The sequence below is a fragment of the Sinohyriopsis cumingii genome, chromosome 18 (assembly GCF_028554795.1).
Source record: "Sinohyriopsis cumingii isolate HCF-2022 chromosome 18, ASM2855479v2, whole genome shotgun sequence".
Lineage (NCBI taxonomy): Eukaryota > Metazoa > Mollusca > Bivalvia > Unionida > Unionidae > Sinohyriopsis > Sinohyriopsis cumingii.
Window position 1 is genome coordinate 47620840 of NC_142978.1, and position 118990 is coordinate 47739829.

The window sequence follows — 118990 nt, forward strand, 5'->3', positions numbered from 1 at the left end:
GGGTGTTTTTTGTGTCGTACATGCATGGTGTCTTTTTGTGCCTTACATGTATGGGGGTGCTTTTGTGCCTTACATGCATGGGGGTGGGGTTTTTTTGTCTTACATGCATGGGGGGTGCCTTATATGTGGGGGGAGGGGCGTTGTGCCTTACATGCATGGGGGGGGGGTTTGCCATACATGCATCGGGGGGGGGGGGGTTGTGCCTTACATGCATGGGGGTGTTTTTTGCCTTACATGCATGGGGGTCTTTTTTTGCCTTACATGCATGGAAGGTGTTTTTTGTGCCTTACATGCGTGGGGGTGTTTTTGTGCCTTACATGCATGGGAGTGTTTTTTGTGCCTTACATGCATGGGGGGTGATTTTTTGCATTACATGCATGGGGGTGTTTTTTTTGCCTTACATGCATGGGGTGTTCGTTCGCCTTACATGCATGGGGGTGTCTTTTGTGCCTTACATGCATGGGGTGTTTTTTTGCTTTACATGCATGGGTGTGTGTGTTTTATTTGCCTTACATGCATGGGGGTGTTTTTTGTATCTTACATGCATGGTTTGTTTTTTTCTGCCTTACATGCATGGGGGTGCTTTTGTGCCTTAGATGGATTTGTTGTATAACTGACATGTATAACTTTGATATCTTGTTTTTTGGATCAAATTGATAGGTCGAGTTGATTGGTAGGCTGAGTTTAGTAAGGATGCTATGAGTAGGAAAAATGCAACTCGATTAGAAAGTGGGGTTTTTGTGTGCATGGGGGTGTTTTTTTGCCTTACATGCATGGGGGTTGTTTTTTGGCCTTACATGCATGGAAGGTGTTTTTTCTTGTGCCTTACATGCGTGGGGGTGTTTTTGTGCCTTACATGCATGGGGGTGACTTTTTTGCATTACATGCATGGGGGTGTTTTTTTGCCTTACATGCTTGGGGGTGTTTGTTTGCCTTACATGCATGGCATGCATGGGGGTGTTTTTAAGGCCTTACATGCAACGGGGGTGTTTTTTGTGCCTTACATGCATGTTTTTTTCTTTTTGCTTTACATGCGTGAGTGTTTATGTGTGTGTGTATGTTTTATTTGCCTTACATGCATGGGGGTGTTTTTTGTGTCGTACATGCATGGTGTCTTTTTGTGCCTTACATACATGGGGGTGCTTTTGTGCCTTACATGCATGGGGGTGGTTTTTTTGTCTTACATGCATGGGGGGGGGTGCCTTATATGTGTGTGTGTGGGGGGGTGCGTTGTGCCTTACATGCATGGGGGTGGTTTTTTTGCTATACATGCATGGGGGGGGGTGTGCCTTACATGCATGGGGGTGTTTTTTGCCTTACATGCATGGGCGTGTTTTTTATGCCTTACATGCATGGAAGGTGTTTTTTTGTGCCTTACATGCGTGGGGGTATTCTTTGTGCCTTACATGCATGGGGGTGATTTTTTGCCTTACATGCATGGGGGTCTTTTTTTGCCTTACATGCATGGAAGGTGTTTTTTTTTTGTGCCTTACATGAGTGGGGGTGTTTTTGTGCCTTACATGCATGGGAGTGTTTTATGTGCCTTACATGCATGGGGGGTGATTTTTTGCATTACATGCATGGGGGTGGTTTTTTTTGCCTTACATGCATGGGGTGTTTGTTCGCCTTACATGCATGGGGGTGTCTTTTGTGCGTTACATGCATGGGGTGTTTTTTTGCTTTACATGCATGGGTGTGTGTGTTTTATTTGCCTTACATGCATGGGGGTGTTTTTTGTCTCTTATATGCATTTTTTGTTTTTTTTCTGCCTTACATGCATGGGGGTGCTTTTGTGCCTTACATGCATGGGGGTGGTTTTTTTGCCTTACATGCATGGGGGGGTTGTGCCTTACATGTGTGTGTGTGTGGGGGGTTCGTGCCTGACATGCATGGGGGTGCTTTTGTGCCTTACATGCATGGGGGTGTTTTTTATTTGCCATACATGCATGGGGGGTGGGGTGGGGTTGTGCCTTACATGCATGGGGGTGTTTTTTTGCCTTACATGCATGGGGGGGGGTTGTGCCTTACATGTGTGTGTGTGGGGGGGGGTTGTACCCTACATGCATGGGGGTGCTTTTGTGCCTTACATGCATGGGGTGGTTTATTTGCCTTACATGCAGTGGGAGGGGGGTAGGGTTGTGCCTTACATGCATGGGGGTGTATTTTTGCCTTACATGCATGGGCGTGTTTTTTGTGCTTTACATGCGGGGAGTTGTGCCTTACATGCATGGGAGTGTTTTTTGTGCCTTACATGCATGGGAGTGATTTTTTGCATTACATGCATGGGGGTGGTTTTTTTTGCCTTACATGCATGGGGTGTTGTTTTGCCATACATGCATGGGGGGTGGGGTGGGGTTGTGCCTTACATGCATGGGGGTCCTTTTTTGCCTTACATGCATGGGGGTGCTTTTGTGCCTTACATGCATGGGGTGGTTTATTTGCCTTACATGCAATGGGAGGGGGGTAGGGTTGTGCCTTACATGCATGGGGGTGTATTTTTGCCTTACATGCATGGGCGTGTTTTTTGTGCTTTACATGCACAAAAACAGTTTTATATGGAATTGTTCAAAAGTAGAATTGCTAAGCTTGATGACGAGGCTACTCAAGAAACTCGAAATAGATTTTTTAATCACAACATTAAACTTAGTCGAGAGGAAAGAGAATCATGCGAGGGTCTGCTTACAATTAATGAATTCGGTATGTCTCTAAAACGGATGGAAAATGGAAAAAGTCCTGGCTCGGATGGATTCACTGTAGAGTTCTATAAATTCTTTTGGAAGTCTCTGGGGGTATTTATATGTAGATCAATAAATTACGGATATACTGTAGGAAAACTTTCAGATTTTCAGACTCAAGGAGTCATCACCTGTCTACCAAAGGAGGAAAAAGACAGAACATATTTTAAAAACTGGAGACCTATATCACTTTTAAATACTGATTATAAGATTGCTTCGGGAGCAATTGCAGCTAGGATTAAAAAGGTTCTTCCATCAATAATCAGCGATACTCAGAAAGGATATCTGAAGGGTAGATTCATTGGAGAAAACATCAGACTATTATATGATATCATGGACCAACTTGAGAATGAAAACAGATATGGTTTATTATTTTAATAGATTTCGAAAAAGCCTTTGACTCAATTAACTGGATCTTTGTGGAAGAAGCTCTACAATCTTTTAATTTTGGTGATTCCGTTTGTAAGTGGTTTAAACTGTTTTGTAATGACTCTAATAGTTGTGTTATAAATAATGGACATATGTCATCTTTTTTTAGACTTGAAAGAGGATGTCGTCAAGGAGATCCCCTTGCACCTTATTCGTTTATCATTGGGGTTGAGATTTTAGCTATAACTTTAAAGCAAAACGTGGATGTACGGGGAGTAATCTTTGACGCCAGTGAATATAAATTGGGTCAGTATGCCGATGACGCTTTTATTCTTCTTGATGGATCTAGTTTTTCTCTTGAAGCAACTATGAATATCTTGCAAGGTTTCTCTCTATTATCGGGACTTAAATGTAACATAACAAAAACAAAAGCTATTTGGATTGGAAACAGGAAATTTTCTAATGAAAGAATATGTCCCGAAATGGGCCTAATTTGGTCCTCTTCGAACTTTACACTCCTTGGCATAGAATTTTCTCCAGATTTACAACAGATGGTGGAAATTAATTATATGAAGAAACTAACAAAGGCAAAACGAATACTGGCAAGCTGGAGTCAAAGACATCTGTCAATAGTTGGTAAAGTAATTGTTGTAAAGACTCTTGTTCTGCCCATATTCATACATCTTTTTTCAGCACTTCCTAACCCATCAGCAAAAGTTGAAGCAGAACTAAATCGCACGTTATTTAAATTTGTATGGGGTGGAAAAGTAGAGAGAATAAAACGTGATATACTAGTTTCCCCAGAAAACGAGGGAGGACTAAATATGATACACATATTTTCATTCATTAGGTATATTAAGATAAGATGGGTTAAAAGATTGCTGGAAAAGGAAGATGGAACGTGGCAGAACTTAGTCAATACAACTATACTCAGAAATAAAAAGGATATTTGGAATTTAGGGAGAAGGAAATTAGAAGAATTTAGTAAGTTCATTAAAAACAGTTTTTGGAGAGATGTAATTTTGGCAGTATCTAAATGGAAAGAAGAACCGCAAAGTCCTAACGAGTATCTATCCATGAGTATTTTAAATTTTGTCCCCCCAAAAATGATTTATCAATACAAATCCTGGACAGAAGCTGGTTTTGAAATTCTGAACGATCTAGTAGATGATCACGGTAATTTAATACCTTTTGAAATAATAAAACAAAAAACTGGAAGCGATGATTTCTTGAAATACTTCTCCTTAATATCCAGAATTCCTAAAGCATGGAAAGATGCCATAAAAAAAAAAAAACACCTAGCACATAATAATTTTGATAAGCAGGAGGATAAAATAACGAACTTGCGAAAACAAGATTCACTCAAGTTTGTTTACAAAGATCTTTTACAGGAAACTAAAAGGCAACACACTGCGAAGCAAGAAGCTTGGATGCAAGTATTTAATAAAAATATAAGTAGTGAGGAGTGGTCTGATATATATAGCCGGGCAAAATGCTGTACCAAGGATACCAAGTTGGTCTCTTTTAACTTTAAATTAATCCATAGAATAATCGCTACTAATGATTTTCTTAAAAGAATTAACATATTTGATGACAACAAATGTACTTTCTGTAAGAGTGAAACTGAAAGTATTGAGCATCTCTTTTATGACTGCAGTATTACTTCACAGTTTTGGTACCGTTTTATTGAAGATTTTGCACCTTTTTGCCCAAATATTGTACATCTGTCCAAAAAAGAAACATTTTTAGGAAGTGAACAACTGGACAGTTTGGGTAATTTTCTGCTTATTTTGGCAAAATATTATATTTATACTTGCAGATTCAATATGAAAAATCCTTCTATTTTTGCCTTTAAGCAAATAGTTGCAATGCATAAGAACATTGAAAAATACAATGCTAAGGTAAATAAAAAAGAGGACCAATTTCTTCAAAAATGGACCTCAACAATGAACATTTAACTTGTCTCTGACTTGATGGTAAACAGGAACAAAATATTGTAATATCACAAAGGCCATGTCACCTAGATTGTGTGCCATATGCATGTGTATATGCGTGTGTGTGTGTGTGTGTTTTCTTTTTTACTTTCTCTGTAGATTATATTTATTATCCCTAGATTATCTGATAACCAGAAATGTTTGATTGTAAGGTGACCCTGGGATGGTTCCCCGACCCATTGGTCAACCTATTATGGGGTTAATAAAAAAAAAAAAAAAAAAAAAATAAAAAAAAAAAAAAACATGCAGGGGGTCGTGCCTTACATGCATGGGGGTGTTTTTTGGCTTTACATGAATGGGGGTGGTTTTTTGTGCCTTACATGCATGGGGGTGTTTTTTTGCTTTACATGCATGGGGTGGTTTTTTTGTGCCTTACATGCATGGGCGTGTTTTTTGTGCTTTACATGCGGGGGTCGTGCCTTACATGCATGGGGGTGTTTTTTTGCTTTACATGAATGGGGGTGGTTTTTTGTGCCTTACATGCATGGGGGTGTTTTTTTGCTTTACATGCGGGGGTCGTGCCTTACATGCATGGGGGTGTTTTTTTGCTTTACATGAATGGGGGTGGTTTTTTGTGCCTTACATGCATGGGGGTGTTTTTTTGCTTTACATGAATGGGGGTGGTTTTTTTGTGCCTTACATGCATGGGGTGGTTTTTTTGTGCCTTACATGCATGGGGTGGTTTTTTTGTGCCTTACATGCATGGGGTGGTTTTTTTTGTGCCTTACATGCATGGGGTGGTTATTTTGTGCCTTACATGCATGGGGGTGTTTTTTGTGCCTTACATGCATGGGGGTGTTTTTTGTGCCTTACATGCATGGGGTGGTTTTTTTGTGCCTTACATGCATGGGGTGGTTATTTTGTGCCTTACATGCATGGGGGTGTTTTTTGTGCCTTACATGCATGGGGGTGTTTTTTGTGCCTTACATGCATGGGGGTGTTTTTGTGCCTTACATGCATGGGGTGGTTTTTTGTGCCTTACATGCATGGAGGATCCAATTAATATTGCTCGTACTCTTCATATTGATGACCCCATTCAAGAGCTGGATATTGATGCTGATGATCAGCAAGGTGCGTTTTCTTGTTGGCGGTGAGTAATGCTATCCGATCTTTTATCATAACCACATATTCACGCTTTTCAGCTGCATTTTTTCTAAATAATATTTTCAAAGAATGAACTAAAGATGTTAAGAGGTTATCAGTACTAACTTTATTCCAAAGGTCTACTGAGGATAAATAAAATCTACGTTTAATAGAGGCGGTATTGTCTGTTTTTTATTATTGTTTATATGAAGCTAGTATATTGATCTGAGGGCATTGGGATTATCTTGAAAAGGATAAGTCCAGATGATGGAAGTGGGTGGGATGCGTGCCCCTAGTCCTCTACTCATGGCGGGGGGGGGGGAGGAGACGTTGCCTTGGATTAAATTACGTGTTTAAATATACCAGATAGAGATATAAATCGTCTAATACTTTACCTATTTATAATATAGCTAGGATGCGGGAGGTCGTGGGTTCGATCACCGGCCGAGTCATACCAGAGACTTAAAAAATGGTACTGACAGCTACCTCGCTTGGCGTTCAGCATTAAGAGGTTAGTGTTGGGACTGGTCGGCCTGGTGTCAGGATAATGTGACTGGGTGGGACATCATGCTACATGTCTGCGGCATGATGCCCCAGTGCTAGACATCACTATAAACTGCCACATTGCAGACATCGTAGCGATATGACTGAAAAATTATTAAAGCTACGTTAAAAATAAAAATCACATCACATCACATATAATATAGCTATACTAATTTTACACACGTAAGTAGTTTAAAGAGTGCTTTGAGGGTTTATAGGTATATTTATAAGTCCCTCCCATCTTAAGTGATCCTGGACCCCAAAGCATGAATCCTACCCTGGATCAGGACCAGTTTGCAATGAATTTAGCCTGCATATAATGATTTTCATCCAAGTTTATTCTGAAGAACTGAGTATCATTTACATATACTGTTATTATTCTGGCTGCAACCGGTTGTATACGGGCTTTAGGAATAAGATTAATGCGTATCATTTTAATGTAACCATCCGCACGAATAACAACATTTCACGATTACCATCCAGACCGATCAAAATAATTTCTTGCCAGATATATTGAGGGTGCACAGACATAAGTAAACTACTAAAAACATTGACTGGAACAATCAGTCCACCAACAGATGAATTAATAAAAATTGCATTAAATAAAGTCAAACGCTTAAGAAGCATATCGAATTTTATTTTATAGAAATTTTCTTGCCAGATACATTGAGGATATATATATATATATATATATATATATATATATATATATATATATATATATATATATATATATATATATATATATATATATATATAATTGTCACGCATAATGGAATAATTTATGGCGGCGACCTTTGATAAGTATCTCTCAATGAGAAAGATCACCCACCAACGTTTACGCATGAGCAGTGAGTTGGAAGGTCGACCATTGTAAATTTGACCCATGGGAATCCTCCGGACAAATTCCAGACTAGAACTGAAGTTGCAGTGGTCTGCTGGAGACATTGCGCGGAACAACCAGTCTTGCTAAAGATGAATGAATAAAAATTGCATTAAATAAAGTCAAATACTTAAGAAGCATATCGAATACTTGAACAAAATAGTAATTTCACATTTGAATATTCATACTGGACTTCCAAAGGTAAACTATGGAGACGAAATGCTTAAAGCGTACCCTAATTAGTTCAGGGTATAAAATACAATTGCTACATCAACAAACTTTACGTACATGGGAATATACATTTTGGATCACCAAATCCAGAATGATATTTTTTTAAAATAAAAATCATTTATAATACTATATATGTATATCTACTGAAGTATAAACGATAACATACCAGGCCATAATTCCAACGGCTTTAATCCGTCTGAAGACAGGGAGAGGTGGTATATTGACATGACTTCTTTGTCCAAAAATGGGGTCACAAATGGTTGTACGTTTGTTGATTAATTTAGTCAATATTCTTTTTACAAGTATAATAGTGTTCAATAGAATTGTGTATAAGTCAAAGCAAACAATATATTATAATGTAAACAACAGGTTTGTCGCCGTCGCAAAATAAATTGTCTGTGTTAAATTTTAACAATTCTGATTTGTCGCATAATGCACGATCTGAAGTTTACCTGTTTGATTCTTAAGCTGTAAATAGTCATGTCCTGTGGGGTTCCCATATATCAATGGTTGGGGCTATCATATATCAGTGGTTGGGGCTATCATATATCAATGGTTGTACATGGTACTCAACACGTTGAGTGTATTTGTCTTCAGTTTATGAACAACGATACGCCGTCGCCCAAAAACTCGCTGGATATACAGTACTAGTGATTCACGTGCATATTTGAGATATTGTTAATTTATTACTGCATGTTCTTTGTATGGACATAAATATGATATAATAATATGATATACAAATTAGCTCTCAGGAAATTAGTATCGTTATGGAGTTTTTGGACCGGGCATTCTGATATAGGTTAAATCTTTATTTACTCAATGACTTATTGCTTTTACCTCGATCGTTACACGTCAGTGCATGCGCTATAGGGCAGTAAACCAGATAAAAACAAGTCATTATAACTACACCAACACGCTGCCACTTGTGTTGCAGAGAATTATATTTGCTTTGGTTGATATTGGTTTCGTAACGTGGGTCGTTAGTGAACTGCAGACGTTTACCTTTCTGATATTTACGAAGTAAAATTAAGTGGCTTATCAGTGTGTTTAAGTATGGTTACAAAGTTCTCTTTAATGATTTTTTACGAAGCGAAACCCCCTAGCTCGCTAGTGTGCTTAAGTATGTATTTACTTTGTTCATCAAAAAATGTGCGCATTGGCGACGTAAATTATTCTGCAAAGCAAGATCTGCATGTGTCATTGTTGGTGACTATAATATATGTACCAGAACAATGGGGTTTATGTAACGTTACAGAAAAGTTTAAATTACTGTACCGTTTCAGTGCATCATCTAGGTTTGTCAAAAGATTATGATTTGTCAAATTTGTATATAAAACTTCAAGATAAATGAATATACTCAGGAATTATCTTGTAACAATATAACCATGTCAGTCATGTGAAGAAAAACATGAAAAGTCATTATTTGATATTATGCATATGAAAATGACGTTGGCTCAGTGTGGATAACGAAGCGAGTGAATACTCTAATGATAGTAATGATAATGATGACAATGATGTAATTAGTGAATATATTGGTAATACTGAAGATCATCAAGGATAAATTAATTAAAGAGATGCTTTGAGCATTATAATATATGGAATCACCAGCGACACGTTCTACTATTACAGATGAAAATTATTTTACAGCGAATGTTTGTACAATCAAATAATATCCTCTGCGAGTATTTCTACACCCCTTTATATTCGGTGAGGATTACGTACACATGTAATTACGTACAGTATTAATCAAAAAATATATGATAATTTCTATTAGAATATATAATTTGCAAATATACAAGATGTTCAATGGCATTAGGACGCAATCAAAGCAAAGGTGTATGCCTTGGAAAATATGAACTCTGTGGCATACATGCCATTACTAATGCTTTAAATCGCATTGGCTTGCGTTATGTGTATTTCTAAATGTTCAACGAGGCCTTAAATATGGTATCCGAATAAAACGTCGTAATCAGCTTGGCCGACCATGCGGATCTATTCGCGAGTATTATTGTGTCTACCGTCAATGATTTCCTATGATTGTATAATCACCCGGACTTAAAGTTCACACTGTTCTCAATACGGAATTTACCATGCCCAGCCTTGTAACCAAAGATGAATTTGCACTACGTTTCAGCATGAAAGCCATGAGGAATATCACGGCCTGTATCAGCTTTGGGGCGTGTTTCTGCCTGCGGATGTCTTTGCGACGTTTTAGATAGAGCCAGGCATGTTTATATTCTCGATCCCGCGCACAACGTTTTGTCTTGGAAATGACCTGGGATGTGTTGCTGTCAAAACCCAGCGTTGAGTTGGAGTTGTTAGCGAATGTTCATCAACATCTGTTTGTGGAGCGTGGCATCAGTGGTGTGATTTCTATGACAAGCCACCACTACATTGGGATTTCTATGACAAGCCATCAATACATTGGGATTTCTATTGCAAGCCGCCAATACGCTCGTACAAAGAACAAATAAGTAGACGAATATGACCTCGCTATCCCAAAGAGTGTAAAATGATAAAACTCGTTATGAATGGGCAATGATACAGCCCCTGCGTCTTGGGGGATTTGAGTGGATTTTTTGCGAGTACAACAGCATCAGCTATCAGGAATACTTGTCTGAAGTTGAACTAGATTATCCAGACGAGATTCACGAAACCTAAAACGATTATAGGCTGGCTCCTCATGCGTACACGTTAAATCTGATCCGGTTAATCAAACAATTCATGGGTGAGTTTGTCACAGCTTGACACCCATAGATGGATGGTCCCTGAGAGAATCGCCATTTACACGTACGGACGATTGCGAATCAACTTACGAGTTTATTAAATAGCGCATTAAAATCTACTTTGATGGTAGTTTTGTATAAGCGGGAATGACCTTCAATTCTCTGGCCAATGTGCTCTGGTAAAAATATTTAAAATAGACACATAGTTAAGCACTCTAGGAAGCCAGGGAGTTTTCGTAAAAATGAGTGAAGGAAACGACTGCAATTCATTTTCAGCCATCTGAACAAACCAATCTGAACCACACCATATTTCCGGAACTCGTTGATCTGGCTGTGTTTTTTTTTTCTTCTTCTGGTTTATTATTTCCATAGCTTATTCACTCACGTGTGACGATTGAGGTAAAAGTAGTAAAATTATGTGGTATAGAAAGTGGCGATCTCTATCGGTATGCCCGATCCTAAAGCCTGATAATGATACTACTACGAAATGGTGCAAACGCGTGGAGAAATTTACATATTATTAGAAATAGCAATTATTCCAATTTTCATGAATGAGAAGATCACAAAAAGTACAATACCCAAAGTAGCAATATAACATGATCCGTCATTATGACTTCTCAGACCAAGTTTTTTCACCTGCAAAAAAATATTAAAATAGAGGAGAACCGATATTGAACAGTAAAATTTACCTGCAAGATGTATATGGTAAAAACTGGTACTGCTCTAAACCGAGTAGTTGAACGACCTCATAGGTTATACCGAAAACATCTCTGATGGTGCAGAGAGCTTTAAGCTGACGATACCTGTAGTGAAACGAATATATTCCCGATTGTATAGAATGTCATTAAAAGTCAAACAAACCATGTACAGGAAAATATTTAACACTCAAATAAAAAAGAAGTTTGGATATAGTCAAATTTTCAAAGAAAATGGTGTAATGACAGGGTCGTATGAATTATATTACATATTTGTGTTTAATAGTTAACTTTAATTTTATGTCATAATCCATGTAGATACTATAATTCTTCATATGCCACAAGGTAAAGTAAAAATTGTCCTAAGTAACACAGCAGTATGTGTCTGCTGTTTTCATTCATTGCCTTTCTTACTCATCGACGCGCTACTTGACTCTGTTCCCATGGTTTCCTTCAAAACATTAAAGTAAAGTGATGGATCAAAACGTAATTTCTCATAAACATTATACACGAGGCATATTTACATTAGGCAATATGAATATTTTGATCGGCAGATTAACTCCTCGTGTAATTTTGGAAAAAGTCGTATTTCAGCCAGTTCAATACAGAATTGAAATGCAAATATTTGGTATTTCACATTGGAACAACATGCTCAGAGCAGCAGGGAAGTTGTACAGACCAGGTGGCTCAGATAAAAATAAGCCTCTCACGCAATCTTTCTCCGTAGAAGCCTCAGATTTCAAAAATAAAGCCTCCTACGTAAATTAATCCGCGAAAATTCGACCTAGAATGCAATTTCAGGCATAAAAAAAAACATGCAATTTTGGGGGGGGGGTATCTCGATTTTGTAGCCGAGAAGATAGAAAAATAATTCTCGACAAGGGAAGTTGTACAGACCAGGTGGCTCAGATAAAATTAAGCCTCCCACACAACATTTCTCCGTAGAAGCCTCAGATTTCAAAAATAAACCCTCCTGCGCAAATTAATCTGCGAAATTTCGACCCAGGATGCAATTTCAGGCATAAAAAAAAACAACAAAATTTAGGGGGGGGGTAGGAAAATTTTATGTGCGATTGCAAGGAAAGGTTGCAAATTTATGAGTAAATCTGATCAAGACCGATTCGATACCTACTACGCGGATCATGAAGATTAATCGTGACAAATCCGTGCGGTGTTGCCTGAGCGTGACTGAAGAAATTTTTAAATTTATTTATGTCCATGTCGCCGTTGCACCAAGTCTGATGAATATTTCTCAGTGTGTGAGTATCAACGCCATTGAAAACTGATAAAATATTACAATTGTCCCTAATCACCTTTGGAATTTGCGTATATCGCTGCGTCACGTAAATCACATCGGTATTCTTATGTCGGCCACGCGAGAATATCCTAGCTGGGTTAGTTTGCTTATCCAGCATCACATCATCGAAAACAACAAGATTATTAACATCGCCATCTAAATTTTCCACCGATGGAGCTTCATTGATATCCGTGATAAATTCTATTGTTCCATCTTCAGTATTATCACTAAATTCCTTCAGTACCTGATAACATCGCTGATCGTCAACAGATGGTGCAACCAAATACAATTTATCCCATTTTAGCCATCTCATTATCAAATTTAGCAACAACTGCGTCTTTCCAGAACCAGATGGTCCAATGATTATCATTCTTATCGAATTTGGTAATGCCGCGGTGTGTTTTACTTGCTCGCGTTTCTTCGTGGCTGAAAAATCAATTACATTCATGTTATTAGAATATTATGGATTCATATTGTGTTAAGTGTCGCACTCGAACTGCTACGATAAATCCAATCGAAGTCGTTACACGCAACAACAGGAATGCAATTAAGGGTGAATGTGAAGTTTGCAAGACAATCAAATTTAGATTTGTAAAAAAAAAGATAGAAGAACCGGAGGAGATATCGCCGCCTCCATGAAAAATCTACCAGGATTGCCTTGGGCGAAATATCCCGGAGAGAAACATTTGCCAGGATATAATTACTGCGGACCTGGTACAAGGCTAGATATAAGACTTAACAGTAATAATCAACCAAATCCTGGCGAGGATCCAGTAAATGCCATTGATAACGCATGCTACTATCACGATCTTGCATATCTCAGCGGGGATTTAGAACAAAGACACCTCGCTGATATTAAATTAATTCACGCAATAGACGCAGTTCCTAATAAAAAATTCAGAGAGAAATTGGCAACCTGGTTAATAAAAGGAGCAATGAAAGGTAAATTAGTACTCGGTGCTGGTAATTTATAATGGAGCAAATATATTATTCTCCGCGAGGATTTTGGCGAGGAAAATCAGCAATAGCCAAACTTGCCAGGGCAGCAAAAGTAAAGCAGTCCACCGTTGCATCATGGTTATCAAAGCAAGCAGTTTGGCAAATTTATCTTCCTCCGCCTAAAAAAATACCATATGCGAGTTTTTCCGTCAGTGTACCTAACGAAGTTCATCAGGCTGATTTAATGTTTCTTCCTCACGATACCGTTGACGGAGTTACATACAAATACGTGCTAACTATTGTTGATATTGCTAGTAGGTACAAAGAAGCAGAACCATTATCAAATAAAACAGCAACGGAAATTTCAAAAGCGTTTGAGAAAATTTACTCGAGATCTCCATTGACATGGCCGAATCTTCTTCAGATTGATCCAGGACGAGAATTCCTCGGTGCGGTTACTGCGTTAATGAAAAAGAATAATGTTAAAATCCGACGTGGCGTAGTTGGTGTTCATCGTAGTCAGGCTATCGTTGAAAGATTCAACAAAACACTAGCGGAAAGATTATTCGGATATCAGTACGCGAGAGAATTTATTCAGGATAAACGATCTCACGATTGGGTAACAAGATTGCCTCACGTGATTAACGCACTAAATAATGAAGTAACACGAACAATAGCAATGAAGCCTGCAATTGCAATTACAAAACCGAATATACCACTAAAGCGAGATTCTACTATTCCGCCTGTACTAGGTAATGTTATTGTAAGATATTTATATAAAGAAGGAGAAGCCGAGGGAGGAAGAAAAAGAGCAACCGATCCAACTTGGAGTGTTACGACGCATAAAATATCAGCCGTAACAAGATCATCGGGAAGGCCAGCAATTTATTTTCTAGATTCACTAGCTCCACAACGCGGATTTACCAAAGAAGAATTACAAATAATACCGAAAGATACTCAATTACCGCCATCGTCGTTAATGTGAAATTTAATTCTACCTAACTGAGATAATTTTCTTACTCGAGAAACTGCTAGATAAACTAAATTCGACCAGGAAATTCTATCATCGACGATCCAGATTTGGCCATCTACTGTTAATCCCTGTGATGAATGTATCGTTGCTGCGTATCCGAGTTTCCATGGCGATCTTTCCGCGTTTATCGCATCATTGACAAGATTAATATCAACGAAAATAATATCATTCAAAACCATCATTTTTTCTTCTCCGCATGGCAAAGTAACATTAATATTTTGTTTTCTGGTATCAGCGGGCCTGTAACACAATGGTACCTGCAATGTTGGAAATTTCTCACAATGAAGTTTGAATAGAATTTCCTGAATAACATCGCGAATAATTTTTCTGCTAGCCACAATCAGATGATCAGGACGCCACAAAGTTAGAAAATTATCCATCGAAGTCTCGTCGATTATTCTTCTCATCATATCACATTGAAACTTATTAGGTTGCAACCGAATTATTTTTTTAAACTCGGTCAGTAAAATATCATTAGATCTATAATCAGCGTCAATTTCTTCATAATAATCCACAAAGTTTCTGAGCCATTTATGAGGAGATTCACCATCAATAGGATCAGGTTGGCCGTGATCTCCGCACATTATTACAGCGGTGTTTTTTTCTTCCAGCCAATCCAGGATTGATTTTAACAAAACTAAATTTACCGTACAAATTTCATCAAATATTATAACCTTGTTAATATATTTGCTTCCCATGCGAGCCGAATCCCATAATCCACCGCTGTATTTGAAATAACTGTGATACGTACAAGAATTAACGCCGCGTTGTCTTATTTCTCGCGCTAATCTGTGAGTTGGAGTCAACACGATCATATCAGATTTTGAAAATAAATTTATCGCTCGTGTTGTTTTACCGCTACCACCAGGACCATTCAGGTAAACAAATTTGTTTCGTGAAATCGGATCGAATGCGGATGCGGCCGTTGATATTTCATCGCATTTATCTTTATGAAACTTATCGCAATCTTCTACATCCGCGTCCTCACAATAATCTAGAATATCCTCGTTTTTTATTCTCCAGGTTCCCCAAGACCCATCGGTGATTAAATTTTCTAATCTACACTGAAATTTCTTATCGATATAAAACGAATCCGTTGCAACCCTTACCGCGATATCAGAAAATTTATTTATCATCGATAACAAATTAATACTGACGTAAGCGAGCATCGATGATCTTAGATGAGTATACTGCGCCGACTCTCCATCAAGATAACTAATCACTGTACCTAACTTTGTTCCATCAATAATAATATTTTCTCTGTTGCAGAATATTCCACGCGATACTGTATCGGCAATAATAAAATCCATCTCAGCATCATTGATAAATAACCTAGCGTGGCGATGTTTATGATCAACTGATCCTCCTTGAGTAAATTTACCAATAATTTTTCTTCCAATATCTTTCGCGTTTTCACAATCCGTGGGCAGCCACACCTCGGTCTGCTTCCTATACGATATAATCGCTTCACTTACCGTCAATGATATTAACATCGACGAATCCAACATAAATCTCAACAATACCGTAGGGACCCATCTTCGCTGAGATAAATGCCGACCAAACCAAATATAACAAATTTTATGTAAGTTTTCAGCAAGCTCGAATGAAGTAACATGAGCGAATCCTGTCATGACAAAGTCAGGTAACGGTCCGTTAATTGCAACTCTCGTCATCTCACTGGTAGGATGGCCGAATTTAGCAAAGTAATCTGCACAATCGCCATATCCGAGGAAACTTCCAGGGTAGCATGCGCTCATATCAACGGAAATCATATCCTCGAAATAATATTTGGTATTCCATAATCCTCCATGGCCGTATTCGATACAGCTAAGTTGAATATCATTGAGAAATTCATTCCTTGTAGGTTTCCACGAGTTTCTTTCTCTGGCAGCGTGAGCGGCAACAGATGGAACAGTAAAGCAATTTGTCAGTAACCGATCTGGATTTGATGAATATTTCTCCGCGATATTTTTCATTGATTCATGTAATATTTCATCACGGTAAATATCTCCGCGTGGCAATATAAATTGATCGTATTTTTCTTCACTAGAAAATAACCAGACCGATATTGGATCAGACGCGGCTAATAGTTTGATAAACCTAAACATTGCATCAGAGTTGTCTTTTCCAGATTCCGCAGATTTACTATCTGCCGTGGAAGATTCCACGGGATAAAATTTAACAACACGATCTCGTGGAAATATCATTACCGACTGCGACCACGCATGTGAATTATGATCAACAATTTCGATTGGTGTTCCTCGAGAATTATATGGTGATGAATATAATATTTCTCCCGATAATGTTTTAACCGTAATAGGAAATTTAAGTTTTTTACTCAACGCAGCAACATCATCAATCGATGCACCATCAGTAACTGTCTTTGCCCATGAATTAATTTTATTCAATCTCAATTGAGTCAAGCCAGATCCACGACGAGCGTTTTTCATGTGTTCGATAACTCGCTCAGCCACGCAGTTTATCATCGGTGATTCTTTCATCGTAGGTAGATTTTTCGCATCAGGATTATTATTTAGCCGATAAATTCCATAAACAACAGCACTAGAAGGATACGCCCTAGCATAATAAGGACCGTCGATCCCCAATAATAATCCCGGCTTCGAATTTTTATCAAGAACAACATTTTTCTTACCACCGCGTACCGGATCTCTTTTATCACGAATAATCCAAGTGTCATCGGGCATTTGTGCGATAAATTTTATTCCAAAAATAAATCGCTCTTCTTTATGCGAGTTTTTTATATGTTCGATTATCTTTTTCGCTCGCTCCAAATTCATCGTAGCATCAACGAAGTTAGTTTTCCACGTCGACCAAACATGAATCGCTCCATCATCGAAAAATTCTTTCTTGGCTCGATCAACCTCTGGAATGATATATTCTGCCTCATCAAGATCAAATAAATCCATTATTATATTTTAGACAAATATCTAAATTATAATATGCAATGCAAATGGATAACAGTCGGATCAACAAAATCATGTGACAAATCCTGCAGAGGTGAATATTGTGGCGCTCACATATACGAAATTCGACGAGGTAACAAAGGACCACAACGATGTTTAGTTTGTCAAGTTGGCATTCGAGGAAAGACACGATTGTGTTTCTCCTGTGGAGGGAAAAAATATCGTGAGTTACGGAGATATTATGAAAAAAGATCCTCGTCAGTGATAAAATGTGAAGAAGATTATATTAATCGATTCAAAGCAAATTATGATTTAGACAAATGGAATATTGTATATGAATCACAAATCAACGATTCCCACAATGAAAATCTCACACGAGTATAAATCTCATCCAACCATCGAGGGCTACGAAGCATCTGAGGATGGTAATGTCAGAAACATCAAAACAAAGAAACACGTTGGTAAGGTTGATCGTTTTGGCTACGTGAGATGTAACTTTAGTAATGGCAGAGAAAGATCCACAAATTACTCCCTTCATCGGTTCGTTTTCGAGTGTTATCGTGGACCGATAGAAATCGGACTTGTCATTGATCATATCGATGGAGATAAACTCAACAATAAACTTTCCAATCTACGCGCGGTAACCCAGAGCGAAAATTCAAGGGCTGGTAATTCTGGCAGACATCCCAAGTATGCCAGGGCTGTAGAATCAATAAATCAAGCAACAGGCGATAAGATATATTTTGAGTCGATGAATGCTGCTACGAAATATTATAATATTAGTCCACATTCTGTAGGGCATGTAGCAGAGGAGAAAATCAATAGAACATTTTCATATAATCTTGGGGTGTGGATTAAATTTTCCTATGTACCAATGGTACTTGATTCGAAAAATGACAAAGAATAATTAAATACTACAAAATTAATATAATGAACGAAGAAACTGTAAACGACATCATTGTAGCGATTGATGATCTGAAGAAAAAGATAGATCTTCCATCGGATCTAGACACAAATAAAATTCGGTCTGAATTTGAGACGATTGTTCAAGGGAAACTCGAATACAAATACACACTGCCGTCGGAATATAAATTAATAAAAAAGATCCAGATTGCGATATATCAGTCACTTGCGACAGTCAGCGATGATCGCATCGAGGATTTTGTTAAATTATCGATGTTGGTGGAGAATGCGAGATTGATTTTATCAGACGCGTATGAATCACGAAAAATTACAAGTTCGCGTATCAGGCAGTTGAAAAAACTTGTCGATGAAACCAAGACCAGGGAATCTTCCGATCTCTGAATATTTTCACAAAACAAAAAAAAAGATTAATTTTTGAAAATTCCCCTGGATTTTATTTATTTTTTTCGTCAGTTTTTTCCTGGGATACAGGTTTGGAAAATCTTACTCACGATTTGAAAATCTATGATTTCACCAATAGGCTGATATTTAGTGTTTCCCCGCGTATATCAAGTAAATGTCCATCTTGATTCGTTAGTTTGAAATTTATACTCGATAATAGCTGATTGTGACATCGAAGGTAAAACGGATTCACCGGTTCCTTTATTATCAAATACCCGGGAGAAACACTGGGAGAAAACGAGTATAATATATATCCCTGTTTTGCTTGATTTGACAATGATGAATCAATAATGTAGCTGCCATCGATAATATCCGCGTGAAGATAAACTGCAATCACATCTGTTATATTAACGATACCAGGCGAGATATGTCGTCCGATTCTTGATGGATCGTTATTGTGTGTGAGAAATAATGCCAATTGTGGTTTATCTGCCCACGCGGCATGTAATTTCGGAAATAACTCATCTATGGTATCGGTGACGGATTTTCTCATTTTATCAACGTCATATCTGAAAATTTTAAAATTTGGTAGCGTTTCCTCGGTTAATTTATGAATTTCCATGAATTTTTTCTTATTGTCTGAGTTTTTCATAATTGCCTTAATAAACATATCATGATAATACTCAACATCGTTTGCAAGTTTATTTAATTTTTTCACGTATTTGATTATTAATTCGCACGAGCTTGTTTTGTTTGATATACACTCGTTGAACAATGATCTTAAGTGAGATAGACTTCTCTCATGTTCAAAATTAAAAACATTTATGTTCATTGCTATTTCATAATATTTTATATAAATCTTTTTACCGTCGACGTCACCCGAGGGGGAGATCACAAATATTGCCTCCCACCCTATAAACAGGTACCTAACAGTATCAAGAACAACTATTTTTTGACCGAGTTTATGTTGATTAATTAAATCATTAATCAATTCGATATATTTGATAGATCTATGGTAAAAATCGGAAATTTCGTACGAGGCTTCGTCGGTGATAAAATCTGATTTTTTTGGTTCGGGGGGTCGATCCTGTGGGATAAAATCGGCGGATATATAATCGTCAGGTGCGACCTCTGGCCAGCCTAATATAGATCTGATCGTTGATTGGTAAATATCTACCATGTATGGTGATTTTATTTCGATGATCGATGATAATGTTGGTTCGTGAGTTAATATTTTTATTCCTGGATCAGCATCGCCGGTTAAATTTGCTATTCTTCTGGTAAATTCGCTATTCAGTTGCTCAATCTCGTAGCTACCTGTCGGTATATTGACATATGTCCAATCGGGTGTTCCATCGGGTTTATTCTTTTTTGCAAAAACAAGTGAATTATTTGACATCAATTCACCGAATGTTGTTGATCTAACATTAGGCCAGCTGTTGTAGACGCGCAACTGTGTTAATGCAATTTCGTTGACGCTGATTGGTGTTGGAAAATTAATGTTAAATTCCGGTTTGGTTGAACTTAGCGATATTAACGTTGTTGTCGGCGGCGTCGTGTTTGTCACGATCTGGGATAACTCGGACATTATTAATATTCATTTGTTCAATCTCCGAGTAAATACCGATCATCGAATAAAATTCTAGATCGGATATAACGCCGTCGTTGAGACTTTCAGAAATCATCGATGATAATTTCGAATACGCGTCGTTGATCCTGGTTAGTTTATTTTTGTACAATAATAATTTCTCACTTGTGCACGAAGATATTTTTCTTGCAATAATATTGAGAACACCCGCGATTGTTGTTGTTGACGAGATTATTATTGTTGCTACGATTGGCGCGATTGTTGTTACCGCGGATAAAACAATCACCGCACCGGCGACTATAGCGGATACAGCGTACACGGCAACATCAATAATGACTAATCTACGTTGGTACTTCTTTATTTTTATTTGATAATCATCGAGTAGTTTTTTTAATGAATCCTGCCATGATCGCGCTTGATTGTATCGGTAATCCGATGCGGTCATTTATTGTTATATTACGATAACAATTGCATGATTTAATCTCGAATATACTCGGATAAAAATTCGAAAACTATACTATAACCAAATGGTCCCATGTTGGTTCTATCTGGTGGTTCTAGCACAAATATATTATCATAACCTGCGTGCATAATATAATTAAAATTTTCACCAAAAATTTTACCACCCTTGATTATTTTAAAACCTACCGAAGATTGAATGAACATTCGATAATATCCATCAATTGGCGGGTTGAACTTAAATGTGTTATTCACGGGTGTCCACCATGTCTCTTTTCTTGTTTCTACAACAAACGGTACCTTACATTGTAGTTTTTGTGTTATCGCTGAATCTGGTATCGAAATTCGATCCAATAAAGGAATATTAAACTCTGTTCTGAGTCCAGTTATTTCTTCTGCTACGTTGACAATGTTGTCATTGATAAGGTTTACATCTTTGTTGTGCTCTGATATATCAACTTTTTGATCTATCAAAATTCCTAATGTGGAATGAACATTTATAAAATTCTCGACGTTTTGATTGATTAATTTCATGTTCTCATCGTATACTGATTGATCGACTTTTAAGTTAATTTTTTCCGAAAGAGCATTAATCTCCGTTTCGATTTTTATAACCGCGGCTGAAAGATCTTGTTTATCGATTTTTTCACCTATTGCGGTATTTATCTTGATAATTTCATCGTTGATAGATTTTTTATCGATTTTTTCACCCGTTGCGGTATTTTCATCGATGGATTTTTTATCGAGTTTTTCACCCATTGCGGTATTTATCTTGGTAATTTCCTCGTTGATGGATTTTATTTTTTCACTGATATCATCGATGGATTTTTCACCGATATCATCGATGGATTTTTTATCGAGTTTTTCACTCATTGCGGTATTTATCTTGGTAATCTCATCGTTGATGGATTTTATTTTTTCACTGATATCATCGATGGATTTTTTATCGGGTTTTTCACTCATTGCAGTATTTATCTTAGCAATCTCATCGTTGATAGATTTTATTTTTCCATTGATGTCATCGCTTGATATTTTACTTGCTGCGGCATTTGTCTTAGTTTTCTCATCGATTTTCTGGTTCGTCAATATTCGAACTGCGTTAATGTCCTTATTGATTTGCACGATATCCTCATTGATTTTTACTATTTCTTTATTGAGTTCACCGTGTTTGGTTGATGCCTCATCGGTGATCTTTTTTATATCCTCGTCGAGTTTTTTACTGATATTTTTTGATATATCATCGATTTTTTTAAGATCATTAATTAATTTATTAAATCGCTTAGTAACTCTATCCTGGAGATCATCGTGTAATGCTTTATCGGCTTTTAGAAGCAACTTCGCTGATATTTCTTTTTCGGATTTTTCTGCTAATTCTGATTGGTGGTTAAATTTACTGATATGATCGTTATATTCTTCTCGCTTGATTATATCATCTATTTTGATATTGCTAGTTTGTAATCGCCCTTCTGCATTTTGAAAAACGGCAATTTCACCAGGATTTATCTCTGCCAACGATAGAAGATTATTAATATCGCTCTTGGTTGCAAACTTTGATGTATCGATGTCGCCAATTGTTTCTTTTTCTTTTTTCCTGAAAAAGGATCTACCGTAAATGTCAACCATGATATTTATCTACGGTATATTCAAATAAAATTTTGTGAGAAGGACGAGATGATTTTGAGATTGCATCAAGGACGTTAATTGATTCTGGACCGCATATAGGAGGATCCGCTAGTGTTTGTGTTGGAAGCGTTGAATACCAAACTGGAAGTTTCAACGAGGAGATGTATTTGAAAAATTCGTTTGGTGGCGCTAATCCGTATGAATCAAAGTAAATGATTTCGCGAGGATTAATCGCGTACGCAACCCAGTGAGTGCCAGGGCCGGAATTTTTATCGAGATTAATTATTCCTGTCTCGATAGGATTTGGTTTGTCTGGTAGTTGATCTCGCATAAATACGCCTCTAAAAAACTTTATTTTCTTCTTTTTTGCTTCACTGATTAAATCTAAATTTGTGGCTGGTAGGTTTATTTTAGGTTGGATCAGTATACTGGGGGTCGTCCTAGATAAAGGCCGGATCCTCGTTTTTGTGCCTGTCGTCGATAAATCATTCTCATGAGCAAGGGTATAGCGAGCGCTGCTGGTCCTGTTTTTTGTAAAAGACTTTTTATACTCTCCTGGATATGTTTTACGTTCTCCTCCTGGATATTTCCTCCTCTCTTTTTTTTACGATATTGTCCTCCGGTAATTTTTCGTGCTAGTGTGGAACCTAATTCACCTACCGCGCCTAATCCGAATGCTTTTCCAACCATTGGAAGAACCGATTTCGCAAGAGGCAGTAATGCTTGGAAAAATCCACCAACTTTTACCATGTCTCTGATTGCTCCTACTGAGAGATTTATGTGAACACCAGTATTTGCTGATTTGGCTCTGGTGAAATGTCTATGTTGATTTTTGGTTAACGATAGTTTGTTAGGTCCACCGTGAAGTTGGTCATTTTTCAAAGTTAAACTTAAACCTCGTTGTGCTGTTGTTGCCGCTTGAAGTTTTTTTTATCTGACCCGGAGTCAGAGTTACGCTGACGTGATCGTATGGCATATTATAATCCACTTCATCTAAATTTAGAATTTTCTCACATTCGTTCGACAGGAGCATCGATGATTCTCATTCTGCCACTTATTCCTTCTAGAATCATTGTTCTATCACTGAGGAGTACCGCAATTACTTTGTGATTAACAGCCCCTGTGTTAATTCTGGCCTTGAAATGAATATCGACAACCGATTGTTTTATCAAGTCGAGATGCTCCAGGGAAAAGTAGTAGATGGGATAAAGTTTATTAAAATCCAGCTGTGATATTTGTAATCCGGTATCGATATTTTGATCGCGACCCATAAAACTTAGCAATCGATGATATGCGCGTGCAGTGGAATAGTTGGCAAAATCAATGGATACTTCCTCGGATGGTTCTTGTTGACCGTTTATTCTCAACGAAACATTTGTTGCTGCAATTTTATCAAATACCATATGATTATACATTTGATGATATTTACTGGAACGCAGGAACGCAATAAAGATATGTCTTGGTGCGGAGGTACCTTGCTGCGATGCAATACGCCAAGTAAAATCACCATTAATATTAGTGGTTGCAGAATCAGTTGTTGTCGTCAACCATGACATTATAGATTTGCCGCCCTGATTCATGAATGATAATAATTTTTCTTCTTCGACTATTGATGGAGTTATCGCTGGCATCCACAAGGTAAATTTTAGTAAATTTACTTTACCACCATTATTCGTGGCATCATCGTCATGTGGTAAATTAGTAGCGGGATCGATAGTACCATGTCGCCAGATAGCATCATCGCTACTCGCTTTTCTGACAAACGATATGGTATGTTTTGCACCGTATATGACTTTTCTGAAATGTCTACAAAATCCAAATATATGAGATAACGGAATAGCGCATGAAAATCTTCTTTGTGCTGTTATTAGCATTTTTTTTCGCGTGGCATATCCAGCATTATAAGTTTCATCGGGTTTAATCATTAAAGCTGCAACGTCGGCATCATCGGCGGCGGCAGAAGCTTTTTTCGGCTTTCTTATTTCGTACGGAAGATCATTAGGGTTATCAGTAGTATCCTTGGCGAACATCATGCTAGGGCCGGCTGATTTAGTAAAATCATCCGAGTATCTCGCTAGGCCTATTATCGTTGTTGCTAAATCAATATCATCAGTAATTGACTCAATTTCTCTTCCGTCGATCATATAGGTAGCGTTTTTGAATAATGCCATAATACCGTTGTTAACCAATCCAACATTAAAATCATCTGCGTAATTGGCACCATTTTTTCTAACAATTTCGCCAACAACTTCGATATACGCCTCGGATGGAAGAAAATATCTTGTTGTATCGTGAACTTGAATTTCCAAACGAGTACTTGTATTTGGTTCAATCGCGATATACGAAAAATACTGGAAATCTCGCACAGATGTATCTCTGCCCACAGGCTCGTCCATGTCGAACACTTCGTTTGACACTTGTGCGAACATTATTAATAAGATTCTTATCTAAAACGAAGACCGCTGCCTGAGATAAAACCTATCCTGGGAATTTCATTTGCTAATTTTTTATTATTAATTTTTCCTGCTAGATTTGTATCAGCAATTCCATTTACCAAATTTGTCTTAGCAATTTCATTTACCAAATTTGTCTTAGCAATTTCATTTACCAAATTTGTCTCAGCAACTTCCTGCGTTAGTTCCTTTATTTTTTTATTTGCCGCACCATTTATAACTTTGCTAATCTCTGGTGGCATTTCGCTGGTGATAGGTAATTTGACGGGTTGTTTTTTACGTACTAAATTTGCTATTTTATTTTTGATAGCACTAAAACCTTTACTGGCTAAATTACTAATACCAGAAACAGCTGTCTCGCCGATTTTTCCTATTGCTTTTAATCCTAATTGTTTGATCGCGGGACCAATTTTAGGTGCTACTCGAGTAACGAGGCTTTTAACGATATCTCCAAATCCATTACCGTGAATATATTTGTATACAGGTAATCGAGAATTTACTATGCGGACCTGATTAGGTCTGCGTTGATGTTTATGAACAATCATATTATTTCAATTGTGTTGTTTTAATCAATGAGTTCATCGATAAATTCCTTATAAATGTGAGAATCAATTACACCACCACGGAATAATCGCTGACAAATATCTGATGCTTCGTTGATTATTTCAGGAGAATTATTTCCGGCTCGTTTTCCTCCGAATAATACTTCGAGACGAGATACGTCGTTGACAACGTTGTCGGGACAGATAGTATATCCGCTTCCTGTTTTTGGTTCTGAAGATGCCGATGGCGGTCTTTCTTCTTTTGGTCCTTCTTCATCTAATTCTCTTACTGCTTTTTTAAATCTGTTGTAACTTGGAAGATACGGATCAACTTTAATCCCTTTATTAGCAAAAAACACAGCTGGAACCCATTCCTCGGGAGTATATTTTTCAAAAGCTGTGGGACGTAAATATTTGCCTTTTTCATCATAACCATACTTGGCAATTCTGGCCAAGTCACCTTCAGCTAATTTTCTAAGTCCGTATGTTGTAAAATCTCCTTCAGTTTTTTTTTCATTCATTCTTGAAGTTTCTCCTGTCCATGATCCCGTAATCGGATCTTTTGTAAAACTTTCAAATTGATAAAATTGCGGTCCTCTAGCCTGAGCAGTTTTATATTTTATTCTGTATATCGCCCTGAACCAGCTATCTCGTGTTTTATAAGCTTTTTGTCCTTTTTCCGTTAAGTGCATATTTCTACTATCAAAACTTTTATTTGCATAATACGCAAGATCATCAAGATCCGTGGGATCAATTTGGTTTAGATCATTACTAACTATTAAAAAATTAGCATCCCTAAAATTTTCCTTTATATTCCAGATAGGATCGGGTCCCCTTATCACTTCCTCCTCTTTTTCTAGTTCTTCTTCTTTTTCTAGTTCTTCTTCTATCTTTTTTATTTGTTCTTTCTCCTCCCTTTTTAGTTCTTCTTTCTTCTCCTCTTCTATTTGTTCTTCCTGTGCTTGTGCTTGTGTTTGTGCTTGTGCTTGTGCTTGTGCTTGTGCTTGCGTTTGTGCTTGTGCTTGTGTTTGTGGTTGTGGTTGTGGTTGTGGTTGTACTCGTTGCGTTTGTGGTTGTACTTGCGGTTGTGCTCGTGGTTGTGCTTGCGGTTGTGCTCGTGGTTGTGCTCGTTGTGTTTGTATTATTCGTTCCGGCAACAATCGAGTGTGTTGCTCGATATCTTTTATCATAGGAATAAACCCGAGTTCCCTAAGTTCCTTATCTTTCTGTTGTTTGCCAAATGCGACTTGCTCGATCGCTCCGGTGACTGGACTCAACCACTTTGACGATACTTCACCAATATGATGCTGAGTATCATCGTACTCACGAACTTTTTTCTTAAATAATCGTTTTGTCGGAATAAGTTTTTTTACTGCCGCTAATTGTTCTCGCGCTAATCTAGCAGAATGAGGTTCTCCAACTGTGCTAGTTTTTCGACTCATCTTATTTTCAACTATATTGTTTTATTGTAAGATAAAATTAGTATCCGCAGCCGGACCTTGCAATCGCACATAAAATTTTCCTACCCCCCCCCTAAATTTTGTTGTTTTTTTTTATGCCTGAAATTGCATCCTGGGTCGAAATTTCGCAGATTAATTTGCGCAGGAGGGTTTATTTTTGAAATCTGAGGCTTCTACGGAGAAATGTTGTGTGGGAGGCTTAATTTTATCTGAGCCACCTGGTCTGTACAACTTCCCTTGTCGAGAATTATTTTTCTATCTTCTCGGCTACAAAATCGAGATACCCCCCCCCCCAAAATTGCATGTTTTTTTTTATGCCTGAAATTGCATTCTGGGTCGAATTTTCGCGGATTAATTTACGTAGGAGGCTTTATTTTTGAAATCTGAGGCTTCTACGGAGAAAGATTGCGTGAGAGGCTTATTTTTATCTGAGCCACCTGGTCTGTACAACTTCCCTGCTGCTTGCTCAGTTTTGTTGTTATTTTGGCTTTAACGCCATTTCTCAGCGCATTATATACTATACATGGCGACCAGTATAACTGGTGGAGGAAGAACCGCGTTAAGAACCACAGACCCACGAGAAGCTTCTGACAAGCTTTCGCGTATATCCAAATTGGTTGAACCAGAGACTCGATCCCACGTGGACAGACAGAGGTTAGATGGCAGTGATCAGTAAAGGCTAGCGCTTTAGACCGCTTAGCCACCCGGTCCCTACCAAATAACATACTCAATACTATGCACAATAAATTTAAAAAACCTGACTGAATTATGAGATATTCCACGAATTAACAGCGAGATTAGTAAGGAATTTAATCCTTTAATTCAGTTTTATACAGAAGATTTACCATGAAATTTAAAAGCCTTTTAAGGTTATATGGTGAGTAATTTTTTGTGTGCGTAACACAAGTTATTATATATATATATATATATATATATATATATATATATATATATATATATATATATATATATATATATATATATATCCGAAGACTGAAGTTTCAACTACATATGATGTTTTACTACTGATCTATTTCGAATTTGACTGCCTTTGCCCAGTAGAGTTGTACTTACTTTATACAACACATGTCGCTATCATTGCTCAGTTGCAGTATCGCATATGATCCGTTCAATTTTGCACATGATCCCAAACTTTGCCTTCGTTGTCTGAAAGTTGTTTGTTTCTTGGCCGGTTTGAACAGGCCTGGATAAAGTACATTCAGAGTCCTTTCATCTGGAGTGTCACTGTGAATATAAAGTAAAACAACAACGTAGCATACTATAAATATCAGAGATACCTGAGAATATGGATGGATTCATGCCCAATGCAGTTACATGAAAGCACAATATCCATACTCAAGATACGAGAGTAGGAATATATGGGCAAGGTAGTTCATGGAAGCACGATATAAAATACCTGATTTATTTGAGAATAGGTGTGGAGAACAAGAATAGAGAGAACACTCGCTGTGTCTATTGTTCTTTCTTATTATTTAATTATTTTGTTTTAAGGAAGAGAAAAGTACCATAGGTTTACCATTGTAAAGTAATGAGTTTGCAAGAGATTAATCTGTTTTCCATTTTTAGTAATCATATCATGCCTTCACAGATATGTTAATATCTATGCAATTAAGTGTCAACATGATCATATTCCATTGAAGTAATAACTGTAATAATGTAAGGATGTAACAATGCTATCAATCTGAATTAAATTGCAATTGCTGTGAAAAATATTCTACCGTCCATGGATGATTTACATTCATCTAAGAGGAAAAACTAATAATTTAACTCGTATGCCTTGCCTTGATTTGTCGTGTCTTGTCTTGTATATCACCTGTATTCTCGATATCTATGAAATTAAGTTCCTTAGCAAAAAGCAAATTACCTTATTAATGCCAGGTCAATTGAAACTCAGTTTGCCCTATTAATGCCAGGTCAATTGAAACTCAGTTTGCCCTATTAATGCCAGGTCAGTCAAACTGCCCATTACCATAATAATTCCAACTCAATCGAAACACAAATACCATACTAATGTTGGGTGAATTGAAAATGCAAATTACCATACAAATGTCAAGTCCGTGTCGCACAACATGGTCTTGGTGGACTTGTTCGTCATCAAGGCAGGAGACTCATTAGGGACATCTTTGAAGGTCGTCGACAAGGTCGACATCACGGCACCAGAAGCAACAAACAGTATGGGCAATACAGTCTTGATGTACATCTAAAACAACAAACAGTATAGGCAATAAAGTCAAGATGTACATCTAAAACAACAAACGGTATGGGCAATAAAGCCTTGATGTACATCTGAAACAACAAACTGTATGGGCAATAAAGTCTTGATGTGCATCTAAAACAACAAACAGTATGGGCAATAAAGCCTTGATGTGCATCTAAAACAACAAACAGTATAGGCAATAAAGCCTTGATGTATATCTAAAACAACAAACAGTATGAGCAATAAAGCCTTGATGTACATCTGAAACAACAAACAGTATGGGCAATAAAGCCTTGATGTACATCTAAATTAACAAAACAGCATAGGCAATAAAGTCTGGATGTACATCTAAAACAACAAACAGTATGGGCAATAAAGCCCTGATGTACATCTTAAACAACAAACAGTGTAGGCAATAAAGTCTTCATGTACATCAAAAACAACAAACAGTATGGGCAATAAAGCCTTGATGTACATCTAAAACAACAAAAACAGTATAGGCAATAAAGTCTTGATGTACATCTAAAACAACAAACACTATAGGCAATAAAGTCTTGATGTACATCTTAAACAACAAACAGTATAGGCAATAAAGCCTTGATGTACATCTAAAACAACAAACAGTATAGGCAATAAAGTCTTGATGTACATCTTAAACAACAAACAGTATAGGCAATAAAGCCTTGATGTACATCTAAAACTACAAACAGTATAGGCAATAAAGCCTTGATGTACATCTAAAACAACAGTATGGGCAATAAAGCCTTGATGTACATCTGAAACAACAAACAGTATGGGCAATAAAGCCTTGATGTACATCTGAAACAACAAACAATATAGGCAATAAAGCCTTGATGAACATCTGAAACAACAAACAGTATGGGCAATAAAGCCTTGATGTACATCTAAAGCAACAAACAGTGTAGGCAATAAAGTCTTCATGTACATCAAAAACAACAAACAGTATAGGCAATAAAGCCTTGATGTACATCTAAAACAACAAAAACAGTATAGGCAATAAAGTCTTGATGTACATCTAAAACAACAAACACTATAGGCAATAAAGTCTTGATGTACATCTTAAACAACAAACAGTATAGGCAATAAAGCCTTGATGTACATCTAAAACAACAAACAGTATAGGCAATAAAGTCTTGATGTACATCTTAAACAACAAACAGTATAGGCAATAAAGCCTTGATGTACATCTAAAACTACAAACAGTATAGGCAATAAAGCCTTGATGTACATCTAAAACAACAGTATGGGCAATAAAGCCTTGATGTACATCTGAAACAACAAACAGTATGGGCAATAAAGCCTTGATGTACATCTGAAACAACAAACAATATAGGCAATAAAGCCTTGATGAACATCTGAAACAACAAACAGTATGGGCAATAAAGCCTTGATGTACATCTAAAGCAACAAACAGTGTAGGCAATAAAGTCTTCATGTACATCAAAAACAACAAACAGTATAGGCAATAAAGCCTTGATGTACATCTAAAGCAACAAACAGTATAGGCAATAAAGTCTTGATGTGTATCTAAAACAACAAACAGTATAGGCAATAAAGTCTTGATGTACATCTAAAACAACAGTATGGGCAATAAAGCCTTGATGTACATCTAAAGCAACAAACAGTATGGGCAATAAAGCCTTGATGTACATCTAAAGCAACAAACAGTGTAGGCAATAAAGTCTTCATGTACATCTAAAACAACAAACAGTATAGGCAATAAAGCCTTGATGTACATCTAAAGCAACAAACAGTATAGGCAATAAAGTCTTGATGTGTATCTAAAACAACAAACAGTATAGGCAATAAAGTCTTGATGTACATCTAAAACAACAGTATGGGCAATAAAGCCTTGATGTACATCTAAAGCAACAAACAGTATGGGCAATAAAGCCTTGATGTACATCTAAAGCAACAAACAGTGTAGGCAATAAAGTCTTCATGTACATCTAAAACAACAAACAGTATAGGCAATAAAGCCTTGATGTACATCTAAAGCAACAAACAGTATAGGCAATAAAGTCTTGATGTGTATCTAAAACAACAAACAGTATAGGCAATAAAGTCTTGATGTACATCTAAAACAACAGTATGGGCAATAAAGCCTTGATGTACATCTAAAGCAACAAACAGTATGGGCAATAAAGTCTTGATGTACATCTAAAACAACAAACAGTATGGGCAATAAAGCCTTGATGTACATCTAAAACAACAAACAGTATGGGCAATAAAGTCTTGATGTACACCTAAAACAACAAACAGTATAGGCAATAAAGTCTTGATGTACATCTAAAACAACAAAAACAGACCATATTACTGTTGATAATCCTATAAGAGAACGTAATTTATGCTGAAGCTTATTTCCGGTAGGAAATGTAAACCCATAAATAAATTGAATCTGACTCTAACTGACCATTCGCCTGAGCAAGATAAAACCGACAAAACAAATTCAACGCTACCCCGACCCCCACCCCCACAGATAAACGAAACAAAGAACAAAGTGAAATAAAGCACCATAACACCCACCCACCCTACAACAAACATACTTTTTCCGCTTTGCTAGCGATTTAGTTTTCTAAAAGGCAAATTTTCTTCTTTGGACAATTTTACAATATACTTCGATGTCAATTAAGGTTAAACTACACTTACTATCGAAAAAAAATTGGGTGAAATATAGTGTAGTTATAAGGATTTCAAATTATATGTAGGTTGTATTAGAATCTATCCAGTTTGACAACTGTATTGATTCAAGGTTGACAACTTTGACAACTATATTTATTCAAGGTTGACAACCATATTGACTCAAGATGACAACCATATTGATTCAAGGTTGACAACTATATTGACTCAATATGACAACTATATTGATTCAAGGTTGACAACTATATTAATTCAAGGTTGACAACTATATTGGTTCAAGGTTGACAGCTATATGGATTTGGTCAGAAGTAACAATTCTACATTTAATAAAGGATAACAATATTTAGTTAACATTACGTTGGAGAAACATCTTAACTCATCCCCCAAAAATGCAAAAATATATAAAATATTAAACTGAGTGTGACGAATCTTCATACTGTACTCGATTTACACTTACTTGTGATGGTTACGGATTAAAATATAATTTTTTGAAACTGCCTTTTTCTTCCCGACAAAAGAGAGTAAATGACAAGAGACTTTTCAGCATTTGGTAAATAATAAGAAAATAGGACGGGTGGTGTTGAAGTTATAAAAATATAAAATGACACATGTTACGTGAAAATAGCGAAACCGACAAAGATCATTTAGTGGGCAATGTTCCTATTGGTTTTGGTTTAGTCTGGTGATTTACGGCACAGCAACATAAGTCGCTTATTTAGCCCCGTGGCAATCTGAGTAAAATGTCGTGCCCAAGGTACATACCATAGTAGCTGATATAAGCTGGTCCGATGGTGGGATTTGAACCCGTGTCCTTTGAATCATGCGTTCAGCACACTAACAATTAAGCCAAAATCCTATTAATTCAACCCTTCTCCAGATGCGATTAGATATCCATGTATATACCAAGGTTACTGCAAAAGCAAGTTGTCCATTGGACAGTCTTGCAGAATTGAGGTTTTGTGTCAGTTCTGTGGATCTCGAAGAATCAGCAAAAGTTATCTTACACCTCTGCGACCCACCGCCACCACGAAAAGGCTCCCCCTCACCCGAAGAAGGCAATCCCTCACAAACAGCTATTTGTTCATGAAAGAGCCGGTAACACTGGATGTCCTTACACGCTGACAACAGACCTATCTGGAATCACTTGCGAAAACAAACTTAAACGAAACTAGTACGTTTAAGTCCATGTGAAAATATAGTCAATAACACCTGTTATACTGGTGATCACGGTACTGCAAACAAGAGGAACCTCCTTTATACTTATATTTCTTAAACTCCTGACAGATCTAATTATACAGAGCCTAACATAGACAAACTTACTGCCTTCGTGATGGAATTCTGTTTTATCTGCACTTTCGGAAATTATTGAGTAAATATGTCAGAAAGCATTTTTGGGGATATCTTAACAAATATTATCTCGTCCACAAATCGGAGTCATATTTCCGACAACAACGATCATGTCAAACTGTACTGACAAAAATTATATATCTTGTAACTGGCGAATCAGGAGAACTTGCATTCTCGTTGGTTTTATAAAACGCATTCATTTTGAGTCACAGTTCAGTGCTCATTAAAAAAACTACTAGCCTGATAGTTTTCTTCAAACTTTGTTACTTGGTTCACGTCGTATCTCACTAACAGACCCCAGGTTGTTCTCAAGAGTAAATATTCAAGTGGTGTTCATCAAACCTCTACATTGGGATTTATTTTAATGCTTATCAATGACAGCCTTGCATCCAATGCACTCAAGCACAAATCTTTTCGCGAACGCTTCTACAAGGCATTCATCTGTTAAATATCTCAGCTCCATCAACCATGCATATTAATGCATCTAAGACACCAAAGGCAACGTCTATCCGTTAACATGGATTTACTTATAACTTAAAATGGATAAGACGTGTGTAGTGTTAAAAATTAAACAGAACTTATTGCTATCTACATTGGTCAGTATCTGATCTGGAAGTAGTAAATGGGGATAATATAGTGACAAGGGGACTTCAATGTTAAATTAGTGGATTTTTTACCCTGGCGACAAGGGAAATTTAACATGGGGAATTTTAACATGGATGGGACTATAGAGCGACAAAAATATTGGGACAGTATAGCTATAAGGGTATGGGACTGTATAGCGACAAGGGAAATTTAATATGGGGAATATTGGGTCTGTATACCGACAAGGAAAAGTGGGGTTGTTGTATAGGGACAATCGGATAGGAATGGAACAGGTCAGGTGACGTCACGGTACTGAAGATTGGTAGCAACAATGCAATGGGCTGACCTCAATCGGATCAAATAGCGGGGAAAAACCTAGAACGCTTGGCGACACATATGCATATATAAAACATACAACATACATACATAGTTTGAAACAAACAACTATATAACCGACTAAAAGGATTTTGTGGCAAGAAAGAAAATCTTTTGAGGCATATGAGTGGCCCTGAAAAGGGCTTTTGGGTTCTTCTTCTATTTTCTCCACTTCTACCTTCTTCTCACTTTCTCTATTATTCCCTTATTTTACTTCTCTGGCATCCAGTCAGGATGTCCCATAGATCTAAACCTTTCCTGCACCTTGATCCAGTTTTCATTCAGTCTTTCAAGGTTCTCTTTTTTTTCTGTTTTCTTTGTCTATTTTCTTTTTTGCCCAGTTATCTTTTATCTTCTTCCCTTCCTCTTTCTGCACCTTTCTCATCATTTTTTCAGCTTTCTTTAATTGGTCTAATTCCAACTTCACACAAGACCACTATGTCAAATGCTCTATTTGTTCTAAAAAGCACCTGATTTTGATCACGACATCAAATAGTACCTACTTCAATGTTCCAGCTCTAACATACTGAGGTTGAATAACACCTCTTAATTTCTCCACTTTCTCCAATATCATGCCTTTCACCAAATCTCTCGCTGGTCACAAAGTCTAGGATACCTGGATACGTCCATTCATCTGCAAAATGGTCTCCGGTCACTTTCAACATTCTGACATTTTCTATCACTTCAGGCTTCGGTATGGTGGCTCTCTACAGTTTCGTATTTTGCATAGGGTTAGGATTTTAAAGAAAAAGAGTTTTACCGGCATTCCTCACTGGTTATACTAGCTATTTAAAAAAGACCTTGTATATCTTAGGTATAACGCAAAGAACCTTTAATTCCCTTTATTTTGGTGTATGATTGATGGGTGTACTATGGGTTATAGAGTATACAGCTTGGCCTTACTTCAAATGTGCACCTTTCAAAAAAGTGCTAATTCTACTTGGTCATTTTCACTTCCTGAACTTCAGAGGTAAATTGTATAAAAAAGAGCCGATAACTTTTTTTACATTTTATATGTTTGGTAATTCATTCATTGCACTTTCAGAAGCTGGTATTGTCTAGTCTGGCAAAATTCATTTTCCCTATTTTAATAGCTGCTATGTATAGTGTACTTTAGACTAATTCAGGCTGATTTTTTAACACAAGGGATCAGTCATTTTAGTTAGCAGTATGTTTAAATCATGTAAAATTTCCAAAAGTACAATATCCAAAAGAAATATCATCCATATTACATTAATGTAGCATAGAGGTATGCCAACACCATGCATGTTTTAAATGCGAACTACTTCACCTTACATACGTCACTCTCCCAAAAGTACATATTTTCTGGTATAGAAGGCCTATAGTCCCATCCATGTTAAAATTCTATAAAGAAAATATAGGTATTATTTTTGTATGATTTAATTATGTTTATATGGCTGAAACATTTAAGTCGCAAGCATCAAAACAATCCTTTTGAATAATTCTCCTGCCTTTCCCCCCACAGAACAGTATTTGTGAGTGTCAGAGTCTCTAACAAGTCCAGCCTCCCCCCCCCCCATGATAAAAAGTGAGCTATTTTAAGAATGCACATTACATTTTGTAAACATAGCAACCAATGTTATGCTGAATGACAGGAACATGAAACTAGCCAGAATTATTTCTGAGATATCAACAATGAATTTTACAATTAGAAAAGAGAGGTAACTCATCAGGTTCATAAAGATCAAAGGTCAAAGTGTCAAATATTTGCCTATTGTTTAATATGGAAGAAGCGAATTCACTTTCTCTTCATTTGTTTTTTATTTCATTGCAAAAAAAATGAAAAGAAACATTTTCACCATAATTTCTGTCACTTATTGCAACAGTTTTAAATTTAAGTTGACTCTATTCCTATATTCTAAGCACTTCTCATTTCCCCATAATTAAGGTCACTGCTCACACAAACATACCTCATGGCAAATTATGTAAGCAAGAGCAAAATGATCATAATTAGCTTATTTTCCTGCTTAACATGAATATGAATGTACCATTTTATTCAGAACATCATACATAATTATATGAAAATAAAAAAATAATTGCAAACATTTTTATATTTGTTTTAAGGTGGCGCTCTACAGTTTCGTATTTTGCATAGGGTTAGGATTTTAAAGAAAAAGAATTTCCCCGGCTTTCCTCACTGGTTATACTGGGTATTTAAAAAAGACCTTGTATATCTTACGTATAATGCAAAGAACCTTTAATTCCCTTTATGGTATACTATGGGTTATAGAGCACCGACTTCCTCACCAGTTTCAATAATTGAAACTAACAGTCTGTGTCTAGGTTGGTTAAGATGGATACTTTGTAGGTGTATAGGGTAGGTAATGGGGTAGTCAGTAAGATGAAAGGTCAAACCGGTCTAAATATGAAGGCAGGATTAGATTAATATGGCCTTATTAGTTTGGTTGGGGTTATGGATATTGTGGTATAGTAATTCGGGGTAAGTACATAGATAACCAATTTTCTTTAGCGAGCTAGTTAATTGTTTTCCTTGGCTCTTTATATCTCGGGCATATATTGAATACGTGCCGGAGATCTTCGTCATCAATGCAATTGGGACATTTTGCTCCATTTTCTCTATTAGCCAGAACATATTTCGCCATTCTACCAAAAAGTATGTTTTTATTGTTTTGATTCGGTTTATGATCCGTTGATGATGTTTGTTGTTTGTTGACGGTGCTTTGATCTTGCTACCCACTGTTTTATGAATCGAGTACAGCGTGCGTCCTTTGGGGCATGTATCCCATTCAGTTTGCCATTTAGAGTCGATTTGTTTGGATATCATGCTGTATAATTCTGAAACGCTGTAATCGACTAGGGCCGATTTCGGTTCGTTGAGTTGGTTCTTTGTCGATAAGAGGGCCCTGTCATTGCATGGGATGTTGATATGGGACGGACCCATACGAATTGTACAATTTGGTCTTGTTTTTCCATATTTGTAAGCATCAAGTTTGTTTCTTTTAGGAGGTTTTTACGCCAATTTGAATTGCGTTTCGAAGGTTTTTAGTACACTAAGCGAATTGTTGATTATTAATGTTTTTCTAAACTTTTTTTGGTATGCTATCTTCAAACTTGAAATATGGCCAGAATTCTGCTGTATATATTGAACAATTACCCGGAAGTCTGCTTCCTATAACCTTATTCAATTCCGGGATAGTAATGGCAGAACGCATTTCTGTCTGGGTTGTTTGATTTTGATCCGTCTGTTCCTTATAAGAATTGTCCTGTATAGTAATGATCTTTGATTTTATTTATAATGGTTGGTCTTTGTTGGAGCCGAAAGTTGTTGCTAAGGTGTTGATGCTGGGTTTTTATTGCTTGTCCATGGTGTGGGGTCTGTGTATCGCGTGGGTTCTGGATGAAGACAGTCAATTTGTAAGTCTTTACATAGTGTATGGATCTTTTTTCTGGATGGTGGATAAGGGACGAGTCTCTGGCTTGAATGGGATGTTGCATTTGTTAATGACGTCCCTTGTGGAGTGGCTTGGGTTGTGTATGGACATTCTGGCGGCATATCTTAGTGTCAATTCTTCTCTTCTCAATGTTAACAATGTTTCGCCTGTAAGGATCTGAAGCTATTCTTTGAAGGTGTATGTAAGTGTACCTGTAATATACGCAACGCTTTAGTTTGGATTGTGTCGAGGCGTTTGAGGAGTGATGGCTTAGTTGAGGCGTAAATCTGGCATCCATAATCCAGCGTGGACCTAATTAAGGCCCGGTAGATTGTTACGAGTGTGTCTTGGTCTGTACCACACTTTAGACCTTTTGATGTTTTTAGTAGGTTTAGATCTCCATTACATTTGAGTATTAGCGCAGTGATGTGATGTTTCCATGAGAAACGCTGGTCGTAATACAAACCTAAAAGCATTGCTACTATTTCAAATTTGATGGGTTCGTTTCGTATGTACAGGGTTGAGGGTTCTATAGTGTACCCTTTATGGGGGGGGGGGAAATAGAATTCCAGTAGTTTTTCTTTTTGATAGCTTGAACCCCCATTTGTCGGCTTATTTGCCAATGTTAATTAAATTGGCTTGCAGTTCAGTAGTTAACTGTTGGCTGCGTGAGTTGCCCACTTTCCATATGCCACTGTCGTCAGCAAATTGCGATAGATCGATTGTACTGAGGTCCACAGAGCATTCTAGGTCATTGATCATTATACTAAATAGGTTCGGGTTTATTACACTTCCTTGGGGGTTGCAATTTTCTAATACATATTCTTCAGGTGGGGGACACGACCAATGCTTGGATGGTAAGATTGGTTGTACGCTTGAATCAAGTGCGTTAAGACGTCGATGTACTTGAGTGTGTGTTGGTGCTTACAATATTTCCACATGCGTTCTTTCAAGGTGCGTTGAAAACGTTCCACGATGCTGGCTTTGGTTTCGAGATTTTTGGTCCTAAAAAGAGAATGTCTCGTTTCTTTATTTCTTTTTGGAAAGCTTAGTTCAGAAATTCTGTAACTTTGTCGGTTTGCCATCAATGATGGTGAACGACCGCTTTGTTTCGACACCAGTTTGAGGGCTCGCACTAACTCACTGCTCGATTTGGAAGTCAAAGGTACGACCCAGGGAAATTTGGAAACTACGTCGATGACACAAAACTAATATTTGTAGCCACAATTGTAGGTAGTCAAATGAGAGGCATCGGTTAAATCAGCTTGCCATTGACGATCCATGCCCTCCACTCGGGTGCGATTTCTGGAAATTTTCGACGAAAGGGTTTGTGTAATGTGTACGTGCCTTGTTCTTGTAGCCATCGTTGCACTGGAGGTAAACGGAGACTTTTTAAGTCGAATTTTGGCAGCACGATACAATTTCTGAACTCCTCTGTATCCCACAGGATGGGATTGGTCGTGGTAAATGATGGCTAACACCGTCTCCATTTTTCTTAATAGGTCACCCACTCTTCACTGATGCTACTACTTTTTGTGTGGTATTTTCTTGGCTTGTAAAGCTTTGCGTGTCTGGCAAGCGATATGTGTCGAGGAGTAGGAGAATGTCTGAACAGTGGTAATCGGTTCTTGTTTAACTTCTGCTTTCACTTCTTTCCTTTTCTCTTCTGATAAAGAAGGGGTAGCCATAATCTTTTTAATCCATCCAAATTTGGATGTAGATGGCGTTGTGAACTTGCATACTTTTTCTGGTGGAGTTTGAAATTCTTCCTCCTTTGATTTTTCTGTCTTGGTCACTGGGGCAGTTGTGGTGGACCTTATCTCAGGTCTTAAAATCATTCAGAGTAGGATTAGCAGTTTCGTCTACAGATTTCTGGTGAAGGAGTTTCAGTCGTTGCAATAGTTGACCGTACTTTGCGATTTTTCTGTTTCAGACGAATCGTTGCGATCCATCAACGACTGCAATTTGTGTTGTAACTGGGACATCTCGGTCAAATGAGGATTGAGAGGCAAATGCGGGGTCAGTTCTTGCCAATGATGGTATTCCATCTATCGTGTGTAAGGCACTAAAGCCAGTTTTAGTCCTTCCATCGGATTTCATTAGTCACATCTGAAAGTTATTACTCAAAAGGTCTCTTTTATCTTCCTGGTATTTTTTATCTTGCTCCCATGAGTCCTCCCAGCATTGTTCCCAATACTCCTTTCAGTAGTGAAAGAGATGGGTACGAAATTGCAAATAATCGTGGGTGGTTGGTTTTAAATCCACGAGTAATTAGGAGTGTGGGGTTTGAGTGACATCGTCGTACGCATGAGTCAGCCAAGGCGATCCTACCTGTTTGTCTAAGACTTTCACTTGCGGTTTATCTCTAGGGCTTTTAAACAAGACCACGTAATGAGCATTGAAACTAATGGTGCGATGGGCTTTACTTTGTTGAAATAAATTTTGAGTCATATAAATGACACTGGCATTACGATCATGCCCTTTGCGCGTAAGCCACAGTTTAATTTCTTCTTCGTCTTCGCCTAAAATGTCGTCGAAAATGACCAAATGGGTTTGACGGGAATCAGACACGGTTCCGTCGTCTTCGCCAGGAATGTCTTCCACAAACACGATTGGATCGCCTTGACTTTCTCGCAAATGGCTGTACGCCGATTGCCACTCTTTGTAACACCACACGATCCGTTGAGGTGGACGGTGCATCAAAATGAGTTTTATGTTCGATGAAACGTTTGACAAATTTGGTTTCGCCTGAACCGCTAGGTCCGGCAATTAACATGTTAAAGGGATGGCAAAGATTCAAGGCCTCCAAACTGGCGCGATCTAAATGTTCGTCAATGACTTTGAAAGTGGCAGAAGAGAGAGTATAGACAGCAGAGGTAGCCATCGTAGTGTAGAAATGTCACTTTTGATACGAAGACAAACAAGAGAAGAGTTTTTATACTTTGTTGAGGACACGTTTATTGATTTTTTAAAATGGAACAACACGAAAAACAAAAATACATAAAAGTCAAAGGATTAATTACAACGATAAAATACACATCAAAACGATCAAAGTGGAATATAAACAAGTCTCTGTACAACATTTTTTTGGTAACCAAGGTGTCCTAGGGACAGCGTGTAATGTTATTACAGTCTCTACATGGGGTACAGTCACACAGGTGTCCTCCTGGATTGGTCTTTCGGTAATGTCCATGACAATCCTATCCTGATGGGAGTCTTTTCCCTCGATGTCGGGTTCTGTTTATTCTGACACTGTCATTAACATAGGTTAGAAAGTAACTTTTTTCACTATACGTTTGAATTGAGGATAACAACTCGTGGGCATAATTGGCCCCTTCTTTGGTCAAAGCCTCGAACTCCAACTTTTTCAGTCACGTACATCTGTGCAGTGAGGGTGTAAGTCACAAGCTACATACACATCATCGTACACATCTTCAGTACCTAAATGTTGTGGAATGTTTTTTCTCCGTAGAGGTCGAGAAGTATGCAAATGAAAACGCAAGGCTTTTAACAAAATGAGTCTCTCGTGGACATTTAAAGGGACCACTTTCATGTCTTATTTGGTAGTACATACTGATCGTAAAGAGTCCACAAGGAATCGACTGGTAAACAAAATCACAGAAAGCAAGTCACTAAGACACACACCACACAACGACCCAAAGCAATGGACACAGTTCATGTAATAAGAGGCGGTAGTCCACTACCGTTTAAATACTCTCGTTGCTTTCCTTCCACGGAATCTGTTGTATCACCAGTGATAAATGTCGTGGCACGACAGCCCGTTTTATATGTTCTCTTGTCAACTATGTATGATGATGTCAGTCAGTAGTAATACCTACGTTAGGGGACACTTCTAATTGACCTTATTTTATTTTAAATCTTCTCCTAGAACGAAAGTAATGGACATAGTGAGTTATTTCTGACCACTGCCATTCAGGTTAATGTGAATAAAATCTTGTAATATAAACGGTCTAAAGCGGAATAATCGGATGAAATCAAACTTGATCCAGAGAAGTCTGACGAGTTTGTCGACATTTTCACTTTCCTCTTGTGAATTTCTCGACACAAAAGTTATACAGTTACCAATTTAGATTGTCTTCTGACAAGTCCCTGACAAACATCCTTGTAGATGTTCTCTTGCAGTTCGTTTGGTAATCTTTGAATATTACGTTTCAAATAGGGTTTAAATAATTGTCTCGGTGTTGTTCAACGTTTGAATCCTAGCAAAGCTGGTTTCTTAAACGATATGACATGCCACTTCAATGACTAGGTCCCACTAAAGGTAGGTAGTGACAATGCGGTGACCACCGAACATGTTTTAGGTAAGCCGAATCTTTCTGCTCCCACTTGTGTAGTGACATACCGTAACTGAAGCACTTGACCTTATCCCCTTCGCCCAACTATATAAATCCGGCTCTGGTTGATTCTTCGGGGTAGGTCCCCCTTGATATTTAGGTCATTTTCCTTGGAACGTTGGGAATTCATTTCAAAGTTGCAGTATTCAGACAAACGCACAGGCAACGAATATTTGTCTTTCACAGGTTCATTGCGATGAGAGTACAGTGAAATGAGCAGGATTTTGCTCAGTTTCGGATTACATGCGTATGGTGGTAACTGCATGGCTTTGCGTGGAGGATGACATCCACTATGTAAACCAGTAAAGAGTCCACGAGGTTTGACACGGACATCATCACTTTTCATGGTAGGTGTAGTGGTAGTAGTAGTAGTCATAGCAAAGTTCCCATGATGTGGTACTGAATCGCAGAGGTCACAGCGTACGGCATCGCTCTCACCGCAAGGGACAGGATCGCACTCCACTTGAGAATCACCGAACTTGAATGATGTCTGTTTAAAATTATTCATCTTTCTCGTTTGGTCTTGGTACTTACAATGAACTATCGGTCTAGGACGTTATACCTTTTCACATGCTGACCAATATTGACGTATCCGTACGGCAAAGTGAAGTTTTTGGGAAACCGCTCTCACTTCTGGTACAGTTTGTCCAAGGGTCGACTGACGATTTGGAATGTGGGTAAACGTACAATCTTGTGAGGTTCGTAGGTGGTCACTTTAAGGTTTCCACCCTGTGGAGACTGAAAGGCTTCTTTCAATACGCCAACAAAGTTAACATCACTTTGGCAAACGATCGCCTTCCTTCGTTTTTCTCCACTTGGTCTAAAGCGATGCCTTCCTGCTCCCAGTATTTCTCTTTGAAATTCTTTTGGTCTTCGGGAGTAAGGCACCTGGAAGGATAGCCGCTGATCGCTGACTGCTGAAAACTGAAACAAGTTTCAAAAAGGCATACACATAGTCTGCAAAAGTCTCCTCACCCTTGTGTTACTGTTATGTCTTGGGAAAGTAGTAAATTTCGTACACTTCTAACAGTTGGCATCCCAGGTCCAGAGCTTTAAACAATTCAACGCTGACCTACGTTACCGTCAAGGCGGGTTTTTCTTCGGTGTGCTGACAAGGCTGATGTTGATTGCACTTTTCGACACTAGTACAGCACAAGAAACATCAGTTTTCCTTGGCAATGGTGTGGTAAAACAGGATGGTACAAGTCCATCGGAGGCAAGACTTTGCATTTGATCAATACTTCGTATTGTCTAATGTCGTCTAGGTCGATGTGTTCCGTCATTAATTGTGCGTGCCCTGCTGGAAAGTGACAGTATTTCCACAGGTAAGAATACAGCGAACACACTTTCAAGTATATTATTTTTCTTCTCTTTTCTCATCATCGGCTTGGTACAGCAAGGAGGTGTTATTCGTTCGTCCTCCGTACAAACTGTTCCACGGGTTCAATGGGTCCACCAACGTTTAACTTTCCAGGATGCGTTTAAACTCGGGATCCGTTTTCAAACGGTGATCGTACTCGTGTTCTTACATTTCCACCACTTGGTATCCTTTGCTGTTCTAACTTCAAGCGCCGCTGTCAAGTGGTCTCGTACAAGTCTTCCATGGTCCGTTGTAAAAACTGATATTTAGTGTCACGTTGAGGGTAGGAGAGGGGACACATCCGTGAAATAAGCAACTATTAAACTCGTACACGATCTGAGGGTTTTCTAAGTCCCATCCATCCACCGAATACGGTCAGATGGTCTTTTCGCCTCATCCGTTGCATGCATGTTGAATCCATTTCTCTTCCTTGTCGCACAATTAATGTAGCTAAGGGACACGCTTTGGCAATGGTGCAGAGTTCTTTCAAATGATCAGTCCCTCGTCGATCAGGTCTAAGATCCATTGGGCGAAATCGGCTCCCCGATAGATTGTTCAAGTCATCCATGAAGCTTTCTGCAGTGAGGGCAGTGCCTAAAGATAGGCTCTTTGATGCACTTCTCGCACGCTCGATATGCAAAAAATAGGAATTTGAATGCCGGTCTCTTGCATCCATTCGAAATCGAGAAAGATGAAATTCCTTTTTCCCTGGGTCATCGTCATCCTCTTGATGTTTGGAATGGTATTTTTGAATGTAGCATTCGTGTTCCAAGTCCATGATTTGGTGACAAATACGACATTGTCTCTTTTCCTCGACATACGTATAATTTTGCACTATTGGTAAGTATGCCTTGTCCACAAGTAATGCACAATCTCAGGAGTTGGCAAGCATTTTTCTGCTGTGAACCTTTAGCTGTGTTGGTAACAGGTAGGGCTGACAAACGTGTGCTGACAGGCAAGACAATGCAGTCGTTCTTGTCCTTCGTCCAGACAGGGTTGAGAGGCCAAATATCCCTCACATTTCGAACCAAAATGCTTGTGTTGCCCTCGATAGTTATAAACATAGTCACATTTCTCACAGTAATAACCCTATCCCAAGAATGCGGCAATACTGTAATGGCATTGAAATGTTCATCGTGATGATAGACCTGAATGTATTTTCCGTCTTTGAAATCTTTGCCTAGAAACAACAGAGGTACCCTCACTTCTTGAGAGTGCACTTTCAATGTGTAGCGTGAGCCAAGACGTCTTGCAATTTTCGCATTTCAGGAATGCCACATGGTATGTCTTTGGAAAGCTTCACCTGCTGTAACAAGAGTTCTGATTCACTTTGTCGCATGGGTCTGTCCGATCGTTGAATAATTTTCCATGCTCTTTTCCATTCTACCGTGTCGTTCTTGTCGGAACTTTTTCGTCCCACCATTATGGCACGGGCTAAACACATCTGGTCTTGGGTGTTGTTAATTTGACAAGGCTCTTTGTGGTGTTGCGAAGGACGTCCACCAATAACACCTATTTGCGTCCGGTCCATTTGGGAAGAGACACCTGGGTCATGAACAGTGTCGTTTTTCCATCGGTGATGTGAAACTTCTCGTTGGATTGTTGCACGTGTTGAATCTTGTCGCTGACTTTGGAAGATGTCAATTCTGTTTGGTTGCTAAATCGATCGAAACGGGGGACTTCAAACTGTCGTGATGAATCGAAAGTCTCAAGCTATCGTCTTCATTGGCTTTACATTGTCGTTTCAGTGTGCTTACCAAAGAATCCCACACCTCGGTGATGAAAACCTCTACTTTCTCCAATGGTAATTCGTTCTTGAAATCTTTAACATTCACCGGGTATGTGTAAGCCATAGTTCTAAAGTTTCTAGAGGAGTGCTTTATCGTCTCTCGAATGTGATAGTACTTTTCAGGGTTACTGGTTAACTTTGGCTGCGTGTAGATTCTCTGGGACTGGATTCGGGCTCATTTATATCATCTTCAAAATCGCTGACATGAATTTGAGCCAAGACGTCGGTTACTGTACGAGGCGATAAATCACTGTTCTGCCTCTTACTTTCTTCTGCTTCCTCCATGAAATGATGCGATTGTTTCATTTTGACTGCAAAAGTCAAATGACTACATTTTAAACGCCATGGGTTCCTTTATAGCCATGTCAAACCAACGTGTATATAAAGGGTCAATGTCTTTCCTCGCAGCAATCATTTCAGTCTTAAACCGACCAGAACGATTGAAGAGCCCACACAGATCGAACATGTGATCAGAGCTTTGTGAGGTGTCATACGAAAGTTTTCTTCAGACATGCCGACGGACTACTCCACCTCCTTTCGAGATAAAAGTCAAGATACTTGCTATATCTTTAAGAAGAAAGGGCATTGGGCTACAGAGTGTCCATACCATCCAAAACATAAGACAGGTATCAGAAGACACAAAAGTCAAGATACCTGTTATCATGGTCAAGAGAATGGATATTGTCTTCAAAATGCCATGAAAACAATAGGAGGAAGAGGGAGAGAGTGGTTCCGAACAGGAAGAAGAAGAGGTACCCTCCCAAAAGGAAGAACCCAGACATGTCTAGGAAGAGGAAAAAGGGAAGAAAAGAAGACCAGTAGAAAGTGAGGAAGAAGAGGAAGAAAAACCTGTGAAAGTGAAGAAATTCAAAAAACATAGAGAGTGAAAAAAGACACAGAAGATGTCTACGAACTTTTTAAAACGTTGTGTTGTGAATTGATTGTAAAATTGTACCAGAGCAGACCAGACAGAAAATGTAAGTGTGTCTTGGTTTTGATATGTTAGAATAAAGACCTACACTTACACATTCACACACGTACATCATGGAGAGAAAAAAGGCTTCTGAATTTTAATAGATTTTGACAAAATGAATACTATCTTTTAAAAACAGAAGAAAAAATCAGGAACTGAACGTAATCCGCTTTAACTGCCTTAAGCCTTTACCACAGCCAAGGCCAACTTCTGAACTTGCTCCTGTCAATGATTTGGTAGAAATCACTAGGGGTGGTATCTCAGGCGTAGTAGCATGGTTGGACCATTTGGCTCGGGAAGGTCTTTTTCTTTTGGGTCGTAATAAAGAAGTATGATACATTTGTTTCAGACTCCTTAACTCTGCCAGTATATCTAAGAGTACCGTTACCGTTTGACTTTCACTAACCTCCTTATCTCTTAGAACTTGTTTCTTCTCTGTTGATTCTACTTCCTGTCGTTTCCTTCTTGCCTCTTCTTCTTCTTGCTGTTTCTGTTGAAGAAGAAAACCTTGTTCTGCTTCTTTCTGCTGTTGCAAACATTTCTCCAATTCTTCTTTCTGCCTCTGTTTAAAACCTTGACGTGTGGTAAAGAAGGAGAAGGTGGCGAATGTACTGGTATCGGAACAAATTCATGCGAAAAAGAAAGAAAATCGACTAAATCCCATTAAAATCGGTCTCATCTGGAAGTAAGACTGTGATGACTTTGGTAGCCGCTGTACTACAATCGTTTCTCGTCTCCACGGTCGGTGCACCACAATTCGCCTTTTTAGGTTCCGTCATGTTTGAAAACTCTGTCGCATGCATTCACTGAGTACAGACGCTAGCGCGTCTATATAGGGAATGTGACGTCACAGGCAGCACTCTTCGGATTGGAAGACAGACTCCGCTCTGTGAATTTTGTAACGCATGTTTAGATTGGTGGAAAAACTCAAAAATGTGTCTATCTGCTCTTCCACTATAAATAACTGCGGTTCATTTCATTCCCTTCACCTGTTCTCGTCACAAGATGTGGACTAATGTTGAATCATCTACTCTCTTATCGTCAATGCTGTTCCGTGCCGACTTACCCATGCATGTCAAATCATCATGGACAATCATCCAGATCACCGTACGAGCGTTTGGAAAAGAAGAATTTACGTGGAGAGACAAGGCAGTTTGAAACTTGTTCTCATCTACGGTCCAGAAGTCAGAAGAAGTTCGAGGAAGAGAAGAAGACCTATGCAAAGCGCTCTATGTTAACGGATTGATGTCAACATAAAAACCAAAGGTCCTTTGCAGGGCCACTCATATTCCTCGAAAAGATTTGCTTTCTTGCCTAAACTTGTTTTGTCAGTTGTACAGTTGTTTGTGTCATAGATTGCTGTTCATCAAACTATGTATTTGTATGTTGTATTTGTTATATATGTCCAGCCAAGAGTTCTAGGTTTTTCCCCCGCTTTTTGATCCGACTGAAGTCAGTTCCTTGCAACATTGTTACCATTCTTCAATACCGTGACGCCACCTCACCTGTACCATTCATATTGTCCCTATACAACAACCCCACTTTCCCGTGTCGCTATACAGACCCAATATTCCCAATGTTAAATATCCCTTGTTGCGATACAGTCCCATACCCTTGTCGCTCTACTGTCCCAATCTTTCTTGTCGCTCTATAGTCCCATCCATGTTAAAATTCCCCATGTTAAATTCCCCTTGTCGCCAGGGTAAAACCCATCTAGTTTAGCATTGAAGTCCCTTTGTCGCTATAGTATCCCCTATTGCTACTTCTGGAATACACATGTCGATATCATATATGCAGTGGTCGTCAAAATGATAAAATCTCATAAAATTCCTGTGGAAATTTCAACCTCCCCAGACGCATGATTTATATTTTGTGGGATATGTACTACTACTGCTAGACTACGGCTGTACCACATGGGGAATCATAGCCAATTATAATCTATCCAGAACTGACAGAATTGATGGAAAAAAATTTCACGCAAAATCATTAAGGAGTTATATGTAGATAGGACACAGCGACTTACATTTCTAAGAGAAGCTGATGCATTTAAAAAATTTAAATCTGCCCATAGCACTCTTAACTTATGAAACTCAATACCGTATTTGACTATGTACAATTCCCGTAATATTGCGAATAACATAGAGTAAGTGCTAGCTATACATAAAACGCTAGCAGACGATCGAAGACAAACAGTTTATACCTACCTCTACTAGCGCATTAGGCAAAACAAAAACAAAAACCGCATTGCCACTGACGACTTGAAAAGAAAGGCGGTGTAGCTAGGTAGGCTGACATTTTTTGTTTAAGTATACCATATTTGTATGAGCAAAGCAAACGGTATATATTTTCCTGCATGCGTTGAATAAGTTACCGAAAATCACCCAAATATTTACTATTTGTTGCTTATTTCAAAATACGGCATTGTCCGTGGTAAAAACAGAGCTAGTCGGGAAGCGGGAATACGCATTTTCTTTTGGGGTGGGGTGGGGGGTGTAGTGGGTATTATGTGATAGTAGTGTTGGGTCCACACTGATGGCATATGTGTGATAGCTATGAGTGGTAATTGTGGTATCGTGATTGTAAAGACTAAAGCAAACCATACACAGTTTTGTTTAAACGCGTCGGTGACACTGTTATCGCCTCGCCAGCTTGTTGCGGTAATTCGTCCTAGAGGTTTAAATGAAATTTAACGAAGTCCGATTTAATACAGTCTCAATGATTTAAATTTGTGCGACAGTTTCCAGCTCCTCTACCCTCACCATCAGGGCTCTATGATGGAATGAATATTGAAATAACCGCCATTGTAGAATAGTTATAACGAGAAATCCTGGGTGCAATTTTCATCTGATACGTCTGTTTTTTCGGACTTGTTTGGGATTCGATGTCAGGAAGAGAGTTCCTGAAATAAACTTGTTTCAGAGATCTTTAATATGTACTTGGAGAACTAGCTGCGATGAAATTAATTCCATTTTGATAATTGTCTGTCCTAGGACGGGATGAAAAAAATGGATGAGCGAGTTTAAAAGAAAGGTATCAAATTGAAGAATCTGCAAGGATTTCAACGTAGAAAGGTAACCCGAAAAGATGTACTTTGTTGTTTTTATAAGAGGAATCAAAATAGTAAATATCTCTGTTTGTGGCTGCAATTCTGCAGTACAAATTGGCGCTTTTTATGGTATTAGGCTCGAGATGTTGCCATAGGATGTCGGGATGATAGCTCCAACATTGTTTCTATCTTTCGTACCGTTTGTATACAGGAACATAAAGCAAAAATTGGAGGCTCTGGTTTCATTAAAATTACTCTGAAAAGGAAATGAGTTTTTAAAGACTTTTTAAATTCACAAAGATCAAATGTTATTTTAGGAGGTTTTGATAATCACGAAGGAAGGTGATTTGCGAATGCGTAATTGTGCTGCATTTCCAGCATCGATTTTTTTCCATTTCCAAGTGGGGGCGAATTTGATATGCAAAAATCTGAAATGAAATTTGTTTTCGGAAAGTACACGGTTTGCTATTTGGTCGTAAACACTGTCATATGCGGTTTAGATAGACTATACGATTGTTTAGTAGCATACTGAGGAGTCGATTTCATTCCTCTAAGATAAAGTGATGGTTTATTTGTCTCAACGTCGAAGACTTTGCTGAAAGACTCTAAATCCCTGATTGTACATCGGGTCAAGCATCTGCTGATACAATTTACAGCTGATGTGTTCAGAGTCGAGTAATAGTAATGCTTAAATACTGGAAAGCAACTAATGCAGTCGCAGTATAACCTTCCAGACTGGTACCTAATCTTCGTTTGCTACCACTGGTATTAATCCTAATATATATAATATGCAGAAGAAAGGCTAATTTAAAGCCAAAAATAAATACTATTGATTTTAATAGGGATAAGATAAATGTTTAGCGTCGTAACTAATTTTGTGTAGTCAGCAAATATTCTATACAAAACGTTTTTTAGAGTTAGAAAATTTGAATCTGTTTTCTTCAGTCCAAACCTTTTAGCTGTTTACACATGACTTCAATGGACTCAGTTGTATGGATACTCTTTGATCTGTAGCAGATTAAAAAAAAGTCGTCCACATATTGTGAGAAGACAGTTCCTGGGTGGAAATATTTACTTATGTTAAGATGGAATTTTGAAAGCGCGGCTGACAATATTCTGCCACAGATATACCCGAGGATAGATTTCAGAAGGGTGGTTCTCACCTTAACACTTAAAAATAAATTGTATACAAAGATGGGTATCTTGTCCCTTAAACCATGATAACCAAGTCATTCACTATGCCGTACATCAACCTGGCGTCCTAACTTTAAACAAATTAAATTAGATGGCTTGCTATATGTTCTTTCTTTAAGAAAGCCCCTCGAATAAATATTTTAGATTTGCCTAGTTGGCCGAAGTACTCCTAATTCGTCTGAATCCTAAGCGATGTTATAGTAGCAATTATAGTAGTAATTATAGTAGTAATTTGTTGGACTCCAGACACTAGATGAATCTGTCATTTATCCTTCATTCCATGGCTTTGCATTTAAAGCTTGAAGGGTTGGTATGATTATGCTTAGATAATAAATTCACATGTCTCCCAAAGTTTATTGAAAATGTTTAGTAATGTATTTAGAGCTGTGTAATGTGTTTTAGATACTTATTGTGAATAAGATTTTGAGCTGCTGAAGAGTCATGGGCTCTATCATAAGAGTCATTGGCTCTATCACAAGAGTCATGGGCTCTATCACAAGAGTCATGGGCTCTATCACAAGAGTCTTGCAGTTCTCTGAGAGCAAAATGTATATTGTAATCTTCAGCATATCATATTTCAAATATTTAGGAGCCCTTTTTTAATGTTTATCATACGGCGTAAGATTTAAAATAGATTTTATGACACCAAGTTTTCAAAACAGATTTCACTAGAGCAGTTTTGGGACAAAGTTTCAGCCATTGTGTTTAAAATTTTGGGGGTTTCCTGTCTTTCGCTTATTTTAATCTTAATGTTTACTTGGAATCAAGAGCTTCAACAAAAATAGTCTTAGTTGTTCAAATATGTAAACATTATTTCTGTACTCTTTTTACAGATATTTTTTAATCTGGAAGTTTGACTTAGAATATATATGCCGGTCCAAAAACAAATGTTTGACATGTACTTGATAGGGCAGAAAGTTGATTTTTTTAAAAAAGACAACAATGTGTGTTTCGTGGAATTTTATATTTATTTTCTCAGATTATGCTGTAGTGCTCCCTTAAATGGGGTAGTTACTAGTTCATTACATTTATTTAAGTGCTTGATACAGTTGTGATTATAAATTTGTCATTCACTTTCCGATGTATATTCCATTACTGATCTATTAGAGGGGCGAGAGTTCGTTCAACAAAGAGGCTCAAGATATATCCTTGTTTTCCTCTGTCTCTCTCCAATACAGGAAGTGCTATAACTGCTATATATGGTCCGTATTCAGGTTTTCAGCGGTTGGACCGGTACTATATGTGTCTTAGAGCCTGTTTTCTTTCCCTGATTATTGCTTCCCAAACAGCACCAAAGATTAGCTTGTCGACAGATTCAGGAATGCTCGGTTTTGTTAATATATCTCCAGCAACATTCAGAAGTATTGTTGGAAAGAATATGGTTGGGCCAATTACCTGTTCATAAAGTATTGTTGGAAAGCATATGGTTGGGCCAATTACCTATTCATAAAGTATTGTTGGAAAGCATATGATTGGGACAATTATCTATTCATAAAGTATTGTTGGAAAGCATATGATTGGGCCAATTACCTATTCATAAAATATTGTTGGAAAGCATATGAGTGGGACAATTATCTATTCATAAAGATCAAGTGTCAAACTTAATTCTAATTCGGATTTAAACATTTCCAAATCTGCCTTATTCAGTTTCCATTTCTGTCATAGGACTTGAGGTTTGGGAACTTTACTTCTTAACTATATTGGGAAGTGATCACTGCCACAAAGATAGTCTCCAGCTTCTCAGTTGTCACATATTTAAGAGCTCTGGATTTTATACAAGTCGTGGTAAAAACAGACTGGGGAGAAGACTGAAAGGTCTTGCTTTGATTATACAAATTATTAGTGAGATTGAAACTTGGTTGTCGCTTGATCATGGACTGATAAACGTGTGAATCTTACCTGCAGATGACTGATCCAAAATCAGTGACTCCTATCATAATAACTAACCCCTGTATTAAGACGGTTCGAAAGATAGAGTTAAATTGTTGCAATGGCAGCACCAGATATCATCATCTTGAACCGGATACCAGAACAGTCAAAATTGTCTTTACAGTAATTACAGCCTTACTGAAACCTTTTAACTACGTCGAAACCTCTTAAAAACAATTTTCTTCATTTTGTTTTTCAATTTCTTTTTTACATTTAAAGCCTTGCCGAATCGTACATTTGATATCCCGTTAATATCTCAGGTATTACAGAAACACGAAGTTCTCAGAAAATCTAAAAAAATATATTCTGTAGTCTAGGTTGTCTTTATCTCATTGACATTAATGGTGATGAAAGAGCAGAGAACGCTACCTGCACTCACCCTTCTCGAAGTGGAATATTTCACACACATATTTATTCTGTTAATCAACATGTTCGTTATACCTGGCTATCGAGTGCTGAAAAATGGCGTTAAACCATACAACAACAATAATACCTGGAAAAATATGTGGAATGAAGTAAATACACCAAACCCATTGTAAAAGAGTAGCGTCTCTCGTAAAGGACAAATTGGAGAGAAAACGGGCAATGTGCAGATCGTGCATAGGACACGCGTGCCTATCTCGTGCATATCTCCTCAAAGGTGAACCTCGACCGGAATGGGTATCTTGCCCTTTTCCACTGAGAGTGGGCACGTTCTTGTAGATTACGTCGATTTCCAGCTCGGGAGTCACAAGTATTTTAGGATTAACAGTTTGAAGAAACTTCATGAGGACGTATCACCCGAACAAGCACTTGGAAATTTTTAAGGGAATGTTATTTATACAAGAAAATGTAACCATGTTTTCAAGACTTTAAATGTTACGATGATCTTTTCTTTGACGAAGATTTTATAAAATTGGACCTCTGTACCTTTAATATGATGTCTTCTTAAACTTTAAGTTTGCATTTATTTGGAAGTGTTTGTTTTCCTGGGGTTTCGTTTAGTTCATATTTACATATTTGGAACATCTACCCTGAGTTGGCATTTTAAATCCACTACTGTGCTTAGGCGCCCTATGGCCTTACTACAGACAATGTATTGTTCAGTCTACTGGAAACCAATGTCAGTATCACGATAACCTTTTGTAAGCTGCGTTATCAAAAAGAATGCACGTCTTTGTTAACTTTAGGTTATTGCCCTATGTATGTAAGGTCACCAGTTTGCTCGCGTTAATCGTAATATGCACAAATCGCTTAGTGTATATGAGGTGATCATATAATGGAACTTTAAATAAGGTTTAGCTTACGCACAACTGTATATTAATCTTGAATTGATTACATTTGGAGACCAAGAGCCAACAATTACCACAAGCAGAAAGAATGGAACTCCGGTAAAATGATTTATTTAACCGACTAGAATTAAACGTTAACCTGATCTATGTCCGCGTGTAGGTGATATGTAAGCAACAAAAGAGAATCATAACCAACTCCTCACCCCACCAAACTCTGCACAACAAACGAAAGAGATAAGAATATATAAGCTGCAATAATAATATGTCTTTGGAAATGTCAGTAGAGTATGAAAAAACGGAAAAAGTAGCACCTACGAGGAAACAGATAATTTTTGAACAAATCATAGTCAACGTGATATACCTATGGAGAGCGGCAGAACACGTGGAAAATCACTTTCAAACATCGTTAAGAGTTTAAAATCTAAGGATTACATTTTATATATATACTGTATTTGTACGACCAAGTTATACAATTCTTGGTTTTGTTAGTGAAGGTACCATCTAAGTATGAAACAAGGATGGACTTTAGGTTTTGAGGGAAAGTAAATATGAGTGGTACTGAAACTTTATATATATATATATATATATATATATATATATATATATATATATATATATATATATATATATATATTGAAGTGTTAGTGATGGGGAAAATGGAACATGTCACAGGAGTCTGTTGGACACCTCTTCCGTGCCAATTGCAAATTACATGCTTTCACTGTATAACCTTTTTGAGCGCTATTTCAGATCATATATTCATATATATCTTGTTCTTTTTGTATTCATTTCACGACAAGTCCTTGCACTGAGAATTCAGTTTTATTATAGGATTGAATTACAATGTCTGAGTATTTATCTAAGTGTGAATGCTTATCCAAGCATTTAATAGCTTTCTTCTTCCATTTTGAAAAGTCACATATAACAACCTGGTGTACAGAATAATGAATCATCTACACGAGCTGGGTTTAAAAGGACGTCTCCCTCTTTTATATCGAACTTTTTTCAAAAAAGGAATTCAAGGTACCAGTGGGCTCCAGTCCTTCTATTATGTATGAGAAAGAGATGGGCAGTATTTATGTTACTCTTTTTGACATTAAAATTAATAGCATTACCAAGTGCTTTGCAGTTGGTGTGGATTGCTCTCAACATGTTTATCATTTCCTGATACATACATATATTAGAAAGAAAATTGTAACAAAATACAAACAAGATTGAAAATTTGGCCATTGTCAATGGTTTCAGTTCTCAAAACTCTGTCAGCTACAAAGACAGCATGATGATCAGGAACTTAAGAATTCCGAGTATATAGTCTGAGTAGAACTTAAACAAATACGTCGTTCACTAAAGAATCAGAAATTGTAAAACCCATTAAATATACCTCTCACAATATAATATACTGTTGGTTACCCAGTCATGTCGGTATTAAAGCTAATTAAATAACAGACAGCACTTCTAAAATGGACCTATATCTACAACTATCTGATTTTAAAATACCATACACGGATTTAAAACATGGTATAAAAGATCCTGATTTAGTAATTGGCAGGCATCGTAGAATGATGCTGTGAATAACAAGTTTGATGTGATCAAACCTACCTTAGGCGAATGGCCTCCTTCCTAAAGAATGGAGAAGGTAGTAATTGCAAAATCACAATGGGTCATACTTAAATAACCCACTCATATATATTAAAGGACGATAACCCACCTGAGTGCATTTCTTGCTATGAACCATTCAGTCTGAAGCTTTTGTGATCAATTGTTCCGATCTTGAACTAAACACGTGATCGTTACGACAATGTTCAGAACTGGAAGGAACTTTGTCTTGTATTTTAAATTTCTTGAAGGAATAAGGCTTGTGTACAAATGTGTTTCCTTTAAATATTTTAACGAACATGGGTACTGTTAATCACTCTAATTAATATATTAAATACCTTATATTCACACCATTTACCCCCACCTTGATCGTAGACGGTCATATATATATATATATATATATATATATATATATATATATATATATATATATATATATATATATATATATATATATATATACATACATACATACATACATACATACGTACACACACACACACACACACACACACATATATATATATATATATATATATATATATATATATATATATATATATATATATATATATATATATATATATATATATATTCACTATATGATCATTGTGGCTTCGTACTTTTATCGTTCGTTGGTAATAAACCTTTTTGATACATATTAGTGCATCGTGATCGAACTTGTTCGACAAGATATATTGTTGGTTTGATTGTTGTTGTTGCTGCTGTGGTACTCTTTATGTTGCAGTATCGCATTTTTCGGTACATTTTCTTTTTGTAAAGTACCAGGTAGAGGAGTTTTGAGTCAGAATGTTTATCCATGTGATTGTTAGTTTCTTTTCGCATGTTTTCTCAAAAACTGCTGAAAATCCATACTTTGGTTCTAAAATATAGCTTGTGTTGAATCATATTTCATATAATATTTTAACTAATATTTCTACTGTCAATCAATCTAATTTACCATTAATAATTTAATTATCCTTTATACAAACTAGTTGCATTAACCGTTGATCTGGAATCCTTTTTCAAATCTTATAGTTGTGTTTTTATTCTTTTATCACACATTGGCAATAAGCCTTTTAAATACATTCATTTTGGCCATATAACTTTTTTGTGGCGCAATATATCCTTACACTGGTAGTGAACAGTAAAATTCACAATCAACCAACAACCATACTTTCAAAAAGAAAATATCATTTGTGCAATTCTATTTGCTTTGATCATTTTTTAAGCAACATTTTTAATATGATTCACGTTAATATATATTTTATTATCTTATTACCAATACACGTCATTTACACCAACGTTGACTTGGGTTTTTGGTTGTGTTTTTGTACTTTTATTGCTCTTTGATAATAAACATATCGGTATAAAAAAATTTAAATCATATAACTTTCTTTACTGCGATGTATGGTCTTAAAGTGCTGATGGGCTGTAAAATCCATAACCAGAAAAGCATACGTTTGCTTTGACATACCCACTGACATTCAGGCTTTGAAATATCACTATCTTACTCACTCAAATAGGAGAACGATGCAGATTTTATTTGTTAGAAAAATTATCTAGCCTTCATTTTTTTCATTTTATTAATTCCCAAGATTTCCCAATACTAGTCTTGAGAAGTTCAGCTTCGTTGAAATTCCGTAATTTCAAAACACTTCCTATACCCCATTTCTGCTAGGTCAAAACAATTGGCTTACTCGGTTGTCAGCAATGATATCATCTTACAATTATAAAATTTCATTCTAATGGAACTTTTCAAAAGTAATAATGAGGATTGGGAATTCTTGGTGATAAACAAAATGCAGGCTAGACATTTTATGTTTACCGACGCAATCTGGAAATTAACTGGATTATACACTAATAAATGTAATCTTGTGAAATGAAGAATTAAGTATACGTGAAAATTAAACGTCACAAACTTGACCCACCTCCATCAATTGTTGCGTACTGTTTATGGTTCATTGATGTATCGCTTTAAATTGATTTTAAGGAAGCAGTGAAGTGGGACAGTATAGAATATATGGGAATTAGCATTAGAAACACCCCTGGGACGATATGGGGTCTATGTAAATTTAACATGGACAAAGCCCCTGAGACTGTATAGGGTCTATGGGAATTAGCATTACAGACTTTCCTGGGACTGTATCGGGTCTGTATAAATTTAACATGGACAAAATCCTCTGGGAATGTATAGGGTCTATGTAAATTTAACATGGACAAAAAAACCTGGGAATGTATAGGGTCTATGTAAAATTGGAACAAGGAGGGTCTCTATTTTTTTAAAAATAAAAAAATAAAAATAAAAAGGGGTAGGCAATGAAAGTCAAGATCTTTTTGAGACCTATGAATGGCTCTGAAAAGGGCCTTTGGTTTTAAGTTAATATATACTTAATATTATATCGTGGATAAACACCCATGTATCTATTTATAGCTATAATCAGTTTAAATTCCTATGAAATCTCACTATCTATTTATACTACAACTTGTGGGTTATTCCTTTGGAAAATCCCACTATCTTTTTATAGCCTCAGCTTGAGTGACGTTCCTGTTTATGAACTCTAATACATATGTATAGCTACAACCTGTGGAAATCCCCAAGTCCATATTTATAGTCTCAAATTTCCAGCGTCAGTGACGTCACTGTACTGAACACTAGGGGATAAATGTCAACAGTGTTGCAAGTGGCTGACCTGAATACGCCCTACTGTACGTAGGTAGGTAGAGTGTATTTGATAAAGATAAAGTGAGTTTTATAGGAACAAACAGAGACCAATACATACCACAAACACGCACACACAGAGCGTACGCGAGTAGACACACACACACACACAGAGGGAAGAGGAAAAAAAAATCCAAACATGCTATCCATACAAACGTACCAAACGCATGCAATCCCCAAATATGCTATCCACACAACGTCGCTAACGTGTACAAACCCCAAATATACTATCCACACAACGTCACTAAAGCGTACAATCCCCAAATATAATATCCACACAATGTCGCTAACGGGTACAAACCCCAAATATACTATCCACACAACGTCGCTAACGCATAAAAAACCCAAATATACTATCCACACAACGTCGCTAACGCGGAAAAAACCCAAATATACTATCCACACTCGAGAGGAAGAAAAAAAAAAACAACCGAATATACGATCTACACAAAGTACGCGAATACAAACACACACACACAGAGGGAAGAGGAAAAAAACAAATCCTAACATACTATCCATACAAACGTACCTGAACGCATACAATTCCCAAATATACTATCCACACAACGTCGCTAACGCATACAAACCCAAAATTTACTATCCACACGGAAGGGATGGAAAACAAAACCAAATATACTATCCATACAAACGTACCCGAACGCATACAATCCCTAAATATACTATCCACACAACGTCGCTAACGGGTACAAACCCCAAATATACTATCCACACAACGTCACTAACGCGTACAAACCCCAAATATACTATCCACACAACGTCGCTAACGCATAAAAACCCAAATATACTATCCACACAACGTCGCTAACGCGGACAAACCCAAAATATACTATCCACACTCGGGAGGAAGAAGAAAAAAAACCCCAACTAAATCTACGATCTACACAACGTACGCGAATACACACACACACACAGACACACACTCATACACACAGACACACACACACACACAGGGAAGAGAAAAAAAAAACCAAATATACTATCCACACAGAAGGGAGATAATACAAACCCCAAATATACTATCTACACATGGAAGAGGAAGAATATAAATCCCATACCTACTATCCACACGAAGGTGAGATGTAAAAAAAACACAACCCATATCTACAATCTACGCAGATGGAAGAAGAAATAAATAACCCAATATACACTATCCTCAAAGAGGGAAGAGGAAAAAGCCATAATATACTAACCACACAGAGGGAAGAAGAAAACCATTATACACTATCACACGGAGTGAAGAAATAACCCTTTATATATACTGTCAACATAGAATGAAGAAAATAACCCATTATATTCCATCAACACAGAGTGAAGAAGAAAAAGATTTTTGAGAGCACCTAAGCCTTCACCTGCAATGACCAACTCTGCCAAACACCTTCACCCCACCCCCAACACAACAAAACCCATTTAACCCGTTATTTTATGGCATCAGTGTGTGATTTAGGAAACATCAAGACACAAAATGATGGATGAATAGACTCACTATTGTTTACCGACTTGCATGCCTAAAGAGAGTGCGTGAAGGAAAACATCCTTTCATTTCAATTCTAACTAAAACATGTTCCAGGGGGATAGAGATAGGTGAAAGAGCACAATTTCATAAAGTGTGAGTAAAAACAAAACACGCCATCCTTATTATAGAATGTCAAGACTAAGAGACACTTACGTTTTCTTTCTGGTGTAGTGTCTTTTAGAAGGTAGTATGAAATTTCACATCAGTGCCAACGCATCCGCTCACATTGTCAATTTTTCCATTTCCATGTCTTTACTGGCACAAGTTCTTCATCATCTTCAATTTCTTATTCTTCTGAATCCCTCTTCTTTGTTTCGTTTTCTTTCTGTTTCTTCTCTTTTCTCTTAGGGCACTCTGAATCCCAGTGTGCTTTCTCCCGACAGCGATATTAGGTATCTTGTCTTTTGTCTCTCTTTCTTAGACGAAGCAGGTTTTCTGGAGACAAATACCCATTTATCTTTGCAGATATAGCAAACTTCATCAGCACTTACACACTTTCGTATGACTCTCATCAAATCAACGACCAAAAGAGTAAGTTTTGTTGCCACTTTCGCATGTGAATTATGCTTTCGTATGACTTTTAGCAAATATTTGACCAGCAGGTTGATCTGTGCTGACTCTTCCATCTTCTTGATCGTTTGAGAGTGGAATGAATACTCTGACGCTAAGACACTTTCCCTATGTACAGGAACCTAGTCAAATGTAATTTTGCAATAAGATGAAGCGATTTCATTGAGAAAGTAAAAGGCAATGACGTGCCGTGTCGCCTCACATAAGAGCTGAAGTGTTAGCTCAAATCCGTGTCAGCGATTTCGAAGACGACATAACTGAGCTTTAATCAATGTTCTCCACTTATGCCACAAAACCATGAGTCCTGCTTCACGCCAAAAGAAATTTCGTTCAGTCCGTAAAATATAGTATCACATCTGAGAAACGCAAAAACGAACTTCCAGAAAACTGAGAACGACGACTTAAACCTATATCGTAAATTTATGAGTTTAAGTAGTGCGTAAAACTTAGTCAAATTAAATTTTTATAGTCAAGACGAAACGATCTATTTTCGAAGAAGAAAGTAGACACCAAGCGACAATGGCGATCCGTGTCACACAACACTTTTCAAAATGTATTATTATAAGTTTGTTCTAGCGATCTGCACGGTTAAATTAAATGTTGATATATTTTCAATAAGACGGACACAATTTCCATGGGATCGCCCATGGTACGATTGTTCGTGCATTAGTTTAATTTTTTAAAATATTTTTTTTATATAAATCGCCTATAGGATAGACTCAGTAAAGCATGGCCATTCTCGTCACTGTGTTAATAGCTACTCAAATCAATTCGAAGTGAACGCGGTAAGAAAATAAGTATAGCCAATGAAATGGATTACAACGGGTGATGCATTGTTTTGTTCTAAGACTCTGTGGCATTATAATCCCTACGCTCTTGCGTTGCTACCATTACAGTGCAGACAGACTGGAATGTGAACTTACAAGCCCTTTTTGTGTTTTGTACCCTTTCTTCTTACCACATCAAAATACTGAGCGTCACAGTATTGGTTCACGTTTTCAAGCTGACCATTTTTTTATATCTCATTTAAACATTTTAACATAAACACTCACACTCACATCGGTAGAGTCAGAACAGACGTGTTACAGTATTGAGGGGCATGTTGTCTTCTTTTTCTTTTTTTCTTTAAATTAATAAATTTGGGGTTTGTATGAAGTAAAGAACCAAAAGTACAGTGAACCTCAAGGATGATGACCCAATCTGTCTGTCTATTGATGCGTGTATTTACTTAAGAAGAAATATGACCTCTAAAACACAAAGAGATACGGCAAGCATGATTAGAATGAACACAACGATGTTTTCCTTCACACCCGTGTAATTTAGAGTTTCAATCGTCTTTGAAGACAAACTTGATCTCCTTTTGTAGGGTTTGAAATAATAAAAAAACTGAAAAATCTTAAGCACTTAGCTATAGATAATTTCAGCAACAGACTAAACAACATAAATACCGTTACAACAATAGAAAGCCTTAAATCTTCTATCAAAAAGAAATGCATCAAAAAAATTAAAGATTAACGATAACTAACCAATGAAACCGAATTTAACAAAGGCAATGACATGTGAAGAAATGCCTCTCACTTTGGAAAGGTAGGCGAATGTAATCTGCCATGCACCATCAACTTGAAAAAATTATAAACAGAGAGAAACCTGAATTCAAAATTAAGTTTCTTTTCAAAATTGTTTCGTTTCTTTTTTTCTTCTTTTGGAACAAATCTAAGCACTAATATAGAGTGGAAAAGGGAAAATGCACAAAAAAGCTTTGATATTTCTGAAAAAATGAGGGGATATTCCTAACGTTCATGACCACCTATATATGCTTGGACTTGTCTGTGACTTATCCACAAAACAAGATGTACATATTTCTGGTCAAGCTGCAAGTGTGTGCGTGTTTTTGAAAATGGTAAATTTGGATATACAATTTTCTCGTGACACTTATAAAGTGAAGAGTATGTGCAAGTGTCAAAAGCCAAAGTCATATAAGTTTTGTATTTTGTACGGCTTGTAAAGATTTCCACTTTAGAAAATGTGAAGTATCACAAGTTATTATCACAAACAGAAGTGGAACATAGAGGCTTGCAAGAAAGAAAATAACCCAGACAGTTGGTGTCATCAAGAGTGCTAGAGACGGTACCCGAACTTGCTTGCTTGCTTACTTGAATTAAAGTGATTTTCGCTCCAATGGAGCATGTATCACTGGTTTAATCACGCACCGCGTGACTTTTAATTACTCCTGGGGAAGGAAAGAGAGCCTCATCCCCCAGGCTTTTATGTACTCACAGACTACTTTTAAACTTAGCCACTCAGGTGTAGGACTAACTAGTCCTTAACAACCTGACTGAAAGGCTTTAAACATGGGTGGGAACAGTCTCACCACACACTCATTTTTCTGTCCGAGCGTGGTAAAGGAGGAGAAAGGTGCTCAGCAAGACAGCCATGGATGTTAAGTACTCACCAAAACGCTAGCCCGTACTTATTTCAAATCAAGTCCCGTTTTTGCTAATGGACAATAAAAAATACCAATAATGTGTTAACCACCTGTGCAATTATTTCCAATCTAAAGAGTCTACTTCCTAACATATCTATCTAATATTAGTAATTAGTGTACATAAAAATAGCCATACTGATCTTATTTAAATTACTATGTCTAAGCGACATATATCAGTTTAGTCACTGTTAGGTTTAAAAAGTTAAGTTTGTTGCGGTGTTCCAATGGGGCAAGTTTGTTTCGAGAATAGTTTAGTCAAGGAGGGATACCAAGCCAAATATTGTTCCCTATTTAATAAAAGGTAATCTTTTGGAGCCCTAAAAAAGGCTAGTAGTGAAGGGGGGCACTTTACGGTCAGTGGGAATTAGCATTAAAAACACCCCTGGGCAAGATTACCGTCAAGGGAAATTTAACATGGAGAAAAATCGTGGGTCAGATTACCGTCAAGGGAAATTAACATGGAGAAAAAAATATCGTGGGGCAGTTTAGCGTCAAAGGAAATTAAACAGGGAGGGCCTTTATAGCGTCAAGGGCTTTCACTAAAGTGGGCCTTTATAGCGTCACGGGAAATTGAACATGGGATTTTTTTTATATTTTTTTTTAAAAAAAATTAAAAAATTCAAAAAGGGGTAGGCAATGGAAAGGCTATCTCTTTTCGAGAAATATGGCTGGCCCTGAAAAGGGCCTTTGGGTTTATGTTAATGTATTCATTAACATAAAGGGCACCGTATTGGTCTTCTTCTTGTCCTTAGGCTGCGTCTCACTGTTGGTCCGTAAACCAGCACTCTTTTCAGGCATCCTTGTCTTTCAACGTAGATCCTACGTATCCACAGGCTGGTGTTTGTCCTGTGGACAACGGTCCACTTGGATCGGACATACATGAGCAAGTCTGTCCGAAACATCATGGAAGACACAAGGGTGGATGACTCAACTGTGGTCCACATCTTGAAGCGACGAGAACAGGTGAATCAATGCAGTCAACTGCGCTTATTTATAGGTACAGGTAGGATTGAAACGGATTGAGTTCATTCACCAATCCGAACACGCGTTACAAAATTCAGTCACCCCGCATCCAATCCGAAGAGAGCAGTCTGTGACGTCTGTTGGTCAATATAGATTCGCTAGCGCTTGTGTGCAGTCAATCTATGCGACAGTGATTCAACATGACGGAAACTCAGAAAACGATCCATTGGGCTGCACCAACAGGGGAGACTGCCCAAGGGAACCCGGACTTACTTTCAGAAGAGGTGAATTGGGATTTTGTGGATTTTCTCTCATCGCAAGAATTTGTTCTTGAACCTGCGTTACCTTCTTCATTACCGCAAGTGGAGAATTTTAGACAGAGACAGAAAGAAGAATTGGAGAAATTTATACAACGACAAAAGGAAGCGGAACAAGCTTTTCTCCTACAGCAGCAGCAAGAAGAAGAGGTAAGAAAAAAACAACAGCAGCAACAGCAAGAAGAAGTAGCAGCAAAGAAACAAGAGGGTGAAAATCAAACGGTCACGGTACTGTTGGACATTTTAGCGGAGTTAAGAAGTCTGAAACAAATGTATCAGACTTCTTTATTACGACCGAAGAGAATACGACCTTCCCGAGCTAAACACGTCAACCCTGTGACTAAGCCTACCGTACCACCCTTAGTGATTTCAACCCAATCATTATCATCATCATCATCAACATTACGCAGTCCAGAAGTAGGCCTTGGCCGTGGCAAAGGCTTAAGGCAGTTAAAGTTGATTGCTTAAACTCACCCCTTCACCATGAAGAAAAAAGGCCCTTTTCAGGGCCACCCACATTTCTCGAAAAGAAATACAATTTCAATTTGCCAATAACTCAAAAAACCCACCCATTTTACCCTTATAGTACGTGTCTGTGTATGAGTGCGTGAGTGTACGTTCTTATTTTAAAATCAAAACTCAAAGACACTTACCTTATATCATTAATTTATTCTTTTATCCATTTTTTACAATCCAATTCACAATTCACAACACAATACTTTAATAAAAAGTTCATTGACTTCTTCTTTCTCCTTGTTTAGTCTCTCTGTTTTTTAAATTTCTTCACCGTCTTTTCCTCATTTTCTTCCCTTCTTCTTTTCTTCTCCTCTTTCTTTGCCTCTTGTAAATAGAATTGTCTTCTTTCTTCCTCTGAAGAATCCCTCTTTTCTTCCGAAGAATCCCTCTCTTCTTCTGAAGAATCCCTCTTTTCTTCTGACTCCTCTTGTTTCTTTTTTGGGCAATCTGGAGACCAATGTTCTTTTTTCTTTACAATAATAACAGGTATCTTGACTTTTGTCTTTTTTAGTCCCTGTTTTTGTTCTTTTTTGACGGTCTGGACACTCTGAAGACCAATGCCCTTTCTTCTGACAGATATAGCAAGTATCTTGACTTTTATCTCTAAAGGAAGGAGAGTAGTCCGTAGGCTGGTCTGAAGAGAATTTTCTAATGACCCCTCGCAAAGCTCTGACGAAACGTTCGATTTGGTTAGTCTCTTCCATCGTTGTGCTCGGCTTGAGAGTGAAATGAATAGTGAAAGGACAAGACACGCACCCTTTTATATACGCTGGTCTGCTATGACTATAAAGTAGCTCATGGTGTTTGAACTTGAGTCATTTGACTTTTTGCTTTCAAGATCAAACGATCTAATTCATTCGAGAAGAAAGACGAAGAAAGTAAGAGGCAGAAACGTGATCTATCGCCTCGAACCAGGGCTGAAATCTTGGCACAAATTCATGCCAGTGATTTTGAAGAGGACATGAGTGAACCAGAATCAGAACCCTCTAAACCAAGTTCACCACCTTTAGTTAACCCTGAAAAGTACTATTCCATTCGAGAGACGGAAAGGCGCTCCTCTAGAAAATTTAGAACCACGGCTTACAAATACACGGTGAAGTTTAAAGATTTCAAGGCTGAAGTGCCGTTAGAGAAAGCAGAAGTGTTCATCACTGGGGTGTGGGATTCTTTGCTCACTTCACTCAAGCAACAATGTCAACCCAAAGAAGACGATCGCTTGAGACTTTCCATACAACACGACGGTTTGAAATCCCCTGTTTGGATCGAGTTTAGCACCCCTGCAGAATTGACTGCTTCCAAAGTCATGGACAAGATTCAACACGTGCAACAATCCAATGACCAGTTTGACATCACCGATGGTAAAGCCACACTGGACATGACCCACGTCTCTCCTCCTCAAGGGACTGGACGCAAAAAGATGTTATTGGTGGACGACCTTCGCAACACCAAAAAGAGTCTCGTCCGAATTCGCAACCCTCATGACCAGATGTGTTTAGCCCGTGCCATCGTGGTGGGACGAACCTATGCCAACAAGAACGACACGGTAGAATGGAAAAGAACCTGGAACACTATTCAACAATCGGACCGAGCCAAACAACGAAACGAAGCAGAACTCCTGTTGCAACAAGCTGGCTTGTCCAAAGACACACCCTGTGGCATTCCTGAGATGCAAAAATTGCAAGATGTCCTAGCTCCACGATACACCTTGAAAGTGCACCCTCAAGAAGTGCGCGGACCTCTATTGTTTCGAAGGCAAGACTTTAAGGACGGAAAATACATTCATGTCTATTATCACGATGACCATTTCGATACGATTACCACTATCACTGGATTCCTGGGATACAGTTATTACTGTGAGAAATGTGACCATGGTTATAACAATCGAGAGCAACACAAGCATTGTGGATCGAAATGCACAGGATGTTTGGCCTCTTCACCCTGTCTGAGCGAAGAACCAGTGCCTTTTTCAACTTGTCTGCGCACGTTTGTCAGCCCTACCTGTTACCAACAACATTTGAAGACGCAAGGTTCACAGAAGAAATGCGCTTGTCAACTACTGAGATTGTGCTCTACGTGTGAACAAGTCATACGTACCAATAATACCAAGGCACACGTATGTTCAGGAAAGAAAAAATGTCACATTTGTCACCACATCGTGGACTTGGAACACCAATGTTACGTGCAAAAATACCAACCCCCACGAGAGAAAGAGGACGGTCACAAGAAGAAAGGCAATTTCATCTTTTTCGATTTCGAATGCATGCAAGAGACCGGCATTCACATTCCTAATTTCTGCGTGGCTCATCGAGCGTGCGAGAAGTGCATTCAAGAACCTATCTTCAGTCATTGCCCTCACTGCAGCAAGATTCCTGGAGGGCGTGAAAAAATCTTTCGGGGGCCGAACACGTTAGCCGATTTTGCCCAATGGGTCTTAGACCCCGTCGACAAGACGTGGAGCCAAGAGGATATCGAACGTTACGGAGATTGTCATCGTCATGCCACGGTGATGGCTCACAATTTCTCCGGATACGATGGACAGTTTCTTTTGAGGTACTATACGGAACAAGGCACCGAACGTCCTAAAGTGACTTTGAACGGAGCCAAAATCATTTTCATGCAAGTGGGACAAGTACAGTTTAAAGATTCGATGAGCTATTTGGCCATGCCTTTGAGTCGAATGCCTAAAACGTTTGGAATGACAGAAATGGCTAAAGGGTACTTTCCACACTTTTTCAATACGGAAGCCAATCAACACGCCGTTCTACCCCATTTACCTGAGGCTCACTATTACGACCCCGACAACATGCGTACCGAACAACGAGAAGCTTTCTACGCTTGGTACCAGGCTCACGCCTCGGACCCTTTTGACTTTCAGGAAGAAATGCTAAAGTATTGTCGTTCCGACGTGGACATTTTACGGCGTTGCTGTGGAAAATTTCGAGAACTGTTTATGGAACACGGAGGGGTCGATCCTTTGAAAGAAGCTTGCACCATTGCCAAAGCGTGTTCCTTAGTGTACCGCCAACGATTCATGCCTGAAAACACCGTGGCTGTCATCAGTCCTCAAACGACCCACTATGTCAAACGTCAATACTCGGTCAAAGCCCTACGTTGGTTACATTACTTGTGCGACAAGGAAGACAAGTGGATTCAGCATGCCCGCAACGGAGGGGGCGAAAAGACCATCGGAACGTATTCGGTAGATGGCTGGGACTTAGAAAACCCCAAGATCGTGTACGAGTTTAACGGTTGCTTATTTCACGGATGTCCCGTCTGTTACCCTGACCGTGGCACCAAAAATCAGTTTTTGCAACGAACCATGGAAGACTTGTACCAGGACACTTGTCAGCGTCGCCTAAAGTTAGAACAGCAAGGATACCAAGTGGTGGAAATGTGGGAACACGAGTACGATCACCGTATGAAAACCGATCCCGAGTTTAAACACCTCGTGGAAAGTTACCAGTTCATGGACCCGCTGAACCCGAGGGATAGTTTATACGGAGGAAGGACCAATGCCACCTGTTTGCTGTACCAAGCCGACGAAGAGAAAGGAGAAGAAATCAAATACTTGGACGTGTGTTCGCTGTATCCCTACGTGTGCAAATATTGTCGCTTTCCTGTAGGGCACCCGCAATTGCTGACGGAACACATCGACCTGAAAAACATTCGACAATATGAAGGCTTGATCAAGTGTAAAGTTTTGCCTCCCACGAACCTATACCATCCCGTCTTACCTCACCATTGTCAAGGCAAACTGATGTTTCCCTTGTGCCGTACTTGTGCCGAAACGTGCAACCAAGACCAACCTTGCCATCACAGCCAGGAAGAACGGGCTTTGGCGGGAACCTGGGTCAGCGTAGAATTGTTCAAAGCTCTGGACATGGGATACCAACTGTTAGAAGTGTACGAAATTTGCCACTTTCCCAAGACACAACAATACCACAAGGGTGACCCCAGTCAGAAAGGCATTTTCGCAGACTACGTGGATGCCTTTTTGAAACTGAAGCAAGAAGCCAACGGATATCTTTCCTGGTGTCACACTCCCGAAGACCAAATACAATTCAAAGAGAAATACTACGAACAAGAAGGCATCACTTTAGACCACATCGAGAAAAACGAAGGCAGGCGATCGTTTGCCAAAGTGATGTTAAATTGCTTGTGGGGTAAAATGGCACAACGACCGTGTTTACCCAAGACGGAATATTTGACAGAACCTTCCCGCTACTTCCAGATGATTCACGACAAAACCAAATACATGAAACACGTGGACGTCGTTCGAGAGAATTTGATCTTGGTCAATTACGAAGAAGATCTGGACTTTGTACAAGACGACCCTTTTGGAAATGTCATCATTGCGGCTTACGTGACAGCTCATGCTCGCTTAAAATTGTACGAAGTTTTAGAACTGTTAGGAGAACGCGTCCTGTACTTTGACACGGACAGTTGCATTTACATCCATCACCCGATTCAACAGCACCCTGACATCGAAGGAGACCGTTTAGGAGCCTGGACAAACGAGCATCCCGACGACAAGATTCTAAGTTTCGTCAGTGGCGGTCCCAAAAATTACGGCTACGAATACCGTGACCCACAAGGAGAAGTGCACACGACGTGCAAAGTGAAAGCACTGACTCTGAATCATCGTACCAGTCGAGTGGTCAACTTTGGCGTATTGAAAGAAGCCTTGCAATCGGGAGAGGATGGAAACTTTAAAGTGACCACTTACCAACCGAACAAGATTGTACGTTTACCCACTCACCACATCGTCAGTCGACCCTTGGAAAAAGTTTATCAAATCGTTTACCAGAAGCGAGTTCGACTTCCCAATCATTTCACCTTACCGTATGGACACGTTGGTATAAAACATTGGTTGTAAGAGGATAGCCACCCACCAGAAGGATGACTTCGCCACAGCAAGAATCGAGTGAGAAACCCAATGAGAACTCCAAGTTCAAACCCTACCATTTTTCGGTCTTCTTACCTGACTATTGTGATTGTGCCCGTCGATTGGACACGATTCAGAAATGGCCTACGGATAGGGAAGGATTACCTTCTTCGCATGTTTTAGCTAGAACAGGATTTGTCTACTTGGGACCTGAGTCAGGATTGGGATACGAGGTACAGTGTTTCGCTTGCGGACTGAAGTTACGAATGGATCTATGTATCTATAAAGATTCAGCTATTCTAGAGCATACTCGATGGTCTCCGCATTGCCCTTACCTTTCTACGGCCTTTCCACCCATCACACTACGGTACAATGTTGACGGTACCTTAGAGACGGTACCTTCCAGAACAGGACATAAAAAACGTAAAAAAGGAAAGATGTACAAGCTGGAGACTGCATTGTGTCTAGTATAAAAAAGGGGCTATGGTCAAGATCGATAGTTCATTGTGACTACCAAGACCGAGCGAACAAGATGAATACTTTCAGAGAAACACAGAACAAGTTGTTTAGAAAGGCACAATTCAAGTGTGAGGCTTCGGAAGTGGAATGCGATTGTGAGCCTTGCGATGGGTACGATGCTGTACGTTGTGACCTGAGCGATGCCGTAAAGCATCATGGGAACTTTAGTGACACTACCCCTATCATGGAAAGTGATGCTGTGCGTGTCAATCCTGTGGGATGCGAAAGTGATGCCGCTCGTCCTCTTGGACATTTTACTGGGTTTCGTTTTAAAGGGGAATGTTCACCTTCACGTCTACCCCCCTACGGATGTCATCCAGCCCTGAGCAAACTCCTGCCCATGTCACTCAACCCTCATCGAAACGAACCTGTGAAAGACGAATATTCGTTTCCTGTGCGTTTGTCGGAATACTGCGACTTTGAAAATCGTCTTCAATCGTTCAAAGGAAAATGGCCTAAGTATCTGGGAGGACCGACCCCCGAAGAATTAGCCAGAGCCGGATTTTTCTACTTGGGTGAAGGAGATAAAGTCAAGTGCTTCAGTTGCGGTGTGTCACTTCACCACTGGGAACCGCAAGATTCGGCCTACGTAGAATATGCTCGATGGTCACCGAATTGTCATTACTTACCCTTAGTGGGACCGAGACATTGAAGTAACTTACCATGTCGTTGACGAAGAAGAAACCAGATTGGCTAGGAGTCAAATGTTGGACATCACCGAGACCAGTATTTAAACTTCATTTCAAAAACGATATTGAAGCATTACCTAAAGAACTGCAAGAGAAGATTTACAAGGAAGTTTGGCAGTGGTTTGCCAGAGTGAAATCTCAATGGGTCACTGTAGAACTTTTGTGTCGAGAAATTCATAAGAGGAAAGTGAAAAAAGTCAACCAGTGTGTTAGATTTCTTTGGGTCAAGGTTGCATTCATCCTATTATATCGCTTTAGACCGTTTACATCAAAAGAGTTCAGTGACATTCTTGGACGTTACCCTGAATGGCAGTGGTCAGAAATTACTCACTATGTGGATTACTTTTGTGAATTGTACAGACTGACCTATTCATGAGTACTTTACAAGAGAACATTCGTGCTTTGCCTGTGGAATTGAGAGAAAGGATTTACCGAGAGCTGGTGAAAATACAAGTGAAACGTAAAGAACAATTGCATCCGTTACGTCACCAGATCTTTAACCACTGGTACCTGAATGGTATAAGAGAACTGATTCGTCAGAAATTGTTTCAATGGTCAGACCTTGTTCAATACTTCCAGGCCCCCGATGATTCACGTGTTGATCATTTTGGTTACTTCGAGATTCACCTAGAGCAACCCCTTGAGGAAGACGAGGTAAAGGATTACCAACATTTGTTACGTGGAATCTACTTAGCGGAAGAGGAAACTTCTAATCGAACTCTGACGTTTCGGTTACAGTATGCAAGATTTACATTCCCCACTGGAGAACGAAGATCACTGGCTAGAAAGTACGTGTATTCTTTTCGAAACAAAGAGACTATAAAAACAGGTTGCTATGCCACGACTTATGTCGTATGTAATCCAACAGATTCCGTGGAAGGAACTCAATGACCATATTCAAACTGTGGATCATTACCATCGATTATTACAAGAACTGTATCCATTCAATTTGGGACGACAAGTGGTATGTGTCTTAGTGACTTGTTTTCTGGGATTTCGTTTACCAGCCGATTCTTTGTGGACTCTTTACGATCAGTACTTACCACCTCAATGGCCTTAAATGGTCACGAAAAACTCCTTTTGCTCAAAGCCTTGCGGTTTCATCTGGATACTTCTCGACCTCAACAGGAAAAAAAGATTCGTCAACTTTTAGCTACCCAAGACGTGTATGACGATGTGTGTGTAGCTTGTGACTTACATCCCCATTGGACAGATGTCCGTGCCTGGAAAGAATGGGGTTTTGAGGCTTGGACCCAAGAAGTGGCCCAGTATGCACGAGAGTTGTTCAAGGAAAAACGTTACTTTTCAACCCGTGTTAGTGACGGTGCCAGAAGAACCCGTCACCCAGGACAGGACTGTCGTGGACAGACCTGAAAGACCCTTTCGGGAGGACACTTGTGTGACCTTACCCCCTACTATAGAACTGGTTAGAACATTACCCAAAACATGTTGTACAGACACTTGTGTTTATTCCACGTTCATAGTTATCATGTGCCTTTTATCCTTGTACTTAAGCCTTTGGCTTTTATGTATTTTTGTCTTTCGTATTCATGTTTGAAAAAAACATTCAATAAACGTGTTCTGAAAAAGTATATAAACTCTTGTCTTGTTTGTTTTTCGTGTCACAAATGACATTTCTCACACCATGACTACCTCTGCTGTCTCTGCTCCCTCTTCCTCTACTGTCAAAGTCATCGACGAACATTTAGATCGTGCCAGTTGGGAGGCTTTGTATCTTCGCCATCCCTTTAACATGCTCATTGCTGGACCTAGCGGTTCAGGCAAAACCGAATTCGTCAAACGTTTGATCGAACATAAACATCATTTGATCGATCGGCCACCTCAACGGATCGTGTGGTGTTACAAAGAGTGGCAATCGGCGTACAGCCTCTTGCGAGAAAGTCAAGGCGATTCCATCGTGTTTGTGGAAGGCATTCCTAAAGAAGACGACGGCATCGTCTCTGACTCCCGTCAAACCCATTTGGTCATTTTCGACGACATGTTAGGAGAAGACGAAGAAGAAATTAAATTGTGGTTCACGCGCAAAGGGCATCACCGTAATGCCAGTGTCATTTACATCACCCAAAATTTGTTTCAACAAAGTAAAGCCCATCGCACCATCAGTCTCAATGAACATTACGTGGTCTTGTTTAAAAGCCCTCGAGATAAATCGCAAGTGCAAGTCTTAGCCAAACAGTTAGGAACGCCTTGGCTGACTCAGGCGTACGACGATGCCACTCAAACGCCACACGCCTATTTACTCGTCGATTTGAAACCTACCACCCCCGAGGATTTGCGATTTCGTACCCACTTGTTTCACCACTGGTGCCAAGACGGAGGGCCTGTCCTGTACACGTCTCCGTCCTCGACTTCATTTCACTCCCCATAAAAAAAATCTATAAAAACCTCAGACCCTTTTTCGTCTGTCTCACTCTCAGTGCGAACATGACGTCCCTTCAGTCGCATCTTCCCGTCAAATTGATTCGTGCCTTGTATGGCATCAGTCGAGAAAAAGATCCACAAACACGAGCTCGTGTCTTAGAAGCTAGTCTCAAAGAAGTCTTACGATGGTTCACGGTGATGGCACGTCAAATACTCCAAGGAATCATTCAGATTCCTCATCAAACCAAACGCTTTTTCGATCGAAACAAAGTCGCTTTGGTCCAACTGGCTGATCCCCGCTTCGACACTCAAACCAAAAAACAAATCATTTTGAAACCTGGAGGGAGCGGTACTCTAGGAGGGGTCATCATTCGCTCACTCTTAAGATGGGATCCTAATGCCCCCAAAGTTATCCCCAAGACAAAAGTCCAACGAAGCCCCAAGAAGAAAAAGAAAAAGACCCCAAAGAGAAGAACTTCTCCAGTGGCGGGACCCTCCTCTTACCAGACACCACCCCGGAAAAAGAAAAGAAGCCCCAAGAAAAAGAAAAGTCCACAGAAGAAAACTAGTCGCAAGAGAGGCACTTCGGCCAGGACGCAACCTTACACTCGCAAACCACGACCTGCCACAGCGGTGACTGCGTCTCCGGCAGCCTCACGTTTATCCACTTCTCCGTTGATGTCACCAGGAACTGAAGAGTACTTGGAGACGTTGATCACACCAAGAACTTCTCCGTTGATGACCCCCAAAAGAACTTCCCCAGTGACAGGACCCTCCAATTTAGTGGCAGTGGCTGCTGCTCACAAAGTACCTTCTCCCAAAATCAAAGTCCATGAAAGATCGGGCATGTTACAAAGTTTACTGGATTTGTCCAAGCAAGAACTGGCTCGATTTAGTCCGTTACGTACCCCTGCACGACGTGTCATGCCTGTCCTCAAACTGATACGCCGTAAAGACAATCAGTGGCGACGCGTTCCAGTATAAAAAAGGCATGTGACCGAGTAGGGTATCAGTGTTTTTAGGTGCTCCTAAAGACTCAAAGATCTCACCCTCCAGAAAACCCCAAGGAAAGAAAAGGAAAGGACTGCCACCACGTTTAGCCAAACATGGGGACCTGTTATCTGTCCTGTCCAAAGCTTCTCCACCCCAACGAAAAAAACTCATTCAAACGGCCTCCAAAGAGGTCATCGATACCGTGTGCGAATGTTGTTTGAACGTTTTGAAAGGCACGATCCCTTTGTCCAAACACCAGAAACAATGCTTAGGCAAACATCGTCACGTTCTTCGCCAAATGGTTCGAAAGAAAATTCCCATTCGTCAAAAAAAGAAGATGTTAGTGCAACGTGGAGGCATTTTACCTCTCTTGTTAGGCCCCATACTGAAAGGAGTCTTGGGAACCATGTTGGGAGGACTGGTGGGAGCAAGATAAAAAGGCCTCGGAAGTCCCAAGATCTCAGAATCGACCCCTGACAACCCCATGGAAGGACGAAAACTAGCTTTAGTGCCTTACAAACGATGGATGGAATACCATCGGTGGCAAGAACAACGCACCCCGCATTTACCTCCCAATCCCAATTTGAGCGAGATGTCCCAGTTACAACACGAATTGCAATCCTTGATGGATCGCCAAGATTTGTCCGAAACAGAAAAATCGCAAAAGTACGGCCAACTCTTGCAACGATTGCAACTCTTTCACCAGAAAGCTTTAGACGAAACAGCTCTACCCACTCTGAAAGATTTTAAGACCTTGATGAAAAGTCCAGCACCATCACCAGTACCAGTACCAGTCCCACCAGTACCAGTGACCAAGACAGAAAAAGGAAAAGAAGAAGAAGAAGAAGGGTTTCAAACTCCACCAGAAAAAGTACGGAAGTTAACAATACCACCTACCTCCAGAATTGGATGGATTAAAAAGATGATGGCCACCCCTTCTTCATCACAAGAGAAAAAGAAAGTGAAGACAGAAGTGAAACAAGAACCGATATCCCCCGCTCAGACATCCTCCTCCTCTTCAACACCTATTGCCGGTCGCACACGCAAAGCATTGCAATCCAAGAAAATACCCCAAGAGAAAAATAGTAGCCTCTTCCAAGAGTGGGTGCCTTATTAAGACACCAATCAACACAAAAAAAATGGAAAAAGTCTTAGCCAGCATTTACTACGATCCCTCGCATCCTGCAGGTTACGCAGGAGTTCAAAAATTGTATCGTGCTGCCAAAACGCGACTGAAAAGTCTCCGTTTACCTCAAGTGCAACGATGGTTACAAGAACAAGCTACCTACACTTTACACAAACCCATTCGACGCAAGTTTGCCAGAAGTCGCACCCGAGTGGAAGGCATCGATCATCAATGGCAAGCCGATTTAGCCGATGTCTCTCATTTGGCCAGCTACAATCGTGGCTACAAATATTTGTTTTGTGTCATCGACGTCTTTTCCAAATTTGCCTGGGTCGTGCCCTTGACTTCCAAATCCAGCAGCGAGTTAGTGCGAGCCCTGCAACGGGTGTTGAAACAAAACGGTCGTCACCCTCTTCGATGGCAAACGGACAAAGGCACCGAATTTCAGAACCAAGCTTTCCAAAAAGAATTAAAGAAACGTGACATTCATTTTTTTACCACCGAGAATCCCGAAACCAAAGCCAGCATCGTGGAACGTTTTCAACGCACTTTGAAAGAACACATGTGGAAATATTTTACGCATCACCACACTCTGAAGTACATCGACATCTTACCGCACCTGGTGCAAGCGTACAACCAATCTTACCATCGAAGCATCGGACGTGCCCCGCAAGACGTGACTCCCGACAACGAGGTGCTGGTGTTTGAGCGTCTGTTTGGTACGTCCCCGACGAGGGCTGTCCCCAAGAAAAGTGGAGAGTTGACCGTAGGAGATTGGGTGCGCATTGGCAAAACCAAACGCACTTTCGACAAAGGTTACTTACCTAACTGGACGACCGAACTGTTTCGCGTCACTGGACGAGTGCATGGTCGTCATCCTACCGTCTATAAATTGGAAGACATGAACGGAGAAGTACTCAAAGGAACGTTTTATTTACCTGAGTTACAACGTGTCACCAAAAAAGAAGACGACGTGTACGACATCGAAAGCATTCTCGAACGCAGAACCCGTAAAGTGGGCAAACGACGTGTCAAAGAAGTCAAAGTACGTTGGAAAGGATATCCACCCAGTTTCGATTCTTGGATCGACGCTTCGCAAGTCATCGACTATAAAAAGAAGAAGTGACCATCATGCCCTTTCACACAGCAGACGCAGCTACGTCGACCACTCCTTCTTCACCTAGTTCTTCTGTGCAAGATTTACAAAAACAACTCTTGTGGGTGTGGTGTGGAGAACGTGTGCCTAAAACGCGAATCGTCTTTTTCTGCCAAATCTTCGTGGTGTATTGTGTCATCGGGGCAGCCATCGCCAATTTGAGTTTGCAACAAGGAGACAAACAATTGTGGACCATTTTATTGAGCAGTTGCATCGGTTACCTCCTTCCTAATCCCTCCCTGAAATTCACCTCCAACGGGAACCACGGGAACCTTGTGTCCAGTGCCAGTGCCAGTCACCACTTCAATCACAACCAGAACCCCATTTTAGACGGAGACACGCCTCTGACGTCCAGTAACCCCTCGGACAGCCACAGAACTCTGGAATTATGAGTCACGAAAACCAATTTTACTTAACCTTACCCAGTGACAGTTCCATGGAGGTGTTTCCCCACAACACGTTGTGCTGTTACACGGCCAAATTACCTCAGGCCATCCCCTTAGATCACGAAGCCCATTGGGAAGTCGCTTTGGTAGAAATGATTCACCCGACCCAAGTCCTCAATGTCCTTCCCAATCAAAATAAATTTGATGTGGAAGTTCATGACGAGCAAATGCAAGAGTGGATGGATACCAATAGCAAATATGACAAGAAAACCCGTAGCACACAAAATCTAAAGTGGACCACCTATCACTTGTTCATTCCCCCAGGCTATTATTTTAGTGGTCAACATTTGGTCAGCACCATAGCCACCAGGTTTAATGGTGTGTTTGTGAAAGCTTTGGAAAGTGTCAAAAAAAGTCTCACCCTGGAGTACCACAAAACAGCTCGTCGCTTCCTGATAAAATTTCCTGAGGGGCCCAAAATCATGTCTTTCTTATTTTGTCCTGAATTGTTTGACATGTTGGGCTGTGACATGGAGCTGAGGAAGAAAGTAGAACAAAAACCCGAATTACCAGTCATTTCTGACAACGAGGCTTTTGCCAAGTATTTTCGTACCCCGGTAGAACTGAACCAAGGACTGAATTTGATGTTCGTGTATTCTGATGTGGTGGAATACAACGTGGTGGGACACACCTCCGTGCCGTTACTGCGTGTCATTCCTTTCAAAGTGGATTCTGCCGCAAACGCTGACGAGGAAGGTGGAAACACTTACCACGTCCACCGCGAATTTGTCCATCCTCACTATTTACCTGTCAGCAAGTCGTATTTGGACACGGTCAACATTACTATAAAAGGAGATTTAGGACAAAATATTCCATTCACCAAAGGAAAAGTCACGGTGAAACTCCATTTTCGAAAACGGTTTCTCACGACTCGTAAGTAAGTCATGTATCCAGTGTACCGAGGGGTTGCACGACAGCGAGGACACGGCTTAGGAGACGTGTTGAAATCGGCCTTTCGTTCGGTGGCCCCGGTGTTGAAAGCGATGGTGACACGCGGATTGCACGCCTTGAAAGATGCGGCACTGACGCAAGGCAAAGAATTTCTCCAAAATGTCATCATCGACAAACAAAACCCTAAAGAAGCCTTCATGAGGGCTGGCAAAAATGTCTTGCTGCAAACGGGTAAAGACATTTTAGGCCGACGAGACACACCTATAAATGCCCTGCACGCTACCGAGTCAGGCATTCAGCAAGGACAAGGCAGAAAGAGACGACGCAGAAAACACCCTTTCACCAGACTTCAAGCGAGAAAGGCCAAGAAAAGAAGAACCGTTCGAGACTTAGACGTTTTCGATTATTGAGAGAGAACAGAACAAAAATGATGCACCGAGAGTCTTGCGCTTGTTCCAAGACGGAACTGGATCTGTTTGCCATGCCCCCCACCATGATGACGATGCAAGAATCCCAATGGGTGGAATTTCATCCCGTTTCCTCACTGACCGATTCCGCTCCCATCGAGTTTGAAATCAAAGGACAGCCCGAAGATTACATCGATCTGAATAGCAGTTACTTGTACCTGAAAGTCAAAGTTGTAGATAAGACAGGAGGTGAGATAGACACTGAAGCGGTAGCTCCCGTCAACAATTTCATGCATTCCTTGTTCAGTGGAGTGGACTTGTACTTGAATAACAAACTGGTCAGCCTACCGTGCCTACCTGGAAAATCTCTTGACGTACGGAATAGACGCCAAGAACACTCATCTCAATGCCTGTGTGGTGTGGGAAGGTGACGATGAAGGCCAGTTTGAAGAATTGGAAATTGATACAAAGAAAGAACACAATGCGGGATTTGTAGAACGAAGAGACAGAATCAAAGATGGAAAGAGTTTAGAACTGATGGACCGTTTGCATTTGGACATGTGGTTGCAAGAGAAATATTTGCTAAACGGAGTGAATGTTCGCCTGAGACTGAATCGGAGCAGTACCGCTTTCCATTTATTGGCTAATGATGACGAGTACAAAACCAAAATCCAAGAAGCCAAACTCTACGTACGCCGTGTGGAAGTGTTACCTAAAGTGGGAAACGACATCAGTCGAACGTTGAGCAGAACGACCGCCAAGTATCCCATACGACGCGTGGAAGTGAAAACGTTCACCATTCCCGTTGGACATCATTCCATGATCGAAGATCATCTGTTCCAAGGACAGCTACCCAAGCGTTTAATCCTTGGTATCGTCGAAAATGAAGCCTTCAACGGAGCTATCGGTAAAAATCCTTTCAACTTTCAACACTTCAAGGTGAAGAAAATCGAAGTCAGTCGCGATGGCAAAACCTTGTGTACAAGACCTTTCGAACCTGACTTTGACAACAAAAATTACTTGAGATCGTACTTATCCCTGAACGAAGCCACCGGACAGTTAGGAACCAACACCAGTCACGGTATTACGTACGAAGATTATGCAGGAGGCTATGCTTTGTGGGCTTTCGATTTCACTCCAGACCAAGGCAGCGACGAGGGACATTTCCACCCCATAAAATCTGACCAGATTCGTGTGGAACTTCAGTTTGCAGAACCACTGAAAAAGACAGTGAACGTCATCCTGTATGCAGAATTCGATAATACCATAGAAATCAACAGTTTGAGAGAAGTCATTCTAGACTATTAGAAGCTATGGAAGACTGTTATCCCTCTTTGCCTAGTGGAGAAACTTTGGACATGGAATGTGAGGAGACCGTGGAAAAAGAAGATATCATGATGAAGTCAAGATGGCCGGAACAAGAAGCCCATTTAGTCTGCTGCTTTGCCAAACACTTGGTCGATAAAATGACGGAATTGATCAAGAAAAATTGTTATGGATGTCAAAACGATCATCCTAGTCAAATTCAACACGATAAATGCCTAATGTTAAGTCAAGAAGAAAAATTGGACGAGTATCTGGACGAAGCTTGGAGTCTCATCTCGGACAAAGACGTGTTGCACCAGTGGTATAAAGACTTGCGTGAACATTCTTGTCCACCATTAACCACTCAAGAGATCCATCGTATCGAAGCTCTCCTGAATCAGAGTGAGGAAACAGAACGAATAACCGTTTATTCGTCAGACATTTTCAAGCAAAAAGTCAGGATCGAATTGACAACGTATTATTACCTGTGAAGAAGAAGAAAAAAACAACACAGAAAACAATGGATACCTGGGAACTTTATTACCTTTTGAACCACAGTTCGTATACGGCTTCTTGGAATCCTGTCGTCTGTGCTAAAGATGAACTCCCTCATCGCAAACCTAAAGACCATCAAGCTTACGTGATCAACACGGACGACAGTCATCTCCCAGGAACCCACTGGGTAGCCGTCTACTTTCCTCAAGAAGGATGTGTGGAATATTTCGATTCGTACGGATTGCCACCTTTGGAAGACGATATCATCGACTTTATGAGAAGAAATGCTCAGACCACCCGATTCAATACCGTGAAATTACAAGGCACAGATTCCTTGGTGTGTGGACAATACTGTGTGTATTTTCTGCATCATCGCAGCCTGGGCTATTCCTTAGAACATTTAGTGACTCATTTTGATCCTCGTTCTTCTGCTAGAAAGGATGTGAAAGTAGATCGATGGTTTTGTGACCATTATGCTTATCTTTTGTCTCAAGCTAGGAAACGTAGTGTCCATCAATGGCCTAATGATTTCCATAAGTGGAAATCACAATTTCATTCACAACGTTGTCAGCCCTGTTCAAGGTAGATTGTATTTGAAGAAAAAAATGTTTGTGATTTGAAAAAAAATTGTTTGATGTTATAGTGTTGGATTATTGTTAAAAAATGTTAGAGTTGTTGTTTAGTGTTAAGTGATTTTTGAATAAAAAATGTTGTGTTTTGAAAAAAATGCCTTTGTCTTTTGTTTAGCTATAAGAATGTTGGATTGATGCTCTTTCATTTCTTACTATCCCTCGCATGACACTCACTGAACGTTGCGACTCGAAAACCGTGTGGGGGATGTTTTCCTTCACGTCCGCGCTTTGACTTTAAGAACCGGGTTATTTCCAATCTAACCATCCATTGTCGACTCATCCTCCTACGAAGATGTGCTCCAAACTAGCTAAGCTCAACGAAGCCTACGTGAATTTGCATAGGGTCAGACACAGTCTGATACCGAAGCCAGAAGAAATAGAGAATGTGAGAATGCTAAAAATCACTGAAGACCTAATAGAAGAGCTCTTCAGAGAAGAAGTGAACAGGGAAAAAGAAGAATGGACAGAGAAGTACAGACTTCAGAGACAGCAGCAACAGCAGCAACAGCAGCAACAACAGCAACAACAGCAGCAGCAACCTGAACCTGACACAGGCTTTGTCGATTGCCGTATCGACACCAAAGAGTTCTTCTTCTCTTTCCGAAGAAGCAGACCTATCGCCAGAAAGTCTATCCTCAAACTAAAAAAGAATGCCATAGAAAACAAAAAGCAGCCCTTTTCAGGGCTCCCCAATACTCTAGAAAAGAAATAACGACCGATTTGCCAATGTGTGTAGGTAGAGTAGTGTGAATATAAACACTAACTCTTTTTAAAAAATTGTGAGGGTATGTGTTTGTGTGTTAGTGTTAGTAAGTGCTTAAGTAAGTTGGTATGGATAGTAGATTAAAATGATGTCTTTTTTTGGTGTTTGAGGTGTATATTTGGAGTTAGATTGGATTGTTTTGCGTATGTGGATAGTCTATTGAAGTGATTTATAAAAAAAATTTAAAATAGTGATGGGTAGCATAAAAAAGTGAGTGAGTGTTTCTTTTAGGTCCGCGCGTTGTTGTTTTTGGTTATGATCTAGGTAAGATAAATTTTATGTTTTTTAGGGGGATGTTTTCCATCACGTCCGCGCTTTCAGTATAAATTGAAACTCGCTCGGCAGTCTAGCTACCCTTGTTGATTGATCAACACCACCAGAGGAATGAACACCAGAATTGTGAAACTGTTAGAACTCCAGATGCACCTGGAATATTGCTCTGATATTGTTGAAAATTTTATTGAAATTACTTCGCAAATGGATACAGTTTTGTTATCGAATATTACACCATTTTGCTGAGAATGAATTATGTTAGGTTTCTGTGACTATTGTTTCAGTATCGTTTAAATATATTCAGAATTACATAGATTGACAAACTAACGTTGTTTATTTTAGTGACGTCATTCCCATAACGTCAAGTTTGAAAACTATCTCTGAATTTGCTTGACTTGTTTACTGTTTAAAACCGGCTTGGTGTATAATTTTAAAATTTCTACTGAGTGCGGCCACCACCAACACCAATTAATATAGAAAAAAGGAACAGGACAACTTGTGCAAAGAAATAATGCTAAGAAGAGGAAACGATTAGCAACCCGGCAAGCCGTGAACAAAGGAATTGCACAGATCTAAGGAACTCTCACAAAGGAACGATAGGAACACGCAGTAAGATAGTAATATATCAGACAAAGGAAATCCAGCCAAGCAGCCCGCCACGCAGCCGTTTTGGATCATACCACCTCGTATAAAAGCTAAGTACTTTAGTACAAGGTAGGAAAATTACTAAGCCTGCGGGCAATTAAAACTCTATGCTGTTTACATCTCACTATAATATATTTTACCTTACTTGTACTAAATTCCGTATCTACTCAATTTGCCGCCTATTCTCTTAAACAGTCTCTAAGAAACATACTAGAACCGACTGGATTGAACCCACACATGATACAAGCACCAAATATCATTGTGTGATTTTCAATCATAGAGAATAAATTCGACAAATTACACAACTAACCACTACCTTTTTCTTATAATAACAACTCTAGCTGTTAGCACTGTTCCCGAAAACAGGCACTAGGAAACACACTGATACCACGCCTGGTCAGAATCTCACAAATTACAAGCACAAGCTAACCGCTGTGAGATTTTCCGATTCACGGAACGTAACAGAATCTCATCTCTCATTGTTTCTTCATAACCACAACCACTATTAACAACAATAAGTAACCTAAACCTTATTCAAAACCAAAGTAGGAATGTCTCAATCAATCACAAACAAACTTAACTTTAACACTAGAAAACAAATTCTGAGAAACAATAGGCTTGAAAAGGAAATGAAATCACATAAACCTCCCACCCCTATGACACCAAACCCGCAAATAATCACGGGGAAATTGGATCTCAGTGAAAACTCCAAGCACCTTGAACTTTGCGAGAAGAATCTCAACTTCTCATCCACTCCTGAAAGGAAAGATTTAACAACACCGCGTCTAACCACCCCTGAGAGAAATGAACTAATTCAAATATCAGCAGCCGACTTAAGTATCAACTCAACTGTAAGTTTCAAAAACTTACTAGATCCATCGGCAAACAAGGACCTGGATGATACAATACCTATAGAAACACCAATATCGCCACTCCAAAAACAAGACCAGCCACCCACCCCCAAATACATGGTCATTGCACAATCCCCGGAAAAAAAACATATAGCCATGATAATAAGAAACCCACCGAAAATAGGGCCCAACTCATGTAACAAAGGAAAAACTACACCCAAAATGGGGCCCATGGTAACGATAACTCCACCCATTCATATCAGTAACAACAAACCGAAATATCATAACAGTCAGACCCCTGGACCATCAAAACCCTTAACTGAAGAACAATTACTCAGCAGCCGAAACAAAACACAAGCTAACCCAACCACTAAATCAAAACCTAACAGTCAGACCCCTGGACCATCAAAACCCTTAACTGAAGAACAATTACTCAGCAGCCGAAACAAAACACAAGCTAACCCAACCACTAAATCAAAACCTAACGTGTGGGATGGCAAGGGTAAAGGGAAGGGACCCATGTTTACCAAGAACAAACCTGCCCCCCAAAATAATTCAAACTCACACCCCCACAAAGAACCAAAGAAACAGGCCAAATTTTCATACCACCCCATAGAACACACACTTTATATCAGTAGCAACTCCAATAAACTGATAAACTTAACTGTTAACAGTCTCACACAGGCCCTCCTTAGGGTTCATCAAGGACAATTCAAAATATTTAGGCCAAACACAAGATACATAATAGTACACTGCAGCACTCGCAGTCAAATGGCCAAATTCCTAGAAATTGAAATTATTAACAACATTAGGGTTAACGTCGAAAGACACAAACAAATAGGGACAAAGAACATAATAACCAAAACACACAATAGCAACCAGACCCTCATGGCAATAAACAATAACACACGAACAAATGACTTAGCCACATACTCCCGCACGAACACCCCCACATTTAAAGCAGTTCTAAAACTCACAGGACAAAATAAAGGGATAAACAATGAAACCCTCACTGCCAAACTCAAAGACAGTGGTACCCCCATAAATAGGGCGTATAAACTCAAAAATCATTTAGGACAGGAAACCAATACAGCGATACTAGAATCAAATTCTCCACTCTCAACCATGATAAGACTAGATCACTCTGGGGCACGCCACCGCCTTGAGACATACATAAACAAACCCAGGTTCTGCAGCAACTGCCAACACTGGGGACATTTCTCTAACAGATGTAGATATACCCAACTATGCTACAAATGTGGAGGAAACCACAAAGATGTATGTTGTAGAACTACACCCAAATGTACCAACTGCAGGGGCCCGCACCTACCTAAATCCCACGAATGCCCCAACACTATCAAGGAATATCAAACCATAGATATCATGAACAACAAGCAAATCCCGTATCATGCGGCGAAAAAACTAACCCCCAGTAATAAAAATTACCACATCATGACCCCAAACAAACCAGCAACTGAAGCAACCACAGCCCAAACACCCAACCTACCAAGGTCAAACAAGGTCAAACAAGATCAAACAAGATTAAATAAACAAGATACATTCTTAATCAAATCCCACAAAGACTCACAACTCCACCCCGAAGAATCAGATAACACTAACACCAAAAACAAATCACTGTCAAACCCGACAATAGAAAAGTTACTCACAGAGATCAAAGCCGAACTTATCAACAACCACCACTACATCGTGGATAAAATAACACAGATAATAAGCATAATAAGCAAAATCGAATCAAATTTGAAGTTAACATAATAACCCTCAACACAAAAGAATCAATAAATGACCACCCCAATAATGGATTATACAACAAACCGGAACATTATAATATGGCAATGGAATGCTAGAGGCTTAATAAGTAATATCAGTGAACTCAAAGCCAAATTACAAAGCTTAGAACACAAACCAGATATTATATGCATTCAAGAAACAAAAATAACAAGTAGAACCAAACAAATACCCAAACTCCCAGGATATGCCCCAGGTCACTTCAAAAATCGAACCACGGGACAAGGAGGTGGGGGTTTAGCCATCTATATAGCAGATAACATCCCGAATGTAACAACAATAACCATAACACCAACCCCAGGTAGCAACGAAGCATTCGAAATTCAGTCCCTCATAATTCATACAGGCAAGGGTCAAATACAAATATTCAATATTTATGACCCAGGGGGAACATCAGGCACAGCTAACTTAATTACTTACAAACAAATAAATGATCACAAACGAGTAAATCAGATCGTCATCTGTGGAGATTTCAATGCCCATAACGAGCTATGGGGGGGCGGTGTGACGGACAAAAGAGGCAAATTGATTGAAGAATGGACCGCAGAATCTAACTTAGCCATTTTAAATGACGGTACAAAAACACGCCTTAACCCAGAAAACGGTCTCATGTCCGCCATCGACCTCACCATTTGCTCGCCATCAATAACCCAGGTGGCGGACTGGAGAGTGGATCAAACTGACCCCTTGGGCAGTGACCACTTTCCAGTAATAGTCACCCTGCAGATGACGGTCCAATACAACTCGCTAAAAAGAACCCCTAGATGGATATATTCAAAAGCAGATTGGACCTCATTTAATGAAACACTAAGCAAAATAGACACCAAAAACATAGAAAATGATAATATTAATAAATATTACGAAGACCTGATTGATACCATACTAAAGGCAGCCACCACTAACATACCCAAAACCAGTGGTAACCCACATAAACAAGGAGTCCCATGGTGGAATGATGAATGCAAACAAGCCATCACTGATAAGAAAAAAGCCCTCAATAAATTCAAACGCACTAAAAACTCTATTGATTTCACTAGATATAAACAAAAGGAGAAAAACCTTAAAAACATAAATAAACAGGCAAAGGAATCAACTTGGCATAATTACTGCACGAATATCAATATCACAACTAGTACCAAACAAGTCTGGGATAAGATTAGATCAATTAGAGGAAAGACAACTAACACCACTCCAAAAATAGCTGGAGCCATTACTAATAAAGAAAAGGCTGACCGACTAGCTCAGCATTTCTCAGATATGAGTAGCAACACCAACCACACCCCAGCATTTCAATTACATAGGGACAAAGTAGAAAGAACCCATAGTAATCTCTTTAAAGACCTCGGTCCCAAAGTCTCGAACCTAAATAAAGACATTACAACTTACGAATGGGACCTAGCATTGAAAACCAAAAACGAAACTAGCCCAGGGGAAGATCAAATAGGATACACAATATACAAAAATATCCCAAATAACATTAAACAAACAATTATTAAATTACTAAACCAAATATGGACCTCAGGCAAACTACCCGATAAATGGAAACACGCAATAGTAATTCCAATACCCAAGCAAGGAAAAGACCCTAACGATATTAGCTCCTACAGACCCATTTCCCTAACAAACAACATTTGTAAGATCATGGAAACCATAGTCACCAACCGACTCAAACACCACCTAGAGAGCAATAATTTAATCTCCGATAATCAATGCGGATTTAGAAACAAAAGATCCACCACGGATCAACTAATACGATTAGAAACCGCAATTAAATTGGCGTTCAACTCCAAACGCAAAGCTGATAGGAATTTAATTGCAGTATTTATTGACCTCGAAAAGGCATTCGACCTTGTATGGACCAAAGGCTTATTAGCCAAACTCAACCACTACGCCATCACAGGTCGAATGTTTAAATTCATTGAAAACTTCCTCGCTGACCGTAAAATATCAACCAGAGTCGGCGACACCTACTCTGAACCACACACACTTGAAAACGGTACACCACAAGGGAGCGTACTCAGCCCAACCCTTTTCAACATCATGATTAATGACTTGGACACCAACTTAACATCAAAACTAATTGAACTCTCACAATTTGCTGATGATAGTGGATTATGGAGAGCAGGAAACCCTTCCAACCACAAAGTAATCAGCGATATTCAAACAAGTTTAAACAAAATAGGGAAATGGGCTGATAAATGGGGTTTCAAAATATCCCATGAAAAAACCATAGCAGTATTATTCACCACCAAACGTAAATTACAAAATCAGTTTCCAAAACTCACCATCCAAAATCAAGAAATTAAATTCGTAAATGTAGCACGATTTTTAGGAATGCATTATGACTCCAAGCTAAACTGGAGACACCACATAAACGAACTAGTCAAAAGGTGTAATAAAGACCTTAACCTCCTTACAACCCTTAAAGGAACCACCTGGGGATCCAATCAAGAAACCTTACTAGCTTTATATAAATCGTTAATTAGATCTAAACTAGATTACGGATGCCAAATTTACAACTCGGCACCGCAAAATAACCTCAAAAAACTAGATAGCATACAAAGAAAGGCCCTAATTATTTGCACTGGTGCACTACCATCCACATCACTAGTGGAACTTCAAATCTTAACTGGAGAACTGCCGCTCCACCTTAGAAGACAAGAACTCACCCTCAGATATGCAGCCAGGCTAACAACACACCCCGACACACACCCCACCCGGCTAGCTATAAATAAATGCAACATACCTTTTAGAACTAAATGATCACAAAACATACCAGCAGGGAAATTAGTCCATCAATTAGTTGAACAACTTCCTATAGACAAACTCCAAGCAGAAATTGCAAATCACTATGACAAAGAACCATGGATAAATATCAACCCCACAGTTAACACCCTCATTACGAAATATGGCAATAAAAACGAACAGGAACTCAAACTAAACACAATCTGTACAGAAGAAATCAACTCAAAATATTGCAACTACATTAAGATTTACACTGATGGATCCAAAATTACAGAACCACCCAGAACAGCAGCAGCTTACGTAATCCCCGAACTTAACATTAAAGTAGGAAGAAGACTACCTAACCTCTGCTCTATATACACAGCTGAATTCTGGGCCATACTTGAAGCACTCAAATGGATCAAAGAGAACAAAATACCCCAAGCGGTAATAATAAGTGACTCGCTAAGCGTCATAAACTCAATACTTAATAACAACACCAAATCAAGAGAAAACTATCTTAGGCAAACCAATTTATTGTTAAAAATACTGAACAATAATAACTTACAAGTAGAATTTATGTGGATACCATCCCATATTAACATACCAGGTAACGATATGGCAGATATAACAGCTAAACAAAAACTAAACGAAACCACTCACATCAACCTAGATTATAGCATATGCGAACTCAATAGCATATCTAAAACCCTCATTGATAATAAATGGCAGGAATTATGGAACACAAGCACTCAAGGCAGGAAACTAAAAACCATCATTAAAGAAGTATGTAGAAATAGGAAACCACCCAAAACAAAAGGCAGTGAACAAAAATTCATAAATAGAATACTCACGGGCAAAACCAAGCTGGCTAACAGCTTCGGACAGTACATAGGACCACAACCACATAACCCTAACTGCTACCACTGCAGGGTCCCAGAAGACATAGAGCATATTTTTAACAACTGCCATACACTTGAAAAAGAAAGGGCTAAGTTTAAAGTTAAACAGCATAAAATTGGATCCCCTACAACATACCCAGAATTCTTGATGAACACAAACCCCAATATTAATCTAACATTCAAAAATATCATAAGTTTTATACACGAATCCAATCTACTCAAAAAAATCTAAGAAAGTAAATCAAAGACCAGTTAAAAATATAACAAATCACTGTTTGGGAATTATGACGGCCGGCTCGGTCTCGTGGGTTCACAGACTGACACAGCCGTTCATAGCCCGAATAATAAAAACCAGTTAAGGACGAATATTACAAAATCACTGTTTGGGAATTATGACGGCCTGCTAGGTCTCGTAGGTTCACAAACTGACACAGCCGTTCATACCCCGAATAATAAAAACCAATTAAGGCCACAAAAAATTAAAATAGGAAAATAGGAATTAATTAAAACAGGACTCCATAATAACATACAAACAACCATAAAAACAAGTTTTCATTCCAAACCAATAAGATAGGGAATCAAAATAAATAAGGAATTGATGAATAAAAAAAAAAAAAAAAAAAAAAAAAAAAAAATACTCCTAACCGTCTCCTTGTCTCTTAAACAACATCTGGCTGAACTTTTAAATCAAGCTTCCACAGCTATTTCTACTAACATACTCAGCCAAATCCAGGCAATGTTGGCAGACGACACTGAAGAATTTGAAACTTCCACGCTGGCAGCGGCCCTGGAAGTATCATCATCCAGCGGCGATGAAGCTGATGAACTTGCACCACCTAAACAGAGTGGAAAAAAGGAAGGCTCTGTCTACCGGAATATCGGACTGGGAAAGGCAATTGATGATATCAAAAAAGCGGGCCACTTCGTCAATGCCACAAGACCGGGTGTCCTAATGTGACCTCATCGCTGCCGACCAATCCTGGCGGGAGTCACATACTGCTTGGTTTGACACCTGGGGCATTTCAATCCAACTAAGAAACACGAGTGTGTGGTGTGACTATTCCCACTCATGTCTATTAGCCTTTCAGTCAGGTTGTTAAGGACTAGTTAGTCCTACACCTGAGTGGCTAAATTAAAAAGTACTCTTTGAGTACATAAAAGCCTGGGGGATGAGGCTCCTTTTCCTTCCCCCAGGAGTAATTAAAAATCACGCAGTGCGTGAATAAAAAAGTGGTACATGTTCAAAAGAACGAAAACCACTATAATCCAACTAACTAACTAACTAACTAACCTGGAATATGCCAGGCGCCTGTTGAATGAACTGGCCGCGGAAGCCATTGTGGAAGACGGAAGGATGAGAGAGGAGGAGGAAAGAAGAAATAAAGAAGAGAAGGAGAGAAGATATAAAGAAGAAGAGGAAAGAAGATATAAAGAGGAGGAGAGAAGATACAAAGAAGAGGAGGAGGAAAAGGAGAGAAGAAGAAAAAATTTCAGAATCCCAGAAACCGAAAATTGGGATTCTGAAGCCACATATCCTGCCTCTGCTCTCTCCCCAAAAAAGGTAAAAAGTAACTGGGGGACAAGATGTGTATGTGGCGCCAAGCCAGGAAGGTGCAACCATTAGATAGGTGCATCTGGAGTTGAAAAAAAAACAACAGCCCTTTTCGGGGCTACCCAATACTCTAGAAAAGAAATAACGATCAATTTGCCAATGTGTGTAGGTAGAGTAGTGTGAATATAAACACTAACTCTTTTAAAAAATGTGAGGGTATGTGTTTGTGTGTTTGTGTGTTTGTGTTTGTAAGAGCTCAGGTATGTTTGAGTGAATAGTAGATTATGGGTTTCTTAGTGTATGTGAAGAGTATAGTTAGGGTTATATTATATGAAATGAGAAAGTAGGGGATGTTTTCCTTCACGTCCGCGCGTTGTTGGGTCATGATCTAGGTAAGATCAATTTTATGTTTTAGGGGGATGTTTTCCTTCACGTCCGCGCTTTTCGTATAAGAACCCACAGTATTCGTCGTTCAAACCATTCTACGGAATAACAGATACAAGATGGAAGTGTCGGCGTTGTTCAATGACTTAAGAAATGTTTACTTTTGGATGATGGATGGAGAGTACACTATTGAAAGGATAGAAAGAGAATGGAGGTTGAGAAAAAGTCTTGACTATGTCAATGAACTACAATTAGCGAGGAAGATGATAGAGGAGATGATAGAGGAAGAAGTTAAGAGATTGAGAGGATTGATCAAACCAGAGTATGTAAGAGTGGGGACTATAAAAGAGTCTATGGACAAAGTAAAAGCAGTGAGATGCTATTTAGAAGAATTAGAGAAATGGTCAGAGTGGAAGTTCGTGAAAAGGGGCATTGAACAACTAAAGAAAGCGGAAGAAAAGATGAAAAAGATAATAGAGGAAGAAGTGCAGAAAATTAAGGACAGGTGGGCAAAAGATAGAAAAGAACAAGAGAATAGAAAGAAAAAAGAAGAATATGAGAGACTGAACAATAACTGGATAAAAATCCAACAGAAGTTCAGAGCCATGGGTCACCCGGACTGGATTCCGGAAAATGAAAAGAAGAAGAAAAAAGGAATTTGGGGAAAGATTAGGGGCTGGATGAGAAAATGGAGGAAATAGAAGAAGAAGAAAGCCAAAGGCCCTTTTCAGGGTCAGCCATATTTCTCGAAAAGAGATAGCCTTTCCATTGCCTACCCCTTTTTTTAATTTTTTAATTTTTTAAAAAAAAAATATAAAAAAATCCCATGTTCAATTTCCCGTGACGCTATAAAGGCCCACTTTAGTGAAAGCCCTTGACGCTATAAAGGCCCACCCTGTTTAATTTCCTTTGACGCTAAACTGCCCCACGATTTTTTTTTTCTCCATGTTAATTTCCCTTGACGGTAATCTGACCCACGATTTTTCTCCATGTTAAATTTCCCTTGACGGTAATCTTGCCCAGGGGTGTTTTTAACGCTAATTCCCATTGACCGTAAAGTGCCCCCCTTCACTACTAAGGCTGTTTTTTCTGTTAGAATATAACACGTCTCTCTTTTGCCCTCACGATCTTTCCCGCACTCCTAGTCTCATGATTCTTGATATCAGGAAATGCGTAGCCATGATGGGCGGCAATGTAAGCAGCGGCTTCTACCAGTTGACTGAGGGGGTATCCAGTGTAGGCTTGTCTTTAGAATTGGGGGAGAACTTTGACCCCAAATCCCCATTGAGAAGGTCTTAGTTTAAAGGTGTCTAGAGATTTGTAGACAACGTATTGTATGGCTCTTATAAACTGCCCTGCTTTGTTGACGTCATACAATGCTTGATCTAGCAACCATTTCGGTGTACTTCTCAACGAGGGTCAGCGTCCCCCTCCTCCTCCTCACCCGCCTCTATTTCCTCTTCTGGTTCTGATACTAATTCTTCAGTTGAGGTAGATAGTTTCAAATCCGCTGCTATGGTGTCTGTCGTTGCTATTGTTGTTGTGGTTGTTTTTTCAGCTGAGATTGCCTGTATTATCGGAGTGAGAAAAGAACGTAGTGCCTCCGATAATTACATTTGAGTTTGTCATACCGTTTGTCTAACATAATTGGCACTTTTTTCTGCCACCAATCTTTCCGCGGCGGGTTGTTTGTTAGGTATAGTCGGCTGTTGACTAGATGTTATTTGTGTTCTCGAGGTGGGTGGAGTGCTAACTGGCTGGGTCTGCATTTCTTGCTCCCGCCGTTGTTGCGTATATTTCTTCCCTTCACACCGAGTTCTGGGCCTAATTTTTTTAATTTCGTTGTACCCGAACTTACATTATCCATATTATCACCAACAAAAAAAAAACGCACAGACCTAAAAGAAACACTCACTCACTTTTTACAGAACATCACTATTTTAAAAATTTTGTTAAGCAACGGAAACGAAGGACTTAGAGTCCCACTTTCTAACCAAGATAACGAAATCATGTGCTTATAGACTCACTTCTGTTTTTTTTTTTCTTCTAACTGACTTACATATCATAGGCAATGGAATGTTATATCTTTTCGAGAGTATGGGGTAGCCCTGAAATTTTTTTTTTTTTTTTTGAACTTGAAGCTATGGCGATCTCTTAGGTTATAAGATGGCGGCCTCCTCTGACGACAGGCTTTCTCACAGGATAAGGTCTGCTTCTTCGGAAAGAAAAGAACTCTTTGGGGTCGATACGGCAGTCGACAAAGCCTCTGTCAGGTTCATGCTGCTGCTGATGTTGCTGCTCTCTCTCTCTCTCTGCTGTTTATGAAGTCTGTACTTCTCCGTCTATTCTTTTTTCTCCTTCCTTTCAGGTCTTCAGTGGACTTTCAACATTATAATATTGTCTATCTCTTCAGGTCTCGGTATCAGACTTGTCATGACCCTATGCAAATTCACATAGGCGTCGTTCAATTTGGCTAATCATGAGCACATATTCGTAGGAAGATGAGTCGACCATGGATGGGCAGACTGGAGACTGCCCCGTTTTTATGGTCAAAGCGCGGACGTGAAGGAAAACATCCCTGCACAGTTTTCGAGTCGGAACGTTTAATGAATGTCATGAGAGAGATAGAGAGAAGTCAAAGAGCATGAATCAGGATACCTATAGTCAAACAAACCACAAAGGCATTTTTTTCTTCAAAACACAAATTTTTTATTCAAAATCACTTAACACTAACAAACAACTATAACATTTTTAACAATAACCAAACAATATAACATCAAAAAATTTTTTTATCAAATACCAAACATTATTTTTCAATTAACATTATTTTGGATAGGGCTGACAACGTTGTGAATGAAATTGTGATTTCCACTGTTGGAAGTCATTAGGCCATTGATGGACACTACGTTTCCTAGCTAGAGACAAAAGATAAGCACAATGGTAAAAAAAACATCGATCTACTTTCTCATCGTTTCTAGAAGAATGACGATCAAAATAAGTCACTAAATGTTCTAAAGAATAGCCCCGACTGCGATGATGCAGAAAATACACACAATATTGTCCACACACCAAGGAATATGTGCCTTGTAATTTCACATTATTGAATCGGGTGGTCTGAGCATTTCTTCTCATAAAGTTAATGATATCGTCTTCCCAAGGGGGCAATCCATACGAATCGAAATATTCCACACTTCCTTCTTGAGGAAAGTAGACGGCTACCCAGTGGGTTCCTGGGAGATGACAGTCGTCCGTGTTGATCACATAAGCTTAATGGTCTTGCGGTTTGCGATGAGGGAGTTCATCTTTAGCACATACGACAGGATTCCATGAAGCAGTGTACGAACTGTGGTTCAAAAGGTAATAAAGTGGGTTTTTTCTTCACAGGTAATGATAAGTGATCAATTCGATCCAGACCTTTTGCTTGAAAATGTCTGACAAGTAACCGTTTCTTCGCCTTGTTTCCCAACTCTGATCCAAGAGAGCTTCGATGCGATGGATCTCTTGAGTTGTTAATGGAGGACAATAATGTTCACGCAAACCTTTATACCACTGTTGCAACACGTCTTCTTCCGAGATGAGACTCCATGCTTCGTCCACATATTCGTCCAATTTTTCTTCCTGACTCAGCATCAGACATTTGTCGTGTTGAATTTGACTGGATGATCGTAATGACATCCATAGCAATCTTTCTTGATCAATTCCTTAATTTTTTTCTGTCAAGACTATAGCATAACAGGAAACTAAATGTACTTCTTGTTCTGGCTGTCTATTCATCATGATGACTTCGTCTTTTGTCTTGGGGTTCTCTTTCCTCAGGATCTTCACATTCCATGTCCAAAGGATCCCTACTATATAAACATTGATAAAAGTCTTCCATGACTTCTAATAGTCTAGAATGACTTCTCTCAAACTGTTGATTTATATCTTATTGTCAAATTCAGCATACAGGATGACGTTCACCGTATTATCTGCGCGTAGATTTTCTGCAAACTGAAGTTCCACACGCATCTGGCCGGATTTTATAGGGTGAAAATGTCCCTCATCGCTGTCATGACTTACAATTCGTTAGAGAACCGTTTTCGAAAATGGAGTTTCACTGTAACTTTCCCTTTGGAGAATGGAATATTTTGTCCCAGATCTCCTTTTATAGCAATGTTGACAGTGTCTAAATACGACTCACTGACGGGCAAATAGTGAGGATGTACAAATTCACGGTGTACGTGATAATTGTTTGCACCTTCCTGGTCATTGTTTGTGGTACTATCCACTTTGAAAGGAATGACACGCAGTAACGGCACAGAGGTGTGTCCCACCACGTAGTACTCCACCACATCGGAATACACAAAAATCAAATTAAGTCCTTGGTTCAGTTATACCGGGTTTCTAAAAGCTCTGTAAAAATCCATATTACTGTTGATCTTGGGGCTCAAATTGTTTGCGAACATTTCTGCATGTCCACCCAAAATTTCAAACAAACTACCTGAGAGACAATGTGTCCGTATCTTGAAATTTGATTATGAGACGATGAGCCACTTTATGGTACTCAATCATTACACTTTTTTTGGCTCTGTTCAGTGCTTTGCCAAAGGCTAAGTTGAACCAGTCTGCGATAGTGTCCACCAAATGTTCACCACTAAAATAATAACCTGAAGAAATTTTCAAGGTGTAGATAATGAAGGCTGGATTGCTCGCTGGTCTTGTGTCTCCTAAAAACCCGATTTTATTGATTTCTTCCTCCAATTGGGCATTCAGGATTTCCACCTGCAAAGCGTTTTGCTTTTCGGTGATGTTTTTGATTTGTGTTGGGTGAATGATTTCCACTAAAGCCACTTCCCAATGGGCTTCGTGATCTAACTGGATGGTCTGAGGTAATTTGACCGTGTAACAGCACAACGTGTTCTTGGGAAACACCTCCATGGAACTGTCACTGGGTAAGGTTAAGTAAAATTGGTTGTTATTGCTCATAATTCCAGAGTTTTGTGGCTGTCCGAGGTGTTACTGGAAGTCAGACGAGTGTCTCCGCCCAAAATGGGGTTGTTGTTGGAGTGGTGCCTGGCACTGACACTGGACACAAGGTTCCCGTTGTTCCCGTTCGAGGAGAATTTCAGGAAGGGATTAGGAAGGAGGTAACCGATGCAACTGCTCAGTAAAATGGTCCACAATTGTTTGCCTCCTTGTTGGAAACTCAAATTGGCAATGGCTGCACCGATGACACAATACACCACGAAGGTCTGGCAGAAAAAGACGATTTGTGTTTTAGGCACACGTTCTCCATACAACACCCACAAGGGTTGTTTTTGTAAATCTTGCAGAGAAGAACTGGGTGAAGGGGTGATCGCAGTAGCTGAATCTGTGTGAAAGGGAATAATGGTCACTTCTTTTTATAGTCGATGACGTGGGAAGCGTCGATCCAAGAATCAAAACTGGGTGGATATCCTTTCCAACGTACTTTGACTTCTTTGACACGTCGTTTGCCCACTTTATGGTTTCTGCGTTTGACAATGCCGTCGATGTCGTATACGTCTTCATTTTTGGTGACACGACTTGATTTGAAATAAGTACGGGCTAGCGTTTTGGTGAGTACTTAACATCCATGACTGTCTTGCTGAGCACCTTTTTCCTCCTTTACCACACTCGGACAGAAAAATGAGTGTGTGGTGAGACTGTTCCCGCTCATGTTTAAAGCCTTTCAGTCAGGTTGTTAAGGACTAGTTAGTCCTACACCTGAGTGGCTAAGTTTAAAAGTAGTCTGTGAGTACATAAAAGCCTGGGGGATGAGGCTCTCTTTCCTTCCCCAGGAGTAATTAAAAATCACGCGGTGCGTGATTAAACCAGTGATACATGCTCCATTGGAGCGAAAATCACTTTAATTCAAGTAAGCAAGCAAGCAAGTTCGGGTACCGTCTCTAGCACTCTTGATGACACCAACTGTCTGGGTTATTTTCTTTCTTGCAAGCCTCTATGTTCCACTTCTGTTTGTGATAATAACTTGTGATACTTCACATTTTCTAAAGTGGAAATCTTTACAAGCCGTACAAAATACAAAACTTATATGACTTTGGCTTTTGACACTTGCACATACTCTTCACTTTATAAGTGTCACGAGAAAATTGTATATCCAAATTTACCATTTTCAAAAACACGCACACACTTGCAGCTTGACCAGAAATATGTACATCTTGTTTTGTGGATAAGTCACAGACAAGTCCAAGCATATATAGGTGGTTATGTACGTTAGGAATATCCCCTCATTTTTTCAGAAATATCAAAGCTTTTTTGTGCATTTTCCCTTTTCCACTCTATATTAGTGCTTAGATTTGTTCCAAAAGAAGAAAAAAGAAACGAAACAATTTTGAAAAAAAAAACTTAATTTTGAATTCAGGTTTCTCTCTGTTTATAATTTTTTTCAAGTTGATGGTGCATGACAGATTACATTCGCCTACCTTTCCAAAGTGAGAGGCATTTCTTCACATGTCATTGCCTTTGTTAAATTCGGTTTCATTGGTTAGTTATCGTTAATCTTTAATTTTTTTGATGCATTTCTTTTTGATAGAAGATTTAAGGCTTTCTATTGTTGTAACGGTATTTATGCTGTTTAGTCTGTTGCTGAAATTATCTATAGCTAAGTGCTTAAGATTTTTCAGTTTTTTTATTATTTCAAACCCTACAAAAGGAGATCAAGTTTGTCTTCAAAGACGATTGAAACTCTAAATTACACGGGTGTGAAGGAAAACATCGTTGTGTTCATTCTAATCATGCTTGCCGTATCTCTTTGTGTTTTAGAGGTCATATTTCTTCTTAAGTAAATACATGCATCAATAGACAAACAGAATGCGTCATCATCCTTGAGGTTCACTGTACATTCGGTTCTTTACTTCATACAAACCCCAAATTTATTAATTTGAAGAAAAAAAGAAAAAGAAGACAACATGCCCCTCAATACTGTAACACGTCTGTTCTGACTCTACCGATGTGAGTGTGAGTGTTTATGTTAAAATGTTTAAATGAGATATAAAAAAATGGTCAGCTTGAAAACGTGAACCAATACTGTGACGCTCAGTATTTTGATGTGGTAAGAAGAAATGGTACAATACACAAAAAGGGCTTGTAAGTTCACATTCCAGTCTGTCTGCACTGTAATGGTAGCAACGCAAGAGCGTAGGGATTATTATGCCACACAATCTTAGAACATTACAATGAATCACCCGTTGTAATCCATTTCATTGGCTATACTTATTTTCTTACCGCGTTCACTTCGAATTGACTTGAGTAGCTATTCACACAGTGACGAGACTGGCCATGCTTTATTGAGTCTATCCTATAAGCGATTTATATTAAAAAAAATATTTTAAAAAATGAAACTAATGCACGAACAATCGTACCATGGGCGATCCCATGGAAATTGTGTCCGTCTTATTACAAAATACATCAACATTTAATTTAACCGTGCAGATCGCTAGAACAAACCTATAATAATACATTCTGAAACGTGTTGTGTGACACGGATCGCCATTGTCGCTTGGTTTCTACTTTCTTCTTCGAAAATAGATCGTTTCGTCTTGACTATAAAAATTTAATTTGACTAAGTTTTACGCACTACTTAAACTCATAAATTTACGATATAGGTGTAAGTCGTCGTTCTCAGTTTTCTGGAAGTTCGTTTTTGCGTTTCTCAGATGTGATACTATATTTTACGGACTGAACGAAATTTCTTTTGGCGTGAAGCAGGACTCATGGTTTTGTGGCATAAGTGGAGAACATTGATTAAAGCTCAGTTATGTCGTCTTCGAAATCGCTGACACGGATTTGAGCTAACACTTCAGCTCTTATGTGAGGCGACACGGCACGTCATTGCCTTTTACTTTCTCAATGAAATCGCTTCATCTTATTGCAAAATTACATTTGACTAGGTTCCTGTACATAGGGAAAGTGTCTTAGCGTCAGAGTATTCATTCCACTCTCAAACGATCAAGAAGATGGAAGAGTCAGCACAGATCAACCTGCTGGTCAAATATTTGCTAAAAGTCATACGAAAGCATAATTCACATGCGAAAGTGGCAACAAAACTTACTCTTTTGGTCGTTGATTTGATGAGAGTCATACGAAAGTGTGTAAGTGCTGATGAAGTTTGCTATATCTGCAAAGATAAATGGGTATTTGTCTCCAGAAAACCTGCTTCGTCTAAGAAAGAGAGACAAAAGACAAGATACCTAATATCGCTGTCGGGAGAAAGCACACTGGGATTCAGAGTGCCCTAAGAGAAAAGAGAAGAAACAGAAAGAAAACGAAACAAAGAAGAGGGATTCAGAAGAATAAGAAATTGAAGATGATGAAGAACTTGTGCCAGTAAAGACATGGAAATGGAAAAATTGACAATGTGAGCCGATGCGTTGGCCCTGATGTGAAATTTCATACTACCTTCTAAAAGACACTACACCAGAAAGAAAACGTAAGTGTCTCTTAGTCTTGACATTCTATAATAAGGATGGCGTGTTTTGTTTTTACTCACACTTTATGAAATTGTGCTCTTTCACCTATCTCTATCCCCCTGGAACATGTTTTAGTTAGAATTGAAATGAAAGGATGTTTTCCTTCACGCACTCTCTTTAGGCATGCAAGTCGGTAAACAATAGTGAGTCTATTCGTCCATCATTTTGTGTCTTGATGTTTCCTAAATCACACATTGATGCCATAAAATAACGGGTTAAATGGGTTTTGTTGTGTTGGGGGTGGGGTGTAGGTGTTTGGCAGAGTTGGTCATTGCAGGTGAAGGCTTAGGTGCTCTCAAAAATCTTTTTCTTCTTCACTCTGTGTTGATGGAATATAATGGGTTATTTTCTTCATTCTATGTTGACAGTATATATAAAGGGTTATTTCTTCACTCCGTGTGGATAGTGTATAATGGTTTTCTTCCTCCCTCTGTGTGGTTAGTATATTATGGCTTTTTCCTCTTCCCTCTTTGAGGATAGTGTATATTGGGTTATTTATTTCTTCTTCCCTCTGCGTGGATTGTAGATATGGGTTTTTTTTTACATCTCACCTCCGTGTGGATAGTAGATATGGGATTTGTATTCTTCCTCTTCCATGTGTAGATAGTCTATTTGGGGTTTGTATTATCTCCCTTCTGTGTGGATAGTATATTTGGGGTTTGTTTTTTCCTCTTCCCTCTGTGTGTGTGTGTGTGTGTGTCTGTCTGTCTGTCTGTGTGAGTGTGTGTCTGTGTGTGTGTATTCGCGTACGTTGTGTAGATCGTATATTTGGTTGTTTTTTCCTTCTTCCTCCCGAGTGTGGATAGTATATTTTGGGTTTGTCAGCGTTAGCGACGTTGTGTGGATAGTATATTTGGGGTTTTTATGCGTTAGTGACGTTGTGTGGATAGTATATTTGGGGTTTGTACGCGTTAGTGACGTTGCGTGGATAGTATATTTGGGGTTTGTACCCGTTAGCGACGTTGTGTGGATAGTTTATTTGGGGATTGTATGCGTTCCGGTACGTTTGTATGGATAGTATATTTGGTTTTGTTTTCCATCCCTTCCTTGTGGATAGTATATTTTGGGTTTGTATGCGTTAGCGATGTTGTGTGGATAGTATATTTGGGGTTTGTACGCGTTAGTGACGTTGTGTGGATAGTATATTTGGGGTTTGTACCCGTTAGCGACATTGTGTGGATAGTATATTTGGGGATTGTACGCGTTAGTGACGTTGTGTGGATAGTATATTTGGGGTTTGTACCCGTTAGCGACGTTGTGTGGATACTATATTTGGGGATTGTTTCCGTTCGGGTACGTTTGTATGGATAGTATATTTGGTTTTGTTTTCCATCCCTTCCGTGTGGATGGTATATTTTGTGTTTGTATGCGTTAGCGACGTTGTGTGGATAGTATATTTGGGGATTTTATGCGTTCGGGTTCGTTTGTATGGATAGTATGTTAGGATTTGTTTTTTTTCCTCTTCCCTCTGTGTGTGTGTGTGTGTGTGTGTGTGTGTGTGTGTGTGTGTGTATTCGCGTACGTTGTGTAGATCGTATATTCGGTTGATTTTATCATCTTCTTCCCGAGTGTGGATAGTATATTTGGGGTTTGTCCGCGTTAGCGACGTTGTGTGGATAGTATATTTAGGGTTTTTATGAGTTAGCGAAGTTGTGTGGATAGTATATTTGGGGTTGGTGCGCGTTAGTGACGTTGTGTGGATAGTATATTTGGGGTTTGTACCCATTAGTGACGTTGTGTGGATAGTATATTTGGGGATTTTATGCGTTCGGGTACGTTTGTATGGATAGTATGTTAGGATTTGTTTTTTTTTGTCTTCCCTCTGTGTGTGTGTGTGTGTGTATGTGTGTGTGTGTGTTTGTGTGTGTCTGTGTGTATTCGCGTACGTTGTGGAGATGGTATATTCGGTTGTTTTTATCTTCTTCTTCCCGAGTGTGGATAGTATATTTGGGGTTTGTCCGCGTTAACGACGTTGTGTGGATAGTATATTTGGGGTTTTTATGCGTTTGCGACTTTGTGTTTGGGGTTTGTACGCGTTAGTGACATTGTGTGGATAGTATATTTTGGGTTTGTACCCGTTAGTGACGTTGTGTGGATAGTATATTTGGGGATTGTACGCGTTGGTGACGTTGTGTGGATAGTATATTTGGGGTTTGTACCCGTTAGCGACGTTGAGTGGATAGTATATTTGGGGATTGTATGCGTTCGGGTACGTTTGTATGGATAGTATATTTGGTTTTGTTTTCCATCCCTTCCGTGTGGATAGTATATTTTGGGTTTATATGCGTTGGCGACGTTGTGTGGATAGTATATTTGGGGATTTTATGCGTTCGGGTACGTTTGTATGGATAGTATGTCAGGATTTGTTTTTTTCCTCTTCCCTTTATGTGTGTATGTGTGTGTGTGTCTGTGTGTGTGTGTGTGTGTGTATTCGCGTACGTTGTGTAGATCGTATATTCGGTTGTTTTTTTTTTCTTCTTTCTCCCGAGTGTGGATAGTATATTTGGGGTTTGTCCGCGGTATCGACGTTGTGTGGATAGTATATTTGGGGTTTTTATGCGTTAGCGACTTTGTGTGGATAGTATATTTGGGGTTTGTACGCGTTACTGACGTTGTGTGGATAGTATATTTTGGGTTTGTACCCGTTAGTGACGTTGTGTGGATAGTATATTTGGGGATTGTACGCGTTAGTGACGTTGTGTGGATAGTATGTTTGGGGATTGTACGCGTTAGTGACATTGTTTGGATAGTATATTTGTGGTTTGTACCCGTTAGCGACGTTGTGTGGATAGTATATTTGTGGATTGTATGCGTTCGGGTACGTTTGTATGGATAGTATATTTGGTTTTGTTTTCCATCCCTTCCGTGTGGATAGTACATTTTGGGCTTGTATGCGTTAGCGACGTTGTGTGGATAGTATATTTGGGGATTGTATGTGTTTGGGTACGTTTGAATGGATAGTATGTTTGGATTTGTTTTTTTCCTCTTCCCTCTGTGTGTGTGTGTGTGTGTGTGTGTGTGTGAGTGTGTGTGTGTGTGTGTCTGCGTGCGTACGTTGTGTGTGTGTGTGTATGTATTGGTCTCTGTTTGTTCCTGTAAAACTCACTTTATCCCTATCAAATACACTCTACCTACCTACCTACAGTAGCGCGTATTCAGGTCAGCTACTTGCAACACTGTTGACATTTATCCCCTAGTGTTCAGTGCAGTGACGTCACTGACGCTAGAAATTTTGAGACTATAAATATGGATTTGGGGATTTCCACAGGTTGTAGCTATACATATGTATTAGATTTCATAAACAGGAACGTCACTCAAGCTGAGGCTATAAAAAGATAGTGGGATTTTCCAAAGGAATAACCCACAAGTTGTAGTATAAATAGATAGTGAGATTTCATAGGAATTTAAACTGATTATAGCTATAAATAGATACATGGGTGTTTATCCACGATATAATATTAAGGATATATTAACTTAAAACCAAAGGCCCTTTTCAGAGCCATTCATAGGTCTCGAAAAAATCTTGACTTTCATTGCCTACCCCTTTTATTTGAATATTTTTTATTTTTAAAAGAAATAGAGACCCTCCCTGTTTCAATTTTACATAGACCCTATACAGGCCCAGGGTTTTTTGTCCATGTTAAATTTACATAGACCCTATACATTCCCAGTGTTTTTTGTCCATGTTAAATTTACATAGACCCTATACAGTCCCAGGGTGTTAATGTTAAATTTACATAGACCCTATATAGTCCCAGGAAAGTCTGTAATGCTAATTCCCATAGACCCTATACAGTCCCATGGGTTTTGTCCATGTTAAATTTACATAGACCCCATATCGTCCCAGGGGTGTTTCTAATGCTAATTCCCATAGACCCTATACTGTCCCACTTCACTACTTACGGGGGAAAAAATTGTATTAGGTGTTATTAAAATAAAATCTTGAATCATGAGAACATTTTTCCTATTCTGTTTATATCGTTAGGTCTAGTTCATCTAAGTGTAATACTGCAGTAAAACATCAAAAGGTCGAAACAGGCAAATTAGGCAATATGTTTCATTTAAATATTTTGTACGTCGTAGACATACGACTGTTTTACTCGGTGATGGAGTCAGTCATTCGATTGCAAGTATTCCGGTTTATTGGTGTTCAAGTCATAATTAGTAAACAGAATACAAAACTTGTATATATAAAAAAAATAAAAAATACCATGCAAATGGAAAACGAATAATTGATAAGTGCACACTCACCTTCCGTGGCGGGTACTGGATAATTCGTTACACGTGTTTTTACCTTTAATATAATACCGACTATTAAATAGAACGTATTGTCCTTACAGTCGGCTATATACCTAAACCAATTACCATTCGAACGTCAAATATACCAATGGCAGGCGCTTCGTCGAAATCACGACCTCTACCAGGCTAGACAATTTCAAAGAGTTTACTTCTTACTTCCTCGTCGAAATAGCTTTCCATACCTAGCTAACCAATATAATTATCTTATTATTCCAAACATTTTTTGTATTTCTTCATTACACTTGAATTAGTTTGAAAGCTTTTTGTAATAGCAAGTAGATATTACCTTCGATATCTTAGTTCCTTGGGGAATATATATAAACATGAAGTGAGCATTATGCCTTATCAAAACAAGTCGGGGTTTCGATGTAGGTGACCCAGTAGGAAATTGTTTTGATTGATTCGTATGGGTTAGACAGTCCTTGAAATGATATCATAAAAGAACTGGTTCTGTATTAATTTGACACAGTGTAAACTTACAGCAGCAAAGGTTTCGTAAAGAGTAATTTTTATCTGGTATTTGGGATTTACACAAAGTCCGAAGTAATGCATGATCCAGACAATTCAATTTATATATATATATATATATATATATATATATATATATATATATATATATATATATATATATATATATATATATATATATATATATATATATAACGTAGCTTTAACAATTGTTCAGTCATATTGTTACATCTGCAGTGTGGCAGTTTTTAGTGATGTCCAGCACTGGGGCAACATGTCACAGACATGTAGCGTGATGTCCCACCCAGTCACATTATCCGGACACCAGGCCGACCAGTCCTATCACTAACCTCTTAATGCTGAGCGCCCAGCGAGGAAGCTGTTAGTACCATTTTTGTAAGTCTTTGGTATGACTAGGCCGGGGATAGAACCCACGACCTCCTGCATCCGAGGCGGACGGTCTAACCACTAGGCCACCAGAGAGAGAGAGAGAGAGAGAGAGAGAGAGAGAGAATCTGTTTATTTTATTTTAACTTTGTTTATGGACAGCTTATTGCCCACAAATGATGTGATGCAACAAAGTATTTAAAAATGACAACAATGAACTCTCCATTTATCAAGGTTTGTTCTTTGAATACGGTCAACTATGAAAGAATATCAGCTGCTAGTTGCAACAGTCTTTTGAAAAACTCATAAATATTAATAAATACAATGGTGGCCCAGTGGTTAGAGCGTGTGCCTTGGGTGCCGGAGGTCGATGGTTCGAACCCCGGCTTAGTCATACCAGTATTTCTTGAGTTTTGCCTCTTTCCACAAGGAAAAGACAAGGAATGTCTTTCCGCGTGGTATTAAGTAAATAACATGTACATTAGTAAAATTAAGCAACATGGATTAATTACAATAAGAAAATATTAATGCCAGTACATTTCCCAATATAAACTCTTACCATGCAAAACATTTGCATATCAAATATGCAGGGCAAAATGTTTGGGAGATATGCATTTCATGGAGAAAACAGAGGAAAAGAAAAAATAAATCAAGTAAATAAGGCAAACTTATCATAAATGTTGTAAACAGTTGTCACAGAAATTTGTGTGGACTCTCCACCTATTCACTAAAATAGCAAACACGTGTACAAGTGAACGTGCTAAAATGCAACGTTTGCACCGAAATAACGACCCTTATGTGTATGTGTACATTCCTTGAAAGGGTTGATTAACAAATGACTGTACTGACTAACGTATGGTAGGATATAAACAAAGGGCATACTGATATCATTTGCATAAGAATAGATGGACGAATACCGGAACTCTGAACAGGAATTGCTCAAAGGTTACTTGACCTAGTCGTACATACAATTTGCTAAAGACTATCAATTCCATGATCCAGTTACAGGGAGGATAAAAAGGCACGCAATAAAGACAGACTTAATTGTTAATGTTAACAATATTGATTCGTTTGATGGAAAACTAGAAAGACTAATTTTGAAACATTACATGCCTATTTCACGTTGCAGGAAGTAAAGGATTTTTAAACATCACTACAACAATGTGTACTCAAAGGACCGTATATTTAAATATAAATCTGGTTTTCATCCAAACAAAGCAACAGTATTTCAGCTCAAAGATATCTACCATAGTGTGTGAATTGCATTTGATAATAAGGATGACATGGTGTCTTTTGTGATGTCTTTAAAGCATTTAATCGTTTCTGTCAGTCAAAAGCGAAATTAAAGAAGTATAGAATATATCACCTTTTATTAATTGGTTTACTGCCTTCCTATCTGTTAGACTGCAACCTTAACCGCTGAATCCAATACACCAAACTGGTGCGGCTGGCGTTCCATAGGGCACTGTTTAATGTACGCTATTACGTGTTGTGTATATTAATTATATCGGTCATAGTATTTTGACGTGAACTGTTTGAGTCCACAATCACCCGCATCCGTGACGGACATTCTAACAACTAGGTCTCTGGAGCGTTCTGAACTGTTTGAATAAATTGCACCTAAGAACATCTTGGACCTTTTAAGGGAATGCGGGTTTCACTACAAATATTAATCACGAATTATAGATTTTACACGTGTTACTTTTTCTGTTATTTAAATACAATTTGCTGAATGCTTTGTATGTAATCCTGCAATACTTAAATATACTTTTATTTGGATGACGTTATCTGACCAAATTTGTATGCATTCCAGTTTTGCATTCTTTTAAAACCTAAACTTTTGTTGGCACAACATGGCCATTTTTGCGCAAATATTTCGTTAAGCACTACCTCATACTTGTTGTTTGGTTGAATGTTGACGTTACAACAATACATTGAATATTATATTGTTTAGATACAATTGGAAAAATATGCCTTTTCCTGAAACATACGATAGCAGTCTACGGCCTACCTACCTTTTCTGCGCAGGATTCGAACCGGAACCCTTTCCGAGCCTGACGAAATACATCACCAGTTTTTGAAACACCTACCAGAACCATCATTATTTTCTCTTTTTGGAAATTTGTAATGATTTATGGATCCTTTCTTATATAACAACAATTTGGAAATATGTTCCAATAATACCTGTTCTCAAACCAGGTAAGGATAGCGCAAATCATACCAACTACCGCGCCAATGTTTTGACGAACTGTTTATGTAAAATGATGGAACGAATGATAAATACAGGACTTGTTTGGTAGTTAGAGGCTAATAATTTAATATCTCCATTTAAAATTGGCTTTCGATATGGCCCTACTACTAATAAACATCTGGTTAAACTTTAACGTTTCTTTAAGCTGCTTTCCTCTTGAATGAATATTTAGTAGCTGTTTTCTTCCATTTAGAAAAGGCACATGAAACAACATGAAAGTACGGAATAATGAATGAACTATACGATCTTGGTCTTTAAGTTCGTCTACACACTTTAATACTGAACTTTTTCTCAAGCAGAGAATTCAAGGTACGAATGGACTCCATCCTCTTTGATATATACTATCAGAAGGTTGTGCCAGAGGGTAGTATTTTATCTGTAATGCCTTTTAACATTAAAATTAATAGCAGTACCAAGTAGTTGGCTCATGGTGTAGTAGATTGCTCCCTGTATGTTGATGATTTCCTAAAATGAAGCATAATTCACTCAATTATTTATGGATAAGAATTCGACATTTTTGTTGGAATTAAATTTTCCTTCAACACTATTTCCTAATGAAGATGATGTAAATGTCTTCGACAGATTAAAACTATTAATTAATAGATCAGTTTGTTCCTACATGCAATATATACAAATAGTATAAATGCTACATTTGTTATGTATATTTAATTTATATTATATGCTTGACCTTTATCCGTAATTGGGGGTAGTTTTGACCTACCTGACTATTTTTATGTATTGTCAACCTAAGTTTTTTTTCCCCCATAGTTTTAAGTGGTAAACAAGATGTTTACTAAAATTTAAGCTCATGTTGTGATCTTGTTTACGAATTAGTGAATTATACCATCAGAACTTACCTACATCCAGGTCATCTTTCTGTGCCATGGGTCCAGCGAGAGTCTGTATATAAAAGACTTTGTAAATAATTATTGATTCGTGTTTTAAGTGCAGTGTGTGGAATTATTGGCTGTCGTGTTCAGATATAATTTGAAAGGCAATGGTTTATTTAAATTATTCATTGGAATTGCAAAATACTCAATGACTGTATGGATTAAAACACTACTTTGGGGTTATCGACGTCTCATTGAAAGACATTCTAGAATATATCATTGTGGTACATCAGGACATTCAAGACCCTTGGTACATCAGGACAGTCAAGATTATTATAATTTATTCAGAACATTCTTTACTTTTGGACTTACGATATAAAAGTTAGGAATATTTGGGACTTAATTCATTGTGCTGTAATTTCTTCTTACAGTTTTGCACTAAACTTGTTGCTTTCGCTTCTTTCCATGATGTACTTTAAAACCACAGAGTCGTAACATATGAATATGTAAATGTTATGTTTAATTATTGTGGTTAGGCAGACGAACGATGTTCAATTGTATTTTACAAACTCGGTCAACAGATTGATAAAGGACAGAATGTGTTATTTGCCATGGTTAACATGTCGCGTCATACCTCTTTCCTAGCATATAATATATTTTAAATTTTAATGAGCTTGGAGATCACAAACAAGATGAAAACTGTGGATTAAAGTTGCTTATTGCTGGCACTATATTTGATATTTTTTTTAAAATTACAAAAATAAAAACTAATTTTTCAGGAAAACGAACCATTCTCCCACAAAAAACAACAAACAAACACAAACAAACAAACAAACGCATATCTCAGACTTTTGCAACAGAAAATGGAGTGATCACATGTTCTAGCACACACAGTGCTAGCTTATAAACGTGATCTCTCTCCCAACTCTCTCTCTCTCTCTCTCTCTCTCTCTCTCTCTCTCGCCACCCATTCAAAAGGCCCTAATACCCAAACCCGCGCGATACGAACATTACCATCCGTTCGAGTTCAAGGAAACTTAATACGCTTACAAAGACAAAACCGGATCTACCAGTGACATATCACTACCAGTGACATATCACAAATGCCGCGCACTCTACAGAAAAGTGGCGAACCTGCTATGCTATAAAATAGAGAAATTTGAGGCTGATTTATCCTAAGCTGGTTGACCAGTAGTACTCGAATGTTGACGATATAATAAACAAAAGAAACTCTTTCTATTGGATGCTAATTATATCTTATCTCAGATTTCCCCCTTTAAGAGTAGTTATATAACAATATTTTTCTCCTGAAAGAATGGCCGTATCATGATGTACTGACGTTAAACATTCTGAAGCTACCCCACGCCACCGTTTCTAGTAAAGTGATTTGTATTTAGAGCATTAAGACACACTATCTAATACATTTTTACCGCCAACTAGATCATAAGTTGCGTGTGATTAGTGTGTGATTAGGATTTTTTTAACGTAGCTTTAACAATTTTTCAGTCATATTGCTACGATGTCTGTAGTGTGGCAGTTTATAGTGATGTCTAGCACTGGGGCATCATGCCGCAGACACGTAGCATGATGTCACACCCAGTCACATTATCCTGACACCAGACCGACCAGTCCTAACACTAACCTCTTAATGCTGAGCGCCAAGCGAGGCAGCTGTTAGTACCATTTTTGTAAGTCTTTGGTTTGACTCGGCCGAGGTTCGAACCTACGACCTCCCGCTTCCGAGGCGGACGCTCTAACAGCCAGGCCACTGGAGCGGCCATCAAAAGTTGCACAAAGACAATTACAATTACAAGAAAACCCACACTTGCTCTACATCATGACATCTAACATAAAGACAAGCAGACAAACATCAAGCTTTCAACATACTTTATCTTTTATGTGGGTTGAATCTATTTAACTACTTAAATTTGGTTTATTGTATATAGGGCAATGATAACAATAATGAATGATTTAGTCTGCCTAGTTCTAAGAAGCCACTCACCTGCGTTGTCTTCATTTCTTTTAAAGATACAATTTTCATAGTTAGGGTAGGCACCATCGTGTCTGAAAGATATCACCAGAATATGGATGTACCTTAGGACAGCATGTTGTTTGTCACCTTATTCAGGATCAAATTTAACAGCATGGTGAAATGTCTTTTGTCCAGTAAATGACTGCTCATTTTCTGCCTATGATTTGATGTGCTATAAATCAAAGATTATGCTTCCTATTGAACAACATATACGCTTAAAGTTAAGAAATAGGTCTGAACAAAACGGATTCAAATTTTCAAATAATAAAGCTGTTTATGCGTACTTCTGTCAGTTCAATTATGATAACCCAAAGATATATCGTAACGGTTATCTTAGTCCGGTAGTAGAGGATACTAAATGCATGGGGCTTATTTTGACCGTAAAATAATTTCCCATATATTAAATGAAACAAAAATATCAAAAAGCCATTGATTGGATAGCGGAAAGATTACAGTCATCACCCTCCTTGATTTGTCTGCAGCATTTGACACAATATACCATAATATATTACTTCACCGTCTCCAGCATGTATTTGGCATTTTTCCTGATACAGCCTCACTGTGGTTCAAGTCCTACTTTGTCAACAGGACACAAATTGCATCTGCAAATGGAATACACTCCAGCCCAGTTGATCTATGTTGTGGTGTTCCACAGGGGTCTGTTCTTGGACCTATCCTCTTCATTCTGTACACTCAGCTGCTCTCAAGTGTCATAGATCATCATCCAGTGTCTCACCAACTGTACACTGATGACACCCGAATATACAAATTTAGCCACCCAAATGAAGTTGATGATACCATCCAAGGTGTAGAGAGGTGCATTTCTGATGTGAAATCATGGATGACTTGTAACAAGCTGCAGATGAATGATGATCAAACTGAGGCCATTCTGATCACGACACAAAAACTTTCTCATTCACATCCTTTACCTCAAACAATAAATATCAGCAACACCAACATTAAATTCACACAATCGGTATGAAACCTAGGTGTTACTCTGGACAGTACTCTCACATTACACCAACATGGCATGAACATATGCAAGGCTGCATATATTGAGCTGATACGCATCAGCTCAATTCGCAAATATCTTTCAGTTGATGCCACTAAAACACTTGTGTGTTCATTAGTACTTTCAAGACTGGACTATTGTAACTCAATTCCGTCTGGTTCATCTCAATATCTACTCCAGAAACTTCAAACAGTTCAAAACACAGCTGCTCGGATCATACTTAGAGTACCACGATCAAAGAACACCTCCCCGCTGCTCTGTACCCTACACTGGCTATCCATTCGATCCAGAATCAAACACAAAATTTGTTCTATGTGCTACATTTCACTGTCGGACTCTAGCCCAACATACATATCTGACCTCATCCATGTGTAGACACCAGTATGATACTTACGCTCCTCTTCTGACAATCGTATATTCCCACTATGAAAACAAAGTCATATGGATAGCGTTCTTTTACATACCAGGGCCCAGCAACCTGGAATGAATTGCCCACTGAACGTAGACACAAAGACAGTGATCGCATTCAAGAGGGCTCTCAAAACTCACTTTTTTCGACAGCAAGAACAAACTTAGAGACCTAATAATGTTTCCTACCTGAAATATTCTCAGCTTGTTTTTTATTTTTTAATGTTTTTCTAATTTCATGGTGTTTGTTTTTGTAATAATATTATTATGTTTCTCATCTTATAGGTGTAATCTAATGTTGTAAAGCGCTTAGAGCTTCTAAAGATTAGGCGCTATGCAAGTCCTCATTATTATTATTATTGTTCTTATTATTATTATTTAATTAGAATCGCAGAAAACATGTTATTAGTAAGATCTAAATTTGACAATGGCTCCATCTTCCACGTAACAGCTTTTAAATATTTCCTGCAGATGCTTGATTCGGAATACTATCCGGGACGTGGACTTTACGTGCATTTAGTACGTTCGTTCAGAAATCATCCAAGCTGAGGTAAAATAACCGTCACTTTATCTGTGACAGACGAAATTGGCTCTTTATTATAATACCAAACTATCCATCTTACCTTGTATATGATGTAGCCTTTAATCCCAAATACCAAACCTTATATCCTCAGAAATCGAAGTTCATTCCACACTGGCATACGAATTCGTCCTTACAGAACAAATCAATGCTGGAAATACTGCAAACCTTTATGTTCCAAATTCACCACATGGATTATCGAAATCTCTCAAAATTATCTGTGATCACTTCCAGTTGAAAAGGCCCACAACAAATCCTCTCCGTTTACAGAGTAAATTCAATGAAATCAGAGTCCCCCCCCCCCCCGCAACCAATCGTGGCCATACGTCTTTGTGAAAAAGATAGTTTCAAAAAACAGAGCTAAGATTTGAGCTGCCATTGCAACACCCTACAGCACCATCTCGAACCAGTTACCGGTCAAGGTTTCCATTTTTACAGCAGAAATTATTGATAGACATAATCATCTTTTCGGATTCCCTATTCCTAATGAAATCTTGCAAAACAGATGATGCATTTTCGGAACAAAATTTGATTTTTTGGGGAAATAAGAAACACTTTTCATGACAGTAACCATGATAATTTGTTAATTTGGAGTCCTGTTTTTGGCCAGTTCCAGATGAACTGCGCTATTGTGTTTAAATACTGACAAAACCCGTTTAAATTCTGCCCATATTTTTGTATTCCCTTTGTGAAAAGCTCAAGATTTCAGCCACGAAAGTGGTCTGGGCTGTAATTGCGGATGCTGGGCTGTAATTGCGGATGCTTTATATGAAGGAGGTGGTTGTGGTTCGAAAATATCATAACTGCGGATCAAAACACAAAATGGGATTTCACATCAATATATTTTAGTTCCCAGTAGCTTAAAGCAAAAGGGACATCAGCTTTGTAGTGTCAGGTCACTGTACTAATGTATATTAACACACTAAACGTGAATGTCGGTGTGACCATATTGCACCTTTCGGTCATTCACCATACACATTATTCGTAATGTCTGTGTGATCATGCCGTACATATCAGTCCTTCAACCTTTTTTAAGGAAAGACAGTATAACTGAAATTAATATCAGCAAAATGTATACTTGTAGACGGTGTAGTCCACCAAAACAGAATATTGCATTAATTACATTGTGAACACCCCACAGCAAGAAGTGGAGGTTGAAAACCCTGGTCTTCTCTTGCTTATTTAAAAGTGAAATCCTTCCTTTTTCAACTCTGGACTAAATCTGTTTTAAAAAGAATATAATTTGTTCACGTGTTCTACCCATGTTGAAGAGTTCTATTAAATGGTGATCTTGATTTGTTTACCATTTCTTTCCATCTACCCCACTACAGTCTCCAAGTATATATGAACCATGTACATCTACATTGCCTTTTCTCGTGTTAATCAATTGCTTCTGTTTGGGAGGGTGATTTTTTAAATTTCGTTCCTCATATATCAACCGCGAGCGCGCATAGATACATTCAATGTTTTGTTCTACTCAGTTTTTCTAATTATTTTACCGGAGTATCTTTTTCGTCTTTAATTGTTTGTTAGCTTTTTGTCTGTAGATGCAATCGATTCAGGACGCATACATTTACGCGTAAGTTAAACCTCACATAAAGTTTCTTGGTATCCTGTCGTTAGCGCGCAGGTCAAAAGCGCGCCGACAAAAGCGCGCAAGGCATACATTATAAAAGTTATTATGTCAAATAAATAAGCAAATAAACGCTATTTAGGAAATGTTTAATATTATTAATATGTGTTTCAGTGTATTATTTCTAACACTGTTCGATTTTCTTTCTACATCATTCGATTGCTCTTTGTGAAGCCGTATACGATGGCAACATACTCGCTGTCTGCAACGAAATTCCGAGAGAGCTTTGCTGAATTATTTGCCTTGGTCTCAGGACAGTGGTCATTGCTCTTCGACGGATCTCTGCTACGGTCTTCTTCGCTTCGTTGCTCTCCGGATCCGGAGCATGGTTATGCTCAGAAAGCACAGTGTTTGTACCCACTTCGATCACCTTAATTCGCCTTTTACAATCACGTTTATAGCGTCTCCACGATGAACTGCAGTCGGCATTTTCTCGGTCTTTTCTATATCGATATCCATCAGTTATGATATGCTCTTTCTCCTTCTGCGACTCAGTCGTTTCCATGGTTAGATATGATTTTCAAATGTTTGCCAAATGAATTTGGTATTTGTAGTTTTCTAGGCTTGTACTGCGTAAATACACACCTTGATGTCTGCTCAATGAAACCAGTGATTGAAACCATTACTTTATTTCTACTCAATATTAAGAGTATACACACTTTGATGCTCACTGGAAACAGTGATTCAATTTATTAGTTTATTTCATTCGAAATGAGATATTTATCAATCAAAATCATAATAAGATTACAAACTTATAGTTCATGCTGCACGCTTTTGTCGGCTCGCTTTTGACATGCGCGGTTACGACGGGGTGCCAAGTTCCTTTGTATGCGCACCACATGTGCACAGTGAGTGTACCGCACATTACACGCATCGTGAACAAATTGGTATTCTGAAAGAAATTAAGGCAGTATATACCATGGTAAACAAGGGAGTACATATAGATGAATAAAACACGACATAATAGGGAAAGGTTTAGGCCATAATTTGGGTGTCGATGTACAGCTATCTGAACTAAACTTTGCATCAGAATATCTTAGTAAGCATATCGGTAGAGACATCATTTTTTGCAGGGATGGTTAATGGTCTACGTAACTGTTAATTTCTTTTTGAAATGAATGAATGAATGAGCACTGGCAGATGCGTCGTGTTGTAAAAAACATCATTGTTGCAGGGATGGTTATTAGTCTTTGAAGTTTTGAAATTTTAATATTTGTTGGAATCAATGAACGAATAAACGAATGAAGGAACTAGCACTGGCCGATCCATCTTGTCTGGTGGAAATTTAAGCTTTCACTAATATATATGTATGAACATGGAAGACATCGTGAATGCATTGCAATCAATGAATTCCTCTTTGGGTATAATTAATGGTTTAAAAATGTACACGCGCATCATTATTCTTATAAATTGTATGGGTATAGCCGTCTTAGTTGTCGTACCGATGATGTTGACGACGACGACGACAGTATATAGTCAAGTCATTGAAGATGACTATGAGAAGGATGAAAAACAGTTTTCTGTATGCACACGTTTGCCATAGTTAGTCTTCGACTCTGAGAGTTTCTATGTTTGCCCATGCGCTTGAGCAGATTGTGTATGATTGGTGTTTTTTGACCTGATCAGTTACTGGTAGCAAAGTTATATGCAAGCTATCTACTCAGTTATAAACACACGGTTAACGTTACAAAACTGCACGTGTCAAACCATTTAAAACCGGCAGAGTCATGTAATAACGTTAGAACAAAATATGATGTAATGGTCATAATGTCGACGACGACGGCGTTGACGTCGATAATTATGATGATTCATTTATATACAATGCACTGAATGATATTTTTCCCCCTGAACATTTGCATGCTGATTAGTAAATACCTATATCAGATTGTTAGTTGTCGATGGTTGTGCGTATTAATCTGCACACATATTGAGGTACTTATCATCATGAAAAATATGAATTTAATAGTTAAGGATGCAACATTGTATGCGGAAAATTAAGAAACATACGTTAGATAATTTATTAATTAAACACTTACTGCAGCATGTTACTACTGCTACTATGACTACTACTTATTACTACTCCTATGAGTAGATATTTAATCTAGACTTAAGTTCATAATTACACCACTACCTACAGAATATACGTAGATGTTTAATCTAGACTTAAGTTCATAATTACACCACTGCCTACAAAATATAAGTGGATGTTTAATCTAGACTTAAGTTCGCATAATTACACAGCTGCATACAAAATATAGGTAGATGTTTAATCTAGACATAAGTTCATAATTACACCGCTGCCTACAAAATATAAGTGGATGTTTATTCTAGAGTTAAATTCATAATTACACCACTGCCTACAAAATATAAGGGGATGTTTAATCTAGACATAAGTTCATAATTACACCGCTGCCTACAAAATATAAGTGGATGTTTATTCTAGAGTTAAGTTCATAATTACACCACTGCCTACAAAATATAAGTGGATGTTTATTCTAGAGTTAAGTTCATAATTACACCACTGCTGTACAGAATATATGTAGATGATTAATCTAGACTTAAGTTCACATAATTACACAGCTGCCTACAAAATATAACTGGATGCTTAATCTAGACTTAAGTTCATAATTACACCACTGCCTACAAAATATAAGTGGATGTTTAATCTAGACTACCACTGCTCTACAGAATATACGTAGATGATTAATCTAGACTTAAGTTCACATAATTACACAGCTGCCTACAAAATATAAGTGCATGTTTAATCTAGACATAAGTTCATAATTACACCGCTGCCTACAAAATATAAGTGGATGTTTATTCTAGAGTTAAGTTCATAATTACACCACTGCCTACAAAATATAAGTGAATGTTTAATCTAGACGTAAGTTCATAATTACACCACTGCTGTACAGAATATATGTAGATGATTAATCTAGACTTAAGTTCACATAATTACACAGCTGCCTACAAAATATAACTGGATGCTTAATCTAGACTTAAGTTCATAATTACACCGCTGCCTACAAAATATAAGTGGATGTTTATTCTAGAGTTAAGTTCATAATTACACCACTGCCTACAAAATATAAGTGGATGTTTATTCTAGAGTTAAGTTCATAATTACACCACTGCCTACAAAATATAAGTGGATGTTTATTCTAGAGTTAAGTTCATAATTACACCACTGCCTACAAAATATAAGGGGATGTTTAATCTAGACATAAGTTCATAATTACACCGCTGCCTACAAAATATAACTGGATGTTTAATCTAGACTTAAGTTCATAATTACACCATTGCCTACAAAATATAAGTGGATGTTTAATCTAGACTACCACTGCTCTACAGAATATACGTAGATGATTAATCTAGACTTAAGTTCACATAATTACACAGCTGCCTACAAAATATAACTGGATGCTTAATCTAGACTTAAGTTCATAATTACATCGCTGCCTACAAAATATAAGTGGATGTTTAATCTAGACTACCACTGCTCTACAGAATATACGTAGATGATTAATCTAGACTTAAGTTCACATAATTACACAGCTGCCTACAAAATATAAGTGCATGTTTAATCTAGACATAAGTTCATAATTACACCGCTGCCTACAAAATATAAGTGGATGTTTATTCTAGAGTTAAGTTCATAATTACACCACTGCCTACAAAATATAAGTGAATGTTTAATCTAGACGTAAGTTCATAATTACACCACTGCTGTACAGAATATATGTAGATGATTAATCTAGACTTAAGTTCACATAATTACACAGCTGCCTACAAAATATAACTGGATGCTTAATCTAGACTTAAGTTCATAATTACACCGCTGCCTACAAAATATAAGTGGATGTTTATTCTAGAGTTAAGTTCATAATTACACCACTGCCTACAAAATATAAGTGGATGTTTATTCTAGAGTTAAGTTCATAATTACACCACTGCCTACAAAATATAAGTGGATGTTTATTCTAGAGTTAAGTTCATAATTACACCACTGCCTACAAAATATAAGGGGATGTTTAATCTAGACATAAGTTCATAATTACACCGCTGCCTACAAAATATAACTGGATGTTTAATCTAGACTTAAGTTCATAATTACACCATTGCCTACAAAATATAAGTGGATGTTTAATCTAGACTACCACTGCTCTACAGAATATACGTAGATGATTAATCTAGACTTAAGTTCACATAATTACACAGCTGCCTACAAAATATAAGTGGATGCTTAATCTAGACTTAAGTTCATAATTACATCGCTGCCTACAAAATATAAGTGGATGTTTAATCTAGACTACCACTGCTCTACAGAATATACGTAGATGATTAATCTAGACTTAAGTTCACATAATTACACAGCTGCCTACAAAATATAAGTGGATGTTTAATCTAGACTTAAGTTCACATAATTACACAGCTGTCTACAAAATATAAGTGGATGCTTAATCTAGACTTAAGTTCATAATTACATCGCTGCCTACAAAATATAAGTGGATGTTTAATCTAGACTTAAGTTCATAATTACACAGCTGCCTACAAAATATAAATGGATGTTTAATCTAGACTTAAGTTCATAATTACACCACTGCTTTACAGAATATACTTAGATGTTTAATCTAGACTGAAGTTCATAATTACACTATGCCTACAGAATATACGTAGATGTTTAATCTAGACTTAAGTTCATAATTACACCACTGCCTACAAAATATAAGTGGATGTTTAATCTAGACTTAAGTTCATAATTACACCACTGCCTACAGAATATACGTAGATGTTTAATCTAGACTTAAGTTCATAATTATACCACTGCCTACAAAATATGAGTGGATGTTTAATCTAGACTTAAGTTCATAATTACACTACTGCGCCCAGAATATAAGTAGATGTTTAATCTAGACTTAAGTTCATAATTACACTATGCCTACAGAATATACGTAGATGTTTAATCTAGACTTAAGTTCATAATTACACCACTGCCTACAGAATATAAGTAGATGTTTAATCTAGACTTAAGTTCATAATTACACTATGCCTACAGAATATACGTAGATGTTTAATCTAGACTTAAGTTCATAATTACACCACTGCCTACAAAATATAAGTAGATGTTTAATCTAGACTTAAGTTCATAATTACACCACTGCCTACAGAATATTAGTATAAAGATAAAAGTTAGATTTTCACAAAATAATATATATATAAAATGGTTTTATGGGAAAGAGATAACGTCGAAGCCATTGGGTATGCAATACGAGGTGAAGCTATTGGATGGTGATGTAGTTTTAATAATGAAGGGATGTTTTGCTTGAACATCTTAACAATCACGATACCGTATTTATCAATTATAATGTTCACACATTTGCTAAGATTCAAGGCCCAGCTCTACTACCAAAAAATACTTCAGCACGTCTAGGTATACGATATTTGCCAGTGTTCATATGCTAGCTCATTATCAAATGATATTTCTTGGTATGTGCCAATCTCAATTTGTCGTGTGATGCATATATTGGGACAGAATTGTTTTAGTAAAAGTAATAAGATTGAAATTTTCTCTAAATTGTAATAAAAGTAATTTTTGATTAAATTATATTGAAAGTAATTTTCTATTAAAATATATTGAGATTAAATCCATTTATTTTGGTATTACAATTGTAAACTATTTAATAAAGATTGTGCCTTTATGAGCAAAAAGGCAAAACCCTCTTGTACATACATTTCCCTTGTATCATAAGTCAGCAAAAAAACTATACTCACTAAGTTGTGTAGGTAGATGAACTAGACGAATTTCAAAGATTTTTACTTTAGAAGGGTAAATGAGCTGATCCGGCAAAATTGTCTACCTAATGATGTACTTAGACCCAGACGATAGCCTGTAAGAAACTATGAAGCCTCACTTTGAGATTCTGACGGAAGACAAGAAACTAGATGTATCTCCATATTTGGCCATGTCATAAGAAACTGATCTAAAAAGCGTCAATCCAGTTACACGCCAGTTCACTGGTCAGAAACTCAAAGAGGCTTGTGTCGTTACAGGTAAGATTATCGTCTCTGTACAATTTTTCATATAGTATAAGGAGTTTTAGTGTTAAGATGTTAATCTAACATCAATACGTTGCAACATTGGATTATTTTAATATTTCTTTACTATTCTTTAATATAATGTATTGGAAAGTTTAACTGTTTGAATAACTTATATTTACTTGTAATTATATTATTGATTATAGTAAAAAGCAACGTTCGCTACCAACTTCATACTCTGTAATAGTTAATTTAGAAATAAAATAATCTTTAAATATAAGAGTTTAATATGTTGACATTTTAGATTAAATTCAGTAAAATATATTTCTAATAATGATTGCGGTTTTAGTCTGAAATACTGAATTTTAGATTCTTTAGCTATCGTGAATTTATTCGATATTTAATTATCTGTATTATATTCTAAAAGGCAGAAAGTATACAAATATATCATGTTGGTAATTGAAAGAATGTTGTAGTTTTATATGTATATCTTATGTCCGTAATTTAAGTTTTTGTAGATTGATATTGGAATGAAATTTTACATGTTGAGTATTTCAATAAAAAGTTCACTCGTCAGATTCTCAAAGAGGCTTGTGTCGTTACAGCACCCCGAAGTACCTGCGCTTGCCGAATTCCCC

At 38.4% G+C, this 118990-nt stretch overlaps 1 protein-coding gene across 1 annotated transcript; it reads right to left on the minus strand.

Annotated features, from left to right (window-relative positions):
• Positions 1-7041: 7041 nt before the first annotated feature.
• Positions 7042-102691, minus strand: LOC149776571 (uncharacterized). Its single transcript, XM_089942454.1, has 5 exons — positions 102668-102691; positions 28943-29103; positions 27957-28127; positions 11254-11367; positions 7042-7693 (listed from the first exon to the last, which is right to left on the minus strand). Exons 2-5 carry the CDS (start codon positions 29101-29103, stop codon positions 7549-7551), a joined length of 591 nt encoding a protein of 196 aa, XP_089798580.1. The 5' UTR covers positions 102668-102691; the 3' UTR covers positions 7042-7548.
• Positions 102692-118990: the final 16299 nt, after the last annotated feature.

Excerpts from the sequence above, each read along its gene's own strand:
- LOC149776571 (XM_089942454.1), bottom strand. The coding sequence starts at position 29,103 with ATGTACATCAAGACTGTATTGCCCATACTGTTTGTTGCTTCTGGTGCC. Across the intron at positions 11,368-27,956 it reads AGCGACATGTGTTGTATAAA|GTATCGTCAGCTTAAAGCTC; the intron begins GTAAGTACAACT and ends GTTTCACTACAG. Across the intron at positions 7,694-11,253 it reads TTACCATATACATCTTGCAG|CAAGACTGGTTGTTCCGCGC; the intron begins GTAAATTTTACT and ends ATTCATCTTTAG.